Below are 144179 nucleotides of genomic sequence, written 5' to 3' on the forward strand. Positions count from 1 at the left end.
AAAAACTAATAGTGGTGCAAGACATTCTCTTTTTCATTTTAGAATAGCCAACTACCTATCTTGTGTTCTCTTTTCAAGTTTGATGATTTTTATGATTTTGATAATATATCATCGTAAGCATTCCCACTTACCACCATACCGCCCCTGGCATTAGGACACAGCATTGCAAGGGTCTTCCACTCTAGTGCCCCTTTTGTCAACCAGTCTGGTTCTTCCATGGTTCTCTTCTGGGTGATGAAGCCCTTCAGCCAGGTCACGATTAAAGTTCAGGCCTCTTCTCAGGTAACAAAAGTCCAATTAAACAACCAGACAAAACATCCAACCAACCCTGCTTCTGCTCCTCTTGGTCCTGACAGGTTTCCCACTGCCTCCTAGGGATGCGAGCAGCTTCTCCTAGGAAACTCCCTTTTTCTTGTAGGCCTGATCTGAGGCCTTCCCACAAGAGCCTATGCTGATCTCTGTGGTTCCTGTTCCAGCTTCCTCCTTCCTCTGTGCTCTTAAGCCTTTTTAGTATGAAGCCCAGGTGTTCACTATACTAACATCTGATCCCCTTAGTTCTGCCTTCTCAGGCTTGGACTCAGTTAGGTGACCAGACAGCAAGTGTGAAAAATCGGGACAGGAAGTGGGGGGTAATAGAAGCCTGTATAAGAAAAAGACCCAAAAATCGGTACTATCCCTATAAAATGAGGACATCTGGTCACCCTAGATTCAGTTGGTTATAGCATAAGTGGAGCTGTCTGAACAGGGTTGAGCTACCCCCAGGCCTCCTAGCCCTTAAAAAGGCAAGCCATCCTGATACAATCATATTCTCTGACTGATATTTTAATGGCTATAGTTATTTTTTAATAGCCTGTTTTTTGTTCCTGTTATGTATCTTAGAAATATAGGTCTGGGAAGGAACAACAGAGGTCATCTAGTTCATCCTCCACACTGAGGCAGGATCAGGTATACTAGACCATTGTCAAACACATCTCCCTGAGAAGCCTATTCCAGTGCTTAACTATCCTTATGGTTAGAAAATATCTAACGTAAATTTTCTTTGTTGCACATTAAGCCAATTAAGTCTTGTCCTACCTTTAGTGGACATAGAGAACAATTGATCACCATCCTGGTTCCCCCCTTTTATCCCCACCCAGTTTTCTTTTCTCAAGACTAAACATGACTAGTTTTTTTCACTTTTTCTCACAGGTCAGGTTTTCTAAACTTTTTATCATTTTTGTTGCTCTCCTCTGGACTCTCCAATTTGTCCACCTCTTTCTTAGAGTGTGGCATCCAAAACTGAATACAGCATTCCACCTGAGGCCACACCAGTGTCAAGTAGAGTAGGACAATTACCTCCCATGTCTTACATATGACACTCCTTTTAATCCAACCCAGAATTATAATAGCCTTTTTCACAACTGCATCACATTGCTGGCTCACATTTAATTTGTGATCTACAAAAACCCCATATCCTTTTCAGCTGTACTACTGTCTTGCCAGTTATTCCCCATTTTGTATTTGTGAAGATTTTCCCTTCCTAAGTGTGCTTGTAATTATTGAATTTCATCTTGTTCATTTCAGATCAATTTGCCAAGGCCATTTTGCATTCTAATCTTGTCCCTGAAAGTTCTTGAAATCTCTCCCATCTTGGGGTCAACCACAAATTTTATAAGCATATTCTCTACTCCATTATCTAAGTTATTAATGAAAATATTGAATAGTACCAGACCCCAGACAGATCTCTGTGGGATCCCATTTAAATACACCCTCCGAGTTTGACAACAAACCATTGATAACTACTCTTTGAGTAGGGTCTTTCAACCAGTGATCCACCCACTTTATAGTAATTTCCCCTAGACCACAATGCAATAAATAAAATGTTAATATGACATGGGATTTAATACATAAGGATTTGGCCCATCTAAACAATTATGAAGACTGATCAGCGTAATAGCAATGCTTAGCCAGTTCCAAGCAGGTTTAGAAAAGAGCTAGTTGCAGCATTGCCAACCTCAAGTATTCAAAAGTCACCTGTCAGGCCTCAAAAATGAGGAGATTGATTGGTTGGGTTTTTTTTTAAATCTCATGATTTTTAAGATAAACATTTTGCGTTAATTTTATTTGTCTTTTGTTTTCTGGTCCTTTAAAATCTACTTGAGCGATGTTTCCAATCTTTTCTGCAACCATGAGAGCTAGAAACTTACTTTAATCTGTTAAATGAAAGCTAAGATAATAACATGATTCCAGGAGCTGCAGATTTAAGACAAACAACATGGAAGACATAATACAATTGTGAAAATGGTGACACCATTATTACTAAATGTGATCCTACATGAAGTCCATAAGAGTTGCACCTCCTTCTCCATTATTATTTATTGATTTATTCATTTGATTTAAATTCAAATTGACTTGCTCCCGCCCAGTTGAGTTTACAACTACATACAAAAAAAGGGAAATTTAAATGTGACAATCTTTCCCCAATTTCTTCCCTGTATTTCTTTCCCTTACATCAATAAGTTTTATTCTTTGGAAGGCTATAGTTTTATAAATGGAAAACATTGTGTACAAGGTACAAACTTCCATTGAGGTGTTTAGTTTCAGTTTAGATGGCTTTGCGATGTGTTTCCTCTTGGTAGTGCTGGGTGTCAGCATGGATTCTTTTAAGATTATGCTTCTTAATGCAAAGTTATTGGTTATAAAAGCTACCATCATCATACCACTCTTCATAAAGCCTCATGTCTACATGTGTAACTAAAACCTTAGAGACACAAGGTGGGTGAGGTAATATATTTTATGGAACAACTTGTGCTGATGACAGTGACAGGCTTTTGAGCTTTTTGAGCTTGTTGGATGACACTGCAAGGCATGGGTTGATGCAGGTGTCTGCAGCTGGCTAAAGGCAAAAGTCAACTTGAAGTGAGGGAGAATCATGACGGTGGTATTTGCATACTGCCTCCAATGAAGAAAGTCTTCCACACCAAAACTAGAAGTGTGACCATTTTGTATATGAATCTCAGAGTGGGGTTAAGGTGGGAATAGTGATTTTGTGCAGATCACCGTGCTGCTCAGATGTGGTCTATCTGAGATTTAGGATGGCACTAGTTGCTTGGCTTATTGTTCTGAGTGAAGTCAGTGTCCATGTAAATGAAACTCTTCTGGTCTATCCTGTTGTGTATTTGGTTGTCATGGGTTTTGTTACTATGGCAACTGAGTTAGACTATTAAGGGATAGCTCAGCCGGTTTCAACCGGCTGAGTGAGCTCTCTGTTTCTGTAAATAAAATGGAGGTTTTGGTTAGCTGTCTGCTCTCTGGCCTCAAGTGATTGTTTCCTACACCGGCTGCCCCAAGGACTTAACACTGGCGACAAGGATGGGATCCTGGTGCTGCTCCAGTAACAGAAGGAAGTAGAAGTCAAGGTAAAGACCAAACAAAGGAAAAAAGCTGCTTGTTTGCACTGACTGTGAAAGTGAAACTAAAAATCATGGCTACTCTGACCAGGCCCCTGGAGCCTTTTGATGAGAATACAGAGCAGTGGCATGTGTATACTGAGCGTTTTGGTATTGCAAATGACATTACAGAAGCGAAGAAGGTGCCAATATTCTTAACTGTTGTAGGGGCTAAAACCTACTCTCTGCTACACAGCTTACTGCACCCTGTTAAGCCTGAGACTAAATCTTACAGTGACATTGTGGAAATCCTGGGGTCTCATTTCTCCCCAAAACCACTGGTAATTGCTGAAAGATATAGGTTCCACAAAAGAGACCAAAAGGAAGATGAAACAGTTGTACAATTTGTAGCCATTTTAAAAAAGCTAGCAGAACACTGTGAATTTAAAGAGATGTTAAATGATGCCCTGCGTGACAGGTTAGTGTGTGGCCTCTGCAGTGAAGCTATACGGAAGCGCCTACTGACAGAGGCTCAGCTTACATTACAGAAGGCTGTTGATATTGCTGTCTCCATGGAACTGGCTACAAGGGAGGCACAATACATCGGTGCATCCCCTAGGGTGCAAAAAGTGTCACAAGAACTGACCCACAAAACGGTGCAGAGTCAAGAATGTTACCGCTGTGGTAAGCTGGGTCACCAGGCATCAGAATGCTGGTGTAAGGACCTGGTGTGTCGACACTGTGGCAAAAAGGGACACATTGAGTATGCCTGTAAACAAAAGAAAAAGAGGCCTGTGGTCTGGCCGACAAAAAGAGGAACCTTGCATACCCTAGAGCAGACCCAGGATGATCAAGGTGACACCTCCTCACAAGAGGAAGTGCCACTGCATGTTTTGTCTTTGGCAGCGGGCTCACATGACTACTGGGTAACCCCCTTATTGGAGGGCAAACCTATACGCATGGAACTAGACACCGGTGCAGCTGTCTCGCTGGTTCCTGAGACTGTGTATAAGGAAAAGCTACAGCATCTTCCGCTTAAGGCAACAAAAACTGTTCTGAAGACGTATACAGGTGAAGCTGTGCCCATGTTGGGCACTATTGATGTTAAGGTGGAGCTCAATGGACAGGCGGCTAAATTGCCACTGTTTGTGGTGAGAGGTAACTACCCAGCCTTAATGGGTAGGTCTTGGCTTGGGAAGATTCAGCTGAACTGGGCAGAAGTGCACCGGATGACTAAAGAAGAAACCAGTCTAACCCCTATACTAAGGAAACATGCTGCTGTTTTTGGAGATGATTTGGGAAGTATGAAGGGAATCACTGTGACATTGAACATTAAACCTGGCAGTCCACCAAAATATCTGAAAGCCCGAACTGTGCCATATGCCATCAGGCCAAAAGTTGAAGCAGACCTGGAGCGCCTGGTCACCAATGGAGTCCTAATACCAGTTACCCATAGCTCATGGGCCACTCCTATCGTTCCAATAGTGAAGAAAGATGGCTCTCTCCGGATTTGCGGTGATTTTAAAGTCACTGTCAACCCAGTGTTGTGTGCAGAGCAATACCCGCTTCCCCGCATCGATGACCTCTTCGCAGGCCTGGCTGGGGGACAAAAGTTCAGTAAGATTGATCTGAGTCAAGCATATTTACAGATGCACGTCGATGAAAAGTCCCAAGAGCTGTTGACTATTGTGACTCATAAGGGGCTTTATCGATACTGTCGCCTACCCTTCGGAATCACATCGGCTCCCGCCCTGTTCCAGAGGGCTATGGACCAGATCTTGTGTGGCTTCTCAGGAGTTCAGTGCTATCTGGATGATATCCTGGTCACTGGAAGAAATGAAGAGGATCACTTAAGGAATTTAGAGGCTACCCTACAAAGACTGGAAGAGTATGGCCTACGAGTTCGCAAAGACAAGTGTGAATTCTTCAAGCCCTCTGTTGAATATTTGGGACACATCATCGATTCTGCAGGTCTTCATAAGGCCCCTGCAAAAGTTAAAGCTATTGTGGAGGCTCCCCCACCTCGAAATGTAAGCCAGCTGCGCTCATTTCTAGGACTACTGAACTATTACGGGAAGTTCATCTCACAGTTAGCCACACTGCTAAAACCACTTCATGAGCTCCTTGGGCAGAACAAGGCCTGGAAGTGGACTGAAGCCTGTGATGTTGCATTTAACAAAGCTAAGGATGCATTGTTAAATTCTGAAGTTCTAACACACTTTGATCCATCCTTACCCCTGCAATTGGCCTGCGATGCTTCCCCTTATGGAGTGGGAGCGGTCGTGTCACACATCATGCCTTCGGGAGAAGAAAGACCTATTGCTTTTGCTTCACGCACTCTAAGCAAAGCAGAAACTAACTACGCCCAAATCGAACGTGAGGCATTAGGAATTGTTTTTGGAATTAGGAAGTTTCATCAGTACCTGTTTGGGCAAAAGTTTACTCTTCTTACAGACCATCGACCTCTGACATCAATTTTTGGACCCTACACAGGCATTCCCCATTAGCTGCTAGTCGTATGCAACGTTGGGCATTGATACTTTCTGCACACACATATGAAATCAAATATCGGAAATCCACTCTGCACGGCAATGCAGATGGCCTCTCAAGGTTGCCTTTACCGGTCAAACATCAAGATAGTGCCCAAAAGGAAATCTTCTACTTTGAACAGGTAGAGAATACACCCATCACTGCTACTCAGATAAAGAAGGCAACCCGCGTTGACCCAGTATTATCCCAAGTTATGGACCTGGTGATGCATGGAAAATCTCGACAAACCTCTCCGGTCTCACCCGACCTTGTTCCCTACATGTCCAGGCGGACGGAGTTATCGGTCCAATCTGGTTGTTTGTTGGTCCAATCTGGAGGCGTGTCATTATTCCACCACCCCTGAGATCACAGATGTTAGAACAGCTACATTCCGGTCACTGTGGAATAGTGCGCATGAAGGAAATTGCACAAAGCTATTTTTGGTGGCCTAGATTGGACAGTGCTATTGAAGAGAAGGCAAAAGCTTGTATGTCATGTCAGAGTGTAAGAAATGCACCCCAGTGGGCACCCCTACACCCATGGGACTGGCCTGAAAACCCGTGGCAACGTATTCACGTTGACTTTGCTGGCCCCCTTGAAGGAAGCATGTTCTTGGTGGCAATAGATGCCCATTCTAAATGGCCAGAAGTCTCTATAATGCAGTCCACTACTGCAGAGAGTACTATCCAAAAACTACGAGGACTCTTTAGTCGTTTTGGTCTGCCAGAACAACTTGTGAGCGACAACGGACCGCAGTTCGTCTCTCAGGAGTTTCAAAATTTTATGAAGGCAAATGGGATACACCACATCACGTCAGCACCATATCATCCGTCCACCAACGGATTAGCTGAAAGATTTGTGCAGACAATGAAAAACGCTTTGAAATCAGCAAAGGGACAACACTCCATTCAAAAGCGTCTGGATACCTTCTTACTTTCCTATAGAAACACACCTCATGCTACGACCCAGGCTTCCCCAGCCTTTCTAATGATGGGACGACAGCTGCGCACTTGCTTTGATCTGCTGAAACCTTCTGAACCCAGACAAACTGTGCAACATCAGCAGCAATATCAAGTCATCAGACGGGCACCCAGAGCAACAGACCGAACCTTTAGCCCAGGACAGCCAGTTTTGGCTCAGAATTATACTTCCAGAGCTAAATGGGTCCCGGCCACAGTCATCACTCAAACAGGACCTGTTTCCTATACAGTCCGGACTGCAGAGAATCTTACCTGGCGGCGACATGTAGATCAGCTGTTGCCAGGTCTTCAGGACCCATCTGCAGTTGAGGGGTCTGACTTCACCCCTCCTGGTGAGACACCGAATCATGAGTCACCTGTTCCTGACTGTTCTCCTCCATTATTGCCGGCAGCTGAGATACCCCTTTGCCCAGCACGAGCTGATACCACCTCCTCACCTATTCGTGCTGCGGACCCTGAGCCCCTAGTACTTTCGGGTGCAACAACACCAGAAGTTCGCCGTAATCCACCTAGAGACAGAAGGCCTCCTCATCGGCTGGATCTTTAGTTAGGGCGAACCCACGGTTATGGGGCAAAATAATCCCCAGGGTTTAGCCGGGAATGGAGGCAGTCTACCCTCCTTCTCTAGTTTAGTGTGTGTTTTATTTAGGGGATGTTCTTATTAGGGGGGGAGGAATATGTTGTGTATTTGGTTGTCATGGGTTTTGTTACTATGGCAACTGAGTTAGACTATTAAGGGATAGCTCAGCCGGTTTCAACCGGCTGAGTGAGCTCTCTGTTTCTGTAAATAAAATGGAGGTTTTGGTTAGCTGTCTGCTCTCTGGCCTCAAGTGATTGTTTCCTACACTGGCTGCCCCAAGGACTTAACATATCCCAAGTTCTTTGGCTTGCATGACAACCATGGGACTGTTGCAGTTGGTTTCTCAAATTCTGTAACTGGCCATACTCTATATCTTATATTTTGAGCTGGGATTGGTGGGTTTATACTGTTGTCATGGCCACTGTTTTGTGGTCAGGCTGCACCTTTTCTGTTAGGAACTGTTTAATGTTTCACCCTGGAGGTTAGTGTATGCCCTTGGTATATTTGCAGATAGTTTGGATGGAGAATACTCTCTGGCCAGCAGACCGCTTTATCATTGGCATTGTAAAATATTATAATGAACTTTGTGCTTAACTGTTGATATAGTGGCCAATAAATGCCCTTCTCTTCAGCTTCATCTGCACAGGTTGTTGTGATTTATAGATGGTGGATGAAGCAAGAAGGTAGACATCTAGGGCGCTAGTGGAAGGAGACTTGTGCAAACCTGGCTGATTGTGAAATCAAGATTTATTCATTTATTTATTTATTACATCTTATGCCATAGTTGTGTAGGAGGTAAAGAAGGTGCTAGCAGGGAGCAACTGTGTAAGAGAATGCAGGAACTGCATCTGTAGCTGTTATATGTGCAGGGTGCAACATGGGGGAAGCTTCTTGAGCTTACACACGCATGGATTGCCAACATTTTGGCCCCTTGTAACAACCTAAGGTCAATGGCAAGAACATTATTGCTATAATTCTTGGTATGGTGTCACTCACAGCCTGTATACTTTTGTGTGGAAATGTCTGTGGATGCAATGACAGGACAACAAATGTGTAGTCCCAGGGATGCTGGGAAGAAAGTCAGTGACACAGAAGCCTTCTCAGACATCCTGTGTCCAGGTATCAAATGGGCATCTTATCACATCTGAGATGTGACATCCTCAACTACCCTTTGGAAACATTTTGTCCTTTGTCTGGAAAGGGTTTATACTGGATGGCAAGGTAAGGATGACAGTTCCTGCCATTTCTGTGCTTCCCACAAACAAAAATTAGTATAATGTTATGTGTGATTGTGTGGATAAATGTGTGTCTCTTATTGTGAATAACTGTGTTTCAGTACAGACATAATGGATGTCTAGCTGTCTATAACTCAGTCTCAGCGTCTATGTATTTCTCTCTCCGCTAGAGTGTAATTTCATCTCTCTGTTTACACTATTACAGTCTCAATTTTATGTCTGTTTTCTAAAAGCAGTTGAATTAGAGCATTTGACATTTCCTTGTGCTAACGTATTCCCGTACAGAGAGAATCCTGGAACAGGGAGAATATTAATATTTCTATGGGGTACAAAATTGCAATGGTAAATGCCGTAAATAGCATCCTGTAAAGTAAACTGCAATTCTGGCTTTGGTGCTAGAACTACATGAGGTGTGAATGGGGGTGGTGATCATGATTATCATAGAATCATAGAATCTCAGGGTTGGAAGGGACCTCAGGAGGTCATCTAGTCCAACCCCCTGCTCAAAGCAGGACCAAACCCAACTAAATCATCCCAGCCAGGGCTTTGTCAAGCCTGACCTTAAAAACCTCTAAGGAAGGAGATTCCACTACCTCTCTAGAAGCAGCAAAGAATCCTGTGGCACCTTATAGACTAACAGACGTTTTGCAGCATGAGCTTTCGTGGGTGAATACCCACTTCTTCGGATGCAAGCCGAAGAAGTGGGTATTCACCCACGAAAGCTCATGCTGCAAAACGTCTGTTAGTCTATAAGGTGCCACAGGATTCTTTGCTGCTTCTACAGAACCAGACTAACACGGCTACCCCTCTGATACCCTACCTCCCTAGGTAACCCATTCCAGTTCTTCACCACCCTACTAGTGAAAAAGTTTTTCCTAATATCCAACCTAAACCTCCCCCTCTGCAACTTGAGACCATTACTCCTTGTTCTATCATCTTCTACCACTGAGAACAGTCTAGATCCATCCTCTTTGGAACCCCCTTTCAGGTAGTTGAAAGCAGCTATCAAATCCCCCCTCATTCTTCTCTTCTGCAGACTAAACAATCCCAGTTCCCTCAGCCTCTCCTCATAAGTCATGTGCTCCAGCCCCCTAATCATTTTTGTTGCCCTCCGCTGGACTCTCTCCAATTTATCCACATCCTTCTTGTAGTGTGGGGCCCAAAACTGGACACAGTACTCCAAATGAGGCCTCACCAGTGCTGAGTAGAGGGGAATGATCACATCCCTTGATCTGCTAAAGTCCAGAAATAGCACATCCACTGCTTTCCCCTCATCCACAGAGCCGGTTATCTCGTCATAGAAGGCAATTAGGTTAGTCAGGCATGACTTGCCCTTGGTGAATCCATGCTGACTGTTCCTGATCACTTTCCCCTCCTTTAAGTGGTTCAGGATTGATTCCTTGAGGACCTGTTCCATGATTTTTCCAGGGACTGAAGTGAGACTGACTGGCCTGTAGTTCCCTGGATCTTCCTTCTTCCCTTTTTTAAAGATGGGTGATTAGTTATACCATTATTATTTCTTATTTCTCTATTGCCATAGGTCATCACCATTTGTTACAGACCATGTAGGAAGAAGAGCTGACCTGAAGAAGAGTTCTGTGAGCTCAGCAGCAGCAGCAGCAGCCACTGCCAGTAGCACTAAGGGGCACAGAGAGGGGGTGCATTATTGGAATATGTGACCATTTGATTTTATAACTGTTACCTTCCCTCCTCCCGTCTAGTATTGCTTACCACACTTGCTGCAAGCTGTTAGACTGTAGACTATTTGGGGCAGGGGCTGTGTCTGCTTCTGGGCTTGTGCAGTGTCTAGCAGAAAGAGGACTCAATCCTGCAAGAGACCTCTGAGCATACTGAAATATGAATAATAATGATGAGCTTTTGTCAGTAGCTGAAAGAGCAGTGACACACCATAACTGAGTTTATATTTTGAGAAAATCTAGATTATTCAGGCACAAGTGTGATCAGAATAGGGCCTTTAATGCCTTAAAAGTTCACTTTGATTCTGGAATATATAGATGGGGCTATCTAGTGGGAACCAATTAATGTGATGAGGTGTACAGTATGCATAGAAAGAACTGCAGCTGTCAGCCAGGGTAAGGAGCAGGGATGCTATGATCTGTTACGGCTTTAATTAACTATTGAATTATTTTGAAAATACTTTTAGTAGGATTAATTTCTTTTGGTTTCCTTCTTATGTTCCTGGAGCACAATAGAAAGCTGACTAAAATGAAACCTTTGAGGAGTGTTTCATCATTTGAGATCTAGGTTAAGTTAAAAAAATTGAAATGAGTTGACTTATAGTTGTTTTGATTTTTTTTAATTATTTTATTTTATAGCAAGTATGGAATTAGTTTGAACTTGTCGTTGCCTTGGCGGGGAAAATAAACATTAAATAGAAGCAAAGTCAATCACATTTGAACATTTGCATTTTTACCATTGAGTGTGTTTACCTGAATTATCATCTTGTAGCAGACATCTCTGCTTTGCTTTGATCTCATGCTACCAAAGATATTTTACACGAAGCAATCATTAAAAACCCCACACACAATTATGACAATTTCTGAAAAGCTCATCAATTAATATAAGGTGCAGGGGCTTTTCATTTTAATTTTAATGTGCTGTAGTGTAGAATTAAAAAATAATGAAGTGTTTTAAAGAATCCTTAGATTTTACTTCTTCTTAGTATAGCAGCAGGAGATGTGTGCTTGATGTGAAAAATGATGGTGAAAGGGACAAGACTGGACAACTTTTAGGATGAATAAGGTACCAAGTGATGAACCAATAGGGTACTGTGTGCTATTGAGTTAATAGAAATAAAACATTCTGTGAGACTTGTGAGTCATTAATTCAAATGCTGGTGTAAATATGGTTTAGTTCATCATCACCTCTTTAAATTATGTTTATGTACAGTTCCTGCATACAACCTCTATTGCCTTGTGTGAAATACCATTGACTGAGCTAGCGTTTTCATTTATACAAACAGTATTTCCTGTGTTGCCAGAAGATGAGAGAAATAGTAATCTCTGGTTATCAGTGATACAGATGGGCCATAGAAAAGTCCCATTAATTTCAAATTAGCTTTCTGAATAAATTTAAATTAAATAATTTCCTGGATTCCTCCTAATATTTGCATGTTTTTTATAATAATGATGTATAACTGATGGGCATTGTATGGAGAACATAGCAAATTAATATGTGATCTTACAGAAAAAATTTCTTTTTCATTACGAAGTATTCTTAGGATAGTAGAAAAGCATTTTAAATGTGTAGATACATGAGATTATCAACCAAATATGATATGCACATCTAGAAGTAAAAATAATGTTTTTTTCACACAAAACATGTTTTTAATAAAAGCATTCCCTGTTTTCTTTTCTAAAGCCCAGTCATGTACCTTTTTAAAGACATGCAAGCAAATTTGGATCCCAGTCCTGCTCCCCCTGAAGTCAGTGGCTAAACTCCCATGGTCTTAGAACTGGAGCACGCCCATGGATATTCCATAATTTATCAAATCTAGTGCACACAAAATTCTAAGTATCTGGATATATGTGGCTTTGATTGGCTCATGAATGATTTGCATAGGACACCTAACAATGATCAGATGATAACAGCTTTCTGTTCCTGCAAGTCTGTCTGGGCTTCATCTGAACAAGGCATATAGAAGTAAATGGCTCCCTTTACCAACCTCCGCCAGTTTTTCTAAGTGATCAGTCACCATGATTTGAATAGGTTCATGGTGATTAAGAGAAAATGCCAGAATCAAGTCCCTGTTTCAGTCCTTATAAATTTCAGCCAGGGACTGTCTCAACAGAGCTAGATCAACTGCTTTAACAGTTCCAACATATGTTCTTTAATAAACGCCTACAATGTTAGAAACTGTTTGTATGTAATGCACTATTAAACATCTTTTTAATCCTAAAATAAAAGGCCTGATTTTTAGCCAGGACTCAATCCAGCCTCTAATACTACGGGCATGATGGCATCTCTTTAGACACCTACCTGTCTTGTTTGCCAGTGTAGTTAGGTATATAATGGGTGCAGGTGCAGGCATAACTGAATATTGAGGCTGACCCTGTCTGTGAATGAGTGTATAATGCAATATTTCCAAATTACAATTGCACAACTGTCTGGGGAACAAACAATATAAACTTGCATATACTTTCCATGTGCGGAAAAATAATTGCACATAAAATGGTGACATTCTTTATATTTCCATGCTGAAGACAGCATCTTTGCCTGTCAAGGGAGTATCAAACCCTATGCTGAGCGAAGAGAAGTACAAAAAGTGGGGAGGATGTCATTTTAAGCTACCATTATGTACAGATAGAAGAGGCATTTTTCTGTTGAAGTAAACTGTACTGTTGGAAGAATGAGAACACAGGTTTCATATAGGGTGTAATCACTCCTCTGCATGGCCACTGTACCCAAGATCTTCCGCATAGTCCCTATGCAGGTTAGAAGTGGTGTGGAGGGTCTTTTGCCAATCCACTGCACCATGGGTAAATTGAGCACATTATCTCGACTTTTTCAGTGTAGACAATGCCAATAAAGGGATCAAATTAGTGGACTATGATGTAACACTCTCACACAGGGGAATAAAGTGGTGAAAAGAGCACCCTCACTTTTCTGCACCCACACTGTGGATAGCAGCAGGGGGCACAGAGGAAGGGAAGGACTGATCATAGTAAAACTCCTCCTCCTTATGCAACACAGGTGAGTAGGAAGTGGAAAGAGCCTCAATATTCTCAATGCACCAGACAGTGCAACTGTACTAGCACTCTTGTGGCTGTATGCTGCATTAGGCATAGGGGCTGGTGCAAGGTATGTCTCAGCTGGAGCAGGGGGAAATCTAGGGGCAGATTGTGACTCTCTGAGTTACCATCTGTTTCATAGGCTGCTCCTGGCGGGGTAGAACACAGTGCAGCCTAATTCACAAGGCTTGTGGCAAAACCACAAATTTAGCCCATAAGGATTTGCCTAAATTCCATTCATGCTGTCACCATGTATTGTGAATGTGGCTATTGCTAGCCCAGGACTATTTTTTTAAAAGAACTACTTTCAGCAAAATCTTCCCTTAATGGCCTTATGCAGTGTGACAAAAATAGTCACAATACCAGGCAGCATGATCACGCCTCAGAAGTTACACAGCAAAGTAAAAGATATGGCAGGTAAGGACAAAAGCTGTTTTAAAAATAGCCAAAAATGTAGCCAATATATATTTCTAAAAATGTGTAGAAAAGGTAAGCCCCCTACTATGTTTTATGTTATGCATCTGGAATGTGCATAGCAAGCAACTTTGGTTACGCTGATATGCACAGCCTCACTTGGGCAATAATTTTCAAGGGATGAACTGAACAATATTTCCACTGTTATGCACAAATCAGATGTGCACATCATTTTTCTTTTAATTATTAGAAAGTAATGTATATTTATTATGGTTAATACAAATCAAATTCCATTCTTTAATACTGTTTGAGATAACCCTCCCACACTATATTAGGCCTTTGGCAGTAATACCATGGTGATGAGGATGGTATAAATATCTATATAGAGAGACAGATTTTTTGTTTTTTTTTGTTTATACATGACGATATCAACAGATGAAATGCAAAAATCTTCTTCCATGTGTGAACTCTTTAAAATAATTTCTCACTTAAAGGATCCCTGGATAAATGGTCTGTCTATTTTTGTCTATAGTGCTTATGAAAGGAGCCAAATCCACTTATCCTTGGAAATTAAAGCCCTCTCAGTTTATATAGGAAATAATCATACTGCTGCTTTGCAGGACTAGCTCTTTCATAGCAAGTTAACACTGGGTTGTCTCCCTTTGGTAGTGGAAGACCCGGAACGTTTCCTTGACCCCATCCGAGAGTATTAGTGCTTCAAACACAATAGACACTGACTCTCTCTATTTTGAGACATCAACAAATAATGAATGAGTGGTTTGTGTTGAAATTTTTTTATTGTTAGGCAGCAAAATCCAAATTATTTGTGGATATAATGCACTGGTGGAGGCTTTTTATGTGTGAAGCAGCTGAAATATTGCTTATTTCAAAGTGTATTAATTTTAATATGACATATTTAAAGTACTCCTTTTGTGGGGAAAAAGGAGTTTTCTTAGCAAATAATTCTACAATGCTTTAATGGCTACATTTTGCATCTAGGTATTCTCCACATGCACCCCCACTTTGCAGATGCAAACACCTACGTGTACTCTTGAATAATTCTAACATCTGTGCCCACACAAGCATTAGAATTGACACCCACAGAAATGAAGCAATGATATCTTCAAAATCCATCTGTCCACCACTTGAAAGTGCTTGCAGGTGGTAGAATAATGCAACAGTATGTGCAGGTATTAGCACATGCAAAGTGTGTGTACATGTATTTGCATGTGCAATTTTGCACACACACTGCTGGAGGTTGAAAATCCAGTTCTAAATATAAATATTTTTACCACATCACTTAGAATTCTTTATTGCTATACCTCTACCAGCATTCCGTGGGCTATATTTTCATCACATCATCTTAATTTCCTTCCATGGTCATTTGCATACGCAGATGATGTCATTTAGTGGTGAGACCACCTTATAGGTCAGAGATATCAGGTAGCTAGATGTCTAAATGGTACAGTTCTTTCTACAAAACAGTGGGTACAAAAGAAGGGAGGCCGTGTTGAGGCCGAGATGAAAATCAGATTTTCCTAAGATTTAAATGTGTGTGAAATCCATCTTTCGTTGGTGTGTTCATGATGAAAAAATGTTTGTTTTCATTTTCTGGAAATTAGTGAGATATGGAAGACTGAATATAATTTCCCAGTTCGAGTGTAACAATTATGTCTATGAAATTTCACACTGAATGGCTGACTGTCTGGTAATTGATGAGATGCAGACCTCATAAACAGGAAAAACTCCACTGACGTTCATTATGTCTAAATTCGGTGCATAATCTTAAGGTAGGAAGTAATCCATGCACAAAGTATTCCCCTTGTATCAATGAAGGAAATAATGAAATATTGGCTTTGGATTTATGTTTTCTTATTGTCATAGCTGAATTAAAAAATCAGTCATCTTAGGACAATGTGAATTACTTCTTAGCCCATCGTCTTTTCCTGCTTGCTACAGGAGGGAAGCCTTGGGTCTGTGTGAAATGTCTTATTCACACATGGAACTCCCACTGGAGTCAGTGGGAGCAATGGGTTGACAGCTACACATTGGACCTGATTCTCTTTTGCCTTGCTCCTTATGCAGCCATTTACACCCATGGAAAGGGAGTGTAAAATGCTACACTATGGGCTATGATGTATCACACACAGGATGATGACTTCACTGCAGGATAGGATCAAGCAGAAGGAGGAGCTGGGCTAACAGGGAGACTATTTTTCAAATACAAATAATTAAAATATTAGCAGAGGGAAATCAAGAAATGATTAGCTAAATAAACTGATTTTTGTATAGTCTTTTTTTTTAAGTTAGTCTCTCCCTATGAAAGGGACTCCTTCCACCATTCATATGGGAGTTCTAGATGCAAAGTGTAGTACCAGTGTGCTACCATAATAGGTGCATTACAGATGCCTACATAGTATGACTATTTGCATGCCCGCTCGGAAACCTATTCTATAGCCTATAGTGGCTGAAACAATGAATGGGTTGGGTTGGCTTGTTTCACCTGAAGCCAATTTCTGTAAAACAAAGTAACAGAATCTGTTTTTTAATCTTCTATATTTCTATTTCCATTTCTGTTTAGGCTAATACCCACAATGAAATACAAGCACATTTCTTCCAGCTGTACAGTCAATTCCATTGTGGCTAGGTATCTATGATTTTTCTTCTTTTAAGAAAAATTGGACCAAAAAAGGAATGCCATATTTGGCATGCTGCAATTTAGATGCTGAAATGAACCCTGTCCTTGAGTAGCTGACACTGGAATCTACACATTGAAATGCAAGTGCAGTACACTAGCTTGTCTCTTTTGAATAAAATCAATACGTGCAATATTGACCGTTTCCAAGTATACAGTTCTAGAGTTGCTATCGTTATAAGAGCACTGAGATAAAAAATTAAAGTTCTAACAAATTAAAAGGAAATGTCATTAAACTACAGTCCCATATTTTATAGCCAAAAGTTTTGCTGGTGATGCTCTCAATTATTTTTAATATGAATGAGCGATTCATTTCTTATGTTTTGAATATTTAGGCTAAATAAAGTGTCAGGGATTGGGATGTGGACAGTCTGACCTAGTGATTAGAGCCAAAAGTTGGGCTCGTGATTAGATCTGGGAACAGGAACTGGGAGTCGGAACAAGGGGTCAGAGCCAGAGTCAGGAACCAGAAGGCAACCCACTCATCAGAGCTGCAGTCAGAAGATGAACAATGCACAGGACCGGAGCAGGACAAGAACAAGGCAGGACCAGGTCTGGACAAAGGCTGGAGCAAGGCTTGGAACAAAGCAGGCACAGACATGATCACAGCTATAGGCAGAAGCATTGAGGAGACAATGACTAGCACTGCTGCTGAGCTTAAATACAGACTGGTTGGCTCCTTGCAGCCAATCAGTGGGCCAGACAATTGGGTTTATTAACTGGCCTGAGGGCTGAGCCAGCTAGTCTCAGACTCAGCTGAGGGAACTCAAGCCTGTATATCCTGACAGAAAGGACTGTTTCCTCAAACATTTTGCTATGCAAACTAGACAGGAATATTTCCATCATATTAGGTAATTCTATATCAAATATACTTGTGATTCCAAATGGTCTGGCAACATTTCAGCAGAATGTAACCAATAGAGTCAGTGTTAACGCTGTGTAGGGTTTATTGTTTCCTGTGTGCTCTAAAGCAATCAAACAATTCTGCAAATGTTCTTCAAAGAATACATCTAAAATGTTACTTCATTAAACATCTCCTTGGCCTTCATTCTATTTTCCACTTTGAATTGCCGTATTTAGTTTTGAATGACCTTTTATAGCAGTAAGATTTTATTAACTCTTTGATCTACTGGCACCTAGATGAAAATAACAGAAGGGAAAAACAAAAATGCTTGCTTTGTAGGTTGCCTTATATGGAGAAGAACATGAAAAGGAAATAAGTTATCTCAGTAAACAGATTAGACATTGTTTGGTGTTCCCTTTATCTGCTTAGCATGTTGATGATCACTGTTATACACCAATACACGTTTGCTTTATGGCTTTATGATAAATAAAATAGGGCAAATTTTGCCGTCTGATCCACTCTTATAATTCTCATTTACAAAGGGGGCCCTGCTCATGTATCTGAAGTGAGACTTTTTACTTTTTTCACCCCATAGTATCACACAGATAAATACAAGTATAGGGCCAGATCCTAGCGTCATTACTTACGTGAATACTACTTACACAGTTGCAAAGGGTTAGATTGGCATCTTGAGTAAAGAGCATCATGCATTTACAGCAGTGGTGGGCAACCTGCAGCCCGTGGGCCCCATACGGCCCATTAGGGTAATCTGATTGCAGGCCGTGAGACATTTTACTGACGTTGACCGTCCGCAGGAATGGCCACCTGGTTCGCCAGTTCCCAGCCACTGGGAGCTGCGGGAAGCAGCAGGCTAACAATTTCCCCCTATCCTTTGTTTTCTATCTTTTAACTAGTTACTCATTTATGAGAGGACCTTCTCTCTTATCCCATGACTACTTACTTTGCTTAAGGGCCTTTGATGTGGGACCTTGTTAAAGGTTTTAGAAAGTCCAAGTACATTATATCAATTGGATCACCCTTGTCCACATGCTTGTTGACTCCCTCAGAGAATTCTAATAGATTGATGAGCCATGATTTCCTTTTAGAAAAACACTGTTGATTCTTCCCCAACATATCATGTTCATCTTTGTGTCTGATAATTCTGTTCTTTACTATATTTTCAACCAATTTGTGTGGTACTGTGGTTTGGAGCACCTGCAATTTTCAGGATCATCTCTGAAGCCCTTTAAAAAAAATCAGCATTACATTAGCTATTGTGCAATCATCTGATACAGAGGATGTCTTAAGCGATAGGTTACATGCCACAGTTGTTAGTTCTGTAATTTCATATTTGAGTTTCTTCAGAACTCATGGGTGAATACCATCTAGTCCTGGTGATTTATTACTGTTTAATTTATCACTTTGTAGTAAAACCTTCTCTACTGACACCTTAATCTAAGACAGTTCCTCAGATTTATCACCTAAAAAGAATGACACAGATGTGGGAATCTCCCTCACATCCTCTACAGTGAAGATCGACGCAAAGAATTCATTTAGTTTCTCCACAATGGCCTTATATTCCTTGAGTGCTCCTTTGGCACCTCGATCGTCCAGTGGCCCAACTGATTGTTTGACATGCTTCCTGCTTCTGATATACTTAAAATTAAAATTGCTGGTAGTGTCACACTATCTGAAGTGGTTCAAGACCATGAGTGCCAACCTCAGGTAGACTCTATAATTTGATTTTCCAACCCAGTAACAAGAGTGAACTCCTAAACCAATATGACTGTCTTACTGTAGAGTCACAGAAAGTGCCTTTGGGCATTTTAGTCTATCTAGACACCCAAGCCAGGTGGACTTAGTGGTAGATGGTTACTACACACCAAAGATCACAAAATGTTCAGGTTGCCATAGGTGTCAACTTCCCCTCTACCTGGGGAGGGGGAGAGGTGCTCAACCCCGCCCCTCTTCCCAGGCCCCACCCCATTCCACCACTATCCCCTATCCCCACCCTGCCCCCGCTCCACTCCTGCCCCCAAACTCCCGCTCCACCTCTTCCCCACCTCTTTGCCTCCCTCCCCCCAAGCACACCTCATCCCCACTCCTCCCCCTCCCTCCCAGAGCCAACCTGCATGGCACAAAACATCTACTCGCTGTGGGCAGGAGGCACTGGGAGGGAGGAGGAGGAGTTGGTCAGTGGGGCCGGCGGCAGAGAATAGGTGCTGGAGAGGAGTCGGGGAGCATGGCTGCTGGTGGGTGCTAAGCTAATTTTTCTTCATGGGTGCTCCAGCCCTGGAGCAACCGACAGGGTCAGCACCTATGCAGGTTGCTCCCAAACCCAAGAGACCAGTCACTTACCCCAAGTCAATTTGTACCTACGATCTCACACCAGAGACAACACTTGTAGCCAATCCTATAGTATGCTATCTAATGATTTATTAACTAAGATAAGAAACAAGAGAGTTATTACAAAGTTAAAACAGGAAAACATGTATACACAAATGAGTTACAGTCTATGGTTTCAAAAGGTGACAGAGTTGTAGTAATCTGTCAGCTCTGAATGTCCTTTTGGGCTAACCCTGGTTGACCCTGGGGATCTCTGCTTCTGTTTATTAGCTCCATCTCTGTGAGAATCCAAACAGCAAAAGAGATGAAAAATTTTCCTGTCAGATATTTTTGTTTCCTTTTTCCAGAATTCAACCCAATTGGACAAGCCCTTTTGCTCCTAGCCTCTTCAAGAGTGTAAAGAGACAATGAACAAAGTATTTGTATTGTGGTGTCCCACAATGGCATATTTTGTTTTGCTAGGCCTTCTTGATGGGCAGGAGATGATCCCTCCCGAGTGACAAACAATTTTTACAGTTACAAAGCAAAAACTTAAATATTGCTTTATTGCATGTGATAAAGAAATTATAAATCAGATTAATGTATGCAATATCGTACAAGCATGTCATAAAGTCTAAACACATTGGTATAAGTTCAATACCCATCTTAGCCATATGAACACACTGGTGAAACAGACAGGTTTCCGCTAATGGATTTGTCAGTGCGTGGCGGAGGCCAAAAGCCTTGGCAAGAGCTAGCATCTATTCTGCCAGCATCACAGTTAGTTTTTGTGTCTTTTGCTCTTCAAATTCTTTTTTGGCCTGCCTACTTATACTTTTACATTTGCCTGAGTGTATGTTCCTTTCTATTTTCCTCAGTAAGATTTGACTTCCAATTTTTAAAGGATGTCATTTTGTCTCTAACCACCTCTTTTAACCTGTTGTTTAGCCGTGGTGGCATTGGTTTTTCATTCCTCAGACTGTTTTTTTTTTAAATTTGGGGTATACATTTAGTTTGAGCCTCTATTACAGCATTTTTTAAAAGTGTCCATGCAGCTTGCAGGCATTTCATGCTTGTGACTGTTCCTTTTAAATTTCTGTTTAACTAGCTTCTGCATTTTTGTGTAGCTCCCTTTTTTGAAATTAAATGCTACTCGGGTAGGTTTCTTTGATATTTCCCCCCTTACAAAGATGTTAAATTTAATTACATTGTGGTCGCTATTACTGAGTGGTTCAGCTATATTTAACTCTTGCACCAGATCCTGTACTCCATTTAGGATTAAATCAAAGATTGCCCCTCCCCTTGTGAGTTCCAGGACTAACTGCTCCAAGAAGCTGTCACTTATGGTGTTTAAAATATTATCTCTGCATCCCTTCCTGAGGTGATGTGTACCCAGTCAATATCAGGATAGTTTGTCACCCACTATTATTGCATTTTCTGTCTTTGTAGTCTGTCTAATCTCCCTGAGCATTTCACAGTCACCATCACCATCCTGCTGAGGTGATCATTTGTATGTTCCAATTGCTGTACTCTTATTATTCAAGCATGGAATTTTTTTCCATAGAGATTCTATGATATAGTTTGATATATTTGACTCTAGGCTTTCTTTCACATATAGTGCCACTCCCCCATCAGCACGACCTATTCTGTCATTCCTATATATTTTGTACCCTGTTATTACCATGCCCCATTGATTATCATCATTCCACCAAGTTTCTGTGATGCCTATTATATCAATATCCTCATTTAATACCAGGCACTCAAGTTCACTCATCTTAGTATTTAAACTTCTAGCATTTGTATGTCAGCACTTATAAAACTTGTCAATATTTCGATGTCTATCTTCAAATGATGTCATTGAATGGGACTCCTTTTCACTTTGACTGTTTCTCTTCACTTCCTACCTGTATTTTATCAGCTTCTATCTTCTTCTCTTTACTAGGATATAGAGCATCCCCTTTAATAAATTCTCCCCTAAGGGATGGCTCTGTCCAAACCACGTGCTCTTCTGTACCTGTCGGCTTTTCCCCAGCCCTTAGGTTAAAAACGCCTCTAGAACTTTTTTAATTTTACATGCCCACAGAACGGTTCCATTTTGGTTTAGGTGGAGCCCATCCTCCCTGTATAGGCTCCTCCTCTCCCAAAAGGTTTCCCAGTGCCTAATAAACCTAAATCCCTCCACTGAACACTATCGTCTCATCCATACAGTGAGATCCTGTATGGTCAACGTACACAGCCATGCCTACACCTATGGACCATTCTTCCTTACCCCTTACTCATGCCCTTGTTGGGAAGGCCCTGCGTGCGGCTTCTGCATTTATTTTCAGGAAAGCCAGAATGGAGGCAGCCATATTCCATTGTGTGCTCCTGACGTAACACAGGCTTGTACACTGTTTTTTTCTGAAATGAACATATGTGCAAGATACACCAGACTTTAATGCATACTTTGAGATAATGGTAAAACTTCAGTATGTTCTTTATATTGTATCAATATATATTGCCCGCTCAATAAACATCATTATGTCAAACTGGTTATCTTGTGCATTGTGTATCTTACAAATACTTTACTTAATGTCATCTGTTCCAGGGGTGGCCAAACTGTCATTCGTGAGCCACATGCGGCTCTTTTACAGTTAAAGTGCAGCTCACAGAGCCCCCGCCTTCACCCATCATTCTCTACCTACCTACCAGACTGGTGGCGAGGAGCTTGGGACCTCTGCCTTGTAGCAGGGTAGTGGGATAGGGGCTTCTGCCCAGTGGGGAGGAGGGTCTCAGGGCTACAGCCCTGTTGGGCACACCTGCCGGGGTTCGGGGCTTCAGCAGGAGTCAGGCTGAAGCCCTGAGTCCCGTCAGGTATAACCCAGCTCTCGAACTTCTGAAGATTCTTGTATCTGGTTCAGAGGGTGAGTAGGTTTGGCCACCCCTGATCTGTTATATCCATATTTAATACCTCCATCACTGTAGTATCTATCCTATTCTATCTAGGTTCATATATTGAACTCATCACCATAATATCCAGATGCATTTTCCATTTGATAGATCAAGTTCAAAATAGTCATTTTCTCAAAATCAGGACTACATATACCAAACCACTCCTCACCCCCCACTTCATCACCAAATTAACTTCCTGCAAAAGACCAGAGCTGGGTTAAAGCCTGGGGACTCAGAACTTCAGTTAATGAAAAGTCTGAACAGAGAGATGTCTTAACAATATATGCAGTTTATTTTATTACAAAATTTGGAATTATACATATTAATTACACCACCAGTTAAACTAGACTGGTGGAAAAAATGTTCAGCTAGACAATGGTAAGAAAAATTATTTAAGGCTCTGTTACACTCATAAAACTAAGTTAAAGGCTCAACCTTGAAATCCATATCAAGACAATTGGCTTCCCATTGATTTCAATGGAAGTTTTATCTTGAATTAGGAATGTAGGATTGATCCCTAACAAACCAATTACATTTCAACATATAGTGAAGGCAGAAATATCAACAAAAATAAAATTCTGTTGATACTATTTTAAAGGTATTTATTAAATGCAATTTTAAATATATTTTGATTGAAAACCATGAGTATAAGAGATATATTGTGATTGCTGAATATGTGAAACAAAAAGCATAAATATCAGAAAAGGTAAAATATAATGTGAAAGAAACAGAGAGAAGACAGAAAATTCTGCAAAATCTTTTAAGAAGTGGTAAACATATATTTTCTATAACCATATTTTTCTTGAACTAATAAAATATAATCTTAAAATATTGGAAAAGTCACACTTCACCTATTAGCAATAATCTGGTATGTTTTCCCCTGTTGATTACCATTTTTAAATTATAAAAAATGAAAAGGTTTCTAATGAACCAACTTCAATGTCTTTGATATCTCTTTGTTTATTACACCTAAGAGATGTCTGTAAACAACTGGACTGATTAAAATGGCCATATTTTTAAAGCCCAGTGAAACAGGTGAAGGACACAAAATGTCCACCACCCATTACATATCCCTCAGGTGCACATGCATGTGTAATGCCAACAGACCCTGTTCATCAGTGGTCAGGATTGAACTGGGGACTTCTAGAGCTTAGTGCATGAGCCTCTATCACATGAGCTAAAAGCCAACTGGCTCTTAACTAAGGCTGTAGAGCAGACTCATTTTACCTCTCTCTTTAAGTGTTCTCAGCGCCACTAGATGGGACAGAACACCACACGGAAGGTGTGTGGGTTACAGGTGCAGGTGTTTTATTTCTTTGGCTGAATGTGCACATGCGTGTGTGTTATGGGTCCTATTGTCCTTTTGCTTACATCACTGTTTTACCTAGGTCTAACTCCATCTGACTTCAGCAGAGTCACTTCTGTTTCAAGGCTGCTTTCCTGAAATCAGCTCTGTGTGAGTTGACAATTGCGCCTGCCTGGACCTGCACTGAAGTCAGTGCGCTCTGCACAGTCCCCAGGTACTGTTCCCACAGATCTGACTACCAGACTGGGGCCTTATATTTCTACAAGTTGAGAATCAGGCCTTAGGACTATATATGCATTGGGAGTGGCACACCTGAGATATGAGCCTTTGACAGTTTAGCGCCAAGAGATAATGATAAATTATCAAAAATAAAATTAAATCTACAACCCAAATAGAATAAGATAAATATTATTATTAATATATTATTGTTTATTTTATGGGAGCATCTACGATCCCCAGTCATGGATTAGAACCTCATTGTGCTGCATGCTGTACAGGCCCAGAACAAAAAGACATCCCCTGCTCCACAGACCTTAAATGTTACATTGCATTTAAGTACAGCTGTTATGGTACAGATTGGTAATAATTATTTCCTTCAAGCTAATCTGTTATATAGATAATCAAGACCAAGCTTTTCTTTTTGGTTTCAGTATATTTCAGTCATTCAAAGCTCTGGAATTGTTCCTCAAAAATCCATGTCATTGTTACCTAGCCTCCATAAAAGAGTTTAAGAAACTTCATCTGTAAAACAAAAGAGAAAAAAGTTAGCATTTTACCCTTTATTACACAAAAGACACATACTGTGAAATAAATTACTCTTTTGCACACAAGTGAAAGAACTGATTCATGGCTAAAGTATTATTTCTCTTCTTGCTTTCTACTTCATATATTTAGGAAAGAAAACCACCCAACATCTTTATTTTATTTTTTTACATAAAGGTGTGGAAAACCTTTACTGATGCTGCTGCTAACTCTATGAAATTTATATAGTTACTTATGGAACAAACAAAAGGATGGAAAATGAACTATACAGTACTGCTTTACTTATCATTTGAAAAAGAAAAGAGAGTGGTGTTCAGAATGCTAAAATTTTTGATTGACTAAAATGTTGTCTATCAAAATCTCCTCCAGTTAATTCTTTATTCCAAAAATAATTTAATACAAATATGTTGCTGCAATAGGAAATGTCTCAGTGCTGGACTATAATAGCTTTTGTAGAACTAATAACCTCTTCCGCAGTGATAGTATATAAGATCAACTTCATACAATTATCAGTACAGAGACAATTATTTATTTATATATTTATTTTTAGCATCTGTCCAGCAGAAAAGTAGCTTCAGTGGTTTGTGGCCACTAGAGACTCTGTGAACCTCTGTGGCTACTGTGACTTGTACACTGCTCCTTACTCTGAGAAGATACTTCCTTATTGGTGGTAGCTTCACAATGTTATTTCAGACATTATCCACTCAAGACAGTTCCTTCCCCCAGGGGAAAGTCACAGACGCCACCAAGTCTGATTGCAACTGGGCTCATTGGGAAATGCACTAAGTATGATTAGTGTGTCTTCTGACTTTCAAATATGGGGGCAGGTTCTCCCTAGCTGACTGACATTCCACTTCATCTCTGTCAGTCACCCAGGACAAAGAGAAGGCCCAAGCAAGTTGCAGGCATCTCTCATCCAGACAAGGGAACAAAAATTTGAGGGGAGACTGTAGGAAGTCTTTTTCTCTGAGTCTCCCATCATCTGATTCCTGCAATTTGGTTCGGCACCTCCCTATCGAATTCTTTCAGGCTCCCATTTCCCCAAGACCCATAGTGGTAGTGCTTCCTTCCCACAACAGAAGGAGAAATTGGTCTGTCTCCCCACTCAATAAAGCTGTGCATTGGGGTTACTCCATCCCAGCCTCCTACAGGCAGCACAGTCACAGCAAAGGGAGACAGACTGACTCAGGAAATGTAGAGTACAGGAAGCAGGTTACGTTTACAGGATCTTTCCACAATGCCCAGTACTGCACAGAATGGGTGGTACGGCATTTGTTTTGGTTTTCGGGGATTGGCCTTGGATAGACTGTCGGATGGTTTTTCTCCTGCATAGTTTGGCCAGAGGCAAATCTAGCACTTGTGGCCTTGTATACAGGCAGGGTTTGGAATGCTGTAGTTACTCTGTGCAGAATAAGATCCACTTATCCTTTCAGTAAGGTCATTGTCATAGAAGTTACAGTGCGCCTTAAAAAGCAAATATAATTGTAATGCAGAGCTACAGTTTATATTTCCTTCAAACTTACTACATGCTACAAAAAACTCCCTTTTTTATTGTCATGTTAAAACTGATGGTGGGTTTTATTAGCTTGATCTTGGAAAGGCCTGTCTTGTGGAAACTCCATTCCTTCCTGTGTGCTTGTCTTACTTCTCATATTATGTCATATTAGATAATTATCACCCTATGTGAAGCTCAGAAGTTTTGTTTTTTTTCTTGGTTTTGGTTCTCAGCCTGAATTTCAATTTGAAATTTTCATAACTTCATTCTAAAACTTCAGCGCAGAACTCAATCCAAACTGCTAAGTTTAGCCTTATGTCAAGGTGAATAAGCTTTCCACCTGTTTACATCTGAAACCATAAATCAGATCAGATTTAACTGAAACAGGCTCAGGCACTTAAACATCAATGATGCTCGTCCAAGTTTCAAGTCTGTAATGAAACATAAGTTTTGTCTGCCCTTGAGTTTAATTCTGAAACTTTGGCAGAGTACTGCCAACAATTCTCTTTTCTTTTCCTCCTCCTCTTTAACTCATGCATGCTATGCAGTAAAAATCTCCACCCTTACTTCCTGGATATATCCTCTGACTTTTAACAGATTTTAACACAATTCAGGGAAAGTAACTGTCTACTTTCAAAGAGTTGCTGAAATGCCATTACAGTTTTTGTATTTAAAATTATACATTACATAAAAGCAGTTATGCTCATGTGAAATGATGATAATAAGAACAAGAAGTAGACTTTTGAAATCAGATGCCTGTCATCTGATATTAAACATCAGATGAGCTAAATGGAAACTGAAGTAGCTTTTGGAGGTCTAATTTGTTAACTAAATGTAAAGAATTTTAAAATTTTTATCATATCTTCAAATGGAGAGTAAATTACATTGGATTTTTTTTAGAATGTTGATATTGTAGCAGCACTGACATCATTATCCAGTAGTCGTGTTAATCTCCAAATGCACTGTGTATACGGTTTATTATATTACAGAGATATCCAAGAATCTGGGATGGTAGGTCTTAGTATCAGTTCTTTATTGTTATCATATTATTGCTTCTTTACAAAAAGAGGGCAATACAAGTTATATGGTAGTCATATTTCTGACTGTTTGTATCTTTGAGGATCAAACAGATTGTGCCTCCTGCAGAGAAAGAGCACATAATCTAAGTTAAGGGGTTTTGGAGTTTTAAGTGTGACTCCTCATTGAATAAGCTGGTTTATAGGAGTTCTCAAACCTTTTCTTAGCATGAACTAGAAAGACTGTCTCATGGACACATCTTCAGCCATTTGTTATTGCACAACTAACTTGCCCCTCCCCGTTCATCGTCACGTAATATTCCTGAGGGAAATTGCAGCAATTGCTTAAATGAAAAGCAATATTAGTAAAGTATCTAATGTATTGTTACCTTTTTAAATTTAGGAAGTAGATAGAATATTTAGCATCTTGGGCTAGAACCACAAAGGGGCCTTAGACCCAATGTTGCAACAGATAACTTTAGGTGCACTGTCACTTAGTGGAATCCAGCACCCTGAATTAGGCACCTAGACTCCCTATACAAGGCATGGGAAGAGGTAGGGACCTAGGAATGGGATTCACAAAAGCCAGCACATTCAGTGAGGAGCTGACTAAGTTAGTCAATAGAAAATGGTGAGAAGAGAGGTGTAGTCTTAAGCCCTGTACCTCAAAGGGACTCAGGCACCTAAATACGGGCCAGAGGGCGGCCCCTCTCTCCACTTGGGAATCACAGCCATGAGCCCTCTCCTGGAGTTAGGCACCTAAGCCAGGTCATAAAAAAAATAAAATGAAGCAGAGCGTCTCCTTTTACCGAAGTGGTTAGACTACTGACCCAGGCTGTTCTCCACTCTGCCTGACATGGACTGGAATGGGTGCTTGTACATTGCTGGGGATTGCCCTGACCACTAGGCTTAGTCAGCCTCGCTTTCTCTCTTTGGCCAAATGAATATTTATTTAGTTATGCAAAGTGGAATAGATTCACCAGGAGACAGTGACCACTGCTATTTAGGGACATCTCTGCCTACATTTTGTACAGGCCCTGATTTAGTAGACATGTTCTAAGGTACCCTCTTAGTGTTCCTATCGGATCAGGACCCACCGCTGGAGATAGGTGGAGAGTACTGCTAGCTTCTGAATCTTGCCAGAGGCTAGGCATGAGCTAGGCACTGGGTGCCATGACTTAGGTGGCTTTGCACATGCTTACTGGGAGACTTCTAGGCTCCTAGGGGACTTTACCTGTGGAAACATAGGGAAATGTAGGATCCTTCATGGTTAGGCAGCAGCTGAGTGAGGGTTTATAGAATCCTCATGAATGCAAAGACTGTTCCTGAGGTAGAATGACACCTGCCTAGTAAGGATTTTAAAAAACAGGACCAGAATCTCAAACTGGTGCCAATGGAGGATGTAAAACATCATTGCAACATGTATTCTGTGACTAGTCTTGCTCAAGAGCTTGACAGCTATGATTTGGACAAGCTAGAGCGTCTAGTTGGCCATAACAGATAGCCCTAGTTAGAGCAAGCTACACAAGCTATAATGTATTACAAAATCTTTTTTAATTTATGGGAAAAAGAAAAGAGCAAAGATTGTTTCCACTAACCTTAACCACTTTATTGGTATTAAATCATATTAAGCTACTTTTATTTTCTTGAATTTGCCATTTTCTTCGAGTTGTTTATTCTGATTTGCCTTGGCCTCCTGACAAATGTGCATCACGTGTCAAGAATCAGTTCTAAACTTCATTTTTCCTATAAAAATGAAGAGATATAATTATATTTAAGAGCAGTGTATAAAAAAGTACCCATAATTTACCTCCTTTTGGATAAGTAGAGAGTAAAACAATAGCTTTAAATAGATATGCCATGTGAACTGCCAGAATAGGCAATATATACACTGCACTTTATTGATGTATAATACAAGGGATCAGCCCCTGAATATGCACATTACTGGAGTAAGTAGCTTCCTACAATTAAGCATTTAGAGCCTAATGCTGAAAAGTTCAGAGTACCACATGTGAGGTGATGGGTTCTTCTTCTCCCATTGAAGTCAATCACATGATTCCCAGCACCTTGCATGGCTGGAATCTGAGAGAACTGAATTTTTATACACTAAGTTTAATATTTTGCATGTTGTTCAAACTAATACAAAAAAACCTTTCATGTCACACAATCCTGGGGCCTGATTCTCAGTTCACATTCATGTAAATCAAGAGTAATTCCACTGAAGTTTAACTGAAGCAACATAGTGGAGAATCAGGGCCCAGTTTTTATACATCTAAATGTCATTAACCAGGGATGAAATTAGCTCTTACATTTACTACACAGTCTGAAATAAACTGGTGAGTGGACTAAATCTTATGAGGTTTTCCAACCCCTAATTTATGTGGATGTACTGCTCTGTAAAGTTCAATATTTACACCTCTTCAGAATGCATAAAGTCAAATTATGCAATTAGTCATTTTTGTTGTTTATTTATTGATTTATATATTGCTAATATATAATTAAATGGAGTAGCAACACATTCAATCTAATGAGATCAGATCAAGACTAAATTTCTCTTATGGACAGACAATAAGTAATTATGCAATTAAGCAAAAGATACTTAAGTGATGTATGCATTTAAAGTTTCCAATAGGAAAATTCACCACCTTTAAATTCAGACCAGTTATAAATAGTCCGCTATGGATTTAGTGCCTAATTTTAGGCACCCACGTTAGAACATTTTGGCCTCTGGCTTTTTAAGAAATATGACTAATGTACATATATTAACTGAAGTATACTGTATTTTTATTGGCTCAGTCTCTCCTTCACTCCTGTAATAAACTCTTCCATAATTAATGTGAAAGCACCTAAAAATGATTCCTGGTAAGAGTAAATCTCTACTAAATATAATTTTACAATTATAAATAAACAAGTGGAAAAGGGAACAATTTGCCTACGAATTTCATTAAAAATTCTTACTGAAATCCCTTTATATAATCAAATATATAACATTAACACAATGGTCATTTTGGAAACAAGAGTGTGTGTGAATAAAAAAGATTGTTATTGTGCAATTATAACTACACAGGAGAGGACAGGACTATCATCCGTACAAAATGGAACAGCAAGCATTTTATTAACAGCTATGGTGAACTTATGCAGGAAGGAATCTGTATAACTGTACTTATCTTAAGAGGTTGAAAACAACTGCATTTGGCTTCAAGTTTCATGTGTGTTATATGGATATCCTGTATTACCAACCCTTTGTAGGGTCCTATTTACACTACGCAGTAAAGCTGTGAGTTTGGCTACATATATTTTGGGATTCTCATGACACCATGAGGCATTTGAGCTTTGCCTCTGTGGTTACTAATTTGTACAGAGGAACGATGAAACATGAGAATTTCTTTAGCAAAATTCTTAACTCTTATCTGAATGTGAAAAGGACATAGCAAGGGTGTATAAGGACTGCTCTTTTGAGGTGTTGATCACCTCTGTTGACCACATGTGAGTTCAGGGTGCTCAATACCTTGCAATACTGGACCTTAAGAAAACAAAACAGCAGTCTAACCATACAGAAGAAACCACACTTCTCAACCTGCTCTTCTGTCCTGTGCTATCTCCATTAACGACACTAAGGGCAGTTGGAACATTGCCTACAACAATATATTACCTTTCACTTGTTCAAGGTATGTCTAGTCAACAGGGGCACCATAGCTCATTGGATTCCAGTTTAACCCATGTGTGACCTATGTAACAATTAACCCTTTAGTTTCCAGATTAACACTGTGCAAGTCACATCTAACAAATACCACTGTATCAATACCTGAATATTGCACAGCAATTCATATATCTGAACCTCTGGATATTAACTGAAGTGCTTTGGATGTTGAAACGAACTTTGTGAGGAAAGGCCATTCTAAATGTTTTTGGATGCTTATATGAACTAAATAGAATCTATAAATCTTTTACAATTTATTATTGCTACATGTCTAGTTTTCTGCCCAGAGCTAATAATGACAACTTAATTTATAGTACCATCTTGTGACTTATGTTTTTAGTCAATGATGTCAGCACCAGTAGCCATGTTCAACAAATCCTCTTCAGCCTGCCTGTTTTTATGAGATCATTCACACTGTCTAGCAGATTCACCTACCTCATCCCACAATCAAAATGTTAGTTGAAAATCACTGTTTCACATATGTGTTTGTAAAATTAGTTTTTAAACTCATTCAGATCTACACCATAATTGTAACTGATATATTAAGTTTTACATTTCTTTTGTTGACACATAAGTACTACTCATGGACACACAAAACAGCCATTTAATTAACATTTGGATTCTCCAACAGCCATAGCAAGGGGTCCCTAGCTTTTAGCTTGGGTTAGCCTTAAAGGACATTTACATCTTGCACATCATAGCAGCTGCTATTAGCTTTTGGAACCTAAGACTGTATCTCATTTGAGTGTGTATGTTTACCAGCTTTAACCTTGTAAATATCACTCACTTCCTTTTCCTAGTTAATAAATCTTTAGTTAGTTTATTATAGAACTGGCTGCAAGTGTTGTCTTTGGTTTGAGATCTGAGGTGCAACTGACTAGTCCTTTGGGACTGGCAGTAACTTGAATATGGTTGTGATTTGTGATATAAGGGACTATCTATCACAAAAGCAGGCTTTCCTGGGTTGCAAGATAAACTGGAGTGTCTAAGGGGACTGTCTGTGACTAAGGCTGATATAGAACTTGAAGTATTCACACTGGATGCTTGGTTGGTGAAATCTAACTACAGAACACACATCTGAATTGGGGTTTGTGCCCTGATTTGTGTCAGTCTGCCCTGAGGTTGGCACCCACATTCATGAGTGACTACAGACAAATTAATTGTGCACATATAGTAAATATTATATCCTATTTTACTCCACAGCTTCATCTTTTCCCAAATTTGTATTATCCCCTGTGGGAGGGTGCTTCTGCAAACACACCTAATCAGCCCCTGCCATGCCAGCCCCAATCAAGGGGGAAAGATTGGGACTGGTTGAAAAGCCTTACGTCTGCCTGCCGATTGGCAACACCTGCCAGCCTGATAGACCAGGAGCTACAAAGGCTGGGAAGGAGCCAGAAGGAGGGAGGCAGCCAGAAAGAGAGGAGGGAGATGGGTGGAAGTCCTCTAGCTAGTTACCGACCCACCTACTGTGGTAGATGAGAAACCTGTAAGGACACTGGTGGTGGGAAAACACTTAAAGAATGAAGGACACAGGTGTTGTACAGAGCTGAAGGTCTCCCTGGCCTTATATGGGAGGGCAACCAGGCCCAGAACAAGAGGGGCTGGCCGTGCACCCTTTATAAAGGAATTAATGTGCTCCTCCAGCATGTGCATTTTGATGAACAAACATTCAAAGTTTTAGAGCTTTTAAAAGTGAAATGCTGCAAATCCAGAATGGAAAGATTGGATTTTGGGGATTTTTGCAGGGGTTATTTTTTCCTATTTGTACCCATGTCTCAAATTTCACATGCATGAAACTCCAGGATATTGTTCTAGTTTATATCTTTTTGCCAAATAAGAAATATTAACATTTGAAAAGTTTGTTTTAAAATTACATTTTAAAGCATTTCACTTTCTCTCTCTCTCTCTCTCATTTCAGTTTGATGTCTGTTTTTGCTACCTGCATTTAATTGTAATACCACACAGTGGTGAACTTCTGATGGGCACACAGGGCCCAAGATCAGTTGTTCTAAAGGTGCCTGAATACATCACTGGCACATGGACATATGATGGGGTGTTAGATAATATATGGGGAATCTTGTGTAACACCCAAATATCAGTCATCCAGCTACCTATCCCACATGCATGCCTTGCACACCATGTTGAAGCACCTTGGGTGAACTCTGAGCCATCTTTAGCCAGTGAGATAAAGCACTGCATTCAAATGTAACTGGCTCCATCTCTGTTGGAGAAGGGACCTGGCAGACACTTGGTCAACTCATACTAGAATGAGCTTGCTCAACAGAGTGAGGAGGTCAAGGCTCCATGGTAGCCAGAGACAGGGAGACACTGTCAGTTGGTTGGAACCTAAATGTGGGATGAAGGTCTGTTACAATTAGCGCTAAGAAAAGAATCTAGGTGTCTTTACTGCCTTGTAACTTGCTAGTGATGGCTCCAGACTGCCCAGCTAATGTTTCTGCCTCAGATGGCTCCAGTGTCCTACTGCTGTTGATAGGTTGAAAGGCTTGGGATCTCTCTCCCTCCTAGAAATGGTCACAAAAACTGGACAGAATGGGGGTATTTAGGACAGTGCATATTTTCCTCTTTTCTCTCCCCTCCCCCCTCAAACAATGGACTCCAGCGAACAACTGGAACATGTAATGGATTTTGTTTTCTTTCCTTTAAAGAAACCATATATCCTTCCCTTTGTGTTTAATATCATGATATATATATTATAGCTTTTGTGATCTGCAAAGTAAGAATTTGCTCCATAATAGAGTGCAATTCACCAGTCTGGATATTCTAGGAACACAGTGACATTGTGCCTTCACATATGTAAATCCTTGCCTGATTGAGCCCTATACCTGTACTGTCAGTGCTGATAAGGCACAGAACATCACAAATGGTACTGACAGCAAATACGTCACATACTCATAACATAAAAGCAAGAAGGAAAAATATATAGTTTGTTGTTGTCATTTGAATGTTTGGTATAGGCACATTGAGGATGGATTTAGTTGCTCTATCAGTAACAATGTAAACAGACAGCAAAGAAAGGGCACATGTTTGAAACAAAGTTTAAAAAAATAAATATATATTTCACCTTGTTTCACATCTGTCTAGGCAGGAGTTTCAGATTCATTACAGTACAAAGTCACACTACCTCCTTAGTACTTCAATAGCACTATCTCTTCAATACTTTTAAACATGATGAGTCACATTCTATGCTAGCAAATTTGGCCCCATGTCTAGCTATATTGTGCATGAGGTCCTTTGACTAGATCAGTGAAAAACAATAACTACCTTAAAATTAAGTTGGTAGTGAAAATAATTCAACCACCACCACACTCCCTTCTACAAATTATTTTGGCTATTTCAATCATACTCAGTGCAATTCCTGTCCTGTGTGCTTTTGAAGTATGTTTTTGCCTATCTTAGACATGTGCAGAGCACCTGACACTGTAGTATCTATCTATCTCACTTAAAATATTGCCTCCTCAACCAACTGTAAAAGAACAAAATATCAAGCATAATAAAATGTTTAATCATGCTCAGAATTTTCTGTGAGTTTTAATATAGGGCCAAATTCTGCATTCAGTCCTTGTGTGGAATTTTTATTGACTTCAAACTCCTTGAATTAGAGAGCAGAATATGGACCCTGGAAATATTCATTTTGATCACCAGTGTAATGAGGCAGCCACCTCCCAAGCACCTGCCTCAGGGCTGGGGATGGCTCTGCAGCACCCTGACTCAGTTTCCCTCTTCAGGGCTCCTTAATAAACTCCATATATATGGGTTAGTGCTGGAGATGGCTCTTCAGTGTAGTCACTGAGTCAACCCCTTCTAAGAGTAACAAGTCCAACTCTGTCCACATATCTATTCAGGGGACACCATCATAAGACCTAATCACATCAGCCACACTATCAGAGGCTCGTTCACCTGCACATCTACCAATGTGATATATGCCAGCAATGCCCCTCTGCCATGTACATTGGCCAAACTGGACAGTCTCTACGCAAAAGAATAAATGGACCCAAATCAGACATCAAGAATTATAACATTCAAAAACCAGTCAGAGAACACTTCAACCTCCCTGGTCACTCGATTACAGACCTCAAAGTTGCAGTACTCCAACAAAAAAACTTCAGAAACAGACTCCAGTGAGAAACTGCAGAATTGGAATTAATTTGCAAACTTGACACCATTAATTTAGGCTTGAATAAAGACTGGGAGTGGACGGGTCATTACACAAAGTAAAACCTATTTCCCCACACTATTTTCTCCCTACTGTTACTCACACCTTCTTGTCAACTGTTGGAAATGGGCCATCCTGATTATCACTACAAAAGTTTTTTTTCCTTCTGCTGATAATAGCCCACCTTAACTGATTACTCATTATATTTAGTATGGCAACACCCATTTTTTCATGTCATCTGTGTATATATATCTTCCTACTGTATTTTCCACTGCATGCATCTGATGAAGTGGGTTTTAGCCCACAAAAGCTTATGCTCAAATAAATTTGTTAGTCTCTAAAGGTGCCACAAGTACTCCTCATTCTTTTTGCTGATACAGACTAACACGGCTACCACACTGAAAAAAGTCCAACTAAAAAGTACCAGCAAACAAACAAATGAAAAAGATTCTTCAACCCTTCATGGGCTTCTTTTCAGACTATCCTCTGGACCCTGTTCTCAGCCACATTTGTGTCTTTCCCCCAACCCACTATAGATCACTCAGCCCCCGGACTGGTTCCCCTGGAATATCATTCTCCTGCAGACCCTGGCTCAAGGCCTTCACACCTCCTGCATTGCACAGTTCTACTCTCAGACTGAGCTCTCTGAGGACTTTTATAAGGCTCAGCTGTCCATTAAGATATCAGATGAGCCTCTTAGTACCAGGCTGGGAAGCAGCTAATTAATTATGGCACAGGTTGGGCTGGTCCCATCTCCCCTTAAAGGACAATCAGCCAAACCTGAGCAGGTGTTACCATTTCTTCTGCAACTGCTGTTACACTCAGTGTCACTGGAGTATAATCATTAGAAGTACACATCTTGAAATTCAGCTGCCAGAGATTATAATATCAGTTACATGTAAGGCTTACTGCCCCCCTTTTTTTGTTTTAAACTCAATCACTAATGAAACTTGGAGAGCACTTCAGTCAGCATAAGTAGTAGTAAAGAATTTGTAGGTGTGGCACAAAGTTGTAATGAAGTGTTACAGAACCTAAGGATATCTAATTTCAGGATATATAGACATAATTGCTAAAAGAATACTACTGTATTGTTGTCAAGACAAGTAAAAAAATCTAAAAGGAGCTCAGCTTATCAGACATGGAAAATGAAAATAAAGGCACTGAAAGCTGATGAAAAGACAAATCTAAAATATATTATATCTTATTAATGGTGTCAACAATCCCTGCAGTGAATGATGGTAAATGTAGTGTCATGTGTCCCCCACCATTTAGATGTGTTAAATAAGGGTGTTGTTGTTGTTATTATTTACTTGTGTTATCACAGTGCCCAGGAGCCCCAGTCATGGACCAGGCTCCCACTGTGCTAGGTGCTGTACAGACACAGAACAAAAACACAGTCCTTGCCTCAAAATGCTCACAATCTAAGTATAAATTAAGAGGCAACACGGAAACAATATGAGAATACTGTCCAAATTGACAAGACAGACACAGGGTGGGGTAAGAGGTAGAACACACAACAGAGCAAACAATGTGATAGCAGCAAATGCTGTGTTAATTCATCTATGGATGTGTGTGGTTTACTTAGGAGGGGATCAGCTGAATGGGAAGCGAAGGGAGACAGGGCAGGGGAGGAAATAGTAAGAGTGGCAGGTCTGCAGTGAGGCTATGGTGAAGAGACTGTGAGGGAGAGAGAGAGATGAAGGGTTGGAGCAAATAGCCCATCAACACAAGTCAGAGAAAGTCAAAGAACATTCTACAGTTTTGACTGGAATGTCCAAAGGACCCTGCTTTGACTAGTTCTGTTCCAACCAACTGGAGCTTTTGGCTGGCTTCTCTGTCTAGTTTGTCCCCAAAAGCCAGGGAGGGAGAAGGGAGGTAGGCACCATCTGGAACCTAGTGCCCTCAGAGTGTGTATGTGGGTCCTTCCCTACACAGTTCTTGTCCAGGATATTGCTGGAGGAGGGCTGGTCCCATCTGGACCCTATTTTAACCTCCTTCCTCCAGTGGAATAGTCCATGCTTTGAGTACTCCTGCTCCTACCGGCTGGAGCAGTGTATGATAAACATTACTGAAAATATAAGAGGGGCTGCACGAAAGTTCTATGGACGAATCAGCAATTTCATAAAGGCTTTAAAAAAAGAAAGAAAAAGAAAGTCCAGGCTCAGCTATAGGATGAAAATAATATTACAAAATACTAATTAATCAGAACTCCACATTCGATATGCTTCTGGAATCACAAAAACCTGTATATGCCTGTCTCAGTAAACAGGAGATCATGAAAGCATATACCTTCAGCTCCACTCACGAGAATACAGGTGTTAGTTTAGTCAATATCCTCTGCCTATTTCAACTGTCCTCTCAAGATGTTGACAGTATTATATATTCTCTAGCTGTTTCTGAGTGGCAACAAGTATAATCTTCTTCCCTGCAACTCAAAAAGGTAAAACATTCTTTCCTATGTGAAAAATCAAAGAAATAACTTCCAATCTAGTTCTTACAACTGAATGCCAATTAATAAATCAGTGAAAATGAGGCAATATAACGAAAGCATCATAACATGCATCTTTTGGAAGGTAAGATTTAAACCATAGAGATGAATGATCACTACGAGTAGTGATCAGTAAAACTGAATTCTACGGTATTAAAATAGTTACTTCTTCATGTATATCAGCGGGACCTGGGTGAACAACATCTAAAGCTGGTAACTCCCATTCCCACATCTTTCTATTGTGCAGAAGGTTGATAAACTGGGTTTGCTTCTTTTGACATTTCTACAGAATAATGCAGAACTACCCAGACAAATTATTGTAAATCTGCGAAATATTTGTAAAAAAACAAACAAACAAACAAACAAAAACAACCCACAAACAATGAGACTTTTAATGGAATGGGAATTTCTTATTTAAAAAAAAAACCTGAAACATTTTCAAATTATAAATCCATTCCTCTAACCTATGCCACTGAACATAAATGTAGCTGACCAGGGAATCAGCAAGAAGAATTACATTATTTCCCTATATATTGAGCTATCGGTCTGTGTGTACATGCACAAAACACCTGTAAGTAGCCACCCCAAAATATGATGACAAAACCAACCCCTCCACAGCCCCTCCAAACACAAAACCGGACAAATTTCTCAGTGCTGGTCTTAGAGAAAATGCCTGTAAAAACATTTGTTTATTAAACATTTGTGGCTGTATGAGTGACATTGCTCAACCAGAACATACTGCAAGTAAGTTGATTGACTTAAAATATATTGGGTGGAGGATAAAGTAGAGAGAGAATAAATCCACAGAAATTATTTATTTCTTCACATTATCTCCCTTTTGTGTTTTTTCTCTTTCTCCATTCTGAATCTAATGAGAAAATACCTGGTACAATCCCAAATAGTTATTTTTTCAGATATTTTCTTTAGATACTATATGCCCAGCACACTTTTTTTAGTGGTACAAGGCAGATTGGGTATCAGCAAAGGCTTTTTGAGTGTTTTAGGTACCAGTCCATTTGCCAGATTCAGGATCCCGAGTTAATGGTAAGAATGCGAAATGTTTTTTTACCAAGATCAGGAAATGGATAAAACATCAATGTATGCTTCAGATATATACTTAAATACTGACATTTCTTGGTAATACAGTATATTTCAAATATTTTCAAAGACAAAATACAACATATTAAGTAAGACAAACTCTTCCTTCATTTAAACTAATGAAACATCAGTAATTTAGGAATACAGAGCTTAGCACAATGGCTTGTCAGGGCTATGATAATAAAAATAATAAATAACAATAACAATTAGGGTAGAATTTGGCCCACAATATTTTTTTATGTTAGCTCATATTATAAGCAACCTGCAGCTAGACAAGTGTCAGTTCTTTCTGCATTAATTTGAATTTGTGGGATGGGGGAGGAAATATTTCAGTTTTTAAAGTTGATTTGCTAAATCTTGAGAATTTGCACAAATTTTGTCAAGAAAAGAGTAAGATAACCAAGAATGACAATAGATAAAAGAATGGATAATAGAGAATTGAATTTCCTTTTTATGTGTAAATTTTTCCCCTCCACTTTTTGCATCTCATCTCAATCTAGCATCTTGATGGCATTGGCATAGCAAACACAAATGCACGTAGAGAAGACATGCATTTATAAATATAACTAGGCAATTACATCATTAATCCACTGGATCATACAACATTCTTAATCAAAGTATTTGGCATGAGAATGAAAAAAATTAAGGAACCTGAAGCATCCTAAAATAACAAAAAGTACAGTATTATTCAACTTAATACTCTATAAAACTGATACTGTTAATTATTTATTCTTGACACTGTTGAATCACTTTTCTATATTATGGAAAACTCCAGCAGGAAATGCAAAGTTTTATCTTTCCTGGTATGTTCCCCATTCAGTACTATTTACAATCAATGGATGGACCTAACTAAAGCATTGAAATAGCACAAATATATTACCATGAACAACTATCATATGCTCCCATAAACTTTATGTTTTATCTTTTGAAAAGCTTCTGCTATTTAATAAGATTTAGCCTCTTACTTTTAATCTCATATTGCAATTGCAAGAAAGACCTAGTACTGCTCTGGCATGTTACAGTGTTGTCATGGATACACAAGTATGGTGTATTACTTCCACCAGTAAATAAACAAGATTCTCAAAGAGTGCTTGGTAGGATTTACTAGCCCTATAGTATTGTTAGCTGCACAGAGCTTTAAATAAGCAAATGGTTTGTAGTTTTGAATAATATCCAGTGTTGAAGGGAAGCACATATATGCTATATATATTTCTTTAAAAATAATAAGGTGCATGCTACATTGTGTAACTTTACTGTCCTCCGTTTTTAATTTAATTTGCCTTTATCTCATATTTTTCATAAAATATTTGCACATATATGGGACCATTTTCTAATATTCTGCACAACTTGTGGCAGTCATCTAATAACTGCTTAAATAGATACACAACATGTTTATACATGCAACTTATAAAGGACAGATTGATCATTCTTAAAGCAGATAGTGATATTTGTAATTTAAAAACAGTATTAGGTGATATTAAAATTGTGTCTTTTCTAAAAGAAAGTCTTCTTTCCATTCACAGTCTACAGAGATGAAATTCAATCAGTCTTACTAGCATATATGTCAACAGCTACAACAGACTTGACTTGATTCTAACAAATCAGTATGTTGATGAAGGGATGTAGATTAGATGCCTTAAGCTTCTGTTTCAAGAAAGAAAAACACAGATTGTTAAGAATGCTATATTTAGTTCTCTGTGTTAAACTTAACAATAGCAAAAGTCTGACTCATATCTAGACACTTCAATTTCTCACAGAAATGAACACAGAAACATCTAATTAAATCAGGTAAAAATCTCAGGTTTTACAGCTTTAGAAATATAAACCCTTATCATTTTAAATAAAATTCACTGAAGAAAATAACATAATTGTGTTTTATGTAAAATTCATGGAACTATGTGCATCTTTCCTTTCCTGTTCAGAAAGCCTCCATTGTATAATGATGCATTCCAGCACCCCCTCTGTATGTATATGGTTAGAATGTTCTGTTGGGTTTAATTGTTGGCATAACTTTGCTGATTGGACTGAGAAAACCTAATTTAAGACTAGACAGAGCGAATAATTCACAATGAATAATTTATTTGTTAAATTTAGCCATTTTTTCAACTCTTGTCATGTCTGCAAGCAGATTGCAAGCTAGGTTGTTGGGGGTTTTTGGCAGGGGTTATATATCTATCTATCTATATCTATACTCTATATCTATATCTAAGATATAATTACGAATATTCAAAATCTGAGCTGTGTTGGTTAGTTGTGATTGGCCATGTAAGACATATGGTATTGTTTCTGTTCCCTTACTGGGGGTTCAATCCTGCAAAGTGCTGAGCTCTCTGCCCGCAATCTAGCTAAGCACAAAGAATCAGATTTTTAAAGTATTTAGGTGCCTATCAGGATTTTCAAAAGCATCTAGGTGCCTAATTTCTATTGATTTCAATGGACATTAGGCACCTAGATACTTTTGAAAATCCCAGTAGAGGCCTAAATACCTTTAAAATCTGGTTCAAAGTGCTTAACATTAAGCACATATGCATTCCCATTGAACCCAGAATGTCCAGCACCCTGCAGGATTGAGCCCTGGGTGAGCACACGGTAAAAATTCTTCTGCGTGGAATATAAAATTTGATTTCCACAAATATTTTTCCAGTAAAAATCAATTGTAAAAATGTTTACCAAAAGTGATCACAAAAGGGTCATGAACACAGCCAAATTGAATTCATGAAATAATTGGAATGAATATTTCTGATTTGTTGTTTGTTTTCATTACTTACTATTTAAGATTTATAAGATTGCATAATAAGTTATATGGATTGCTTTTTAAAAGATACCAGCACAGCATTTTGAACTCCTTGGGGGCAAGAACATGGCTTCTTCTGTGTTTGGAAAACCCATAGCACACTGGGGGCATTGCTGAAAATTAATAAATAATAATAATTAGTACAATCCTGCAATATTTATTCACATGAGTAATTCTTACACATGCAGGTAGTCACATTGCAGTCAAAGGATCTATTCACATGTTCAAGAATTACATGTCAGTAAAGGTTACAGGATCAGACCCAATAGATGTAAGTCAGGAGCAGCTGAAACATATTATGAATGTTCCATGAATCACAAATTTCTGTATTTAAGCATTTGCAGTCTTGTAGAAAAGAGACATTTAATGTAAACAGCCTTCACACCTTACGGATTATAGCAGGAAAAACCTGAAATTCTGATTTATTTCCAAATTAAAGCTACAGTAGAGATTTTGTTTAAAAGAATATCTTTGTGCTTTCTAACAAACAAGGCATCAAAAATAGCTCCTTCAGAAATTAATCTGTTTAGACTATTGCTTGGCAGGCCTAAATATGGGTAACAGTTCTATTCTTTGTGGGAATGATGTTATTGTCATTTAGTAGCCACAATTTCTCTTTTCCTTAGATACTTTGACTACTGTTTGAAAAGCTGTGCTTTAAACGAGGAGTTCAGTGCTGAGGGAGTTAATTTAAATTTGATAACAAATGGCTCTGCTTTTGAAATGAATGTAGCCTGGCAACTTCAACTGAGAACCCTTCATAGGGCCTCAATTATGTATGCAGCTTCTTTGAGAAATAGTTTCACACATCTGACCCAAGGCCCACTATGTTGTTGCCATGAAATAAAACTGTATGTAGGCAATGTTTCATTTCTGTACACTCTTCACATAGGCAGGCTTTGCCCCCTTCCCCCCACCTTGTGCGGATGCGCACACACACAAACACGCACAAAATCTTTTATTCTGAACCCGTTTCTTATATTTTTCTATGGCTCACGTCTGAATAAAAATATAAAAGAAATAATCGATGGCCCAGTACTTAATTTGTGTGCTTATATTTTAAGAATTTCAACTCATGCTTCTAAGCTGCCCTAATCAAAGCAGTAGTGTGAAACCAGACAGACAGACAAACGGTTAAACATCCACACCATTTCATTTTTTTTCAAAATGGCTGCTTTGTCTGTGTGCATACACCAATAGCAAATGTCCTTCTGTTATTGTACAGCCAATTTGATGTGTCAAGTATTCATATGCTAATAATGGTACAGTTTCTCACTTTTTCACAGATAAATTGTAAAGATTGTTACAGACAGTGAAACACAAGAATAAACAGCCTTTATTTCAGAAGTGATAAATTACTTTCCATTCAAATAACATGCAACACATGCTGCTGACCATTATTGTTTCCATTCATTGCTATTTTGCCTTCTGTTTTTTTCCCCTTAGAGTAGTTAGAAAATATTTAGCAGATATAGCCAGACTTGATACAAATAACACAATTTCATTAATTTGCTTTGTGGTTTCATGACGTGAACTTCATTTTTTACTCAGTTTTTACAGGCGATGAAAGTTTGTGACTGGAACAGACATTGTTCTCTGACATAGAACATTCAAATTAAAAAAAAAAACCAAAAACCTGTAATGTGCAGGATTTTAAGAGTAGACTGTCTCCCCTGCCATTTTTACAAAAATGCCATAATATACCCCCAAATCATTCTGTTTAAAAATGCATTAGTAAAGAGTTTCCTGAATATAATTTAAGGTAGAAGCCAGAACAAAATCAAAAAGCTTCTGTTTGGCTGGAAAGTATAAGTCAACAACTAAAAGGTACATAAAAAAGAAAGCTAGTTCATTTTTTTTCTAAATTAAAATATAAACATTTTCACAAAATTATGGTTTAGAAATTCAAAAGGAAAAGAAAAGGGCATAATGCTGAAATAATCAATATAAACAACAATATGGCACTGACAAAATAAACTTGCTTTATATCAAGAGGCACTTGTTTTTATCAACATAAAAAATGAGCATGCATTACTACTGATTAAAAAAGGTGGAGTTACACATCACAGTCAAAGATCATATTTGTGTCCTCAGTCCAGACACAAAAATGCATTTACATAACCACGTGGTTGTACATTCAATCCATAAATGTAAAGGCATTCAGAGAAACACTAGGAGGCCAGACTGACAGACACTGTTAATTAAATTAACCACTTGTATGTGTAGGTGCCACTGTATTGAAGTCAATTGGCCTTGTTCTTTAAATCCTTGCATTGTGCCTAGGTACTGTGAGGGGGCTGAGGTTGGTTATGTACTATACCATGCCTGGAGAAATTCTTATAGGGGAGCATTTGCCTGTCTTGGTGGGTTTTAAATTTGAATGTGAGCTAAATTGAATGCAAAAAGCTGTGTTAATCAATGTTAAGTTTGCACTGTTACAATCATATAAAGTTAGGTAATATAAATTTGTTCCCACAGCAAGATAAGTCCAGCCATATTGTACTGTTCTGTATGTTTGAGTATATCTTTAGCTTTAGCAATATAAACAGTATTACATTAAGCTACATATTAAATCAGAAAAAACAGAAATAGAAAATACTATATATGTTAAGTTAATGTATTCTCTGTGTTGGGGTAATGTTGTTTAAGTTTAGAAATTCCTGATCTTTCTTATTTTAATAGTGCACTCTTTTAAGTTGCATTGATCTTGGAGGTTTGTTTTTGAATTTAATATTTTAGGCAGAAGGATTTTTTTTGTTTTAAAATAAATGAAAACTGCAAAGGCAAAAGGCAGGGAAAAAGGCAAAAATATTCACTGACCAGTTGGCCGGTCAACTAGTACCTGCTCAGTTCCTTAGAAAAGTGGACACTGGCTTAGTTAAGAGTCAGCAGCTATTATGTATCATTGAAAAAAGTGTACATTTCTGGAAAGATGCATACCTGTACAATGTAGCAATCCAAAAGAGAGAACTCTCACATTCCGTGAAAGTTTTCAGCTGTACTTGGCTAATAATGTACAATATGTAAACGTTCATAACTTTGTTAATTTCTTGCCAATTTTTCCTAAAAGTTGAGCCATTTTATTCAGATGTCTCCTTCCAAATTAAGATGGTGCTAAATCAGGATCTCAAAATGGAATTAGAATTAACCATATTTAGCACTCAATCCTGCTGTCCTGCTCGGGCAAACCTATTGAAGTCAAAGACTGAGCCCTCATGACTACTTCTCAATTTCTTTTATTATGGAAGTGCCATAACCCAGCAGAATTGCTGTAGTTCCATGGTGAGAGGGGTAGGGATGAGAAAGGAATTCAGAGCAGTGTGAAATACCCACATTTTGTTTGGGCATAGTAATGTTTTGCAGCCCCTAAACCTGCTCATATCCTGCCATAACAGCAATGGAGGAGCTCTACATGAGCTTCTGGAGACTGATGATTCATTGCTAATGCTATGCACTTGTAAATGAGCACACTGGCTGTTTACTAAGGCTCTGATCCTCCAAACACTTCCACATATGCTTAACTTTAACCATGTGAGTAGACCCATGAAAATCAATGGCAACAGCTTGTTATGACAGTGGTGTATTCTTGCCAGCATATCAAGCCTAACATTAAGAAATAGTATCAAGGTACTGGTATGATGAAGATGCACTTAGAAAAACTAACACCAAGCATATTATTTTTCAGACTTGGCCACGGAAGTTTTACTCAATAAGGGCTATTTATATGCCACATTTCAAGTTTCAAAGTGTAGTTGGTTTTGAGTTAACTATGGGAGTGGGGGGGGGGGAAACAAAAGTGTAGGGGAAAAAGTAAGCAATTTGCAGCATGAATGTTGTATTTTTTCAGACACTCAGAATTCTAAAACAGCTTGAAGCGATTTTTCTCAAACATGTTAAAAAATAAAAATAAATCTTTGCACAGAGACTAAGCACGAAAAATTTCATCTCAAAAGGAGACTTCTTCAGTAAATTATGAGGAAGTGAAAACATGGGGCCATTATTGAAACCATTTTGCAACCTTAAAAATAGTGTCCACAGAAGCAAAGACTATCATTTAGTTTTTTGATAGTTAATTTCTTTTAGAGCCTGATCTAAATTACATTGACTTCAGTGGGAGTTTGATCAGACCCTTAGGTAGTATATTAAAGAAAAGTATCAACGGCATGCATTTGAAAACTCCATAATTTACAGTATGACATTGTGGATTATTGGGTAACTATGTTACTGCTTTTAGAAATACCATAGGCCATCAGGGAAATACATAGCTAAAAAGCATTTGAAATATGTAATATTAACTGGATCCAGTAAATAAATAGGGTGTGTTAGTACACCCTAGATCTAAGCATGGAGGGGACCCTGTGTGTGTATTTCTCTTTGCCCCATTACAAAAGGTAGCCTACATGGCAAAAATCCCTTTCTTCCCCCAGGCCCATGGCATGCACTCCATTGGACTGGGGGCCAGACTATAGCCTGTTCCACTGTGACCTCTGACAGAACAGTTGGGGAGAAATCACCACAAAGAGAACCTCATGGATCATGATGTCATCTCCTTTAGCCCCTTCCCTTGGGTTTACCTGAAGGAATAGCAATCAGGCCCATAATTATGGCATTTTTTAAATTTTGAAGTTGTTTTTGAGATCTGCCACATCAAGACTTAGAGACTTTTAAGGTGATGTTAATGTCTCAAAAGGAGACGTAGCAGGTCAATGAGGACAAAATGTGTCTATGGTTAAATCAACATATGCTAAATAGTTGTGAAATTTTCATTTGAAAACCTGATTGTACATGTTCAGTGACTACTCTATTTTTAAGATGAAATGCCATAGTCAATTATATTTTGTACAAATTACAGAAAGTTATTAGCTCACATTGCTGACTAATTACCTTTTGCCCGCACCCTTGCAAGTATGGAAGGCTCCATTTGCAACAGACCTGTGTGGTAACACTGCCCAGGACTAGCAATATATGGGGAGCCCACACAGGAGGTGCAGATGCCTCTGTGAAGCCCTATCACAAAGGGAGATTATGAGGGTGAGACCGGACCAAAGGAAGTGTAGGACCCTAGAACCCATGACTACAAGGATGCATCCAGTCAAACATCTCTCCAGCCCACCTAAAGAGAACAGCCCTGAGGCTGAAAGTAAGGGCCACCAACTGCCAGTCCAATGATTAATTCATCTTTATCCATCATAATGATGTACCCAAAACAGAGTTTACCTTGTGTTAGGTGCAATATCTTTTGTATTAGAAAATTATCATCTATAATGTATAGAACCTCTAATAATGTTTTACTACTGGCTGGGGGAGATGAATCAGCGTTCATGTCACATTCCCTGTCAGTACCCAGCCCAAGCCAGGAAAGCTAATGATCCAACCAGTGGACCAAATTCGGTGATGAATCCTGGTCATATGCCACCTGAGGAACGTTGCACAGATGCTAAGAAGAAGACTACTGGCTGCATGAGCTCTCCAGAATATGTCTTCCAAATACCACATCATGAAATATCTAAAATTTGCTCTGTTTTTGTTTTACACTTTTACAAATGGTTAAGTTACAAATAGATTTGTAAAATGTTGGTTTTAGTTTTATCATGACTTGAACATTAGAGTAAAAGGATTAGATTATGGTAGATGGAAAGGGAAAGAGTAATCTTTTGTTTTCTGGGACTCACATCAGAAGTGAACTTAAATTATTTTGTAAAATGAAACAAAGTAGAACGCATAAGAAACTATTACAAGAATGTTACATTTTTAATTCAAAATATAACATCTGTCCTAGCTACTGCATTTCTCAGATGAATGCTATTAATTTATATCTTTTCCAGATAATTATGAAAGATGAAATGAATAACTTTTTGTATCTATTGTTTTTTTTCCATTTAGTGTCTCGTTATCTATGTAAATATAATTACACCTCATTCAGGGTTATGCATTTACAATATTCGGCTTTTTCAAATTCCTAGTCCTTAGTGCAATTAGCACTTTATTCAAAAATAGATGAGTCATCCACATGAGTTTCTCTCTATCAACTACCTCACACCTCGTCTATCATTTTACCCTCAAGCACCATTGTAGTTTGCTTTTGGGACTGCCTTTTAAGTGTAGTGGTTTAACATACTACCGTGAACTTGAAACAGTGAATACAAGGTTATTTCAGGATTAATTCAATGTGTGTCAGCTTCTTGAGATATTTGATCTTTCATAATTTACTAATGTACATGAAAACCAAGCAAACTGATCTGTGGTAATGTAGCAATATTCTACGTTTAGCAACAATGGCCCCATTATAAGTAAGGTCTCAATTAAAAACAAATAGGAGGGAGAGCATAATAAACTGAGACACTGTTAATGGACTGCAGAAAACAAGGCTTTTCTCTGCTTGCCTCCAAAAAGTGCAGGTTCTAGGTGTTAATTACAAAACAGCAGAAACTTATAGCGAGTGACTTGGAGGTAAGATTTCCAATTTACGGCAAACTATAAAAAGGAAAAAAGAAAAGAATGAGGGACATAGGTGTTTATGACCCTAGAGATTCATGACGCTAAATACAGGTTTTATAACTCTTAGACACTTTGTGAAAAAACAAAGTTTTCAGCCTACTTCAGTGAGAATTCTACATGTGAGGGGGAAATGAAAGAAACAACTGTTAAGAGTGACAAATGAAAAGTACTGAACCTCTGTTTTCCCATGAGAAATCATCCTCCTTGAAACTTGACCATTGTGCCCAGTGGTGCTGGAACTAAGAGTGCTGAGGGTTCTGCCACACCCTCTGGCTTGAAGTAGTAATAACAAACACCAAATACATGGTTTCCATCATAAACACCCCCACTATAAAAATTGTTCCAGTGCCCCTGATTGTGTCTGTCTATTCTGCTGCCTATATCGATGCTACCTCAAGTATATCTAAACCTATACTTATTACTTATATTTGCCTTTAATGTTATATACTGGGAAGTTCTTTGTGGTACTTTTGAATGAAAAAAAAATAAATTGTATTGGATTATACTTACGAAGATCAAAGTGACAGAACTCCCAAACCTCTGAGTCTAGATTCCTCCATTTCTCAGTAATATTCTCTGTTCACTTTGCTATTTCCTCCTCTAAGTATGTCACTTGCAAAATATGAAATCATTTGTGTAATGTCTGGATACAACTGAAATTGGTAGGCCAAGGTCACATCAGTGAAAATAAACAATATAGGTATGCACTATGCAAGATATGACTTCCTTGAGATCATCCACAGTCTCTACACTGATCACATTAAGTCCCACTTAAAGACCCACTTCTGCTGCCTGCTGTGAATTTGGTTGACTTGTATAAAATATTCATATTTGTTTTCCTAGTGTTGCCAACTCTCATGATTTTATCAAAAGTCTTGCAATATTTGGTGTTTTCCCTCAAAGTCCCAGTTCTTGGTGATAAGTGTTTAGCGGAGAATTTCAGCTTTCATTTAAAGAAAAAGTTTCTAGCCCTTATAGTTGACGAGAAAATCCTGAAAGTATGCACTGAGTTAACCCTGACAGTTCAGAAACCAGAAAGCAAATAAAAAATAATATTTACTGTTTTTAAAAAAACCTTGTAATTTTTAAAATAATTTAATAGATTCATAGACATCAAGGCTGAAATCTCATTGGCTTGGGTCCTGACTCATGATTTTGAATGTTTGGCAATACACTTGTCCATTTGCCCTTAAACAATGATTACCTAGGACCAGGGACCATCCCTTCTTGAATGTCTGGGGAGCACCTAGACCATTATAAGCACAACAAACAATATTTGATTACCAGGTTATTTGAGCCAATTGATTACCATTATTTCTGCCCCTCACATGGGAACTATTTTGCTAGTGCCTCTGGGGAAAGTGATCAGCCGCTCACAGCTTAATGAGCTACACTGGGGGACACAGGTGGGCAGCCTGACTGGAGCCCAGTGATTGAAATTCCCACACTCTCATAATGGTATTATCCATAGAGCAGGAGTGGAACACCAGGTGAACATTTTCTTTCTGTTAGTTACCATTATGTAGCATACCATGTGTCAAGCTGTCCTGCAGTGGCTCAAGAATGCGACTACCAACCTCAGGGCAGACTGTTAAGAAGAAGGGCACAAACTTCAAATTGGTTGGGAGTTCTATACTTAGATTTCACCAACCAATTAGCAAGCATAAGCTCCTCAAGTACTATAACTGCCTTAACATGGAGTCGCATGCAGTCCTCTTGATTCAATGTGTTCATCTGCAATTTCTGCAGCCTCTAAAATTGTGGGAGTGTTTTTTTTTATCACAGATGGTTGCCTTTACATCATCTGTAACTACCCATAACAATTGCTTCTGGGACAGCAGATCAAACAGTTTTCCATAATCACTTTCAGCCCCACCCCCTATTTTCTCATAAAATTACACACTTTACATATTCAACATGAATGATATTGTCAAACATTGTGAGGTTTCTTATACTTCAATTGGGATATTATGCATCCCACATAATTTCTCAAAGGTGGACACAAACTCTTCTATATAGTCAGTTTCTTTATAAATTGGGCAGACTTTCTCCTTTTCCCTTGTGTTGTGGGGGTTATACTGACTGGCTGGGGAAGCTCCTTTTGCTGCTCCAGTATTCTGAGCTACATTGATTGGTCTTCCATCAGCCTCCTGTCTGCCCTTTTCTCAGCTTCCGCATTGACTTTGACTGCTGCTATTTGTTCCATGCAACTTTGGTGGGCTTTCTCCTCAGCTGCTTCCCTTGCTTTGGTTTCCCTGATCCGCAATTCTGCCATTAATTTCTGGTGCTTGTGTTCTTTCTGGGCTCTGAGGTGCTGCAATCAGGCCAGTTCCACTGCAGTGATCTTCTCTGCAGTCTCTGTGGCAAGAGGGTCCTCTCTCTCTCCATCAGGCTTCCTTTGGTCAGAACTTATGAGCAAAGCTCTCAGGTCCTGAACTGGGGTTACCTTTTTATGGGATAGTGCCCTGTTCCGACATAATTGTTCAAAATCTTTTCTCTCAAGACCGTCATATCACTCATCGTGTCTATTCTTTAACCTTTAAAACTCTCAATGTCAAGTTTAAACTTTAACAGCACTGGGGTTATGATCTATAACCTTAATTGACCTGTGGTATGTGACTCCTGCCAAGACTATGCCAGGGTCAAGCTGTCCAGGAGTGGCTCAAGACATGGGTACAAATCTCAGGGCAGATTACAACACAGGGCACAAACCCCAAATTGGTTGTGAGTTCTATGCTTAGACATCACCAACCAATTAGCAAGTGTAAAATCCTCAAGCAATATAACAACCTTAACATAGAGTCACATACAATCCCCTTGGGTACTCCAAATCTATTTTGCCACCCTGGTAAGCTTATCTTTGTGATTAATCATCCCTTATACCAAAGTTCACAGCAATATTTAGGTTACTCCCAGTCCCAAAGGACCAGTCACTTACCCCAGGTCAATTCTACTTTAGATCTCACACCAAAGACAACCCTTGGAGCCAATTCCATAATAAACTATCTGAAGGTTTATTAGCCAGGAAAATGAAATAAAAGAGTTATTTACAAGGTTAAAGCAGATAAATATATTTACACACAATGATTTCCAGTCTTAAGTTTCAAAACGCAATAGAAGTTTCTATAATAAGCAAGCTCTATATGTCCTTTAAGGCTAACCCAGAGCAAGCACTGGGGATCTTTTGCTTATGCTTAGTAATCCTTGCCCCTCAGAGTTCAAGCAGCATAAAAGATACAGTCCCTGAATGTTAGTACTTTTTATTCCTCCACACCCCCCTTCTGCTTCCAGTCACAAATTCAGCTGTTGGGAGGAATTCACTTGCAAGTCTCCTCTTCAGGGCAGGGGGTTGGGGGCAGGAGAGGGGCAGTGAGCAATAAACAAAGTCTTTTGTTCTGTGATGTTCCACAATTGTTCATCTGGTGTTGATGGGCCTTCTTTGTTGGACAGGAGATAACACCTCCTTTTGGAAACTATTATTTCAGATTCGTTAATGCTTTTTTCCTGTCTGGTGATTTACAGTTACTGAGCAAATGTAATGCCGACAGACCCCAGTCATCCATGGATGAGATTTAACTTCTGGCGCTTAGTGCATATGCCTCTACTGCATGAGCTAAAAGCCATATAGACCTTAGCTAAGGCTGTAGAGCAGACTCATTAATCTCTCTCTCTAAGTGGTCTCGGCATCACTAGATGGGACAGAACAACACACGGAGGAGGTGTGTGGATTACACAAACACTTAAATATTATCTTATAACATGGGATACAGATATTATAAGTGAGATTAATGCAAGCAACAAGCATTTCATAAATCTGAATACATTCTCATTATTCTAATATGTATTTAAACAATACCAGCACACAGGTGAGCCAGACTGGTTGCAGTTAGTATTTGTCAAGGTTCAGTTAAGCCCGAGGGGCCTTGGCATTAGCTGGCTCCTGGTTTTCCAGTGTCACACCATGCACTTCCCCCCACAAAGGCCATCAGGAGCATTGCAGCTTCTGTAACCACTTAAGTGGCCAGCAACCCTTTTCAGGAAGTATGCCAGGCCCTTACTGTAGTCTGTCTGGGCTCGTGAGTCAACAAGCTAAAATGGGTATGATGGGGGAACAGTCTTCATTCATTGGATGCAGTCTGGATCCCAGAAAAAGGGCACTAAGTCTCCACCCCTCCAGTTGATTACATAGTCATAGTTTGACTCCTCCCTCTTGAACTATGAGTATAAGCATTAATTAGGGGAACACCCACATGAACTACCAGTACCAATGTCTTCATTTTCAGAGTGTGGCTGTGGGTGTGCAGCAAGAAGCACAATCTGGAACTCCCTGATAGATCTGCATACATCCACCACACTGCTCTATTCCAGCAGATGGGATGCTTGGAGACACAATATTGGGCATTCATGGAGATATTTCATAGAAGCAACATATTGAAGTCCTTCTCTTTAATGCAGCATGAATTTAGAACAGATGTGTAATGGTGTGCAAAAATGTATAATACCATTCAGCCACTAGGTGACACTATGTGTAAAATACCTTCTTTAAAGGAACCTCTGCAATACCTCACAGAGCATTAAAGGAGCTTATGATGAATATATCTAATGTGTTTAAGAAAGCTCTGTGACCAGTCCATAGCTGGTACAAAAGAACATGACATGGTGTCAGGAGTAAACTAAGAACAGAAATTGAATTAAAACAGCAACAAAGGTTCCAGAACCACATCATCATGCCACTTCTCAATACCCCAGAGAACTTCAGCTTTGGCTAATCAGAATGGACAGACTGGAAACAATATTTTGCAAGATTTTGCATTGCAAACAAACTCCACAAAGAAACAGGAGATATACAGATATCTTCATTAATTTATGCTATGGGGAAGCAAGCAGAACATATCTTTACATCCTTTGATTCTACTGAAGTCTGTCACAAAGACAACTATGAAAGGGTTCTGGCTATGTTTGATGCACACTTTATACCCCCAGAGAAATGTGATTTATGAAAGAGCATGTTGTAACCAGAGAATTCAAGAACCAGGGAAAAATGTTGAATGTTTTATAAGAGTGCTACATACATTGGCTGAAAACTGTGATTTTGGGAATGCAAAACATGAAAATATCAGAGACAGGCTGGTTATTGGGTTAACAGATAAAGATCTTTCACAGCAGCTACAAGTGAACAAGATTTAACCCTAGTCACAGCTATACAAATAACAAAGCAGACAGAATTAGTCAAACAACAGAACAAAAGGCAGGAACAACTTGAAAAACCTGAAACTAGCTTAGAAGCTATAAACAGATATTTGAGTGTAAAAGTCATTATTGTAAAACCCCTGAGGCAAAGAGAGAGAACTCCCAGGCTAAGAAGGACAAATTCCAGCCGACATGCACAAGGTGTGAAAAAAGGCATATCCCAAGAGATAATGCATGTCCAGCCAGAGACACATGGTGATATCAATGTATGAAATATGGACATTTTGCAGCTGTTTGCCACACCAAAGCAGTCAGAGAGTTGACTCATATTACAGACAATCAAGAGCCATTGCTTCTGGGATTTATCACTTGTGAAGACATAGAGCTTGCCTGGAGAGTGAAACTGAATATTCATGGCATGACTATTGACTTCAAAACTGACTCAGGAGCTGACATCACAATCATCTGAGAAAGGACTTACAATCACCCATTAAAGGATTTTACGATGAACACATCTGATGTGGATAAGCAAGCTCTGTGACCAGCCCATATCTGGAACAGACAAACATGGCAAGATAAACACAGCTTTGGCTGGTTAGGAGGGGCTTGGTTTCCAGTGAGTACTTTGTACACATGTAGAGTGCCTAATGATGGTACACAGATTGGTAAGCTTCTTATAGTTTTCTTGAAATTTCTGTCAATTCTGGTAGTGGTCATAGTCTAGGCAAATTGCATTACTAAAAAACAAATGGAGTCAGGATGAGCAACCAAGCCTGCAATGTATCATCAACAAGCACCAATCAACCAGAACAGGTAATGCCTGTGATTTAAATGTCATCTACTTTAACGCAAGGTATGTTGTCTTATAATTTCTCATTATTTTATATTATAGTAGCAATGAGAGGCCTCAGTTGGGACCAGATTCCTATTATATTAGGCACTGTAAAGATCCTTGCAGTTAACAACTGTATTTTTATGTTATCTTGTTTGCAGACAGACAGTTTAGAACACTTGCACTGAAGGGCAGTGGAGATCTTATTTGATTGCTTGACGCCACTTGGGCACTTGACAATTAACTTTGGGTAGGATGGAAAATATTATTTTCCCAGGCAACAGCAAAGTGCTTGGGACCCAATACTGGGATACAATTATTTGTCTGTTTCAGAGATAAAACAGGTAACTATGTTCTCAGCTGGTACAACCTGGACAAGTTTGAGGTTTCTGGTGACCACGGCCTCCCTTTCCACTTGGCTGAGATTTCCCTTTATGCGCAGATAGTCTTGCCATATACAGGATGATGGAAGATGGTCAGGGAATGGAGTCAGATATAAAAGAACAGGCACCAAAGATGTCTAAGTTATTGCAGTTGCTTCTCTGGATGCACAAAAGGTTTTTTCTATCAGTTTTCAAGTACTGTACATTCCACATGGCTTTCATGGAAGCCCTTTTTCTTCAGCCTTCCAGATCAGCCATCTGATGGACAATTATGGCAACAAGTTTGCAGGGCTGCACCTGGCCAACTACAACTACAAGTGACAATTTCATAAAATAAAACTCAGCTAATTACTTGGCTTGGGACTATAGGCATGCCTCTGCAATGGCCTGTTCTGGATCTAAACCGGGCTACAGTCTGGAACTGGTTGTTACATTGCAAAGGTGTCTAGCATGTAGTTGTACCGAGACATAGGGCATGTCTACACTGCAATTAGACATCCAGGGTTGGCCTGTGCCAGCTGACTCAGGCTCGCGGGGCTCAGTCTGTGGGGCTGCTTAATTGCATTTGGGCTCGGGCTGCAGCTGTAGGTCTGGGACTCTCCCACCTTGCAGTGTCCTAGAGCCTGGGCTCCAGCCTGAGCCCAGACATCTACATTGCGATTAAACAGCCCCACAGCCTGGGCCTTGTGAGCCTAAGACAGCTGACATGGGCCAGCCGTGGGTTTTTAATTGCAGTGTAGATATATCCTAAGTAACATTGCTGTCTCTGAGGTGATGGTTTCTGTTTTGCAGGATTGCATGGAAAACAGTGAGATTAGAACTTAACAATGACATCCTGCCCTTCCTCTCCCGCCAGGTTATTGTTATTATTATGTATAATGGTGGCTGTGTTTTCCAACCAGTAGTTACAGTCTTGTAATTTGTGATGTGATCATAACAATTCTATTGGGCCTATTCAGATGGGAAAGTGAAGAACTTTTGTATCAATTTAGATAGTTTGCCTGTAAAACAGAGAAACTACAAAACATTATACTAAATTTTTTAAAATGTAATTGACTGCTGACTTTTATAGCTTTTTAGTTTGTTTGGTTTTCCACTCATCGTCAAAAGAAAAATGGAAATGACATCTTCCAAGTAATAGTTTATCTTCCTATACTATTGCTGCTGCTGGAAAATGCATGTGATATGCTAGATCACCCTCAGATAAATGAAACATGCAAGGTATATCTAATTGCACTGGATGTATCTGCCAGGTCATTCCCCAGCAAAGTGTCTGCTTATTTTTATTTATTTTTTATTTTATTTACTCAAAATATATATTGTTTCTGTACAAGATATGCGAGATGCATGTACTGTTCATAATATAAATACATTTGGTAACTAAATCTAAGATGAGTCCTGTGGCACCTTAAAGACTAACAGAAGTATTGGAGCATAAGCTTTCGTGGGTGAATACCCACTTCGTCAGATGCATATAACCCACGAAAGCTTATGCTCCAATACATCTGTTAGTCTTTAAAGTGCCACAGGACTCATCGTTGCTTTTTACAGATCCAGACTAACACGGCTACCCTTCTGATAAATCTAAGATAACACAATGTCAAGTAACTCTCCCCAACGTTAAGACAGTAATGATTTTCTCAACTCAACTATCACCTAGTTGAGGTTCTAATCCTTGGAGGGGGCAGATAGGATTTGCAAAGTGTAATTAATAGTGCTGACATTTAGGAGGCCATTATTAAGATTTAAAGTTAACATTCTGTTAAAATGAATGTGAAAGTTCACACCTCTCCTGGTGTTGTTATAGCCTCAATATAGACAGGAGAGTCAATAAGATGGCACTGTTTCAGTTTACACTGAGAAGGTTAACTTTTCAACCAGAACAAAAAAAACTTCATTTTTCTTTTCAAATAAAAAACTTAACTTCTGGTGACTACAGCAAAATCTCTGATAGGATCCTAATTCTGTAGGATTCCATGGCTTTTCTTTATGCCTAAATTTCTAGTGTTCATGTTTATTAAATGATCCAGACCTGATCCTGAAGTTCTTGTTCACATGGGGCTGCAGAATTGGGTCATACAACAATAACAAATTGATATTATCAACAGTTATCCATAACTGCATTTGGGTTTTGTAGTAAACTGCAGTGTGAGATAAACTGTTTAATGTGTTTTAAGTGGAGGATTATTTTATTATCCTAAAGGAAGAAAATAATATGTAATTTATTCACTACAGGACCCAAGTATTTAATTGTCCAAGATAGTGATACTGGAAGATAACTCCAGATAAGCAGAAAAAATGTTTGAAATCTAAGGTATTCTAAACTAATCTACCTGTCTGTGTGCAGCCTCCATTGCCAGGATATCTGGGTGCTCACCAACTGAGAATTATCTGCCTTATACTGTACAACAAAACACCGAACTTTGAACATATGCTGTAGGACTAGAAGTGCTATCGGTGAACATAATGTAGTTTGTGAGTGTGATACAGTATCTATACATATCAGAATATGTAAGAACTGGAAATCAGTGCCTAACTTCCTATAATTTCCTGTTTCAAATGGCTTCCAGGAACTGAAGATTTGGTGGAGGATGGGAGAGCAACAGAGAGAGAGAAATATATTTTATTTCTAGAAATGGACAACTTTTTTTTTGCCTAGAGTTGCTTCTGGTTTTCCTGTGTGTTCAGTGTATATATATATATATTTTTTCTTTTATGGTGTATAGGCCTGCTTACAAATTTTGCATATGTACAGTAGAAGATAATTTCTAAAGGAAATATTTGAAGAGTAAAGTACATTTACATAATTTCAGTAATTCCTGTAAGTAATAGTAATATGATAGTTTAGAGGGATTTGAGGCAGCCAACACAATAAGCAGATACATAAAGCTGTGGAAAACTTTTATAATGAAACCCAAAACCAAGTGAAATTTATTAGGTGTCATTAGAAATTTGAAATTTGGGCCAGGGTTGTCAAAACTCTGCCAAGGATTGTGAATCTTTCAGTGAAGCTGGGCTGAATTTTGAGTAAACCTGGGCCAATTTTTAAGTGAACCTAGGTCAGTTTATAGGTTTGGGTATAATCCATGCAAATCAGATTTGGAGATGAGATACTCTTCAGCAGCAGCCAGATGGTTGCTCTGGGGCTGCCATATCCCCACTGTGACAGAGCTGGTCAGCCATCAAGGATGGGGAACTATCAGATCCAAAATTCCCACTTGTCATCCACAGGAAATTAAAATGAGGTTTGCAGCAAAGGTTTTTTGGGATCCATTCAACCCCTCCTATTTTATTGGGCTCTGATTAAGCCTCTTCTCCTTCTAGTCCCTTCTCTCTTCCTCATGCAAGTGGCTCAGTTTGTGCTAGTGTAATCCAAGGATTACAACTGCCTCCACAGGCTGGGAGGGTGGGGGTGGAGATAGAGAGGCCATGATCAAGTTATCTAGGTTCTTATATAGCCCACATCTCTAAGTGCCTTTGCAGTATCTGAGTGTCTCTGTAGGTGAAAAGGGAACTCCTCAGCCTCTTCTGGCCCTCCACACATCTTGACCATAAAGCAGCTGATGAGACTCTCTAGGCCAGATTCATCCCTGTGCTGATGTAGCTGCCTGCACACGACCAGAGGGACACAATTTGTGCCTCCTGTTTTCAAGAGTTGCAAGGGCCAGTGTGGGCCCTCAACAAGCTAGTTGCACTCCAGCTTGAATTAACCTTATGGGGCTTTATAGGGATGCAAACTTTCATGGGCACAGCCTTTCTCCCCACCCCAGCCAAGCCTCATCCAGACATACATCCAATCCCCTCCCTGCTCTCGGCCATCCTGCCATGAAATCCCCTCTGCTCCCAGTGCTGTTGCTGAAGCTATGGAGGGCTGATGGAGACTAATGCACCAAAGAAAAAATAGAGAGATGGTTTGTGACAAATCAGACATCTCCAAACACAGTGGGATTTAGGGTATCCATAGTATGTAGGGATATTTTCCTCTTTACTATTGGTAATCTGACTTTTTGAAGGTGCTTCTCTGAACTGACAACAGCAACGAGAAAAATATTTCCTACATAAATTAAGTAATGTCCTTGCTTCTGAAGCCACCTCCAATGCTCCCAGATATATATATATATATACACACACACACACACTTTCTACATTTTCTTTTTCTGTCCATGAGACAAACAACATTGTGTCTTGGCATTAGGGACATACCTCTTAACTTGCCAAGGCCCATGTGTGTACACAATGTGATACAGGTATGAGACACAAGAAAAATAGCATAAAGGAGATCAGAATCAGGCTTTCTATTTCACCCCATATCATTTCCCGCTGATGACAGTAGGGATAAGAAGGCGTGAGCAAACGAAGAAAGAAACAATGAGGTTTCAACACACTACTTAGATATTTTCAAGGATACCAGTCCTATTTCTTCAGTATTTAAAGGCATTGTTGGAAAACCAGATAATTGTATTTCTTTATGCACTCTGAAAATTACATGTTTGTTTGTTTTTTAAAATGCTCTCCAAATTTTAATCTTGCTTTTCAATGAAAATTTCAGTTTGGCTGCTCAATGTCTAATGTTCATGATTAACTGACAGGTAGAATTATCTGGAATTTGAGCATTTTGCTTTTCTACAGGTAGCAGCTTTTTAAGCGCTGGCATGTTTGCTTTACATAATCTATATTATGTTTTTCTGAAGTCAGAATCCTCTGATGTAAACAGTATAGGATTGGGATACTACTGTATCAGCATCACTGTAGGTCAATGTTCTGCAGCACTAGGTTTCTGGTCTTTTAGTTACTTTGTATGTTAAGACTACAGTATTTTGAAAGAGCTTTTGTTATACAAATGTAAAAAAGAATATTGCCCTTGAATGTGTGATAGTAAATTAAAATAGTAAATTATCTTGCTAAATTCTATCATTTCCCCCTCTTTTTATGCAGGCTGGAGCTCCTCACAAACCTAACTAAGGCCTGATGCTACATTGTGATCCACACAGGAAGACCAGTGAGCCTGAGCTTAAGTGGTGAATTTTAGTGAGCCTAATCTTCAGTGGTGCTTCTCGGGGCTTCAGCAATCCACCCAGTTGCTAGCAACTGCAGGACTGGGACCTAATAAAATAAATGATGTGTGTCTGTTTTGATGGCAAAGGGGAGTGAATGTTTTTTTTCCTTTCTTTTTCTTAAGAAATTGGTAACTATTTCAACTCTGTTTCATAGCTTATTCTCTCTCTGCCTCAGGAAAAAAAAGGTTGTTTCACTGGATCACATTTAAAGTTATTTTTTTGCCAGTCGTGTGATATCAGTTGTTTTGCCAGAAATGCACAACAGGAATGGCGTTTTCCTTTCATGAGCCTAGAGAAGAGGTGTCACATCTGTGTGGCATGAGAGGTACATATTCCCCAGGTTTTCTGGAGTCTGGACTGCATTGAAAACTCAATGAGCCAGATTCTCCAGTGCCATGTGGTCGCTTTACACAGCGCTGTTTTTGTAATTTGGGACCTAATGCAAAGGTGATCCTCCCATGGTCTAGAGCCCATATAAGAGCTCTTACATTCCCCCAGTGTGGTCTGTATAACAGAGAAAAAGAGGCATTACAGATGAAAGGGGGTGAGGTCCAGATGCCCCTGCACCACACTAGTCCTTGATTCATTTTGGCCCCTGGGCGGTATTGCAGCATGGTAAGCTATACAGCCCTACACAGAGCTACTGCAGGATTAGGGGAGGACAAGCCACTTGTGTACAGCACCTTTTGACCTGCACTGTGCAATTTAGCCATACTCCATGATTTAGCTTCCATTGTTACAGTATGGCTAACTTCCACAGTTTTATTATGAGTCTGATAATGTTTGATTCTTTACTTAAAGCCCCAGTTCCTGGAGACAAGAGATTGTGTAAGAATCTCAAGTTTCATTTAAAATAATGTAGCCCTCATGGTTGTGGAGAAAAACTTGAAAATGTGACCTGATTGCATTCTAAAGGCTCAGACACTTGAAGACAAATAAACAGAACTCAACATTTATTACTTTGTAAAATCTCATAACATTTAAGCCAATCTTATGATTTTGGGGGACCTGATTCATGATTGTTGAAGCTATAGGGCTGGCAATATCGAGAAACAACTCTCCCCTTCCCAGATCTGCCAAATCTGCAGTTTTCCTCAGAGGGCAGGGGTAGTCTATTTTTTGTCAAGGTCCACATTTCTTGGTTAAAGGTATAGTCAAGATTCAGCCTCCAGAGAAAATAATAATAATAATAATAATAAAAACAATAATGATAATAAGTAAATGAAAAGATTTCAGGGTCTGTTCCAAAGCATGTGGCAGTCTGGATTTGGCCCACGGTCCACCTGTTGACTACCTGGTGGACTAGGGGTTTTCAGATCTGCCTAGAGTTTTGTGAGAAAAACCCATCAGTTGATGGGATCTGAAGAGACTGCCAATGATTTGAGTGCCTTCCCAACCACCCTGCCTCCTGGGAAATGCAACCAATCAGATGTGGCAGCCAGCGCTCTTCCCCCATCCCACTCCTCACCTCAGGAACCCACAGGGATTTTTCTGTAAAGGAGTTGGGGGAGGAAGCAGAAAAAGTCCAGAAGATCAGGGCAGCTCTACTCTCTCCTTCCCCATCCCCTCCTGTGAACAATAACTCAGCACACCTCTGCTCCTCCCCACTTCCCTGTTCTCCTCCCTGTCACTCCAGGTGTGGGAGAAGGGAAGGGGGTTAAAAGCCCATGGAACTTGCCCCCCAGCCTGGGAGTGTGGGTGAACCCCCCCACCCAGGCCAAAACTAATTGATTTGAGGGCTGGAATGCAGGGTTTACAGATGCGCAGGGAGGTGCACCATTCATTTGGGGCTGGGAGCTCAAAACTGATATGGGGCTGATGAGATGGGCTGGGAAGTATATAATTAATTGATGTAGGGATGGGATGGGTGCAAAATGAACTGATGTGGGGTTGGAGAACAGATAGAGATGTGGCTGGAGTGGCACAGAAATTGTTAATTGGGGGTTAGAAGCGGGAACCCTTTGCATTGTCCAGCAGAGGTTTATTCATATTAGCTTAATTTACACAAAGTTGTGTACTTCTATGCAAATTAAAATCTACTCTTTGTCATGAGGCATTGGCAGGTGTGCCTTCAGCTTCATCCTACCACCATCGCTAAGTTTTAGCCTCCTAGATCCAGATTTTCAATGGAGCTCAGCTACTTTTAGCTCCCAAAGTAGGAGGCCAGATTTTCAAATGTTCTTTTTTAAAAATCCAGCCAAAAGCATCACAGTGGGACATGACTGGTGCTGAGCTCTTCTGAAAATCTGGCTCCAGCTGTGGGTATTGAGCACTTGAAAATCTGTCCATGAGCTGTTTTGGAAATATGGCCCTAAATCCAGCATACAACTGCAGGGATTCAGATATCTGGTGCTTCCCACATTCATAGGCATTTAGGATTGCCTTGCATACCTAAACAAAGCTCCACAAGAGTTGATGTGGTGTCTGTACCTTGGTATGTAGTGACTTTTTGCTTGTGTGTGTGTTCATACTGCCCCTTCAAATCCCTCTCTCTGCTTCCATTTTGTGTACAATGCAGAGTTGACACACACTATATGCTCTTTCATGGAGATTTTACTTTTGTTCTTTCTTGTTTGTTCTTTAAATAAAAAAAAAAGAGCTTGAAGCTGAAAGTATATTTTTGCTTTTCTTTATATGGAGCACATGTACTTGCACCTCTGAGTTGGGTGGAGGAAAAATACAGCACAAACGTAAGGGAATCGTCACGATGTGTACAACTCAGCTGAGAAATTGAGTGTTCTTTGTACTCAACCCGTGTTATACATCTTCCATTCTCCACCCTTTGTTTGTTTATTACCCTTGTGACCCTATGCCCCATAGTCTTCATAGATATGTTTATGATATGAATATGGCATAACTAAGATATATTTTATGCAAGAGGGGTCATGTGAGATATCATGGGAAAGGTTATGATTCACTGAATATGATTACTGTATTTGTATGCATGTATCATTTCTGTATCTGAAGTTAAAAGTATTGAATATGTAACAATTACAACTGTGTTTACACTTGGAGAACGCTCACCAGACAATGTGCAATCAGCCTGGATGGGCCATTAGGAAGGACAATAGGACTTTGAAGATGCTAATCTCCCTCCTTACTGAGAAGTTTCCTGGGATGCTGCTTTGACACTTCAGGATCAGGTGGTCATGTAACCTGGTAGTGGATATCTTGGACTTCTAGTGTTTTTCCACCCAGAGGGGGTGGGGTCAAACTGGGAACCAAAGGATTTTTGCCATATGCAAATCCTATTTAAGGCTGAGGAGTGAGTTAATCTAGGTTCTTCTTCACTGCCTCTCCGCCCAAGAAGAATGCTGAAAAACACCCAAGAAAGCTCTAGCCTGTGAAAGGAATACCTGGAGATTTAAGCTGCAAGCAGTGCAGTTTACCATCAAGAAATGGTGCAAATTAGGGTGAGAATTTGTTACTATTTACTAGTTAATTTAGTGTATTAAGTTTAGGTTGCGTGTTTTATTTTATTTGCTCAGTAATCTGCTTTGTTCTGTTTGCTATCCTTTATAATCACTTAAAATCGACCTTTTGTAGTTAATAAACTTGTTTTTTGTTTATTCTATAATCAGTTTGTGTAACTCATAATTGGGGGGGAGGGGCAAAAGTTGTGCACATCTTCTTCGACATTGAGGGAGCCAGTAAATTTCATGAACTTATGCTGTATAGTTCTCTATACAGCACAAGACAAGACAATTTGGGGTTTTCATTGCAGAGGGTGTGTGAACTTGAGTGCTGGGCAATCCCCAGGCTGAGTCTTCCCATACAGAACTGATTTCAGTATCTGTGTGTCCTTTTGCAGCTGGGTGTGGCTCTACCTGTGTGTATGCTAGAGGAAGCGTGAGGGCCTGGCATAGCAGGACAGGGTGAGGGAGCCCAGGCTGGTGGAACAGGCAGGCTCAGTGGGACCCCAGTACATCAGGTGGCACCCCAGAATGGGGGTCCAACACATCACAACCCTCATTTGTGTCCTGTATGAATTTTGTTTGTAAGTTCTTTGGGGAAGAGAGAGGTGTCTTTATTTGTTTATGTAAAGCTCCTACTATGTTTTTATGTGCTCAATGGTAATAAAATAGAAAAAAATAGTGACCTCTTCATGGCACTTGGAGGTTACTTTTTCAGCAACAGTAGTGCCTTATCCATTAAAAACTAGCCAGTACTGACCGTGACAAGTCTCTTGGACCTCACTGCCTCATACAAATCATCTTCAAGGTACTTATAGTGACTTGTGGCCTTTCTGAAGCTTCAGAATGGCACAGAATCAGTTTAAAACATTGCTAGGTTATCTGAAACACTTAAAAGTTTAATGACCAGAAGGAAGTATGAGCTTCTAGGATATAAACACCATCTGCCCATAGGTAGCACTCTGGCCGGGTATTGTGCAAGAAAGAGTAGGCTGGTGGAAACTCTCATTCACATTTTCATGACGGTGCTAATATGGAGGTTAAGGAATTGACCGATTGAGTGTAAGGAAGCTGCAACTCATTCTATTGGCATGTTGTACAAATTGTGGAGTGTAAGCAATTAATAATATTACAGAATAAGCTCCAAGGAGAAAATTCAGAATACATACTTTAACACACTTAAAACCACCTTCACCAAACAAGGACTCTCCACCAGAGAAGTAGATCACATCATGGAACAGGCCACTCAAATACTCCAAGAGAATCTGCTGAAATACAGGGGGGGAAAAAGTCCAAGCATACACCCCTAGTTGTCACCTACCATCCCACACTGGAACCCATATGGATTATCGGTAAACAGTTACAACCCATACTTGATGGGCACCAAATCTTTCTCTAGCCCCCTATTTTGGCCTTCAAATAACTCCCCAACCTCACCTAGCTCATCATCAGATGGAAGCTCCCCACTGACTCATCAGCTCAAACCAGCACCAGACCCTGCCATAACAACAGATGCAAAACCTGCAGACATATCTCTACTGCTACAATGATCAATACCCCCCCACAACACAACTTTCAAGATCCATGGGTCTTACACATGCCTATCACAACATGTGGTGTACCTCATCCAGGGCACTAAATGACTCAATAGCAGCTATATCAGTGAAATCAGACAATCAATCAGTGGGCTCTCTAATGAACTCACACAGAAAAATGCTAAAAGACAAAAACACTTTATCACCTGTGCGCAAACACTTCTCCCCAAATGATCACTGCATATCTGACCTCTCAGTCCTCATCCTCAAAGGAAACCTGCACATCACCTTCAAAGACAAGCCTTGGAGCTTAAATTCATAACTTTGCTAGACACTAAAATTCATCTTCTTAATAAAGACACTGGATTTATGGCTTATTACAACAATCTGTAACACACTAACCACTCCATTTTTGTCCTGTGACTACAGAGACATTAAAATGTCACTTCACCTTGAATGGCCCCTTAGAATGCTAAACAATCTGTTCCACCTTGTATTTAGCTCTGACACTCTGAGTAACTTTCCCAGACCTGAAGATGAGCTCTGTGTAGCCTGAAAGCTTCTCTCTTTCATCAGCAGAAGTTGGTCCAGTAAAAGATGTTACCTCACCCACCTTGTCTTTCTAAATATGTAGATTTTGGATCCTAGGGTGGATGCACTAGGGAGTGATCTAATAAAACATTGAAGTCAATGGAAAGCTTCTGCTTTGGATCAGGGCCAAAAGGATTTAAAAGGAGAATAGGTGTGCAATAGGTAGACATTTTGTCAGGTGTGTGTGGATGGTGTAGTCATAACATGAAGGAGGCATAAAATAATAGCTGCTAATAGGTATTATATAAATGTTTATCAACAGTATATCTTATTTTGGTTTAAATATATGTCTGATCAAATATTCAATAAGAAAAAGTGGTTATTATACACTATAATAGAGATTAAACATAATAGCAAACATACACAACAAAACAACCATTGTACCCTAACAGCGGCATCTAAATAAAAGTTGTCACTACACTGTTAATATCATTTAATGTTAAGTTTTCCTGCAGTTGTACACCAAAGAAAGGATTTTCTAGTTCCCTCTTGACTGGTATAAATCACATTAAGGACAATAAAGTTAATTTATATCAGATTTAAACCTATGTAAAAGGTGTATAAGAAGTGTTCATAAAACTCTATCACTGCATTATAGCAATTGTACAGATATAAGCCAAGTGGGGAAGGAATATGGATTTAGAGCTGAACTGACTAGTGAAATTAGCCCCTCACAAAACAAAATCCCCACTTGTGAGTTCTACCTTGCATTGGATTTCAGAAGGTCCAGCTTTCAATGAAAGATATTAAACCTAAAACCAGCTCTAGATTTAGCTTTATTCCTATGTGGGGAGTAAGATATCTCTAAAACATGCACCCAGATTACTTCCTCTGTTTATAAAGCAAGAGAATGCCTTTCTCCTGACCTAGATTTATCTATGGTTTAAAAAGGAGCTTTCCACTGAAAGACAGAAGATCAAACATTTTAGGTAAGCATCTGGTTACATCCTTAACAATAAAAGTATTGAAACTAGTTCTCAGCATAGAGATGGCCTATCTTTCCCCTCCCCCCCCTTTATACAAATCTAAAGAAAAGTAAACATTTGGAAAAGTAATAAATAACACAAAAAATACTGAAAAAAAGAAGAAAAAGATGATGATGAAAGAAATCTGTCTTTTATATCCATCAAAGTTTTCTTTCTCTGGAGAAAGGTGATATTTATAGTAATTTTTTCTTACCTACGGATTAAATATTCCTCTCTCAAATAGTACTGTAATTTTATTTTTCATGGTATATGTCTTCTCTTTTCATCTGATAAAGAATCTCAGTCAATCTCAGTAGTTTGGAAATATTATCCCTGACCAATTTTTTAAAAATTGCTTTCTAGTGTATATAATAATTAGAAATGTCTCTATATTAAATACTTTTTTCAACTATAAAATGTAATAAATAGAAAGTACAGTTATGGAATTTACAAGATAACACAATAGCTTATTCACATGAACTTCACTTGAAACATTGATTTGAACAGAAAAGACAGTTGTCATGTCTATGTATTTTACATAACAGAGAAATGTCATTATCATTTCAAGAAACAAAAGATGCAATTGAGATCAAATTAACACTTAGCTTTATTAAAGACATTATAATATTCCATCCAAAAGGAATGAAACTTTAAATTCTGCAATTGAAAACTTCACCATGAAGTAACTCAGTTATCATAACAAGCACAGCAACCTCAATGTATGCCCTGGCAAGTATAGATTACTTTGGAGCAAAACAACAAATTGAGTTGTCTACTATGTAGGTGAAATTTCAATTGCTTTCTTTTTCCTTTAACAACTGTTTGGAGGATGGGGAGAAGAAAAGGAAGAAAGAGAAGTTAACAAATGCTCTGTAACTGTTCTACATGGCTTGGAGAGTTATTTCAAGTTAAACGTTATTTGAAGAAAGTATCTTATAAAAAACAAAAAAGATTTCAAGACTTTTCTATTTCTGTCTTTGATATATTTCCATGGGGAAATGTGAACCAATACAGGAAACATGAAAATGTAGGCAATTTTATGAGATTTAAGAATAGAGTCCGCTTTTATTAAGTTCATTAATGTAAGGTTACCAACACTTCAACTGAAAGTGTTCAAAAAAAAAAAGATTTTTTGTTCAGAAAAAATAGTGGGCTTATAACATACAGTCTTAGCTATAATATATTAGACACCTTTCTAGATTATAGCATGCTACAAATTCTTTGATTGCTTTTTTGATAGCTTGACAATGATACTACATTATTTCAGGTGTTTCTTATAAGTTGTTGTCTCCTATAGATGACAGATACAAACAACTAGAATCTTTGAGACAGAGCACAGGTTTTCTTATTGGAAAACCAGAGTGGGTCAGGTATGATTTCAAGGTTTATTTATAAGTACAAAGCAGAAAACATAAACATATGTAAAGAACCTTTTTAAACAACAACCCACACTCACAGCTCTTTGCCTCGTCTTCCATTGGATGAAGGCTTTAAAACAAGTGTTGTATAAATTGTGTCCTGAACTGCATCCATGAACTAGCAGTGAATAGACTTGCTCGAGTTTTGTTTGTGATCACAAACTGTCTTTAAAAGCTTTTTGCTCTATCTGAATATCTCTGGGTTTCCTTCCCCCCACCTGCCACACACACTGCTGTTCACAGTGAGTTCAAGTTCATACCTGGTTCATTGAGACAAATCACACAGAGCTAGTCACATGATAGAAGTCACATGGTATTATTCTTGTCTCTCTGGCTGGGTGAGCAGGGCTGGCTCAACAGAAACTAGACATCAGTTGGTTTTTCAGAGAGAGAGAGAGAGAGAGAAAAAGAGAGCGGCTGCAGTTCTGCTGAATTCTATGATCCTCTTGGAAAAATCTCCTTTCATTCAACTCCATCTTAAAAACTAATTTAGTTTGCAATAGTCACAAGAAGAGAGAAAAACAATCCCTTTTCCCCAACACCAAGCTATCCCATCTCTGGAACATTTTCTATGTGCCTTTTGTTATATCCTTGGGGCAGCCGGTGTAGGAAGCAATCACTTGAGGCCAGAGAGCAGGCAGCTAACCAAAACCTCCATTTTATTTACAGATATACAGAGAGCTCCCTCAGCCGGTTGAAACCGGCTGAGCTATCCCGTAATAGTCTAACTCAGTTGCCATAGTAACAAAACCCATGACAACCAAATACACAACATATTCCTCCCCCCCTAATAAGAACATCCCCTAAATAAAACACACACTAAACTAGAGAAGGAGGGTAGACTGCCTCCATTCCCGGCTAAACCCTGGGGATTATTTTGCCCCATACCCGTGGGTTCGCCCTAACTAAAGATCCAGCCGATGAGGAGGCCTTCTGTCTCTAGGTGGATTACGGCGAACTTCTGGTGTTGTTGCACCTGAAAGTACTAGGGGCTCAAGGTCCGCAGCACGAATAGGTGAGGAGGTGGTATCAGCTCGTGCTGGGCAAAGGGGTATCTCAGCTGCCGGCAGTAATGGAGGAGAACAATCAGGAACAGGTGCCTCATGATTCGGTGTCTCACCAGGAGGGGTGAAGTCAGACCCCTCAACTGCAGATGGGTCCTGAAGACTGGCATGACCTGGCAACAGCTGATCTACATGTCGCCGCCAGGTAAGATTCTCTGCAGTCCGGACTGTATAGGAAACAGGTCCTGTTTGAGTGATGACTTGATATTGCTGCTGACGTTGCACAGTTTGTCTGGGTTCAGAAGGTTTCAGCAGATCAAAGCAAGTGCGCAGCTGTCGTCCCATCATTAGAAAGGCTGGGGAAGCCTGGGTCGTAGCATGAGGTGTGTTTCTATAGGAAAGTAAGAAGGTATCCAGACGCTTTTGAATGGAGTGTTGTCCCTTTGCTGATTTCAAAGCGTTTTTCATTGTCTGCACAAATCTTTCAGCTAATCCGTTGGTGGACGGATGATATGGTGCTGACGTGATGTGGTGTATCCCATTTGCCTTCATAAAATTTTGAAACTCCTGAGAGACGAACTGCGGTCCGTTGTCGCTCACAAGTTGTTCTGGCAGACCAAAACGACTAAAGAGTCCTCGTAGTTTTTGGATAGTACTCTCTGCAGTAGTGGACTGCATTATAGAGACTTCTGGCCATTTAGAATGGGCATCTACTGCCACCAAGAACATGCTTCCTTCAAGGGGGCCAGCAAAGTCAACGTGAATACGTTGCCACGGGTTTTCAGGCCAGTCCCATGGGTGTAGGGGTGCCCACTGGGGTGCATTTCTTACACCCTGACATGACATACAAGCTTTTGCCTTCTCTTCAATAGCACTGTCCAATCTAGGCCACCAAAAATAGCTTCGTGCAATTTCCTTCATGCGCACTATTCCACAGTGACCGGAATGTAGCTGTTCTAACATCTGTGATCTCAGGGGTGGTGGAATAATGACACGCCTCCCCCACAACAAACAACCAGATTGGACCGATAACTCCGTCCGCCTGGACATGTAGGGAACAAGGTCGGGTGAGACCGGAGAGGTTTGTCGAGATTTTCCATGCATCACCAGGTCCATAACTTGGGATAATACTGGGTCAACGCGGGTTGTCTTCTTTATCTGAGTAGCAGTGATGGGTGTATTCTCTACCTGTTCAAAGTAGAAGATTTCCTTTTGGGCACTATCTTGATGTTTGACTGGTAAAGGCAACCTTGAGAGGCCATCTGCATTGCCGTGCAGAGTGGATTTCCGATATTTGATTTCATATGTGTGTGCAGAAAGTATCAATGCCCAACGTTGCATACGACTAGCAGCTAATGGGGGAATGCCTGTGTAGGGTCCAAAAATTGATGTCAGAGGTCGATGGTCTGTAAGAAGAGTAAACTTTCGCCCAAACAGGTACTGATGAAACTTCCTAATTCCAAAAACAATTCCTAATGCCTCACGTTCGATTTGGGCGTAGTTAGTTTCTGCTTTGCTTAGAGTGCGTGAAGCAAAAGCAATAGGTCTTTCTTCTCCCGAAGGCATGATGTGTGACACGACCGCTCCCACTCCATAAGGGGAAGCATCGCAGGCCAATTGCAGGGGTAAGGATGGATCAAAGTGCGTTAGAACTTCAGAATTTAACAATGCATCCTTAGCTTTGTTAAATGCAACATCACAGGCTTCAGTCCACTTCCAGGCCTTGTTCTGCCCAAGGAGCTCATGAAGTGGTTTTAGCAGTGTGGCTAACTGTGAGATGAACTTCCCGTAATAGTTCAGTAGTCCTAGAAATGAGCGCAGCTGGCTTACATTTCGAGGTGGGGGAGCCTCCACAATAGCTTTAACTTTTGCAGGGGCCTTATGAAGACCTGCAGAATCAATGATGTGTCCCAAATATTCAACAGAGGGCTTGAAGAATTCACACTTGTCTTTGCGAACTCGTAGGCCATACTCTTCCAGTCTTTGTAGGGTAGCCTCTAAATTCTTTAAGTGATCCTCTTCATTTCTTCCAGTGACCAGGATATCATCCAGATAGCACTGAACTCCTGACAAGCCACACAAGATCTGGTCCATAGCCCTCTGGAACAGGGCGGGAGCCGATGTGATTCCGAAGGGTAGGCGGCAGTATCGATAAAGCCCCTTATGAGTCACAATAGTCAACAGCTCTTGGGACTTTTCATCGACGTGCATCTGTAAATATGCTTGACTCAGATCAATCTTACTGAACTTTTGTCCCCCAGCCAGGCCTGCGAAGAGGTCATCGATGCGGGGAAGTGGTTATTGCTCTGCACACAACACTGGGTTGACAGTGACTTTAAAATCACCGCAAATCCGGAGAGAGCCATCTTTCTTCACTATTGGAACGATAGGAGTGGCCCATGAGCTATGGGTAACTGGTATTAGGACTCCATTGGTGACCAGGCGCTCCAGGTCTGCTTCAACTTTTGGCCTGATGGCATATGGCACAGTTCGGGCTTTCAGATATTTTGGTGGACTGCCAGGTTTAATGTTCAATGTCACAGTGATTCCCTTCATACTTCCCAAATCATCCCCAAAAACAGCAGCATGTTTCCTTAGTATAGGGGTTAGACTGGTTTCTTCTTTAGTCATCCGGTGCACTTCTGCCCAGTTCAGCTGAACCTTCCCAAGCCAAGACCTACCCATTAAGGCTGGGTAGTCACCTCTCACCACAAACAGTGGCAATTTAGCCGCCTGTCCATTGAGCTCCACCTTAACATCAATAGTGCCCAACATGGGCACAGCTTCACCTGTATACGTCTTCAGAACAGTTTTTGTTGCCTTAAGCGGAAGATGCTGTAGCTTTTCCTTATACACAGTCTCAGGAACCAGCGAGACAGCTGCACCGGTGTCTAGTTCCATGCGTATAGGTTTGCCCTCCAATAAGGGGGTTACCCAGTATTCATGTGAGCCCGCTGCCAAAGACAAAACATGCAGTGGCACTTCCTCTTGTGAGGAGGTGTCACCTTGATCATCCTGGGTCTGCTCTAGGGTATGCAAGGTTCCCCTTTTTGTCGGCCAGACCACAGGCCTCTTTTTCTTTTGTTTACAGGCACACTCAATGTGTCCCTTTTTGCCACAGTGTCGACACACCAGGTCCTTACACCAGCATTCTGATGCCTGGTGACCCAGCTTACCACAGCGGTAACATTCTTGACTCTGCACCGTTTTGTGGGTCAGTTCTTGTGACACTTTTTGCACCCTAGGGGATACACCGATGTATTGTGCCTCCCTTGTAGCCAGTTCCATGGAGACAGCAATATCAACAGCCTTCTGTAATGTAAGCTGAGCCTCTGTCAGTAGGCGCTTCCGTATAGCTTCACTAACCTGTCACGCAGGGCATCATTTAACATCTCTTTAAATTCACAGTGTTCTGCTAGCTTTTTTAAAATGGCTACAAATTGTACAACTGTTTCATCTTCCTTTTGGTCTCTTTTGTGGAACCTATATCTTTCAGCAATTACCAGTGGTTTTGGGGAGAAATGAGACCCCAGGATTTCCACAATGTCACTGTAAGATTTAGTCTCAGGCTTAACAGGGTGTAGTAAGCTGCGTAGCAGAGAGTAGGTTTTAGCCCCTACAACAGTTAAGAATATTGGCACCTTCTTCGCTTCTGTAATGTCATTTGCAATACCAAAAAGCTCAAAACGCTCAGTATACACATGCCACTGCTCTGTATTCTTATCAAAAGGCTCCAGGGGCCTGGTCAGAGTAGCCATGATTTTTAGTTTCACTTTCACAGTCAGTGCAAACCAGCAGCTTTTTTTCTTTGTTTGGTCTTTACCTTGACTTCTACTTCCTTCTGTTACTGGAGCAGCACTGGAATCCCACCCTCGTCGCCAGTGTTATATCCTTGGGGCAGCCGGTGTAGGAAGCAATCACTTGAGGCCAGAGAGCAGGCAGCTAACCAAAACCTCCATTTTATTTACAGATATACAGAGAGCTCCCTCAGCCGGTTGAAACCGGCTGAGCTATCCCGTAATAGTCTAACTCAGTTGCCATAGTAACAAAACCCATGACAACCAAATACACAACACCTTTTAGCTTGATAATAACACCTCCCAGATTTATATAATTGTAAGCAATTTGGGGAAAGGACTATCTTTATTTTTGTGTGCTGTATGACACCGAGCATATTGTGAACACTAAACAATCAATAGCAAATCCAGAAAAATAAATTTCCTTGTATTTCTACCCCCTAGGCCAAATTCATCCTTGGTGCTATTCTGTGAAATTAGCCCATCGTGTCTGTTTGGAATCTGACACACAGTGACCCACTACATTTATTATCTTCTGTAAATCCTGTGGGAACCATCATATTTGTATTTTACATTTAGCCTGACATAAGTATCCCTGAGTTTTATAAGGAGACATTTACACTGCTATCTCATTTTTGTGCCATCAGAGTGAGACCCGCAGGAGTTAAGGGAGAGATGTGGGGTGAGGGGGATACACTAGTCCACCTGTCTCTCTGAAGTCCTGGTCTTGGCCCCTGAAGGCTGGACAGCTATCACAATTTGTTCACCCAAACTTTCCTGCCTTCCTGAGACGACTGCTCCTCCCCTCTTCGGAGCCAAAGTGTGGTAAACTACAGTCCAGACTGCAGCCAAACTGAAAACACACACCATCCTTTGCTCCTTTTTCATAACAGCAGTGTAAAAGAAAAAAAGTACATCCCTGCCTGTTACCAGGCTGAAAAAAGAAATAGAGTGTGGATCCACAGGATGCTTACAAACAGTTCAGTAATGTTTCCTTAGGGCTAGTCTACACTGGCAACGCTAAAGCACTGCCGTGGCAGCGCTATAACATGCCTTGTGTGGTCGTGGTGCACCGCTCTCAGCGCTCTATAAAAAACACCTCCAGGAGGGGTGCAGGTACCAGCGCTGGGGGCAAGGCTCACAGTGCTGGTGCATTATCTACACTGGTGCTTTACAGCACTGAAACTTGCTGTGCTCAGGGGGGTGTTTTTTCACACCACTGAGTGAGAAAGTTGCAGCGCTGTAAATTGCTAGTGTAGACAAGCCCTTAGTCACACTGGCTGGCCAACCACTCCCAGCAGCCCCCTTATAAATTCTGCAGGAAAGCTAACAGACTCAAGCTGCTTCCTGGCCCTGATGGTTAACTCTTGCCTTTCCAAGGTGGAATTTGAAACCTTGCTGACACAGTCACCCTCCGCCCATCCTCCTCTGGACCCAGATGGGTGGAGAGACACTAACACAGTGGACTGAATTTTAAAAACTTGAGACCCACCTGCAAAACCAAAGGTGTCTGTGCTACATTTGTTGTAGGGCTACATTTGTGCACGTGTAGAGCCAGGGAAGAAAGAGATACTATTTGTGTTATTAGTGTTTAGTTATTTTGAGTGTGATGTTCTTATCCTAGAAGAATGATAAAAAATGTTAAATTGAGAGCTCTGGCTTCAGCTGCTTTGCTGCTGTACTCTACCTGTTAGCTCCTCCCTGCACACAGGACTCAGGGTGGGACATAACACATAGTGTTCTGCCTGATCCTCAGCCAGTGCAACAGCCTCTCTAGGACCAGTGCAACAAGCATAATTCTGATCACCTTTCAACTGCTCTTTTGGTTCCCAGATGGCCCAGGCTTAGCTCTACCTTTCCCTCTGCTCTCATTAGCTATGCCAGGTTCACACTTGGTGCAAGTGAGGAGGATCGGGCCTTGATTATTTCCTTCCAAGAGCAAGTTAAAATGGGAGATGCGGTTCCAAAGTGGTCCACTGGGGGAGAAGTCCACTAAGCCTCTGTCCGGCATATGGTGAAGGAGGAGAATGGATGGGGGCAAATAAAGCTGATGCAAGAAAGAAAAAAAGAGAGTGAGACACAAGGGCCACTGAGCATGTGGCCCTTTTGAATTACTGAGGACTTTCCTTCTTCATTGAGTAAATGTTTGAATTATCAGAGAAACTCATTCCAAAATGGATTAAGGGTGAATCAGGATTTGGAAGAAAGGAGAATCTTGCCCAGGGAAGGAGCACAAGGATAAGTTCCTGTAAAAGAGACTGTTTCAGTGCAGCTCTGTTCTGCTTCTCAAGTGATTGTTTCCCAACCCTCTTTTGATCCCAGATTGCAATGTATGCATGAAGATGAGAGAGAAGGACATAAAGTTGTCAAGTTTGAGAAGAGCAAAGGTGTTAAAATGGGGAGTGAAAGGAGATGAGAATAGAGAGTTAAGGAGGAACTAGATTATTCTGGGCCTTTGAAAGACAGAACAAGGATCTTAAATGTGATGTGGAAGATGAAAAAGAAGGTTGAAGAGGGGAGAAAACTTTCTCTTTGAAGAATTTGATGAGATCTTGGAAAGATATGGGAGTGGTCTCTTAAAAGAGACATGAAGGTGGAGAAGCAGCAATACTTGATCAAGCAACAGAAGTAGGATTATTTTACAAAGATAATGGCCTGGCTGAGGAAGGCGTGAATAAATGTGCAGTAGAGGAAGGCCACTTGGTACTTGGAATATATAGCTCTATGGCATAAGAGTAGAAGTACAGGAAGGGGATGGAAGGGATGGGTAAAGTTTGTGGTTTTTTGAGGCAAAAAAATTGATAGAGAGGAGAGCAAAGGATTCTAGGGCAGGAGGAGAAGGGATGCAGTTGTAGGTGGCAATTATGGAACTGACTCAGAAGGACACTAATTCAAGAAAGGGAGGGCAAAATGCAACAAAGTAATTGGTGACATTAACAGGTAGTAAGGCCTGGTCTACACTTGGGGGGGGAAAGGGGGTTCCATGTAAGATACGCAACTTCAGCTACGGGAATAGCGTAGCTGAAGTTGACCTATCTTATTTCGACTTACCTCCCATCCTCATGGCGTGGGATCGATGGCCATGGCTCCCCTGTTGACTCCGCTTCCACCACTCGCCCTGGTGGAGTTCCGGAGTTGACAGGAGCACTTTCGGGGATCGATATATCGTGTCTAGACAAGACATGATATATTGATTCCCGATAGATCGATCGCTACCCGCCGATCCGGCGGGTAGTCTGGACGTACCCTAAGTCTTGAAAGGAATCAAGGCAAGAAGTAGAAGAGGAATTTAAGTGATCAGAGAGAGGGAGCAGTTTCTTGTCCATAAAAGGCTGGTCATGGTAATGAATGTGGGATCTGATCCACAGTAACAGGTAAATTATGAAGTCAGAGATAAGAAAGGAGAGGCAGCAGAATGGAAGGGATCTTTGATGTGGGAGGTGAAGTGACCAGTGATGATAGCAGGGAGGCTGTGAAGCAGGAAAGAGGAAAAGTCAGAAGGTGACATCAGAGAGGAAGCAGGAAGAGGAAATGGTGTAATGACAATGGTCATGTAGAATACAGCTATAGAAAACTATAAGCTAAACTGCAAATGCCATAACTATATTGCACTGATATCTTTACCACTATAAATATTGTCAAAACCCTATAAATCTGCATAATTAGCTTCAAATATTTCACCTCACACTATTGCCTAATTGTGTTATTGTACAAATAATATGATAATAAGCAGTTATCTTCAAAGCCCTTTACAAACATTAATTAATCCTCACAACACCTCTGTGAAGTAAGTATTATTATTCTTGCTTAACAGATAAGAAACTAAGACAGGTAAGTTAAATGACTTGCCCAGCACCACAGAGATATTTAATGTAAGTGCTTAGATTGCAGTTCAGAAGTTCCTAGCTCCCAGGACTGTGCTCAGACCACTAAACACACCTCTCTTTCAGTGGTGTCCTATGTCTCAATGCATTTTGGTCAGGAAATTTGAAAACATGTCATTTTTCAGAACTTTGATTAAAAAATGTATATGTGTAAACTTTAAATAAAAATTAGGCTTATGCTAGACTCTCCAGATAGATTTGAATCTAATATGCAATGAAGATTTCCTTTCTTAATCCTCTTTTGGCATTAGAAAATACAAAAAATATAAATTCTTTTCCAAATACGGCTGAGGGACTCCTATTGCATCTCACATGATAAATGAAGCAACTGCACATCTTAGGAATTCCTTATGAAGGGGAGACCTAAAAATAAATGCAATTTCCTGGAAGACTGTTCTGATGAAAACCAGCTTTGGAATAAAAAGGAGCAATCCCTCTTTCTGAAGGAAAACTTGGAAAGATCCAACGACCTGATGAATGCCCCCCCTATCTGATGGAACTGAGATTATAAGGGACCTCAGTGGATGGTAGTTTAAGAAATATTTCTGCTGTGTCATTTGGTACAGTCAAATCTTTCCTATGTCAAGTGTTGAAGCAGATATAATCTATAGCTGATTTTCTTTGTTTTCCATTATTAATGTCCATCATTAATCTTCCCTTGTCCTTCACTATCAGCATTTTAAAGATCCTATCGGGTTTCTATCCAACTGGTAATTCTGGAATGGCAAGACCTTCCTCAGATAAGCAAAGAGCTACTGAAACAGTTTACAGTCATCTGGAAATGTAGTCACAAAATGAAATAGTCTGCCATGATGAGTGAAAGGAAGAGCTCAGTGGTTTGAGCATTGGCCTGCTAAACTCAGGGTTGTAAGTTAAATCCTTGAGGGGGCTATTTAAGGATCTAGGACAAAAATCTGTCTGGGGATTGGTCCTGCTTTGAGCAGGGGGTTGGACTAGATGATTTCCTGAGGTCCCTTCCCACCCTGATATTCTGTGAAAGATTGGTCTCCATGTTCCTCTGAGAGTCTTTCACATACTCAAATTTCTCCTCCTCTTCCTGGATGACTGTCTCCCTCAAAGATTCAGAAGAAGAATGTACATTATGTTTATGTGGAAACCTCTTCATGAAATGGTCTCTTATTGGATAGGTATATAATGGCTGGTGCCCCATGGCTACATAGGACCCAAAATGTAAGAATAAAGGGTCAAAGGTACCACAATAAAAGAAAATCAAAATAATGTAGAAGTTCAAGGGGGAAGACTATTAATGCCCCAGAACAATTAGGAGAGATTTTCCAGTGAAACTCATGTCTTGGTTTTGCCCCCTCTGGATAAAGGATCAATCAGTTGTCATGGGCAGTCAGATCCGTGACCTTAATGGTATCTATGACCACCTTAATGGTATCTATGACCAACTGGTGAGTTTGGAGAGTGCTTCAGTCTGTGGCAGTTCCTACATTCAAAGAAGGGCAGAATTGAGGACTTCTTTCACAGACAAGGTCAGCTCCCAGACAGCTGCACTCTGCAGCACGGTATGGGGAGGAGGTGACCAGCTCTCTGTGGAGAAAGAAGTAGTTCGGGGCTATTTAGGAAAGCTAGACGAGCACAAGTCCATGGGGCCGGATGCGCTGCATCCGAGGGTGCTAAAGGGGTTGGCCGATGAGATTGCAGAGCCATTGGCCATTATCTTTGAAAAATCATGGCGATCGGGGGAGGTCCCGGATGACTGGAAAAAAGCTAATGTAGTGCCCATCTTTAAAAAAGGGAAGAAGGAAGATCCAGGGAACTACAGGCCAGTCAGTCTCACCTCAGTCCCTGGAAAAATCATGGAACAGGTCCTCAAGGAATCAATCCTGAACCACTTAAAGGAGGGGAAAGTGATCAGGAACAGTCAGCATGGATTCACCAAGGGCAAGTCATGCCTGACTAACCTAATTGCCTTCTATGATGAGATAACCGGCTCTGTGGATGAGGGGAAAGCAGTGGATGTACTATTTCTGGATTTTAGCAAAGCTTTTGATACAGTCTCCCACAGTATTCTTGCCAGCAAGTTAAAGAAGTCTGGGCTGGATGAATGGACGGTAAGGTGGATAGAAAACTGGCTAGATGGTCGGGCTCAACGGGTAGTGATCAATGGTTCCATGTCTAGATGGCAGCCGGTATCAAGTGGAGTGCCCCAAGGGTCGGTGCTGGGGCCGGTTTTGTTCAATATCTTCATTAACGATCTGGAGGATGGTGTGGACTGCACCCTTAGCAAGTTTGCAGATGACACTAAACTGGGAGGAGTGGTTGATACGCTGGAGGGTAGGGATAGGATACAGAGGGACCTAGACAAATTAGAGGATTGGGCCAAAAGAAATATGATGAGGTTCAACAAGGACAAGTGCAGAGTCCTGCACTTAGGACGGAAGAATCCCATGCACTGCTACAGACTAGGGACCGAATGACTGGGTAGCAGTTCTGCAGAAAAGGACCTAGGGGTTACGGTGGACGAAAAGCTGAATATGAGTCAACAGTGTGCCCTTGTTGCCAAGAAGGCTAATGGCATTTTGGGTTGTATAAGTAGGGGCATTTCCAGCAGATCAAGGGATGTGATCATCCCCCTCTACTCAGCACTGGTGAGGCCTCATTTGGAGTACTGTGTCCAGTTTTGGGCCCCACACTACAAGAAGGATGTGGATAAATTGGAGAGAGTCCAGCGGAGGGCAACAAAAATGATTAGGGGGCTGGAGCACATGACTTATGAGGAGAGGCTGAGGGAACTGGGATTGTTTAGTCTGCAGAAGAGAAGAATGAGGGGGGATTTGATAGCTGCTTTCAACTACCTGAAAGGGGGTTCCAAAGAGGATGGATCTAGACTGTTCTCAGTGGTAGAAGATGACAGAACAAGGAGTAATGGTCTCAAGTTGCAGAGGGGGAGGTTTAGGTTGGATATTAGGAAAAACTTTTTCACTAGTAGGGTGGTGAAGAACTGGAATGGGTTACCTAGGGAGGTAGTGGAATATCCTTCCTTAGAGGTTTTTAAGGTCAGGCTTGACAAAGCCCTGGCTGGGATGATTTAGTTGGGTTTGGTCCTGCTTTGAGCAGGGGGTTGGACTAGATGACCTCCTGAGGTCCCTTCCAACCCTGAGATTCTATGATTCTATGATTCTTATAAGGTGGTCTCAGCAGATCATTTATGTCTTTCAAAGGTCTTGAATCTGACAGAGCTTCAGAACTGAGAGCCTGATCTTTAGATATTTTGGTAGACTTTGGTCTGAGGTGTGGTTCCCCCGCAGCATTGAGCTGAGCATTCTATACTTCTTCACTCCATAGGAGATTAAGCTGCTCTTGCTGATGAGTAAGGCACAAAGGGTAATGCCAATACAAATCTCAGGGACTGGTCTTTCCTGAGGCAACAAAGTGTACTTATCCATCAGTTTTTTTACACAATTTAAACCCGGATTCTCTATCTAGTTCATCACAAGGATGAAGGACAACACAGTAAATAAGCATTATTCTGGAACTGGAGGATAAAATAGATTACTTCAGAAATACGCAATGGTACGAGCCACAACTTTTCTGGAATGTCATAATGCCTTAGTTTTTTAGTGTCCTAAATTAAATTCTAAGGGCACAATTGTGCCTTATAAGTATTAGCCTTCATTGGCAGTGGTGTAGAGCTCATGCCCCAAGCAGGAGCTCTAGGTCAGAGCTCCCTGATGCACAAAGAGTATGCCACAGCTGCACCATATCATGTCCTTTACAAGGATGGTAAAAATTGCTGGAAATAGAAAGGAGGAGCCAGCCTATCTTCCTCCATCAGAACCACAGCTACATAAAGATGTATTGGGAGCCCCTCTCAAGAACCAAAGCAAGCAGCAGGATCAGAGCCATCAGCCATCAAAGGTCTGGAACCCACCAGTAAGAGAGAAAAGTCCCAAAAAGCATGAAAGAAAGGAACCTGGCATCCAGGAAGCATTGTGCAGAGAGTGGAGGAGAAGGAAACAAGGTGCCAGGGAAGAACATACAAGTGAGAAGATAAGAAATGTACCAAACAGCAGAGAAGCATGTGTAGGGAGAGAAGACAAGGTAGTAGAGACTCTTATACAGAAAGATAGGAAGTAGTGGAACAGCAGGCACGCGAGGTCCGAGGGGAGTGCATGAATGAAATGAACAGCAAAAGGTGATGGTGCAATCCATTTTTTTTTCAAAATGAACACAATATTTGAGGCTAGATTCTGCCACACTCACTCATGCTAAGTAGTACCTTACTTCATGAGCAACCCCTTTGAAATCTTGGAGTAAAGAACCACTCAGGGTGAGTAGGGGTGGCAGAATTAGGTTGCTATTCTACTAAAGGCAGTCAAAAATACCTTAATGCTTTCCGAATGTTACTTTCCATGTATACAATTGCTGCAGTTGTCACAGGGAAGTTGTGTAATCATCACTGGAATTGTGCTTGGGAGGTTGTGAAGGGAGGTGGTCCATGACAAAATCTCTCTATTAAGTTGTCACTGGAACTACATATGTGAACAAATGTTCCTCAAAGTGAGAAAGGATTGCAGAATCACGTCTACAGATAATGCACATACAATATATCACAAGAAATAGGATAATATAGACTAGACAAATAGGCCTGAGCTGCAGAGTTCAGGTCTAGATCCTGATATAGACTTTCCCAAAGATCAAGAATGTTGGATCATGCTTTTGGTTCAGAATTATCTACTGTTTTTACAGTAAATGATGTAATATGTTCAAACACCAGAAATCACACAAGACTATTGGTGAAAGGGGTTTCAGATTATATTCACATCTTTGCTTTCAAATTCAAAGGGCTCAACTCTGATGTCCTACCCAAACATACATAGCACCAAAAAGTGGAATGAAGTATGCATTGACAGAACTAATAGCAGATTCTGCTCAAAACCCTAACTGTGCTGGGATTCTGCTGTCCTCTAAAGGTACATTAGGATGCCCAAACATGTTGAATGTGCTTGTGCTGACATATCCTGGAAAGGGTACGTGGAAGGTTTTGGCCCCTCACGCTAGTTACTGCTGTCTACCAGTATCAAGAATACATTTCTAAGTGTTTGCTGAAACAAATGACACACATAAGCCTTCTCAGATGTATAGTCAATAGAGAGTTTTTTGACTACATAAGATTCCAAATGCTAAATTCAGCACTAAGGGACATCATTTAGATTGTGACTCTATCTGAGAAACTTTGGATCCATAAACCAATAAACTAAACTATATGCAATTTTAGGTTTCCACCTCTACCAAATATACTATGGGTGACATTCTCTGTTTAATAACTAATGCAAGCATTATTCAATACAGGTTACTAATCTATATTTTAAAAAAAACCCACCTTAATTGTATTTAATTGTTTCAGAACACCAAAATGAGAAACACACAGAACAGAAATTGCTTGTGGAAAACATGAGAGGGCATTATAATATTTTCTGGCACATAGCATACCGTTCAATGAAGTGAAAGGCATGTCACACTCCAGTTTTTCACGAGGCATTCTGCAGCCAAAAAGCCGGATTTGTAATAAGACTTTTCCACACCAAGATTATACCACCTGACAAAAATTCAGTGGACCTGATTCTAATTTTGGATACATAAGGGTTAATTAGGAATAGCTCTTCTGAAATCAGTGGTTTTAGATCAGTGTAAAATTAAATACTACAAACCTAACTGCAAAATGTTGCAAAGCATGTTGAAGTTGAGAGTAGGGTTGGTTTAAAAATGCTTTATTTTTCCTGGGAAATGCTGGGAGGGGGTGGGGGGGAAATCCTTCAATTTTTTTTTTGACTTTTGATGAAAAACTGGAACAACCCCCCCCCCCCCAAATGTTTATTGTTAAGTAAAAAGTTTTAGGGTTGAAAATGAATCACCATATCTTTTTACTGAAATTTTTTGACCAAAATGAACATTGTCCATGATAATTTTGGTCAAAAAGACATTTTTATTTGAAAAAAAAATGTTTGGATGAAAAATTTCAGTCAGTTTTAGCAAATAGCCTCAATGAACTTATATGTAATGTTTGACTGAAAAAGTTACCAGTAGGATATGAGAAATAATGATTGAGAATATTATAGAGTTTGTTTCATTGTCACACATGTATGTTTGGAAGCTATGACTTCAGCAGAGATTGCGTATTCCTTGATATCATGCTAATTTCAGAAACTATTCTTATCTTCATTATCTGCAATAAAGAAATAGCTAGGGAATATCATCCTAGATTGGAAAGAGATAATGCCGTAGACAGTAGTGCCTAAGAAGAAAACCAATGCAAATGTATCATTTAAACACTATATAATTTACACCTTTGTTTTGAAGTTGTTGTTTTTCCAAATACAAATCAAAATTGAATCCTGAGGCTCTGATTTTGATCTCACCCTGGTGTAAATCAGAAATAACTCTATTGAATTGAATGGAGTTATACCTGTAGCAAACTGATGAAGGTGAGAGCAGAAGCAAGCCTTTAAGTGTATATATTTTTGCCTGTTACATGTGAACTGAATATTTGTGGAAAAGCCAATGATTTTGAAACATTCATGAATAGTTTTAAAAAATAATAAATGTTGGAAGTTTTAATACAGGCTGCCTATAAAAATAATTCTGTCAAGAAAAATGGATCTAGTCTACAGTTTCAGCTGTAAGTCTCTCATGGGAATGAGAGCTGATACAATAAATAGAACCAGCTTATTGTTGTTGCTCTCTAGTCTTTGACTTATCTTTGCCAGAGTTTTTTTCTGTCTTTCTGTGAGCACATACATCCATGCTACTGGTTGATAATTGCAAAAGACATAGAAAGTTAAGAGTTTATTTTCTCTCTAAAAATTCAACTAATTGAGAAATCTATTTAACAGATATTTTAGAAGAAAAAAAAACCCCAAACAAATCATTGCTTAGATGAGTCTCCCCAGGAAAAAAAAAAAGGAGAAAAGGAAAAAAATGGCTCAGGCTCAGTGAAAGACTAAAAAATGCACATGAATCAATTATGAAAAAGAGAAGGTCTCTTTGAATAAGGAAAAGCTGATTGGAATTAAGATAGGCTTTGTTCATATCTGCAAGGTACAAGGAGAGGACTTTTCAGTGGAACAGAAAAGGGGGATTTGGGAGTGTTTGGCTGCTTAATGCTATAGTGCTTCAGAGCCCATGTGAAAATTTGCTGCTAGCTATTAATCATCATTGTGTCCCTGCAAAGAAGCTGTTACAATGATGACTATATGTCATTATATTCCCACTGTAAGTAACGAATCAGAGAGCTGGGAAAGTTGGATATGAGCGGCTGGCAAACTTTTAAGTGGTGGAATCTATTTAAATAAATTTACATCACATTTGGTACTTTCTCTGGTATGGGAATCATACTTTAAAATGAAACAATATGCTGTGTTCATGGGCCCTGGTCTTTTATTCTCCTGTCTCTGAGCCTACTTTCCAGGTCAGACTTTGCCAGCGCTGACAGCACGCTTTTCTCATAGCCTCTCCTTCTCATAGCCTTTGGTTGCTTTCAAGTTCAATTTAGCACAATAAAGTTGTTATGCATGACAGTTTGGAGAGCAGAATAGGTGGTGTCTGAGCCCGCTGTGTCGCTACAAAGTGGGCTCATTCTCTGCAGGCCAGCTCAGTTACTGAAGCCTTGCTGGTGGGACACTGCAGTGGACTTCCAGACGTTCCCATCCTGACAAAAACAATTAGCTTCAAACTGCAAGAAGCCGTGGGGTCACCCTCTCTTTCAGTGAGACTGCGCCATTTAATATGCTGCAGTGGATTTCAGATTCATGTTGATTTATCCTGTTGTACTCCTCTTTTATGGTCTTTATTTACAGATGTGTAAAGGACAGGGAAAGTTTGAGTCTCACATGGTTCAAGAGTTTTATTAGAAATCTAAACCATTGTTTTATGTTTATTTTATAAAGAAATAGAGTTGAAACATGTCAGGCTTAATTCCATTAGGCTGAACTGCCTAAAAGAGAGCCCTGAGGTTTTTAGAACAGAATCTGAAAGGAAGTGTCTCCTTTGCTAAGCATCACCAACAAGCTAAACAACAAACAACCCTAAAACACTAACATTGTCAGCATAGTTATCTGTTATAAAAGATTTATACAAACTCCACTTTTAACTTAAAATTGGCTAAATTTAAATATAAAAAAATAATTTTCAAACTATTTAAGATAGCATAAACCAGTTTTATATAGTAGCAATAGAACAAAATATCTATAGTATTTATACTAGCTATATTCTGGCCCAATGTATTCAATAGTACCAGGCAGATATTATTCTCATAGGATAAATATTATTTCATTTTTACATTACTTTAGATACTAATACAGTGCTAGCTTTCTTTTTTGCTACCAGTCACTACTAGTATTCCTATAACAAAGCAAGTTGTGAACTACTTTGAATTTGTCCTGTGACTGATGTATTCAGTCTCTTAGATCTCTCAGTAAAATAAATCAGTTGCCTTGATTACCACTCTTCCTAATTACAGGGTAAATCTATCAAATAAGTCTCCTTTTGAATTAAAAACTAACTCAAAGATTATTTCAACAATCCTTCCATAAAATAGTTTATCTAACAATAGTTATTCTCCCTCTTCCCCTCCTCACCCCTGCTATTTTTTTCCTGGGGGGCGGGAGGGTAATCTGGAAGAGAGAAATATCATCTGGAGGTCTGCCTTGCAAATTGCTTGGTTTGGCGGTGGGTTATTGAGAGGTAAAAGAAAATTACACCAGTGAGTCTTTTATCTCTTTAAAAAAAATGATTTCTATTTTTCTAAAGAACCAGATAATGTAATTAAAATGTCTAGGTTTGATCAACACAAAATGCTATTATTACAACTGAAATTCTGTTACAATCTGGTCTAATTGCAGTTTGAGTTTCAGAAGGTTGGTTTTTACCACTGTTAATTAACCTTCCTCCAACAATATCTGAGTAAGACTTGGTGTAATTAGTAGGCCACAGTAGAAAGAAAAATAATCAGTAATCCATTTAAAGTATATATGGACCTCTTAGTCAGAAAAGAAGAGGGAGTTTGAATGCTTGGTTATGGTATAATTTAGGTCAGTATGACAAAACAACACAGCTATTCTGACTCTTAAAGGTTTGGAAGGATTAGATTTTTATCAGTAAACGTTGATTTCACCATACACACACAAACCAATGAAAAAATATTTCCATTGATAATAATTGAAATGTACTGATAGGCAAAGTAAGAAAAATGTTGCTTGAGAACTTATTAGAGTTTGATTTAAGGATATTTACTTTGCATACTTTGACATGTGATGTTGACAATTTGTGTTATAACAGCTTTAACTTTTTGGGTCTCAGCATCTACTGTCATTAAATAATTATTGTCTGCCCTCACCAACCCCATAATTTTCCACAAATGTGAACATATAAATAGATAAAAATTGGGGAAAAAATGCTTAAAAATAATCAATGCAGTCAGTCAAAAATCTCAAAAAAAAATAATTAATTCTGCCAAGCCTATTTACAGTGCTGCCTTCAGACTTGCAAGGGGCAAAAACTCTATGCACAAAAAGCTGATCAAATTATTTAGGTGATATTGTGGAATTTAAACAGTCACTTACTTAAATAACTGCCTCACCTGCACAGGAGAGAGGTCTGAGAGAGACAATGACCACACCACAACTGCAGTGGAGGGAACATTGGCTGGGCTTGCTGAAGGAAGGCAGAAATGCTTTATGGTGAGGGAGGGGAAGAAGGAGGTCAGAAACTGCTGCAAAAGGCGAGTGGTGGTCAGCTTTGTAGCGCTGACTCACCCCCTGGGAATGTGAGGTCGGAAGGCTATAAAGGTGCAAAGCCTGGGTGTTGGAAGCACTTTTTCCACACAGCAGGCAAGGCAGCACCCATCCTCCCAGAGGTGGCAAATATCAGGCTGGGTTAGGACCTGCTGTGGGCATTGTGCTAATCGCTCCTTTTTAGCGGGGCTGGGAAGGAATTTTCCCCTCACCACCAGATTAGCTTTGGTGGAGTGAGGTTTTTTTCACCTTCCCCACAGCAGGTGTCAGGGGGACCATTTTTGGTAAGAAGAAAAGGTGGTAGGCTATGTCGCAACTTATTTGGTAAGTGTGGGGCAAATGTCCAGTGCAGGTACTCCATAGGGAAGGCAGCCAGTGACCAGATAAATGGCCTGGAAAAGGACTTAAAAGGAGGTGCTGGAAAAGGAACAGAATGGGGGAGGAGGTTAGGGACTCCTATAATTGGTATGGCAGGGAGCCAACCCCAGTTCTTATTGCCCACTTTAACCCTCCTACGACGGGGGGTGGATGGCAAGGTTCAAGCCATGGGTTGGCTTGGGAACCTGGATGGAAAATGAAGGGGGGGCTGGTGGAAGTCCCGGGTAACTATTTGAATAAACATGAATCTGTCTACACAGATTTAAATATATATTAAAAAAAATTCAAACTACACTATGAGTAGTGTAATGAACATGGGTTCATCTACACAGAAAATGAGGAAGTGATTGTAGAGCAGGTAAGTACACCCACGCTCACTTTAACCTAGCTAACAGTGGTAACAATAGAAGATGTGGTGGCACCATCTTCAAGCATTCACAACACTGCATTCACACCTTCATTTCCTGTGTAGACTTTCCGTAAAATGGCTAGTTGAAATAGCCAGCATGGCCTAGATCCACAAAGATACTTTGGCTCCTAACCTCCATTGATTTAATGGAATTCACTGAAATCAGTGGAATTTAGGAGCCTAAATACCTTTGTGAATCTGGGACTATGTGAGTTGAGGTAGTTACTATCTGATGTCTATTCAGTGGCTTCTGTGAAATTAGTTTGGTGGTCTCAGCCTGGTTCCTAGTGGACAGGTGTCCCTATCACAAAACCCACCACGACAATGGTATCCTTGTCGCTGTCACAGCAACTCTGTAACCTCTCGAGGTGGTCTCTGCAGATCAGAGTTGAGGCCCAGTGGCAGTGCAATGTGAGGGAAGTTTGTTTTGCTTCTGCCTTGCTACACTTGTTCTGTAAATAAATAAAGGATGTCATTCTCCAGAGCTGTCAAGCCAGTATGTTTCATAAGCAATAAAAGCATGCAAAAACATTAAGGGATTTTTTTAAAATGTACAAATTTTATTTTTTCAAATGGAGAAACTGAGTGGTGTATGCAAAGCTAAGTGTTCTACATACAATTCAAGGCTTTGATCAACTGTCAAGCCAAACTTTTTAAATAAACTATATTTAATATATTTAAAAGACGTTAAAGAAAATAAGCCAAAATTTCCACTCAGTAAAGCTCTGTTTCTGCAAATGTCAATAGAAGGCACTCAGGAGTTTCTGAATGTTTCCCTTTTAATACCTACCAGTAGGTTGGATTGTTGAATTTATCATGTATTTACTTCTTTTTTACTCCACCATATACTAGTTTAATTTGATTATTTCTCAAAACATTTACATTTTAAATAAAAGAACAGCATTTAGAAGTGTAATATATTTGTGGAATAAACATTCTTTAAACATTTGTTGGCTTTTCTAGGCAAGTAGTTAATAAAGACACATATGTGCTGTTTCTGTAACCACATGCTTTACTATGAGGCCTTACATAAGCACCATAACTTAAGTTGTCTTCCACACAAAGTTCTGGCAAGCTTCAATAGATTCATTAGTGAGTTTTTCTGTAGGACTATTGAAGCTCAAAGAGTCCTGAACAATGGATCTAATCACTGTCTCTTCCCTGATCCAAACTTATGTTTTTCCCTTTTTCACTATAGACTCTTATTTCATTTCTGAGCAACTGGATTTCCATGGCACTCTCAGAACAAATAAATATCTCCCTGTTCCTTATATTCCTGTGTATTTTTTCCCCTCTATGACTGCCTGTATTTAAAGTGGTGTCCTAAATGGCAGGATTCTTCAGGTAATCTTTCTTGGGACACAAATGGCCTAGCATTAAAATGCAGATAATGTTACCTCAATTAGAGAGTGCTATGCAAAACTTGAAAAAGACATAGCTAAATGTTTGGACTAAACAAGTAAGCGTACGTTGTTAGAAGTGGGGTTGGGCAAGTTGAAATTTCAATGGCTCCATTAATGAATAAATGTTAGACTGTATCAACAGTCCTGAACAAGCTTGTGGTTTGTGTGTGCATGAAGTGTAATGGTATCAATTGACTGGTTCTTTGTGGTTGCTATAAAGTACCCTTGAATGTGTCAATGGAGAGAAGGCATGCAGACAATAAAGCCATGACAGCTGAATGTCAGCAGCGACCTTGAACCTAAACTGGTTTCACCATTCCAGTGATTTCAGCTACAGTGGAGATATTCACTGCAGCTGGACCTTCAGCATTGCTTGTCATTTCCTCTGTTCAGAATCCAAGCATTTAGATGACAATTTCATCACATTGCTGGACCCTGCTAATAAGCATCAGGGAACGTTCACTTATTAGTGATGGTGCTAACGATATGTTCAGCATTCTAATCAGGCTTACATTGGCATTTACAAAGCATAAAGCACAGAGCAAAACAAAGCCAGTCACCACTGATCAAATACTTCATATATGCATATGCCGCCAAAGAAGGCACAAGCTGCTCTGTTATGAAGCAATGTTTTTCTTGATTTGAATGTTGCTTTACATACCATGTACTTTTTATTGCTGTAAATAACATGTGATTATTTAAAATACAGTAGGGAAGATTAATTAGTATTTGGGATGCAGTATTTCTTTAATGAAAAACACAAAAATTCTCCTAAAGGTTACGTTTGTAGTTTAAATATGCCTTCAGCATTAATGTATGTTGTTATTAAGATAGGCTCAACGTGCAGCAGAGCACTACAAAGCCTTTTGTGGCAAAGCACTATTAATACCTGCAAGTAATGGAATCCCTTTGCTAATGCTCAAGTTGAGCAAGGTTACGGCAACCCAAGGAGACTGATCATACAAAACATATACACTGTCATAGGCAGTGACGAATCAAGAAAGAAGGAACATTGATTGGTAGCAGACTTTCAACCAGGTGTACACAGGAGAGGGCTGAAATGCTGTATGTTGAAATTTGGGTACAATGGGAATTTCAGTGAATGCCTACCCTCCCCCACATGTGGAAAGGGCTTTGGTATGGCTGTCAGGGGAGGGAACTGGGCTGATTCCCAACCCCCAATCTTCTCTTTTACATGTAAGAAGGGGAAGAAATGAGCTTGGAAGGCTTTTTTCTCCCAGGGAAGATGATGGGTTTGAATCCCACTGGCTTCTCACTTGCTCTTGTCCTCACTTTCCTTTAGGGGCAAAAGGAAAGGGAGCATTCTGTTCCTGATCCTCACCACTCTCCTCATTTGGTTATGTTTACATGAATGACATGGCAACATTAAATTTAACTCATGGGGGGGGGAGTAGGTTTAATGTAGCTGGGATCCCTGGTTTGTTCTGAATCTTAGCTGGATGCCAACTTGATGTCAGAAAAGAATTTTTCCTGGCTGCAGATTGCCACATGCATTTTTTTTCTTGAGCTGCCAGTAGATTCAGCCAAGCCAGCTGGCCAGACAAGCAGCATAGTTGTGTGTTTGCAATTTAAAGTAAACCAAGTGGGCCAGGTGTATTTGTTTACTCCATTGTAGTAATAGTGGCTTATCATGGCTGGAGCCCAATCCCAACCCTTTGCATAGGGCTGTGAGTAAGTGAGGCCAGGTTATGTGGGTGGGGAGGAGTGGGTCAAGGAATGTAGTTTGACATTCATCACAGATCATGATCCTCCCTTGTAGGGGCTCAGATCTTCCACAGACAAAGCGTTAGTTGGGGAATTTTAATTGGGACCAAATCCCAATGTTATAGAGAAAAACTCAAGTCCCATTGGGCCATGGAACTGTTGGAACCAGAGAAAAAAAGGGGGAAAAAGGGCCCACTAGGCAAAAATTACTTCCAATTAAAGAACAGGGGTGCTGGAACAAGAGGTGCTGGGGGTGTGCCGCACCCCCTGACTTGAAGTGGTTTCCATCATATACAGCATTTACAGTTTGGTTCAACGCCTCTCAGCACCCCCACTATACAAATTGTTCCAGCACCACTGGTTAGAGAAAGAAAGAGAGAGATTAATATTTTGAAATGGTTCAAAAGATGCCAACTATTTTTTGAGGAAAATTTAACTATTTTACAATATTTTTCAAACATTTCTCATTATTTTTTTGTTTTGTTTTTCAATGAAGAACCAAAAACTGAAACGTCTTCTGTTTTAGGAAACCATGTCTGGTAAAAGTTTTTGGTTATTGGTAAAAATCTTTGGGGGCAGGGAGGTTGGGTTTTTTGTTTTGTTTTTTAAACTGAAAACTGAAATGTTTATTGAAACATTAACATTTTTACAAAAAAAGTTCTGTTTTGAATTTTATTATTTTTAAAAAAATTAGTTTCAACCAAAATGAATCTTTTACTGAAAAATTTTGTTGAAAAATGTTCCAATGAAAAATATTTTATCAGCTCTCATAATATTACAGGCTTATTGAATAAATATATAAGAACTGAAACTTTGGATTTACACCAGGAAACAGAGTGTGGAATCTTTATTTCTGACCTCACATGACTGTGACAAAGCAATTTTGCATAATGTTAACTACTACTATTACATGGTGGTGCATTAAGAAAAATAGAATTTATGTTAAGTGAATAATACTATGTAACAGATTACATAGACTGTGTAATTCAAGTGCCAGAATTTAAAAATATTAAAGAACAACAACACATGAGCCTTCCGGCTGCTAACTGAAGGTCTTTTATCCATGTGCTTATATGCATAGAATGGTGTGAATCAATTTCAAACCGTATGCAGTTTTCTATCAGGTACTGTAACTTAAACCGTTCGGAATATACGTTGAAAGGTTTATATATCTCCAAAGTTCTGAAATTATGGTCAATAATGGCAAGTCGCCATACAAATTTTAAAAGGCCACACAATTTTGTTTTAATTTAGAACTGGTATTTCCTTAACAATTGAGTTGCCAGTAAAATAAAGCTCTTTGCTATACGTTGAAATGAAACATGAAAGTATGTTTTTCACTTTTATTTTTTATTACTTCATATTTATATTATAATAGCACCCAACCACTTATTCAGGAGTGGGGTCCCATCAAGCTTTATAAATACATAGTTAACATCTCTTCCCCAAACAGTTTATAATCTAAGTGATATACAAGGGTTGGAAGAGACGGATACAATCCCAAATAAACAATTTGTATATAACTATTTTTAATACGGAGAAATATTAGCCAAAATATTGCAGATGTAGTTCTCTTGCTGTTGGTGTTCATAAAATAATATTTGTTTATTCATGTACAGTAATATGATCTGCTTCAATTATAAGCATTATATGATTAAATGTTGTTATAAGTAGCTATCCTTAGCTCAAGGATTTGATCCTGCCATCCTATTTCAGCAAAACTCCTTTTAACTTGAAAACTTTAATGAGCATCTTCTCCACATAAAAACTAAGGCTGGACTCCAAGTACATTAGAGGAATTTTTAAGGGACTTTGTTATTTTTTATTATGAATACTTACTTATAGCTAGAGCTAGTTAGAAAATAGAAATTAAAATGAAATTTTGAACAAAAATAGGAATGAAAAGTTTTTTGAAAAGAAGTTTTCTGTTTTTCAACCAGCACTATTTATAACACAGATTAGCTAGAAGTTTTGCTTTGGCAAACATAACTGTAAACTTCAGAGAGATCAAGAGGACAAAACATCTTAGTCACAATAAGACCAAAATATAAGATGTAACAATGATCAAAAGTCTCTAAGGGCATAAAGTAACAGAAATCAACCTGATGCTCCTCTCCCTTTAAGTAGGGAGAAGCAAAACCAGGGGCAGGGGAGGCATATAAAGGAGAGAGCAGTACAGGAGGAACCTCTCTGCAGCAAATCTATATCAACAGGCTCCACAAAATGGAGGAAGGAATGGTTCAAAGCTAATGAGCAGATTACTGTCAAAGGCATGCTTCCTCTGGTGGTTTCGGCAGATTTTTGCTCGGAAATTTCCTTCTATCTGCATTAACACTCTTCCATTGCTTCTGCATTTTTTTTCCAAGTGGAGTAGTGCACATCCAATTGAGGTTTTGCCAATGACAGCATGGTTCCTAAAGAAGTCATACTGCCATTCATGTAGAGAGTCTTCAGTCAATCTGAGACTTCCTGTATTCGTGCATTTGCCCTCTGCCTTCACAGTTCTCTCTGGGATTGGCTGAGTTTAAAAGTCTCATCCCATCCCTAGTCCACTAGGCCACAGACTCCTCCTCTTAGAATGGATAATTCATATGAAACTATGAGAAGAACCTTATGGCATTTCTACTCAGTTTTCCCCTCCCAAGGTTGTTTGTTTGTTTGTGAATGGACTATCTGATCCAATATATTTAATATTTGCATGTTGGACATGGAATGGGCAGAGAGGTCTGGAGAATGGGCAGTCTTGTCTTTATGCCCCCAACTCACAACTGAGCTTTGGCAGGGGAAAATCTGCTATTGGTAGAGATCAGATGGAGATTACTACACACAGGATGGAAGCAAGGGAAGACATAGTGTCTTCCCTAAGGTCTTTCAGGGTGTGGGGGGGGGGAGAAATCAGCAACACCCAACCACTTACAGAGAGCTGGTTGTATAAGCACTATCTAGCCCTAAAAGAAGAGCACTTAATTAGCATGAATGTACAAGTGTTTGTTTTTATAACATACTCATATGTCTGCTCATTAACAATTTGCAAATTCACATAAATTGGTATTTTAGCAGGATCTCTGTGACTGATGACATCATTTATCAGCTTTTCATAATTTTTATCTTTTTTTGAGGGGGCTAGGATTTTTTTTTTGTATTGGAGAGATGACATTATTAAGATGCAATATGCAAATACTTAAGAACAGGAGTAAGTTTACTCACATGAGTAGTCCCACTGAAGTCAATCGTGCTTTCACACGCTTAAGTGTTTGCAATTTTGGCCCCACCTCCTTTTATTCTGAATCTCCGAAATTCATGTGAATTAGGTTTACTCCAAAAATATAATATCTAATGTTTTTTTTAATTTAGGATGCTAAAACTGTTGTAAATAACATAATTCAATAATGAGACAGTGCTGAGTGAAGCAGGTTTGAATGGCTCAGAGGAGAATGTCATGGGAGAATCTCTTCTCCTGATTCTGAGTCATCAGATGCAATCTGCTCTGGAATTTCACTTGACACTTTCATTTTAAAGAATCCTTATTGAGGTTGCAGGAAAAAACCATCCCGATGTGTAGAAAGAATAGTAAATATGGCAGGCGACCAGCTTGGCTTCACAGTGAAATCCTTGCTGATCTTAAACACAAAATAGAAGCTTACAAGAAGTAGAAGATTGGACAAGTGACCAGGGAGGAGTATAAAAATATTGCTCAGGCATGCAGGAGTGAAATCAGGAAGGCCAAATCACACTTGGAGTTGCAGCTAGCAAGAGATTTTAAGAGTAACAAGAAGGGTTTCTTCAGGTATGTTAGCAACAAGAAGAAAGTCAAGGAAAGTGTGGGCCCCTTACTGAATGAGGGAGGAAACCTAGTGACAGACGATGTGGAAAAAGCTAATGTACTCAATGATTTTTTTGCCTCTGTCTTCACAAACAAGGTCATCTCCCAGACTGCTGTGGGCAGCACAATATGGGGAGGAGGTGACCAGCCCTCTGTGGAGAAAAAAGTGGTTCGTGACTAGAAAAACTGGACGAGCACAAGTCCATGGGGCCAGATGCGCTGCATCCGAAGGTGCTAAAGGAGTTGGCAGATGTGATTGCAGAGCCATTGGCCATTATCTTTGAAAACTCATGGTGAATGGGGGAGGTCCTGGATGACTGGAAAAAGGTGAATGTAGTGCCCATCTTTTAAAAAGGGAAGGAGGAGGATCCGGGGAACTACAGGCCAGTCAGCCTCACCTCAGTCCCTGGAAAAATCATGGAGCAGGTCCTCAAGGAATCAATTCTGAAGCACTTTGAGGAGAGGAAAGTGATCAGGAACAGTCAGCATGGATTCACCAAGGGCAAGCATGCCTGACTAACCTAACTGCCTTCTATGAAGAGATAACTGGGTCTGTGGATGAGGGGAAAGCAATGGATGTGTTATTCCTTGACTTTAGCAAAGCTTTTGATAAAGTCTCCCACAGTATTCTTGCCAGCAAGTTAAAGAAGTATGGGCTGGATGAATGAACTATAAGGTGGATAGAAAACTGGCTAGATCATCAGGCTCAAAGGTTAGTGATCAATGGCTCCATGTCTAGTTGGCAGCCGGTTTCAAGCGGCGTGCCCCAAGGGTCGGTCCTGGGACCGGTTTTGTTCAATATCTTCATTAATGATCTGGAGGATGGCGTGGACTGCACTCTCAGCAAGTTTGCAGATGACACTAACTGGGAGGAGTGGTAGATATGCTGGAGGGTAGGGATAGGATACAGAGGGACCTAGACAAATTAGAGGATTGGGCCAAAATAAATCTGATGAGGTTCAACAAGGACAAGTACAGAGTCCTGCACTTAGGACAGAAGAATCCCATTCACTGTTACAGACTAGGGACCGAATGGCTAGGAAGCAGTTCTGCAGAAAAGGACCTAGGGGTTACAGTGGACGAGAAGCTGAATATGAGTCAACAGTGTGCCCTTGTTGCCAAGAAGGCTAATGGCATTTTGGGCTTTATAAGTAGAGGCATTGCCAGCAGATTGAGGGATGTGATCATTCCCCTCTATTCGACATTGGTGAGGCCTCATCTGGAGTACTGTGTCCAGTTTTGGGCCCCACACTAAAAGAAGGATGTGGAAAAATTGGAAAGAGTCCAGCGGAGGGCAACAAAAATGATTAGGGGGCTGGAGCACATGACTTATGAGGAGAGGCTGAGGGAACTGGGATTGTTTAGTCTGCAGAAGAGAAGAATGAGGGGGGATTTGATAGCTGCTTTCAACTACCTGAAAGGAGGTTCCACAGAGGATGGATCTAGACTGTTCTCAGTGGTACCTGATGACAGAACAAGGAGTAATGGTCTCAAGTTGCAGTGGAGGAGGTTTAGGTTGGATATTAGGAAAAACGTTTTCACTAGGAGGGTGGTGAAGCACTGGAATGGGTTACCTAGGGAGGTGGTGGAATCTCCTTCCTTAAAGGTTTTTAAGGTCAGGCTTGACAAATCCCTGGCCGGGATGATTTAGTTGGGAATTGGTCATGCTTTGAGCAGGGGGTTGGACTAGTTGACCTCCTGAGGTCCCTTCCAACCCTGATATTCTATCATTCTAAATATTTATATTAGCATTTGAAACATATATAGTTATGACATAAATTTAATGAATACCAGTGAGAAAAATGGCTTTTTTGAAAATACCTGTATTAATCCTGAAGCAACATGTCTGCAAATTGCTGTACTGTATCTGTGCCCAGTCCTGCAAACAGGTACTTACATCAATAACTCTACCCGTGTAAGTAGTCACATTACATTCTTAAGGCCCAAACCTGCAAAGACTTACATACATTAATAGTCTCCTTACATTAGAGAATTTTCTGAGTAATACATTTTCACTTGAGGAACTTACACACAACAGTGATAATCTCCATTAAAATGTGTCGCTTATTTTTATACTGGGTAGAAGCTTACAAAAATACATAGATAAATGAATAAATAAAATAAGAATTAATTGCCAAAATACACATGGCTAACTAAATACACATGGCTAACTAATTAAATTATGTATTTTTAAATACATAAAAATTTAGAAATGAAATTCAGGTTAACAGGTCACCACAGCCCCCACAGCTAGAGTATTCATAGCCTACATACAGTCAGCAGATTTGATTTAACATAAATGTATGTGGTCATGTCTGAAAATACACCAGCCTTCATAAAATAGTAAAGAAGCATTTTTCATGCACTTGTATGACACATTTACCTAGAAAAATCATATAGAGATGCAAAATATTTCACTGTTATTACGAACACTTAGTAGACCAAATTCTTCCCTAAAGTATACGATTGCACACGTGTAGCTGAGGATGAAATTCATCCCTCCCTTAGCAGAAAGCCCAGATAGATAGGCTTTGTACTGGGAACTGAATGGAGGTTGGTGAGGATGGAATATACCAGTCCCTCAGGGCTGCTATTTCAGATTATGAGCTGCTTTCCCACCACTCCTCCATGTGCTAGGCATCCTGGCCACTAGTTCCACATAATCATGGACAGAATAACCCCTCCATACACGTTTACATGAAAAGCAGTTTGAAGAGCACCTCTTTGCATGTATGGAGCTCACAGGCCTTGCTTTATGGACTATTCAAGAGTTCAGTGTGACTTCTGCAGCATAGAGAGCCTTGTACCTCCACAAAATTTGACTCTCTGGGTGCAGGGTGCCTATCAGGGCAGAATTTGGCCAGAAGGAACCATTGTGGACATCTAGTCTCACCTCCTTTATAACACAGTACCTAGATCTTCCCCAAAATAATTCCTACAGCATATCTTTTAGAACAGTGCTTTTCAACCTTTTTCATTTGCAGACCCCTAAAAATTTTCAAATGGAGGTTCTGACCCATTTGGAAATCTTAGACAGTCTGCGGCCCCCCAGGGGTCTGCGGACCACAGGTTAAAAACCACTGTTTTATAGAAAAACATCCAATCTTGGATTTAAAAATGGTCAGTGATGGAGAATCCCCCATAAACTTTGGTAAATTGTTCCAATGGTTAATTACGCTCACTTTTTATGTATTTATAATTTTTTTAATTAATTTTTCCAAATATAATATATAAACCAAAATACAAGATTCATCATAATACACAAAGTAAATAAAGAGAGTTAGGATAAAGGGAAAGGAGGGAAAGCAACATATCTAACTTCAGGGTCTATGTTAATCATATCCCTCTAAAAAGTCAGCTCAAATTGCTTTGAAGTTTCCGGGCATTCCCTTTCTGCACAATGCCAGTCATTTGTTAGCTTCAAGGTCAGCCATGTCACTGAGTCAGGCATCAATATTTCCTGGGGATCAACTTTTCCATTTTTGTAGGATTAATTTTTTAGAAACCAATTCTGCCTGTTGGAACCATGCGGCCTTGTTAAGGGGTAATCTCCAGTATTAGGAATACATCTAAGAATGAAATTTAAGGGGGATGGCTCCAATTTAGCATCCAACATCTAAGTGGTCCTTTGACCCACCTCATACCAGGAATTCTTGATACAGGGGCACTCCCAAAACATATGAGCTAATGTAGCAACAATGGAGTTACAATTCTAAAAGCGATCAGCATTTATGGAGGTCCATTACCATTACCGTGTGGGCACAAATATATTCGAAAACGTATCTTTTGGTGAAAAAGCCATAGTCCCAGGTCTACAGTTGCTTTTTAAACATTTGATAAAACTGTATTCCACTGGATCAGAGATACTTGTGTATCCAAGTCTCTATTCCAAGCAACTCTCAAATGATCAACTCTGCCCAAATATGTGATCAAAGGGAGGAGGCACAGAGCATCTCCACAGCATGCCCCTCCTGGTAGAATAGATGGCCACCTTGGCCAGCTCCAGGAGGAGTTTGATGAGGACTTGCGACTTTGTGAGACCGCAGATAGAGTTTACATAAATCAGGAGGTGTGGGGGAAAGTGCAGCCAGATCCTAAGAAGAAGGTTGTGAAGGTGCCATAAAAGGAGTGAGGTTGATGTGCACCTGGGTCTTCCTCATGCCACAGACGGGACAGGTGTTGGGGAGGGAGGTGAATCACACCAGGGTACACACCCATGCTCCTGGCTCCATGAAGGAGCTGCCAACTAATATCCCCGGTGGGCCATGGGACCAGGGTGGAACACAGGCTGGCCCACTTGGGTTCCTTACTCTGTCCTGCCACTTGGTATTGGGGCAGGACATGAGAGTGTTCTCCACCCCCAACCAAGAGAGCAGCAACTTGGGCCTGTGTGACCTATCCAGCCACCAGAGCAGTTAATAATCAGACCTCTGAGTCCCCAGGGCTGAGTATGCCTGAAGGTAAGTGAGGGTGGGTGAATGACAGTGGGTCAGCGAATGCTGGTGCAGGGCCGGTGCAAGGAAGTTTTGTGCCCTAGGCGAAACTTCCACCTTGCGCCCCCCCCCCAGCCCTGCAGCAGCTCCCCGCCCCCCCTTCCCTGAGGCGTCCCCCCCGTGGCAGCTCCCCCCCTGCCGTGAGGCGCCCCCCCCCCGTGGCAGCTCCCTCCCCCGGGGAGCCATGCAGCGCCTACCCACCCCAGTTCATCTCTGCTCTGCATCCTCCCCAAGCACGCTGCCCCCGCTCTAATTCTCCTCCCAGGCTTGCGGTGCCAAACAGCTGATTGGCGCTGCAAGCCTGGGAGGTGGGAGAAGTGGAGCAGTGACCGCGCGCTTGGGGAGGAACCACTGTAAAAAAAAAATTGTGGGCACTGCTTTTTGGCGCCCCCAAATCTTGGTGCCCTAGGCAATCGCCTAGTTCACCTTAATGGTAGCACCGGCCCTGTGCTGGTGAGCAGATGAATGAACGGATAGGAGCAAATAGGCTATATTGACTATGGAAGATCATGGGAATGTGTGACAGTATAGACAGTAATTGTATGAAGTGAGGTATCCGAAAGGGTGATTATGAGTGACTGTGGGTGAGTGATTGGGATAGATAGATGGATGAGTGGGGAATGAATAGATTCAATGGGACAGAGGAGGGAAAGTATGAGGGAATATTTTAGAAATTAGAAGTAGGATGAGGAGCAACAGATTTAGAGTGTTTAGGAAGGAAAATAAGATTATTGAAATAAGAGGGAGTAGGTGTGAGAGAGACAGGGAAAGAGATTGAAAACACTAGAAAGCAAGAAGAGGACCTAGTGCAAGGAAAGGAAAACAGAACAGGAAACTAAAGGGAGTTCACAGGAGACAAGAAAAGAAAGAACAACATTGAAAACAGAAAAGGAAAAGATGTTCTAGATATACAGAAAGAGTAGAGTTAAGGAGAAGAAAAAGGACAAACAAAATCAAAGGAGACGTAGTAAATTACATTTACAAAAAATGATTTAATAGAAAGCTGAGTGTCAAAATATTACAATAAAATTAACATGACTGACTGTATAACATATAGATAGATATAGCACTATAAAAAGTATACATGGACTGTACAATAGTTACTGCAAACTGTGCCAAAAAAGAAACAAAGCAATAAAAAAGTTCCTGCCAGAAAAGCTTACAGTCTAAAGACTGAATGTGTTAATATTTAGATTTCTATACCAATGTTCAATTTGAAGGGGGGAATGGAGTGGTAAAGATATTGTTGCCTCTGGTGTTTATACCCCTCTCTGTAAATTGCTAAACCAACCCTGACAGAGCTGACTTTTATTCCTAGTTCATAAAGAGTGATTGTTTTGCCTTTGGAATATACTAAATAGCAGGTATTTCCAAAATATTTCCTGAAAGCAGAAAATATGAATTTTGTGCAGGGATTTAGGAATCTTCCCACCCCTGCACATTAATTTCTGTGCTCTTCAAAAGATATTGTCCAGGTTTCTTGAACTTGCCAGTCCTATGATGCCTGTGTGTTGGGAACTCTGTAAGGGTTGAGTGGAAGCAATTCATACATACCTAATGCATTAGCAAGCCACAGGCTATAGAATTGCCATCTACTGTCACTGTTCCACACAATGGGCAGGACCTGAAATCACTTCCTTCTCCTACAACCAACTCAGTATTGGCCTGTTCAGAGCTGGCATAGAGCCACTCCTCCATTATGTTCTAGAACATGGCCACTTAAGGGTGACCAGATAGCACGTGTGAAAAATCGGGATGGAGTGGGGGTAATAGGCATCTATATAAGAAAAAAATATATATATATCAGGACTGTCCCTATAAAATCAGGACATCTGGTCACTCTATGGCCACTCCACCCACATCTTCATGGCATGTCACTCCATCTAGCAGATCCATGCAGCTTAAATTATGTTGAAGGCCTCCACCTTATGTTGATGAGTGAATTTCATCAATAGAAAACTGCTAAAGTATATGTGTACATACAGTCCATGCATGGACACAAGCAGACACACTCCTCGGGCCAGATCCTGCAAGGTACTGAACTTTGGGAGCTCAGCATTTCACAGAAGGTGCTAAGCAACTCACATGCTCATTCCCATACTGGGCCAAATTCAGCTCAGCTCACTCACACAGTCTCACTGGAGTTAATGAGATTACTTGTGTGAATAAGGTGCACAAGATCTAAATCATAATAATAATAGTACTTAGCACTTATATAGAGACTTTCAAAGTGGCACATAGATATTAACAGATTAAGTGCTTTAACGCCCTTGTGAAGCAGGTAAGATATTATTCCCATTCATTTTTTGTGGAATTGCATCTGTTTAAATTAGCATTTGAGACACACCAAATTTCACACAGAAATCTGTTGCAGAGCTGGGAACAAAACCCAGAGTACAAACTCACAATCCTATGCTTTAGTTTCCTTGTTCCTATCCTCAAGAAATTTTATTTTTATCATAAAATTATAATTATTTATAATGGAAAAACTTATTACACAAAACATCTGACATCTCAAGAAACTCCTTCTGACTACAAGTTAAAAGTATTTAATATGTTGTACAAGATAATAGGGCTCAAAGTTCACGTTTAGCTTAATCATGCAAATACTTAATTTTAACTTAGCATATACAGGACATTGCACATGCCTAAAAATGTAAGCATGTTCTTAAGTGTTTTGCTGGATTGAGGCCCAACTGCTCAACACCTTGCAGAATCGAGAATTTAGCACCTGACCCAGCTTCCACTGAAGCCAATGGAAAGACTCCCATTGATTTCATTAGGATTTGCCCTTACTGTACAATTCAGCAACCCTTACACTGAGGGGCATTTACTCACACAAGCAGTTCCCTTGAACACTATTCATGTAAGTGTTACACAAGTGAGTAAGAGTGGCTTAATTAAGACCCTATTAAATGGTTGGCTGCAGTACCATTTTATGCCATTTTATGGCTTAGCTACTTACTTGAAAAGAAAGGCATACAAACACAGATTAACCTTATAAATAATTGTTAATTTTTGCCAATTTTTTCAGGCTCTGTAAATATGGGATCATTGTTATATATCATGCCTGACTTTTTGTAGCAAATCATCACATTTTTATGGTAGTAGTGTACTGGTACATGAAAAACACTGTACAGTAGCTTATTATAGATACAAGTTCTTTGAAGATGCATGCAGAAATATATCTCTTCTGTTTTTTCAACATAGTTTCTGAATTTTTAACACAAATTGGGCCAGATCCTACTCCCACTGAAGCAAGTGGTAAAATTCCCACTGACTTCAATGAGGTCAGGATGTGGCTCACTGTCATTTATTTTGAAGACATTTTTACAACCTACTTAAAAGGCTTTTCAGTTCTTCAGAAAGATAGCTTTGCCTATTTAATTTAATTTTCTGCAAAAATTACTTAAAACGTAAACATTACAAAATGAGTTGTGTAATCTGCTCCCTGGAATTTGAGGGCAGCAATACCATTCACTTACCAGCAACACCTTGTTTAAAAAAATGACTACGGTGTCTTAATATCCTCTCTCTAAATAGAGCTTCATTAATCATATATCTAAATGTATGATGTACATATGTGATAACAGTACTGTACTGTAACAGTATGGTAAGCATTATTTCTATGTGCTTTTAGCATGTTATGTCCTCAGAACATGAATCTAATATACTATGTGTTGGATGAACAGTACTTTTAAGGTAGAGTTTTTATCTATTTTAAAACCACAAAGACTTTAAGAGGTAAGTATTTACTAATGCAGCCACACTTTGTATAATTTTGATACATAAATGATTACATGAGCTATAATTCAGATATCTTTATTTAAGTAATTAGTAACAATGTTAGATACATATTTTTCTTGGTGTAATGAAAAAACCGTGGCCTCATTGTACTTGCTAACTGCACCAATACTGATTTAAATGCTATTGTACAGTGATACTGACATTTGGAAACATCATGCGAAACTCTGTTGCCCTTAATTGAAAACTGAACAAATAAATATTTTTTAAAAAGTCATATACATCTTCATCATCAAACCAGCAGTTTCACAAATATAAGTCCCGTAATCACAACAGTGGGCTATTGACTGGTAACTACAATACCAAATAATGTCATTTAAATAATTACTAAAAGCATGCTTTCATTGCACAAGGTCTTTCTGGGTCTGTGAAAGTATTTTGGAGATAAAGCTGATTCACTTCAATAGGACTTCAATCACAAAAACCTTTTTGAAATGATGGTACTTTCTGTGGTTCAGTAGATGTAGCTCGTTTTCTTAACAGAAAGACAAAATTTTCTTATAGAAGTTATAATAAGAATAATTATGTCAAATAATGCTATCCCAAAATTGGTAATGTAAACATAAACATACATTAATTGAAAACTTAGGGGCTAGAGTCCTTGTGACATGGGGCCTTATTTTTGCAAATCACTTGCTTCATCTTCAATAAGCACTTCTTGTCACGGACGCAGCAGTGAGTCACTATATGAAAGTAAACACATACAAAGCCTGCTTTTGCCTAAAAAACACTTTAGGCTTGTAGAGTCTTATTTTTTTATATGTTTACATCATCAAACTATGTATATGATTGATAGATATAGATATATTTAGATGTCAGTTTATTTTATTTAATAGTTTTCATAGCAAAAAGAAGTTGCTTACTGGAAGCAATTCTTAAGTATCCCTTACACAAATTTTGCTGAGACACAGCTTGTCATTATGCAAATAGAAGAAAAGAAAGTATTTTGCTTAGGGAACACGCACATAAATTGTGCAAAAATTTGTAAGAATCAAATGTTTCTCAGAACAAGGTAATGTGCACATTCTTCTGCATCATTGTCTTCTAGAAACATTGTCTTCATTGAACATTCATCTAAGGTTTTAAAGCTATAGATCTATTATGGATCTTTCTTACATGTGCACTCTGCAACATGTTAAACAGATTATTCAATTAAAATTTTCTTGATTTCTTTACAGTATTAGCATTTAAAATATATCCTACCAATATCGGTGTTTGACAGTTAAATGTAGCATTAACCAATATACATTTTATGTTGCATCTACAGACAATTCACCTTTGTGCTCATTGAATGATTGCTTACAACAATAAAAAATTGTAGAATTATACTCATCAAACTTTCTGGTTACTTTAATGTAAACCTATATATAGTGTAAAACTATATATATATATTTCCTTTTTCTCAGATGCTATTAATAGAAGACCAAATCCTGAAGTCCTTTCTGAAAGCCTGATTTTGAGGGCAGGTTTCCGTCTGTTATGTCTATCCCGGCTAAACTCCAGTTGCAGGCAATAAAGTTTTCTATGATTAAAGACTGAGGCCCTGATTCTTCAAACCCTCCTATCACTGGATACCCATGGGCTTCAGTGGGAGTTCCACATGCAAAAGGATTGCAGGATTGGACCCTGATTAAGGGCATCATAAATTTAGCTCACTGAGGTAAAATTGAATAGATTATGAGCCCCTTGCTCACAATGAATAGTATTTTATCCCACAAGTAGTACTATTGAAATCAGTGGGACTACTCATGAAGTAAGGTTCTGTTCAATGTGAGTAAGGGGCTCATAATCTGGCCCTATAGTAATTTGGAGCTATCAAAATGTAAACATTTAGCCTTGAAGAACTGATTGTCTTGAATAACAACACAAAGTGCCATGAGATTACTTTCCAGAAGCATACAATTTTATTAGTAAAGTATGTAACTAAACACTTCAGATGGAATGAGGTACAATATTATTAATATCAACATTTTTAAAGTATACTCTGACAGTTATTGACAAAACTGTTTCAAATGGAATTTTTGACAAAGCTATTAGTTTATAATTATGTGGCAATGGCATGATCTAAAATAAAAAATATTTACAAAAACAATGCCTCATCAATGTAACTTTCTTCCATTTAAAAAAAAAAAGAATGAGTTCTGTAAAGCAACCCATATATTGCAGTTTTTATAAGGGCAAATGAATGCAAGTGTTAACAAGGCCTAATCTTCTCTTTTGTATTTGTTTCTTCATTAAGCTCTAACTATGCTTTTGCCTCTGTATATTGAAGATTTGATGAGAAGATAGTATGACAGGCTTGGCTTCTCCCAATGCAGCTGGCACTGCTGATGCCAAAAGCCAGAGCCTGTTGTAGTGGGATCATGAGAGATTCGTTCAGAGCACAGTTTGCCTGTCAGTTTCCCATCCGCCTCGGAGTGTTCAGCTCCATCTCTGAATCCCCTTAATGAGAAGTGGAGGACAATACCAGTATTGTTGTTTCTATTCGGAATCTTGTGGAAAGAACAATCGCTGTTTACCCAAGCATTCGTACTACCCAAACTCTGTCGATAATTACTTCTAGAGCCCCTGATTAACTCTGCTCTTCGCTTCAGCACAAAAAACTATTGAGCTAGACACAGGCCAACCTTTCTATCTCTCATAGCCTTTTAACAATTTACTGAATATTGCTCGGGCCTCATCTTTTTCACAGAAACAACAATGTACCTACATAATTCGCACTCGGTTCATCTGCATCATGTGAAAAAATAAGAAGTCTCTGCATTGGTCTGGTACTGGAAATGCAACAAACAAAGCAGTTTTGAAAAATACTCCTCTGCTTTTCTCATTGCTGGTTCTGTCTACAACTGTCAATAGTAAAAAAGAACCTTCAAATTAGCACTGGCATGTCTCAGCAGTTTATCCTTGTTAACATTTTATGACAAAATATGTAGTAGAAATTTTCTATTTATGTAATTATTCTATGAGTACTACTATGGGTTTTATTTTATTTTTATAAACCAAACCAAATGGAACTGTTGCTGTGTCTGTTTCTAGGATGCTGGTAATAATTTTAATCTGTCAAATCATTCAGTTTTTCTTCACCCCTCTCCATCTCTCCACATTCAGTCTGCTGCTAGTGCTATGCAAAACACCATCATGAATATGCGTAATTATGGAGATTCATGGTAATTTTTCAGGGTTATCCGATGTGACGTTTATAGGACAGCAGCATAGATCAATTTAAATGAGAGTGACAAATATCTTATCCTTTTTATTTCTATAATATTTTTAATATTTCCTTGATCTCTCTTGGGAGCAGTGAGAACTAGTAGGAATTTGAATAATAAATTTTAAAAAAAAATCAAATACAAAGCATACTACTTTTTAAAGCTCCATTTTTTGATAGGGTCTTTTATATATATTTCACAGCCTGTCATATACAAGGAGGAAGGATGATTGACTTACTTTAAAAAATTAAAGCTCTACTTTTGTAGGTATTTTACATTATGTTACCTAAGGCTACAAAGCTACAGTAGTAAAATTTTCAACATATGTTTGGTTTTCTAAAATGAATCTGATCTGTCTAATTGCTCGAATATTCTGAGTGCCCACCTGACAGAATGATTTAGCAAGCATCACCTACCATTGTATTTTAAGAATAGCTTTTTGGAACAATAACATTAAATTATCTACTGGCAACTGTGGCATACTGGAATTTTGTTCTATATCTATTGAACCTCCTAGAGTTTTGTATATGATTTTTAATTCAGAGATTAATTAGGACCTAGTCTAACAGTTTCATGCTTACGTTGATTACCAATTATGATAAATCTTTGCTCTTCTATAGATTTGTTGTGAATAACTTATAGGGCCAGATCCTTAGCTGGTATAAATCATCATAGCTTCATTGGCTTCATTTAATATCAGTGAAATTATTCGCAGGGTAAGGTACAGTGCAATGCAATGGTGGCTGAATCAGGCCTCAAAGTATTAATGGATAAAACTACACATTAGTATGCTACAGTAGCATTGAGGATTCTAGCTTTTTACAAATCACAGAATCATAGAAATGTTAGAATCATAGAAATGTATACTTGTCTATTACGCTGCTAATACTGTATCATTGTATATTGCTTTAAAATTACTTTGCAAAAGGTACATAATGTTTAGACAAGCACACACCTTAATAAAATGTTCACACTTAAAAACATGCAAATCAATACTGTATAAGGTCTTTAGTCCAGAAAAAGATCATTCAATGCTATATCTTTACATTGAAAAAACTAGCATTTTGAACGCCAAGATAAAGGATTAAACAATAGCTCCAATCTGTAATTTTGCATGTTTTGAATAAAGTTTATTAATTTTTCATTAAATGAAAGGGTGCAGTTCATTACATAATAATCATACTAAGCCACTGCAGCTACACTTAAACAGAAAGACTTTCCATCCTTTTGTCTTACTCTTCTTGTTCTATGGATTTAAGATACAGCATTTCCAAAAGGTATATAAACTCAATCCTGCTCTCACATGAACCCATCTAAGTTAATGTGGTGGAGGTGTGGCTCCCTGAAAGTTGTTCTTGGATTCTGTCATCACTGTATTAAATTACAATTTTAAAAGTAGAAATTGGACAGAAGATAATGAAATATTTGAATATGAGAAAAACCTCAATGGTATATAAGGTAGGCATCATCAAGAGTAATATTTTATATACATTTGTTTTATATGTGATATATAGATATAGATATCACTGTATAAATTGAATGTCACACATTACAGAATGACCCTAAACCTGTGCTATTACTTAAGAAAGGAATATATAGAGTAATATACATGTCTCAAAGTGATATAGCCATACAAAATAATATATCTCACTAAAGCTATATTTTTAAATAGAAAAATAATTCACAGTCTGTCATATTATCCATCAAATTAAAACATTGGTGCATCTGTCCTAACAATTTGTTTTTCACAAATTATAAATATAAAAATGTGTAAATATGTCACAGGTTTCCCAGTTTACTCTGAACATATATTTAGAATAAAACAGTCCTACATGGACTGGCTGACATTTACACTGTTCAGTTCTATGTTAGGAAGGGATACAAACCTCGGAGGTGCTGAGTATTTTCAACCCATGTTGGTTATACATTGAGGTGCTCAGTGCCTTCCAGGAACAGCCCAAAACACACAAATTCTAGGGAAGATTATCAGCTGAAATCAATGGAGCTATTACAATTTACACCAGTTAAGGATCTGCCCCTATATGTTTTCAATGTATATTGGAACGTTACTGCATATCAATACTTGTGGAATCATCCAATTAAATTGGACCTATTTTAAGCCTTTATTTTCAGTTCTCAGACTGGCCTATGTTTTAAATATTATTCAGTAAACATTCAAAATTGACAAATGTTTCCATTGGCTATACTTACAAAGTCACTGGTCCTCCAGGATGCTGAGCATCTCACACAAGGTGCTGAGTACCCTGTTTCAAAGTCACTGGGAATGATATTTGGAGCACAGCATCCTGAACAATTGTGCCCAAATATTTTAATATATTTCTTCAGACTGGTGACATGTCAAATCATTTTAGATTTGTTCATTAAAAGTAAAGGCTTGGTTTATTTAACATTTTATTAAAATATAGGGCTATGAGTTTTTATCACTACCTATGATTAAGACTAGCATGCTAAACATTACTGAAATATTTTATGCACCCTATTAAGTGATGAAAATGAACTAGTGATATGATATAACATCAGTATATATGGCTCTTATGTAGTAATTATTCACATTTTACATATTGTGTATAAAATTACTAATTGATGTATACAGTATGAAGAAAAAATTAATCTACAGAAAGACATGGGACAGGTGTAAAATTAAATGGGTCCATATATTTATACCTTTTGTTCCAAAAATTGTTTTAATTTGGTTTTAAAACCAACTGTCTATTTTTTATTTATGGAAACATTTTATAAATGCCACATAGCGGATGTGCTAGATATTATTCTTTGGACTTGCTAAGGAGCAAAATACAATAATTTTGTGGAGAACATATGTCTGGTAATCATATAAGATAAATTCATATGAAATATAGGAAAGATCTTTATTTACTGTTACTGCTAAGCCAGCCTTTATTTATCTTAGAAGATTTTTCATCTATGAGTAGAAAACAAACTTTCCTTCAAGAGGTCTGTGAACCGAATAATAAATGTCAGGTCTAAATCCTGTATGAAAATCAGTTCAGTTTAATCCTGGATATTCTTCAGCATGCAAATGAATGCTAGAGGTTTCCCTTGGCCCGCTGTCATATAGGCAGCCAATTTACAGACACTGGCACACTGTATGTGTTATGGGTTCTCCTTCTGCCCCTCCCCCTCCATCCTAAGACTTGGTCTCAGCTGCCTGCCTTTCACAGAAAACCACAAACCAAGGAAACATATCAGTAATAGCGCCCTGTAAATTAACTTGACATTTGATGCAGAAAAAACCCTAAAAGCTTACAAAAGACATTGAAAACAAAAGCCACTCAGGACACACACTACATATATTGTGGATTTAAGAGATCTGGAAGGTGGTTATTCTATTGTAACCAATACATACAGCCTTCATCTTCTTTGTTAAGACAATTCCGTCATTCTTTGTTAAAGCCACAGTATTCATCAAACAAACAAAAACTTCCCATATTTCTACAAAACATCCTCCATAAATCCAAATAATATAAAAATATGGCAGTTAAGGGTTTTCTTTTACATTAAAATTATGCATTACGTTTATATTATTAAAAGGGAAGTTAGAACTATCAATATTAATTTACCTAGGCTAACAATGCTAAAATATAAATAATATAATGCTAGTGTGCTATGATTGGCATGTACTGTGTTAAATGTGTGATACGCAAACATTGTGTCTAAAAAATATGGTTACTCTAAAAATTTCATTCCCCCCACCCATTCAAGCTACAAATCTTTTTTTTTTTTGTAAAAACTATTTGGTTCAGAGATGAACTATTGATGAAATATTAACTGATCCTTTGATATTACTCGAAATGTGTGGATATAGTGAGGCATAGCATATTTAAGCTATTAGACATGCAGGAATGTTGTTATGCTTTATTGTGTCTGCCTGTCCCCACCTCTCTCTCTCTCTCTGCAGAGCTGGCAATACTGCATCTTACAAATGTCTGGCCTTATGGTTTACAAGCTTAGAAACTGTACTGGTAAAATGCATAATCTTAGCATCTCTGCTTCTTGATATTCATGGATTTATTTACAAGTCCCTGTGTTCTACTTTTTGCCTGTTTCTATGGTTTATATTACTGTCATGCCTATATTCTTGTGGGAATTTCAAATAAGAATCAAGATATAACTGGCAAATATTCTGTAATGTAGTCTGCATTTCCATAATTTAGCGGTTTTTTAAAGAAACAATTTTAAGAGGTGTGTGGACTTATGGATAAATGAAGAATATTTTGATTGGTTTTTTAGTCTTCAACTACTTAAGGTTCAGTTTGTGTAAAATGGCTGTAATAAAGTGAATTTATGTACATATATATGCTTGTGTATATGTAAGTGCATTTGGAAAGAAAAAGTTCATAAATCCCTGTCAATTTTGCTGATTAAGCTCAGTACTCTCACACTGACAACATTAAGATATTTCACAAAAGAGTTAACAAGCTGAAGAAAAGGTTATTCATTTTAGTTTTTCATGTGATATCAACTAAAGAAAGGTCTTAAACAGTTCAAAAGAAACCATTCATATTCCGCTAAATTTAAATGTAAGAAAGCCTTTCAATAGTACATTTTAGAAGTACCACATGGATATTTCTGAAGGAACTTCCTTGTTTTATCATAAGGGAGTGATACATTTTATCAATGATCTATTTTCTAAATATTTATAGAATATGGGCCTGATCCTGCAAATGCTTACATATGAGTAACTTTACTCACGTGACTAGTCCCAGTTGATCTCAAGTGAACTATTCATATAAGTAAAGTTTCTCCCACGTGTGTTTGTGGAACGAGGCCCTAAAATAAAAAAAACTGATATTAATATAGATTCCACATACATTGTGCTTTTTCCAGAGATTCACACTTAAAAGTTAATTAACTGCTTTTTAGGGATAGATATTAGTTTAACCAGATTACAGTAATATAAAAAATACTAGAAGGTATACTTAGCATGTACCAGTACGTACATTATTTTTGTATTCCTTTTTATTCTAATTTGTATCTATTCACAAATTCATTATATATAAAATACTCAAGCTACGAGGATGGGCAATTAAAACACATGCTATGCAGTATATATTATTAAATGAAATACACATCCTTTTTTTAAAAAAAAAGTTAATTCACAGACAGGAACGAAACCATTCAGTTTAACATGACTGTCTAGTGGCTTTGTGCATTTGTTTGTTTGTTTTGTAAAGTATCTTTGCAAGGCACTGTCATCAGTACTAAAGTAATTTACAGTGGAGAATATTTTTAGAAGATGTTCATTTACGAGTCCATAAAAAGGTCATGCAGTAAGATATACATGTATTTGTAATTCATATTGTTCTGTGTTTCTATTGTACTCTAAGCTTCCATCATGGCTGAGAGATGGGAAGCTGGCATGCAAGCAGTGCAGCAGGGAAAAAAAAAAAAAAAAAAAAAGGAAAGCTCTTTGAAAACACAAGTAGCAGGGCTTTTTTTCCCAGCTGCTAATTATAACAATGCTTCTTTTATTTAAAAATAAATAAATATTTGTGGCAGTGAAGGTATATATGGCCATTCTTCAATATGCATTCTGTTAAATATTATTAATACTACTTTTGGCCCAAAAGGAAGATGTTTTCATTCTGGCCTTTCAAGAATCTCAGTCTGCCCATTCAAAGAGATGACAGAAAAATGAGCCTGAATGCGCAGGCATTAAACATTTAAATTCTCTACTCCTTGGTCATTACATTGACTGCCATATTTTACATCTTCCCCTCCCCCACTATACTTTTGCAGATTTTACTTAATTTGCATGAACTCATTATGAATATAGCCTTTGTTCTACTGATATGGAATACAGTACAGTGACAAAGCAAAACCTACATGCAGAGAGGGATTTGTTCACCTACTGATATTAGCATTTCATTTATCAACATGATTTATTAGTTAAACCAGAGGCATTCTTTCTGCTTGTAAAATAATAATAGATTTACAATTATTTTTAAAAGTGAATGCTATTGGTTAAAGCCCCTACAAAAATCTTCCTATTCCAGTTAGTTTAAACATATATACTAGTGATAGGTAAGCAGTAATAATGCATTTATGACAAGTGGGCGTGTCTACTGTTCATCTATCCATAAGGATTTGGATAAAGTGGCCTTATAAAATGTATTTCATATTCTGTATATGCAATTCACTGTGGACAGCTAACCTTTAAGTTCAAGGGTTGTCTCTTTCCCATGATCTTAAAACAAAGGGATTTGACTCTGTAAGTGTACTGTAAATTTCAGGTTGTTCCATGTTGTAGCGTACCCAGTACTTTTTAATTTTATGGAAATTTTGGGGCTAATTCTTCAAAACTTACTCATAGATTTCTGCGGATCTACTCACAAGAGGAATGATTATTTGCATGAGTAAGATTTCCCAAATCAGGTCCTGAATTTCTCCATTAACAAAGTATCCAACTGAAAGTGATAATGCTGATCCAGCTTCCATTAAAGACAATGACAAAACTCCAATTGACTTCAATGTGAGCATGATTGGGCCCATAGTGTAGAAACATACACAACTTTTTACCATAATTTTTTTCCCCTTTGTGTTCAGAGGATGATTAGACTGCACGGGGAATGTCAAGTCAGGTCCCTTGATCCTGAAAGGTGCCTGGCACCCTCCACTTCAGTGGAATTATTTAAAGAAGGGCTCCTCATATTGCAGGATCAGCCCCTTTTCTTTGATTTAATACAATCTGTGAAGGCATTAGATTAATCAACTATAGTCTAATTAAACTCCTTTTTGAACAGGAAGACTTTTTAGTGGCACTAATGCTATTCTGCTATGGTAAAACACAAACACAAAAAAGCAAGCTGTTTCTGAAAGTAGAATCTCTTTCATGTTGTTCATAAAGAGACCAATCCTGCCCCCACCTCAATGGCTTCAGAAGGTCCCTGGCAGAGGAATTGGTTACAATTCATTGATTTGATTTGCCTCAGAAAGCTGATCCACAGCCCTCTAAGCTGTAGAATGGTAAAATCCCTCCCCCTCTATGATTACTGCCATGCAACTGCTTATTCAGCAGTTTGGACTGGGTGCTACCATGAGTATTTGGCTCCAAGAGAGTTACATTCATTTTATATTGTCTAATGCAACAATTTATTGTCTGTGCTATTGTGGTTATTAATTTTAATCTTCAATTATCTCAAATGTTTCTTGCACTGGTGAATTTTACCATGTTTCACAACATTTGATTATGCAAAAGCATATGTGAGGTGTATGATGTTATTATTTAATCCTTATATCCTAGTAGCACCCATGATGTGCTAGGCACTGTTCACATAAACAGGAAGTTACAGTCCCCGCCCCAAAGAGTTCACAATGTAAGAATATGCACATTTAGGCTCCAGTTCTGCAACTGATAGCACACAAGCCAAATGCTGCCCCTTCAATGAGCTTTGTGCGAGTGCACCAGCCCCATGATGTGCAATCAATTGTAGGACTGGAATCTTATTCTCTATCCCAATAATATATACCAGTTATTAATAATATTTAGAGATTCAATCCTAAAGGCATGTATAATAAATAATAATAAAATAATTATAATCCTACTTTGCCTGGGTGATAGAAAGATAAATAAAAGATGATGGCCCAGATTTTTGGCTAATGGTAAATCAAAATGAAGTCAATGATGAAGCTAAATCAGTTTACACCAACTGAAATCTGACCCAATATCTCTGCCCTAAGGAGCTTACAATCAAAGTCCTAGGCTGTGTGTGGGACTTAAAGAGTTTGAAAAACCTGGCACAAGGAGTCTCTCCCACACCTTGTGTAGCCCACATAAAAAACAAGCAGATTTGAAGACCCTTCAGTCAGGAGAGTCCAAAGACTGCTGCTCCCTGCCAGGAGCATACCACACTCCAAAGAGAGTGAGGAGGGGGAAAAGAGGCATGGCTCCACCTTCTCATGTACTGGCTAGTGGGACTGCCCAGCTACATGCAGCGGTGGCTCCAGGCACCAGCGCTCCAAGAGCGTGCCTGGGGTGGCAAGCTGTGGGGGACCCCCTGCCGGTCCCTGTGAGGGCAGCAGTCAGGCAGCCTTCGGCAGCTTGCCTGCAAGAGGTCAGCCGGTCCCCTGAATTGGGCAGCAATTCAGCAGCGGGTACACTGAAGCTGTGGGACCAGCGGACCTCCTGCAGGCAAGCTGCCGAATCCATGGTACCGGGGACTTCCTGCAAGCAAGCCACCGAAGGCAGCCTGCCTACTGTGCTTGGGGTGGCAAAAAAGCTAGAGCTGCCCCTGGCTACGTGAGGTAGGTGGAATAATCAGCACCTCATGAAGTAAGCATGTTCTGCTTCTGTGCACCCAGAATGCCTCCTTGTGCTAACCACGTGGCTGTGCTTCCACACTCAGGGGTGCTGGAACAATTTGTAGAGTGGTGGTTCTGAGAGCCATTGAACCTAACTGTAAGCCCTGTATATAATGGAAACCACTTCAAGCCGGGGGATGCGGCAACACCCTCAGCACTCCTAGTTCCAGCACTTATGTCCACACTTCGCAAGACACAGGCATGGGTAAGCCCAAAGACAGATGTAACAAGATGCTTTGCATGATAAGGAATGTAGGATCAGATTATCAGGATTGCGTTTCAAGGTCAGATTCTGCTCTCAGTTAAATGTTTTTTTTTTTTACTCTGAAGTAAATCAATGGATCAGTGTACATGCAAGTATATTATAAGAGTGCAACTGAGGCCAGAGCCTGGCCTGTAATGATTTAATTATGATAAGTGCTAAATTTCCTGTTGGGCACCTTACAGTTAAATATACATGGGCCAGAACCTCAGTTGGTGAAAATTGGTAAAGCTATGATTTCAATATCACTATGCTAATTTACACCACTTGGGATCTGACCCAGATATTTAATTTTAAAGGTTATAACATTGCAATTATTCATCATTATGACCTGTCTTGGAAATTTGCAAAGAACCATTCTAGAGTGCCTAATTGAACCTAAAACTCACTCTGCGGGCCTTGTACACCCCACTGGGCTGGGACTCAGCTCAGTTTGATGAGTTTTCTACCAGTGTAATTCCATGGAGTTACACCAGTATCAAGCTGGTGAAACAGAGTAGGGACTCAGGCTCCAGGACTTTGAGGTCAGCTCCTATTCCATGATGGAAGTACAACTTTTGTAATGCCTACTGAATGCTGCCTGGGGCCTTTCACAGACATCCTGCACCCAGGACCAGTCTGTAACTTTAGGGTAAACAAGCTCTTGGGAATTACACTGGGTGGGTGGGTTTCCACAATGAGTTATTCCCCGGATGAAAGATCAGTCAGTTAAGGAAGTGTTTGAAAGAATTTGTGGCCATGAGTCTTCAGGCTTTTCCTAGCTGACAGTTTTTGTTTTGAAGATAAGAGAGAGATATGTAGAAATGGGACAGAAACCCAAAGATTAATCTACTCATACACTCTGCCTCGGTCCCAGCATATTTAGGTGTGGGTATCTCAGCTGTAGCAAACTATTTTCTTGGGCATCTCTCATGTACAGGAAATGTTAGCTCTGCTTACAGTGTCCAGCACAATGAGATCCTCCTATTGCAATACATATAATCAATAAATAATGGTAATAGTGATTCAAGGGAGCACCCAAAGCTGTGTCATCCTCTGTTTCAGGGTTTTATAGCTGAGTCGGCTGGAGTAAGTCATGAAGCCTGCTGTGCCCAGTGTGGGGAGGTAGAATTGGGTAAATATTTTATAATTAGTAATTTGATTTATTTCACCTCTTTCTGTTCACTTTTGGTTCAATTGTCTTCAAACTGATTGTGACTTTTTAAAAATATATTTGTTATTCACAATTATTTGCTGAATAATTTCTTCACATAATTCTCTGTCTATAGCTTTATTAGTGATCTTATTCAAAGTTTAACCTGATTTGATTGGGCACATAGGTAACATGGTATGTTTCTGTTCTCTGATTGGCTTAACATAACTCTTCAAATCAGGCTCTTGGTGCAAATACTGATGAGTAGGAATTGGAAATTCTCTCTCCATGAATATTCTGTAATATTTGCTTAAAATTTGCTGTTTTAATGACCATTCCTGCCAGTAAACTTGTCCACTAGAACATTCACAGCAAGCAAACATAAAAGAGGGGCAAACACAATTAAAGTCAGTAGTTTAAAAATGTGAACAAACATTCTCAGAAAATGATGTGCAGTATTCACCAAGCTCTACTGCAAGGACTAGTCCGGAGAACTGAGTGTCCTCTGTGTGAGCATGGTCTTCTTCTAAGCAACTCAGCAATTTGAAAACAAGGAGCTGGGTTTGTTTATTTGTTTTTGGCTTTCAGGTCAGGTCAACCTTATTATTGAATTGATTGGCCTATAGTGAAGCCAATACCTTTGGCTTGTGCAGCTCTGAGGCTGCAGGTTATTTCATCCTATTTTATTTGGTGACATTTAAGTTTAAATTGTCAACATCCAACCTCTATTTATGCATGTGCAAAAGTCCATACAGACACATATGCTTCCACACTTTATTAGTGCAATTACCTGAATGTCTGTTTCAATATTTCTAAAATATGCACAACTATTAGTATTCCTCACAAAATGCATTGAAACAAATCTGTTTTGTGGGTGCAAATTATGCTGTTTATGTGCAAGCAGGTACTAGGTTTTTTTTTATTACAGCGGCTGGTGTTTGCATCTGCAAAACACTGGCATCTCTATGTATATGCACAAGCAGAGACCAAATATAGGTCCGGCTGCAAAGTTGGACTTTAAACTACCAACTCGTTCTCATTCTTCGGAAGTTCATATTGGAGAGGGTTGAGTTGTCAGTAATAAGGATTGTGCTGTGTTACTGTAGACACCAGGTAGATTCATATATGGCATGCACCAATAAATTACTTCCTAAATCATTAGTATTTATGTTTATAAAGTGCCTTGAACAAGATACATAAGCAAAACTAAAATATAAAATATCACAAACAAAAGATTTATAATAAAAATATTTTAGCACAAACTCTAAGCTAACATTTAGAACAGTAGCTGCAGTTATAGGGCCCAATTTTGCAGCCCTCACTCAGGCAAACCTCTCACTAAAGTCAAGGGATATTTTGGCTGACCTAAACAAACAATAGGGGCTATATTCTGCCGTCTCTTCTACACGCAGCACTTCCATTGAGGCTAATGGGAGTCTTGTCAGCATCCAAGGGCAAAATTTGGCCCAATAAAAGTTTAACAGTGTTGACTTATAAAAACCCTGGGGGTTATTTTTGGAAGTGCAATAAAAGCATGATTAAATTGCCTCAAGCTAATAAAACATGGTATGGAATTGTTCAAGGTATAGATTTTGTTTAATACATAATTTCCCTATTATCATCACTTTTTTGGTTTGGTGTATTTAATTTTGAGTTTAGAAAGTTAAACCAGGAAGGGCTTGAATCTCAAAACTGTGCACACAATTATGTGCATAATGATCAGTTGTGTCCCAGAGGTACTGGCCTGTACTGGGATCTGAGGAGAGCTGTACAGGCACAAGATAAACTTCAGAAAAGTGAGGAAGAATCTTTCCCCAATTCCCCAATATGACATTCAACTCTATGGTGCCTGCCCACATCTCAGGTAAAATGTCAAACATTTTTGAGTGATGCTCCACCATTATACCATTAAGCAAGGAAGATGCACTTAGTTGGTCCACAGGAACTGGTCTAATTTCTTCTAACTAGTTCTGTATTTCTGTTCAGTTCACAACTCTTCCTTGCCAAGATCTCAGGAAGCAGGCCACTTTTTATTTTGCAAATAAAGTCAATCGGAGGTTATCCCTGATCTCATCTACTCAGATACACTGCCTTTCAAACTGGTTACGTTCTTCACTAGCCTGTCTGTAACTGCTGCCCGAACTTCCAGACTAAACTTTACTCCCACTACTAGGAACAGAACCCGTAACCCTGATATCCAACCTTTCACTGCTGTTTCACAAAGATGTATAACATATTGACAAACTATGTGTCATGTCTCTCTTTGGGAGTTCATCCACATAGGGGAAAACACCCTACCTCTGCTATTAGTTACTCCTTTCGATCCAGTAAAAGAGGCTTTGCTGTATTTTTGAAGGTCCTATGTTCAAACTATGCTGATCCCACATGTGAGAAAAAAATAATATGTGATCATATAATTAAAGACTGTACCCTAATCAGGGCCAGCTCTAGGTTTTTGCCGCCCCAAGCAAAAAAATGTTTGGCTGTCCCCAACCCCAGCCCTGGGCTCTCACTCCCCCCCACACCAATGCCCTCCCCCACCCACACCCCCTGCTACCCTAGCCCTGGGCTCTCTCTTTCCCTCCCACCTGCACCCCCCGCCACCCCAGCCCTGGGCTGCCCTCAACCAGTGCTGACCCCTCCTGCTCACTCCTCGTCTCCAGCCAGTCTGGTGCTGGCTGGGTTGGGGTAAGCAGCGGGGCTCCTGGGCCGTGCCTCAGCCCAGAATCCCTCCAGTCAGGGCTCCCACCTCCAGGACCGGATGGGACTTGGGAGGGCAGAGCCAGCAGGGGGCTGAGGAGCCAGGGCATGGTAGCCTCAGAGGGAGCAGAGCCCCGGAGAGCGGGACACAGGCCCCGCCTGGCAGCGCCCCGCCCTCTATGGCCCCGCTGCTGCTGCTGCTTCTGGCCGCCCTGTCGCAGTCCCTGGGCGGCTCGGGCCGCTTCACCCAGCCCTGACTGCGGCGCTGGGGGGCGGTCACCCTGCAGCACCTGCAGGCAGCTTCGTGTGGCCCGCGGGGCGGCCCCCAGTGACTGTCCCCCACTCGGAGCCTGCCCGGCCCGGCCCAGCCACAAGGTGCGGGCGCTGCTCCCCTGTGGCACAAACCACAGCGGCCCCAGGGCGCCCCTCCTCCCCCACACACAACGCACTGCTGCTGCCAGGGCCGGCCTTAGGCTTTTGCTGCCCAAAGCAAAAAAAAAAGGATGGCCGGAATGCTGCCCCTGAAAATGTGCCGCCCCAAGCAGGTGCTTGGTTTGCTGGTGCCTAGAGCCAGCCCTGACCCTAATGCATACAAAGAGGCCAAAGTAAGTTGTACAGGTAACCTTAATTCTTGCATTTCCAAATTTTCAAGAGCTTGACCTTTTACATTCTTCTTTTACTGTAATTTGTCGTATGTTTTATTTTCCATAAAATTGCAACAATTGCAATTATTTCAGGGTCCTGCCACTAACTTAGGAGGGGGTCCTCTCTCTGCTATATAATAGCTAGCTAGCTAGATGTAAAGCGAGTGAGATGGGAGCTCCTCCTAAATTAATGTTAGGGCCCTTGAATAATTATAATTATTGAAATGTTTTTAGATTGCAAAACACTCCACATAGAAGTGATTTTGGATTTATACTCACATTCGTTGTATTGGTTGTCTGCATTTTGGGTAATAGGAGCTCTCTCTTTAAGAGCAAGAATATTTAATTGCAGATGGGGGCGACACAATTGTAGAGTATGCTTGAAGAAGCCTGAGAACAGTGCATGTGGTAGGTTTGTCTGTGTATTCAGTGAAAGGAAGACCCTGCTTATGTAAGCGCCAACGAGGTCACAACTCAGTTTAATGCTCTTATTTGAAGAAAGCAACACCTATTTTTGAAGGTATAACATTAGAGATCTGTAGGCCTCCAGCCTACCTTAGTAGGGATTACAAGTTGTTCTCAACCTATGCATGCTTGGTAGCCTTATATGATATGAGTTTAGTGGGTCTCAATTCCAGATCCTATGTCACAAATTCACCACCATACTTTGCGCTAATTGGCAGATTCAGAAGATAGGTCAAGAACTGCATGGGCCATGGAGAATTACATACCCATTTTATCTCCATAGAAATTCCCACAGAGATCAAAGTTAAGGTATGCTGATAGTGCAGCGTGTATGGAAATCTTGGCCTCCTTCATACACTGCAGCTCTGAAACCAATAATTTCACCAGCACTAAATCCTCAACAAAGAGTAAACTGAAATGTGTAGTTGTATGCAAGCTATTTTCAAACATGCAAATTATTTTAAATATTAAAAGATGAAGCTTCACAAAGTTTAACAATATACTCCCTATTGTGTGGCCAGCCAGCTCCGCTGACCAGTGCAGAGATCAGGGCAAAACTATGCCCCTTCTGCCTCCTATATGCTTTCAGGGATCTTGTACCTTCAGAAGTCTTCAGAGGTTCTAAGGAATAGTTCGTGCACTCAGGGGGGCTGCAAGGACCATAACTGTGCCAGGCTGATGTGCTAGGGCACAAAAGTAGAGAGAAGGCTTCTTGTGCTCTCCCTTTGCACACCTTGGAGCAGTCAGGCATAATCTGGCTCATAAACTGCATATGCCAATACCATGATTATATACACAATAAAGTTTCTGTGCATACAAATGGTCAATTAAATTACACATTTACATGCCAAATAACTGATTTTCACTTTTAATTATGGTAACGGCAAGTACAGATCAGGCATGCAATTTTGCATACATTTTTGTGTGCATAATTGCACATATTAGATAGATAAGATAGGTGAGGTAATATATTTTATTGGACCAACTTCTTGACCTGAAGAAGAACTCTGTGTAAGCTCAAAAGCTTGTCTCTCTCACCAATGTAAGTTGGTCCAATAAAAGATATTACCTCACCTACCTTATCTCTCTAATATCCTGTGACCAACACTGCATAATTGCACACATCGTTTTAAAAAATGAGCTATAAGCTGACTGGAATTGAAGATTTTAAATATTTTAGTACTGGTGATTGTAATCATTTTATTATTATTTTTATTAACTCTACTATTGAAATCAGCAAACAAACTTTTGCATGGTTATATGCCTTATCTGCCTTTGAAACCTCCAAAACCCATGAGGTTTGCCCATCACTCAGTACCTGCGTAGTGGTATATCTTTTTTATAAAACTTTCCTATTTCATTCTCACGATTTTGATTCTGTGTTTGTATTATTGGAATGGTTTTTACCCTGCTCTATATTTCAAAGATGGGCCGAAACCAAAATCCTAGTTCCAGACTCCTCCCAAAGGATGTTCAGCTTTGGATCTTAAATTCACAGCTGTAGCATCCCTATGTCATACAAACATGACTGAAAACTTCAAGTCTGAACATCAAGAAAATTTGGGTCTACATATAAACTATGTGATACAGGCCCATTTCTTCTATAGTTAATGCCTGACAAACTCAGTAACCCACAAATTACTCTGAATGTTAGTTTAAAAGTTCTGAGGGACATAAGAAAACATTAAGAAAATAGATAGAACATTTGAGTCAAGGAGACCAAAACCTAATCTTGACCAGCCTTTCTAGATGTTGTCTTGAAGACCTCCCATTGCTGTCAGATATTCACAGAAAATTATTGAATACAGATACCTTCAACAGCAGCTTTTGGGAATCCAGTGGGTAGAGCCGTTAAAATACATCCATCCCAAATACCTCAGTGTAATATCTGAACATCTAAGTTCAATAGATGTTCAGCAGAGTTGTTCATTTTAGTAGAGGGGAATAAAACTCAGAAAGGTCAATCTTGGTAGAGAATTCATTCTCAAGTAAAGAGTGTGGTTTGCAACACTATGGAGATATGAAAGGAGCCTGACAGAAACTTGGTAAAATTTTAGACTCATTCATTGTAATTAAGCTGTTTTTAAGAATTTCACTAGTATGTATTAAGCTTTCCTTAGCCATCATTCTCTGTGTTTAAACAAATAATCACTTATATTTTCTGTACATATTTCTGTGATGTACCTTAAAAGAAATACCTCTTCTGCTTTATATAGTCTGGATGGAATTGTACCACTTTGTTTGGACGACTTATAATTTCTACAGAGAGAATTATTTGCCTGCCTTCAGTTCCAGAAAAAAGGATCAAGAAAAAGGGGAAAGTAACTGTTGATTTGGTGGTCTGACAGCCAGGATGCTAGGTCATCCTCATAGTAATTGTCAATAACCTCATAGTAATTGTCCTTTTTCAACCTAGGGATAGGCTGTGTACCAAAAGGTTACCTCTGGGCGGTGACTAGATAGTTTCATTGAGCTTGATCCTCTGGGACTAACAATACAGCTGGGCCTCATAACAAGGTTTTGAAAGGAGTGAGGAAAAGATGGGAGCCAGAGGCCAGTAGTGTGGTCTCAGTGGGAAGGGTGGGACATAAAAAAAGAAGAGGTATCTTAATGAGAGACAACTGGATAGACCTTTGACTAGCAGAGGCGGCTATGAATCTGAGAGGGACACATCATTCAATAACCAAATAAAAAGAATCCCAAGGAAAGGAATTCAACTGGCAAATTTAATTTCAATCACAAATAGCTTCATTACCATGAACAGGGGTTTACACAGTTATTCTCATTAATGTTAACAGGTGTAACACATTGAGAATACAGTAAGAGACAGATTGTAAATGACCCTCGTGTGCAAGTGCAGATGTGAGGAGGGAAGTGTACCATAGGCGCCAACTCTGTAGGTGCTCTGGGGCTGGAGCACCCACGGTAAAAAAAATGGTGGGTGCTTAGCACCCATCAGCAGCCCCCCATCAACACCTCTCCCTCACACCAGTGCCTCCTGCCCGCTGGTGGGCGCTGCCAATCAGCGCCTCCTCCGCTCTCCCAGCTCCTACTGTCTGCCACAGATCAGCTGTTTTGCAGGATCTGGAGGTGTGTGGTGGGGAGGGCAGAGGAGCAAGAGTGCAGTGCACTCGGGGGAGGGGCGGAACTGGGTGGGGTGGGACCAGGAAGAGGCGGGGCAGGGTGGGCATTAGGGAAGGGGTGGAGTGGGGACAGGGTCTGGGCAGAGCCAGGGGGAGCACCCCTGGCAGATAGAAACTCAGCACCTATGGGAAGTATAAAGGGTGGGATCCACTAAGTGACTTAAGCATTATGATACTGAGTGCCTTTTAGGTGCCTAGAAAATCACAGGAACAACACTGCAATCCACAAACCGTGAGTTAGGCACTTAGGCTCCTATACAATGAATGGAGAATTAGGCACCTTGAGCTACTATCCACAAAAGCCAGCATGCTAGGCAGGGAGCTACCTAAGCTAGCCACTGGAAGATGCCAGTGAGAGGGATCTGTTCTAAGCACTGCCTCTCTTTTGTAGATAGGTGCCAAAGCCCAGAGAGGTGCCTGTCTCTGCTTAGTGATACACAAACTGGGGGCATTCCGCTGCCTAAGTTGATGCAAGGCCTGAAACAAAAGAGCTGGGAGTAGGCAGAAAAGGAAGAGGTCTTTCATTATAAACTTTAGCTTAGGTAATAGGGTAGTCTGACCCTAATAACATCCCAGTACAAGAAGGCAAGGGGCTCACTGGTGTCTGGTAGTGAGTTTCAGCTGATCTGATTAGTTCAGCGTACCCCAACTCAGTAATGTCATAACCTGTGTCTAAGTGTCATGTAAGATATCAATAGAAAGCTAATAACATACTGATCATTAATGTTATTAATGTAAGGTGCATGTAAAGAAGACAAATTCAAAATTATAAGCATATTGGGAATGATCTTGTTCAAGTGTCTGCCAGACAGGACTGAAGTTACCCCATCTAGACAAAGGAATGTAAGATATCAATAGAAAGCTAATAACATACTGATCATTAATGTTATTAATGTAAGGTGCATGTAAAGAAGACAAATTCAAATTCAAATTTCAAATTCAAAATTATAAGCATATTGGGAATGATCTTGTTCAAGTGTCTGCCAGACAGGACTGAAGTTACCCCATCTAGACAAAGGAATGTGGTTCTGCCACCTTGATGGTACTTCCAAGACACATTAAGAGACAGTGGGAATGCTTTTACATAAAAACCATCAAGCTAACAAGGGGAGGAGATGACCAATCAGCATCACAGCAAGGGTAGGCAATTGCAGGAACAGATAAATTTATTTGCATTTTAGCAAACACCAGTATGGGGAAAAATCGGCATAGAAACTCCTTCACCAGCAAACTCCATGTCTCCTTCCTCACAGCTTGAAGGAATTTTACTTTGGGGGGGTTAAGCATCAGAAGAATCCATTTCAAAGGTTAATTGGACTATAAAATCAAGTGTCAAGGAACCCCAAATAAAGACGACAACAGAACCAAGCACATCAGACTTTGTGGAAGATCCTGACCAGAGGGTTGGTCAGCCATCTTGCTGGAAGATAGATTGGTAAAGAAACAACACAACAAGACTTTGTTTAAGGTAAAGTCTTAGCCATTAGAAAGTTTTTTTCACTTTTATTTGCTTGTAACCATTTCTAACACTATCTTTTATACTTGAACTCACTTAAAATCCTAAATCCTTTTGTTAATAAATTGTTTTACTTTTAATATAAACCAACCCGGTCATGTGTTTGAATTAAAGTGATATTGTTAACACCAGTCAAAGTGATAAACTGAGCATTTTGTCTCTTTAGAGGAGAAAACAAACTTAATTATTCCTCTGAATGGTCCAGGAGAGGGCTGGACATTGCCGAGCAATTCAGGACTGGCATAGGTGATGACTTTGTGGGTGCTCCAGGGCTGGAGCACACATGGAAAAAAAATAGTGGGTGCTCAGCATCCATCGGCAGCCCCTTTGATCAGTTCCTACTCCTCCCCACCTGCCAATGATCAGCTATTGAATGGCATGCAGGAGGCACTATGGAGGAAGGGAAAGGGTGAGAGCAGGGCACACTCAGGGGAGGGGATGGAACAGGGTGTGAAGAGGTGGGTAGGGATGGGGTTTGAAGGAAGAGGTAGAGTGGCAGTCAAGCAACCCCGGCAACTCAGAAAAATGGCACGTCTGGGGTGCTGATTGCCAAGTATAACCAATGCTGGCATATACCAGAGCATGTCTGTGATGTAACAAGCAGGCTGCTGGAATCAGAGTTGCTGGTTCAGTGCTGCTTGTCACACAGACACTCAGGGCATGCTTGTCTGTGGGCTGTCAGCATCCAAGCTGTGAGCCACAGCAGCAGAGCATTGAAGGCACTCAGGGTTACAGGGCAGGTGGTGACACAGATCCTCACTGGTCTGGATTGCATCCCAGAACATGACAGGTACTCACCGAGGAGGTGGGAGATTCCCAGTTCAAGTATCCCCTCCTCAGGAAGGAGAGAGGGGATTTGAACAGGGATCTGCCACCTCTCAGGTAAGTGCCCTAACCACTACACTAAAGATTATAAGAGAGCTCCGCCTCCCCCTCCCGCAGCTGTTTTGTGTGAGGGGCTCAATCCAATAGGTGGACTCCAAGCTCACCTACCATATCGGGTCCCCAGACACTACTTAGGTGGCTGAATGCCTGTCTTCCCCAATTCACTAATAGGATGCAGTACACTTTCTCAGAGGCAGAAACATAGGTTCCTCAGGAGCTTTTTCTGTAAAAACTTAAGTGCCAAGTGAGGTTAGATGCTCACAGGATTAGGTGGCAGCCAAGCCAGAGTTTTGTGGATCTCATTGATGCCTAAAAATGGGACTCAGGCACATGAGTATCTTACAGAATCACACCCAAAAGCCTTTGTCCCGCTTATATCGCTAGTGTTTTCAAATTTCTTCAAAAACCTGTACAAACGCTGAATCAAATCCAGCTTGCCTTACTCATGTGAGTAGCCCCACCACTGTAACCGAGAGCAGAATTTGACACAAGCGGAATACTTATAGGAATATGGCAAACAGGATTTTGTCGATTAATTCGTTAATCCTCATAATACCCCTGGGAATTAGGTCATTCAATTTTGAAAAAAGTTAAATTTTCTCAAATATGGGCAACATTTTAGGTGAAATTTAGGCCCATTTTCAATCAAAGCTGCACCGACAATTAAAAAATAAAGCAAAGTTTACACATCTTTATATTTTAGATGTGAAAACACCCCTTTCACAAAATTTCATGAAAAAAATGACATTTTTCAAACACAAAACTGCCTAAAATTAAATTATGAAAAAAAATCCAAACAGCTTGCACACAGATTCTCATGATCCTAGTATAAAACATGGTGGTGGTCTGAGTGTAATTCCTAGTGGACAGATGTCCACATGATAACACAAATCACCATTGGCAGTGTCAGCAAAAAGACTAAGGACTGAATGGGTATGGAGACAACATTCCTTCAAAACCATCCTGAGGAGCAGTGGTGGAGCAATGTAGGGAACTTTCCATTGCTGTACATGTTCTGGACTTTAATAAAGGACGTCAGTCTTCAAGACATGATTTAAAGCCTCCAAGAAACTAAACTTTACAGGATACTTTCCTTTACAGTGTTCTAGCTAAACAACAGCCTCCATTGTTTCAGGCTGTAGCATAAATCATCAGCACCTGAGTTATGCATAATGAACAAAAGACTAAGGTGAATAATAGCATCAAAATCAATTTAAGATCTCATTAAAAACTGCAAAGAATAAGACTAGTGCTACGATTACAAGTATTAAAGAGAGTAAGCATCTTTTTGTATTCTAAATTAGTAAAATATTGTTTAAGTGAAGTGCTCTGATAGTAATAGATGGGCAGGGTATTGGTATCACAGAATAATATAACATTAAAGAAGTACTTCAAAACAATCTAAACATTTAAGTGGATTCTAAAATTAGAGCCCACTAAAAATTAGATAATATTTTTCCCTTTTCAACATATGCCTAATTCCTAATAACATTAATGAGCATTCCATACTTGGATTGGGCCAAAATCTGTCTCAGTTAAAAGCACCCAACTTCCACAAAAGGACACTGTGTGCACATGTGTGCAGCATTTGTCTTTAAGAGAGGATAATACACCTATAAATCTTACTGGTGAGTTCTAGTGTACAGGACATTCATTAACTTTAAATTAACTTGCATATACATGGATTTGTGTTAGATATCTAAACTGCCTGATAAAGTTGTGGGAAACTCTCTCATTCAAACCATTTCTGAAAATCCATCTGACTGTTCCTATTTTCATGCCTATTGCATTTTTTGTATTGTGTGCTTTGTATTACTAAGGACCCAGTTTTGCTAGCCCTATGTTTATAGAACAAGTCAAACCTGCTGAAGTAAATAGTATTTCTGAACATTAAGGATTTGCAGTATTGTCTGTAATATGTTTTAGAATGTTTAAAATGTATTATTGTATAGCAATTTGAGCTCTTTGGTGGGGGTGTTTTATAAATAATAAAATTATTAATTTAGTTATTACAGTGAAGGCTTTTTTTTAATAAGATGACAAAAGCATAATGCATAATATCAGTAAAATCATATTGACTTTATCTCACCAAAATTATTAGCAGAGACTGAGTACTTTATTTTGAACTGCTGGCAACTTAACAACCATTCATTATCCTTTATATTGTCAACACAACCAAGTTTTTAAATACTCAAAGGGGAGAAACAATTAGTTAAAGTGATTATATAATAATTAATATCTTTTAGAGCCCAGACTGATATCTGAAATGAAGAAGGAGTAGATAATTTATATAACCTCAAGGAAAGAGAGTCAGACAGAACAAGGTATACCTCAAACTTCAATGTATTTTCTGCTTCTGTACAGATATAACTTAAAGAACAAAAATATATTTTTTAAATAAATCACACTAGTTTTGATGCATATTATATGCCAAATCCTGTTACTTTACTAGCTGAGCCTCATTCTGCTCTCATTTTATACCAACCTAACTCCATAGGCCTGATTTACACCAGGATAAGGGGCACTCAGCCCCTTGCAGGATCGGAACATCTATGATTAATTGTCCACTTTTTCATTTAAAACTGACTGTGGGGTTTTTTTAAAATGGTATTTGTGATGTTGGAAAGTTTTTCTCTACAAATGAACTGAAAACTAGCATGTGATTGTATTTCACATTCTATAATAGGTTGATTGGTAAATAACTCCTTAGCACTGCAACTTCAAGATGCTAGCTTGTTGTAACAGAACTTTTGACTTTAATTGTCAGTAAATTCTGTACATCATCTGATGACATACAGAAGGTTTTAATATTTCTTCTGCTCCCATTGACTAAATACTTTTTAGAAAGGGGTTTGTGTTTCCCATGTCTCACAGAGTTATGACATCCCAGGTTTACCCAGGTTCCTGGCTCTTTTGGCTTCAGGCATATGGAACTTTTGCTCGGCCTCACAATGTCAACACACAGTCAGCTGGACATATATCACTTTGAATTTCTTGCCTTTCCGCAATATTACCTTAGATTGGCAGAGGAGACCTCATTCTAGCCTAATTCCAGAATAATTCCAAATAGTCATTTCAGTCATTCTTCTCTACAACATAAGTCACAAGCCATCTTCTACTCTGAAACATAGAATTATTAAACTGTATTAGAAAAAGTTATTTGTTGCAAATCATGTTCATTTTTCTGAGTAAAACATAACTTTAAAGGACAGAATCTTTCACGTTATGTGCAATACACTAATGCATATATGTGCTTATCTACTGAGAGAAAAAAATCTTTCAGTTTATAGATAGCAGAGCACAAAAATAATTACATATTATTTTATGTTTCAGGTAATTTTCTCTTTAACATAGTTGTTATAGCAAATGTATATAAATAGTAGTAAGAGAGAACATGAAGTAGCATTATCAAATGGTCTGAGTGTGGGAATGGGCACCGGGAAACCGTGTATCTTAATCCCAGCTCTGACACTGACTCGCTCCAGGACTTCAGGTAAATCATTCTACCTCTCTCTGTCTCATTACCTCTGTAAAATGCCCTATTGTGGTGCATATTACCTCAGTGTAACTCTAATCTTTTTTATTATGTTAAGTGCTAGATATTATATTAATAAAGGTTAACACAATAGACTTCTTTAAAAATACATTTACTGTGCACAAAAATCAAATGAGATTATGAAATGCAGTGAAGTGAATAATTAGTAAATAAAATAATAAACCTGTAAATATAACAGTTTTTTCCTGTCATCAATCCATCTCAAAACTCCCTTTGACAGCCATGGGAGTTCCATATGTGGAACAATGGCATGAAAGATGGCATTAAGCTACAAGTCCTTCCTACAGACCCCCATTTAAGTAACTTTGCTGGGTGCTGGGGAATTCTGGAGGGGCAAGCAAAATCTGTTTGTCTTAGATTTCCATATGGTGTCTGTTACCATATCATCAAATGAAGTCTCAGAATAGTTGATATCTTAGCAAAAGAACTAGAATAGTTTCGATTGGAATTAGGCATCTAGTCACTTTTGAAAATCCCAATAGGCACCTATCTGTATCTTGAGGTGCTTACATACCTTCAAAAATCTGATATACCAATGATATACCTGAGATACATTAATGATATTATCATCCTCTGGGCACAAAACCTAAACTCCCTCAGAGATTTCCACCACAACTTTAACCACCATCATCCATCCATCCATCTTTAGAATATTCCTGCACCAACATCAGCTTCCTGGACACCATGATCAATTTCAGCAATGGAACCCCACAGATCATTAAGGAGTTACAACCCATACTAGATGGAGACTGCATCTCCCCACAGACCAGAACACAGACCAGAACACGCAAACTCAAAGCAGCAGCAGATCCTGCCACAACAACAGATGCAAAACCTGTAGACATTATCTCCACTGCTACAACACTCCCCTTAACCCACTTTCAAGATCCATGGGTCCTACACATGCCTATCACAACACATGCTGTACCTCATCCAGTGCATCAAATAATCCAACAACTATGTGAGTAAAACCAGACAATCACTTCGCTCTCTACAAACTCACACAGAATAATTATAAAAGACAAAAACACCTTTTCACCCATGGGCAAACACATTTTAAAAACTGATCATCCAAATCTGACCTCTCATTCCTTGTCTTCAAAGGAAACTTACACAACACCTTCAAAAGTAATCCTGGGAATTTCAATGGATAACTCTGCCAGACACAGAGGCGGCTCTAGGAATTCTGCCGCCCCAAGCACGACAGGCAGGCTGCCTTCCGCAGCTTGCCTGCGGAGGGTCCGCTGGTCCCGTGGCTTCGGCGGACCTCCCACAGGCCTGCGGGAGGTCCACCGAAGCTGCAGGACCAGTGGACCCTCCTCAGGCACGCCGCCGAGGGCAGCCTGCCTGCCACCCTCGCGGCGCCGGCAGAGCGCCCCCCACGGCTTGCCGCCCCAAGCATGCGCTTGGTGTGCTGGGGCCTGGAGCCGCCCCTGGCTAGACACGAAAAATCATGGACTCAACAGAGACACTGGTTTTATGGCTCATTACAACAAATTGTAACTTTCCTTTGTTCTACTACTGCAAAGGTGTTAATTGCCTGCTGCACTGTAACTGGTCACCAGCAACTTGTGTTAACCCATTATGCTTGTATGTAGATATGATACTCTGATTACTTTTCCCAAACCTGAAGAAGGGCTCTGTGTAAGCTCAAAAGCTTGTCTCTTCCACCAACTGAAGTTGTTCTAGTAGAAGATCTCACCTCACCCACCTCGACTCTTCAAAAATCTGGCCTTTTGTGTCCTCTCACTATACAGGCAGTGGAACCACATGATCCTACTGTGTCAATGGGGGAGTATTTGGGCTTAAATAGGTAGCACACTTCAGAGTAACAAGAAAGAAAGAAAGAAAGAAAAGTAGACTGCAGGAATAAATCTTGTAAAATCACTTAATTTTTGGTATCTCAACCCAAAATGTAGCATGTTCTGTACAAAACAGGCCTCTTAAATGGGAGGCAGTGAAGTCCAGTAACTATGCCATTAGACCTGCACTCTCTTCCTTGGTTTGGGCACTGGCCTAGAAGTTGGGAGACACGGGTTCAATTCTCTGCTCTTCCACAGATTTCCTGTATGATCTTGGGCAAGTCACTTAGGCTCTGTGTGCCTCAGTTTCTCATCAGTAAAAATGGATATAATAGCACTTCCCTACCTCACAGGAGAGTTGTGAGGAGAAATACATGTAAAGATTCTGAAGCACTTTGAGAGCGACCAATGAACGATGTTATATAAAAAAGCAAGGTAATATTATTTCACTATTTGGGGAAAATAAATCACATGCCTCAGTTTCCCACCTGTAAAATGGGGGTAAGGATACCTTCCTTTGTAAAGCACTTTGAGACCTACAAACAAAAGAGCGTTATATCAGAGCTAAAGATTATTTATCTTAATACTTCTGAAAAGATTAGAGATGGATTTGTAAATGAATAACATTTGTATATAGGAAAGTCAAGCATTTAATTTTTTTTTCCCATAGCAGTGTTTTGTAGCACAAGATAGCACACACTACTGTATTGATGTAGGGGAAATCCTTCTTTCCTTCCTTATGGCCACAGAAGACTAACTACAACTCTATGTGATCCCTCCCCTCTTTGAGGGCTGCTCCTACTACTACTTAGGTCAAATAGACTAGCCCCTTTCACAAGCACTGAATTATCACACAAAGTAAAAGGCAAATTCTGACAATTAACTGTGGTCCACAGCAGAGAGTAGGAAATAGCACCACAAAAATCATATACATGCAGGAAAACTTAAGTTTTTTTGTCAAACACTTTCTTATCTGGGTTTGAGCAGTCTGAGTAATGTCAGAAAATACACAGACCTGGGCCTAGGACATCTTTAAGAAAAATGTTCATTTAACAATGTTTTATTATATATCATTGAATAAAGTCATAACACAATATTGCTTTTGAATACTGTTTTGATATAAGAACATTGGGTTAAAATGATTTATATAGTCCCGTACAGGATAGAGGTCTTATATAAACTGGATTTATTATATTATTAGTGTTAACATTTCTTAACTACTATCATACACTGTGTAAAAGAGGCAACATATTTTAACCAAGGTTTCATGCAAAAAGATTCACCATTTTGTTCTGTGATATGTTGCACTCTCAAAATATTGCCTTTCTACAAAATTTAGGTACCATGAGTTTGATTCACATCAAAGTACACCTCTACCCTGTTATAACACCACCCGATATAACACAATTTCGGATATAATGCGGTAAAGCAGCACTCCGGGGGGGCAGGGCTGTGCACTCCGGCCGATCAAATCAAGTTCAATATAACACAGTCTCACCTATAACGCGGTAAGATTTTTTGGCTCCCAAAGACAGCATTATATTGAGGTAGAGGTGTATGTAATAACAAGATATCCAAAATATTGCTTAGAAGTCATAGTGGTATTCTAGCTATTTTTGAAATATTTTCCTGTGTGGGTTTTGGCATGTAAATTGGAGATGAAAAAAAACCAACAATAACAAATTTAACTAAAAATGTGGTGTCAATTCTTCAAATACTAATTTGCCTGTTGTGTCTTTTAGATTGTAAACCCCCCAAGGCTGGGATTGTCTCTTTTCTGTGTTTGCATAATGCCCATAATAATAATAATTTATAATCCAGCCATGGCTATTCTATAAGACCATCTCCCCCATTTGAGCTCAATGGGATGACTCAAGTGTGTAAAGTTAAGCATATGCATAAGGTCCTAATCCAGCAAGTGACAACATGTGGGCATACTGCTGTATTGAATCCACACAGAGCTCTGCTAACTTCATTGGGACTCCATGTGGGTACATAGTCTTCCCTCATGCTAGCAATTGCAGCAGGGGCGCCCCAGAGTTTACAGGATTGGAGCCTTTACAATTCATTAAAACAAAAGTCATTTCAGCTAGCGCTTTTTAGCTGACCCATAATTAAACTAAGGATTTCTCCTTTTTATTTCATTTTCTACTAGCATAATTTAAAAATATATATAATTAGATATTTTTTCTGATTATACATTTAATTACACTGAAACAGCCATTTAACTCTTCCTATTGAAATATTATCAGTTACAGAGAAATTGCTGATGTTTAATTTCTCCTGCACATTTTAACAATAGGAATAAAACATCTACATAGATGATCAGAACAACTCAGAAAAAATAAGTTTTCTTATTGGTCTGAACTCCACCCAAACACCTAACAGAACCCAACATTTTGGGAGGATTCTAGAAAGTTAAATTAAGTAACACCCTTACTAGGGATATTAATGTAATCAGATTTTTTTAAGTAATTGTTTGCAATAGAGGATTACTTTTTCAAGTACTATTTTGATATATAATTTGATTACTCATCTAAAAGAAGCATAATGGAGACTTCTTTCAGTTACTTTTCTGTGCTGTCTTCTCATCATTATTACTACTAGTTTGTTTTGTGATATGGCTTTGAACCTCAGTCATGGACCCAGGGTAGGATCTACAAAGGTAACTAGGTATTGGAAAGTTGAGCATCGGGTGCCTAGAAAAATCACAGGAGCAACACTGTGATCTGCAAAGCCTGTTAGGTGCTCCCTATCCTATAAATGGGGAGACATAGGTTCCTTAGACATGATCTACAAAAGCCAGCATGCTATATGGGGAGCCACCTAAATTAGCTGAAAGGAGATGTTGAATAATGGTGTGTGTGCTAGACCAGGGGTTCTCAAACTTTTGTACTGGTGATCCCTTTCACACAGCAAGCCTCTGAGTGCGACCCCCTTTATAAATTAAAAACATTTTTGTATATATTTAACACCATTATAAATGCTGGAGGCAAAGCAGAGTTTGGGGTGGAGGCTGACAGCTCCTGATCCCCCATGTAGTAACCTCGTGACCCCCAGTTTGAGAACCCCTGTGCTAGACTCTGCCCCTTTCTCAGAGATAGGCACATATGTCCAGTCTGTAGGAATGTGCCTCTTTCTGATTAGTGATCCACAAATGGGAACTTGTTACCTGGAGTCAGTGGATTCAGGTGCCCAAGAAATTGTGGATCTGGACCTAGAAACTCATTGTGCTCCGTGCTGCACAAACACAGAAAAAAAGATGGTCCCTGCCCCAAAGAGTTTACAATCCTACTATGAGAGAAGAGACAACAGATAGAAATAGAAGCAGAAAGAAACAAAACAAACTCCTGTGTAATTATGTAATGACTAGAATCTCATTATGCAATTCAAACACATGATACATCAGTCTGAAGCACCCAAGAACATTATTGATAAAAATGATTACGTTGGTATATTTATTTTGTAAGAAAAAATCAGAAATGTAACATGGTACTTTGTGCAAACAGCAATCCATATTTTAAAATAGAAGCTTTTGCAAAAGCATTTTTATCAAACCCGCCATATACTTTGATCCAAGGGTTGTTTTTACTCTGTTATAGACCAAAAGTTTAAAAGAGCCTCAGTCCAGCTTCTAATTTTATGCTTTCAACTGGTTCTAAGTTCAAAATTAAGCCTTCAGCTAATTAGGTGATTCTGATAACACTTAGGCACATGCATATCTTTACTCAAGTGAGTAGCCCCCCTGAAGTCTTTGTTTGCCTAAGAGTAGAGCATTAAAAACTCTTTTTAAAAGCTGTCTCTATATTTCACAAAATCCATGGTGCAGGATCTCATTAGGTGTATCTAGATAACATGATGGGCCAGCAGCTATTTTCAGATCTCATGTGCTCCAAAGGTATTTACTGCAGGTCAGAGGCATATTAATATATTTAAGGTATCAATGAAAATAGGAAAAGCTCCAGAGTGCATAATTTTCAAAAACAACAGGCCACCCCTTAGTGATTTCCAGACTTGCCAAACCCATCTTTATCAGCAATAGTATGGGTCTTGATAGTAGCAGGAAAAACTTGGAAAGAGTTAAAATGTAACTCTACCTTGAGATGTGACTATAAGCATAGCATCCCAGGTTCCTTATTTATTATCTCCTAGTTGTTCAATATCAATGTAGGCAGTTTATAAGGAACATTTTTCTAACTACCATCCTCACAAACTCTTGGGATGTGAAAGTTAAGAGTGGCTAGGATAACACCTTTTCATCAATAATGAAGGTTTTACAGATTAAATTCTGGCCTCAGTTACACCTGTGAAACTCTAGGGCCTTTAATAAGGATGCACTGGTGTTAATGTTCAATCTTGCAATTGAAAATTAGTAAACAAGGCCTTGATGCTGCAAACACATATATGTTTAACTTTATGCATAGACTTCAATGAAACTATTAACATCTATAAAGTTAAATACAGGTGTAAATGTTTGCAGGTTCAGAGCCTAAGTCTATTTTTTATATACAAGAAGGAATAGACTCCAGCTCAGTCTCTCTTAACTATGTTAGTTCTGCAAGACTAAAAGAATAAAAGGTTATTTTTGTCACTAATTCACAAAGTGTTGTTTCTATTCCCTGATTGGATGACCAAATCTTTATAAACAGGATGATGGGCTGATTGGGGTTTTGAATCTCCCAGGAAGGTGGGATAGAGGAGGGAACTTGAGAGTGAGCAGGAGATAAATAAGTTTAAGGAATTCTAGGCAATGTTAAATCTTTTCCATACAGAAGATCATTATACTTAGCTATGTATGTAGATCTTAGATTTAAAAAAACTAGGGTTCCTCCTGACTGAAGGAAAGAAATAGACATATATCTCCAATAGAAACAAGATTTATTTGACTTACAGGTTGTTTAGCAGACTTTAAAAATGTTTATCACACATATAATGTTTTTATTAGTTAAATGACTGGAGAAATACAAAAGATTCTAGGAATCATATTTCTTTAACTTCTTGAAAACAATTCCTGGAAAAGTCACACTCTCTCAAATGTTGTAAGAAAAAACTCACAAGCTCCTGGAAAATGAAATACTGCAAACACCATTGCTCACTCTGTCTGACACTCTTTATATTCTTTAACCAAATAAAAAAGATTCCTTTGATATTTAAAAGAAAAAAGGAGGGAAAATCTTGTTTGCAGCAGATGGGTCACATGAAAGGATCGTTTCAAATAATGTGTAATGATGTGTAATAGTTCCTGGAAAGCATTAAACTACAACTACTAATATTAAAGTAGAGCTATAACTATTTAAACAATATCTTGCAAAATAATTTAATTTTTTTAAAGGATCCTACTGAATAAAAATGGAAAGCTAACAGTACTAAATAAATAAAATTATCCCTTTTCAATGACAGTGCTAAATCAGTCCTGGTATATGGTCCAGCGTGCATAACAAGGGGAGCTCCTTAGCAGCAAGTTCAGGACAGAGTTATATGTCCCTTATCACCATCCTCCGAGGAAAGGCCTCTTCAGTACCTTCCTGTATGTCAACATCCTACTGCTTCTGCTGCAGACACTGAACCTCTTTTGGAGCTTGGTCTTGCACTGACAGTAGCCTCAGGACTTCATTGAAGTTCCCACTGCCTTCCAATGAGCATGATAGCCAAGTGAGTGCTGTTACACAGCATATGCTGGCATTAAGCACAGCATGTATAGCTTCTTCCACCACATTCCTTTGATGTGGTTTCTCACATACTTTCTACTCTGATGCTGCTGTTGCTTGTTTTCCCTCCACAATATGCCATTGCAAGGAGCTTGTCTAGCCCTTTGTGACTAGAGCAGTGACCGCTTCGGACACAGTGCAGCACATCCCTTTAAATGCCTCCTTCACAAGTGGTACCAAAGAATATCAGTTATGAGGCAATCATTCCATAACAATGCCAGGATGTACTCCAGGCAACAATGTGATGATTACATATCTCTCTATCCCAGAAGGGCTGCAGGAACACAATTGTCACAGCCCTCAACAATTCCCACACATCCTCAAGACTGCTGTTCATTTTATATTTATATGTTTTTGTTCCTCCTCCTTGTCCTCTGTTGAAACCTCCCTCCTCCCATTCCCATTTTTCCAAACCCACAAAGTTCTTTCAAGATGGCTGTGCAAACTCTTCCACTGCAAATACTCATGTAAATACATATGTATTCAAATATCCATGGATCTCTTTCTGCAGCTTTGTTCATACAAATATTAATGGAAAGAAAAAAAACTGAACATAAAACCATCAAAGTAAATTTGCAAGTTTTAGTTGCATGGATGGTCTCAATTTTTTTACAATATTGGCCCAGCCCTCTAAATAGGAAACATAAAACGAAGCACAGATATTCGATGAGAGGGAAATAAATCATGTGGAAAGCAGTCATGCTCCAAGAGACCTATGGTCTGGTTTTCTAAAGTTCAGGGTGGTCCCCTTTACTTCAATAGAAGGTTGAGCATCTCTGAAAATACAGTTGACAATCAACAAGAAATTGGAAATAAGGTTTTTCAATACAGTTTGGCAGGGGGAAAAATGCTTCTTCTATCTTGACCTGTATACAAAATGTCATTAAATCACATGAGTTGGGAAGGGATATTTTTATCTGCAGTTCTGATGATGCTGTATCTAGAATATTGTGTACAGTTCTGGACAATTTAGGACCAAAAAGATGTTGACAAACTGGAAGGAAAATAGAGAAAAGGAACTGTATGAAGAAAGTTTACAATAAGTGTACTTGGTTACATAACCATCTCCAAATATTTAAGAAGAGTGAAAAGTAAGGAAAGGAATTGTTTAGGGTGGTACAAGAAAAAATAATTATCCACAGCCAGACCATCTCAAGATTGGATATTAACAGATCTCAGAAACTAAGTGTGGATGGATCAGGTCAGTGTTTGTATGAAAGACAGTCAGGTGCTACCAGAAGTTTTTTTCATTAATCAATAGGTAGCATGAGTGAGAATTAAATCTGTGTCAACATAGTGCATTATTTTGTCAGAAGAATCATGTTTTGGATGAGTATAAAAGCAAGGTCATTTGAAATCCCATGGTAATGGATTTCACAAGAATAGGGTGAAACTCCCAAATCTAGTTATCATAGTATTTCATTAATTTACCCATCTATCCAATGTGCATATGAATTGCAAACTGTAAAGTCATAAACAATTTGAGGTCATTTGAACACAAAATTTATGTTCACATTCACACAAAGTGTGCAGTCACACAGTCTGTAAGTACTTATATTTTATAGTGGGCTGTTCATTCTAGCAGAGAAAGCTATAACACGATCCAATGGCTGGAAGTTAAAGCTAGACAAATTCAGACTGGAAATAAGGTATAAATTTTTAACAGTGAGGGAATTTAACCATTAGGATAATTTTGTCAAGGATCATGGTGGACTTTCTATCAATGACAATTTTAAAATCAGGATTAGATGTTTTTTTGAAAGATCTGCTCTGGGAATTATTTTGGGGAAGTTCTATGGCCTCTGTTATACAAGAGGTCAGACTAGATGATTACAATCGTTCCTCTTGGCCTTGAAATCTATGAATCTACGCACATGCATGTGAGAAAATTCCCCTTTAGGACTGGGAGACAAGTCAGACAAAACATTAAATGGTAACAATACTAAGACAACTTCCCACTAATTAGGGAGATTACAAGCGTGTGTATGGTGTTAAGGATTCTAAGTTTGATGGTGCAAAAGAACTTTGATACACAGATATCAGTAAAACAAATGGATTTCTTCCTTGTAAAACCAGGAGATTCTTTTGTGACACAAATATTAAATGATGAAAATTTTAAGACATTTCCCACTAATTGGAGGAACTACAGGAAGGTGCACTGTGCATAGGTCTCTGTCCAGGAATAATACAACACAGACCTCTGGCAGATAGTACAAAGGAATTTAGATATCAGTGCAAAAAATAAATGTCCCCTTATAAAACCGACAAATACTTATGTCAGGTTAAATAAAAAACAAAAATAAGACAGTTCCCAAAGGAATTACAGAAGGTAATAAATGTCACACAACAACAAGAACTATGGCTAGTACTAGGAGAAAATATTTTCTTCCAGATTTTTATAGCAAGATCAGAAGGCCAATCTGAAATGTCATTTTTCTGAGAAATCAAAGGAAAATGGCACTTGATCCCTCACTTGGTCAGGGATACCAGAAACACCACTAAGACCTCCATCATCTTGCTTGGCTCACGTGACCAGTACCTTACAAACCAAGCTAAAATTAAAAATATACCAGTCACACATGCCAGAAAAAGTTTGTGGCTATCCATGTGGAGAACACTGAATATATTTAGCAAAAAAGATTCTACAGACTTTTTAAAGACATACATAACATTTGGGTAAACCATTGATGATTTGCAGATGCAGTTCACAGTCCAACATTAACTGATTAAATGTACTTTTGCAGTTCAAGTCAAACAGCGTAATCAGTGCTAGACATCAGTGATGTGACCAAATTCCAATTTGGGTTGTTCTTCACCTCCAGTCCTGAATTGTTATGTACTGTTACTGTGTACTATAAAACAGTTGTGACATATAGCCTCAGAGGTAGCTGCACTCAATGATGAACAAAGTGATCACAGTATACTTTATTGGGCCCTAACCTATCTCCCTGCTGAGGCAAAGTTCCCAATAAAGTCTATAGATTTTTTCCTGTTTAGGTACTTCTGGATCAGGCTATTAATAATAATAATAATTAATATTCATTGAGCATATAAAAGTGTATTATGTATCATACAATTACATGAAATAAACACAGTCCCTTCCTTAAAGAGTTTGCATTCTGACACATGCAACAAAAGGATGACAAAAGTGTCGGGGTAGGATGCAGGAGGAGAAACAATGCCCATAGCAAAAGATTGTGGTTATTCAGAAGAAGCATGGCTGATTATATTTTATATTACAATTTACAAAATGAAAAAGTTACCAAGATAAAAAAACTTATCTTGGTTGACTCGGTGGGTGTTGCGGAAGAAGTGAGCCTTAAAGAGAGATCTGAATAAGGGTAAGGTTTGGTGAATCAGTCTAGGGAGGTTCTTTTAAGCAGAGGGGTGGGGGGCAAAAGGTGCAAAGAGATTGTGAGAGAAGCAAACAGTATCAAGATTAACATCAGTGGCAGAAAAGAAGAGATAGGGACAGATCAAGAGGCTAGGCCAAATAAGGTGGGACAATATTATGCGGATGCTTGACTGCAATGGGCAAGAAGTTTTAATTTGATGATGAATTTTCATTGAATTTAATAAATGGGGAGGGACTCTCATTTGTGAGGAACTCAGCACCTTGCATGATTGTATTTGAGTTAGTGATTTTCTATATCAATGGAACAACTCACATTAGTAAGGGGCACATCACACAGTGCCTCAGGATGTACCTGGAAATAAGATGCTATATAACTGTTAGATTATCATTAATAATAACTAGGAGTAACAAAATGAAATGACAAAAAGAAAAAAAATTAGGCTGCACAAAAGGAAACACTTCCTAATGGTGAGCTCTATTACCGTGTGGAAAAGTCTCCAAGGAAAGTGGTGGACTCCCATTCTTTGAGACTTTACACCACCACCAGACAAATTACTATAGAAAATACTGAAAGGAATAATACTTCAATAGCAAGGAAATGGACTAGATGAACAACTAGGATTTTACCATCTCTGCCTTCTATAATTCTCAATATAGCTGGGCAAATATAGATAGCAAAAAACGCCACAAATATCCTTTTTAATGATGACTGTGGGTTTGCTTCACTATTGTTGGTATGACCCCATTTACTTGCTTTCCATTAACTTTCATACAGTAACATCTTTATTATGTTGGCAGAATGTGGAAGGTGTTTCATTTTTGCACGAATGTTCATGCAAATACTTGAGCAAATATATTTTTCCTGCACATTTTGTTCCAGAATTGCTTGTACAGCGGTTTTGAAAATTCATTGTAGGTGTGTGAATTTGAACGTCATCCAATCAGAGAGCAGAAACAATAACATGTGAATTAGCTGACCAATCACATATGAGAATCTTAAATCAGGAGTGTTGAATACTTGCATGAATACTTAGTCCAGTGTGATCGATCCACAGGATGAAGAGTGTTTGCACAAAGGATTGGTTGAATAATTAATAGTGTGGGGGGGGGAGAGAAATAATAAAAACAGTCTGACTGTGGAAAATTACAGAATAAATTGTGAATAATTTATGAAGCTCTAGTTCTGAACTTTTTTTCCTCAAAAAATATTTTTAAAAGATTTTAATAATTTCTTCTGTGGGAGTGTCAATGAAAATGGTCACAATCATGTGACACCGTGTGAAGGAACAGAAAGGAAGTGTGGCTTGATGTGAAAACCAGCAACTGGAATACTGTATCACTTCTGGATTTACAGATTTAGACCTATGAACCTTAATTTGAGAAAGTATAAGAAATGGCATTGTTCACTGAGCAGCATTTCTTAACCATAACTCCCTGATCTACAGAAGGAAAGTTGAACTCTGTCAGCTCTTCATTCTCCAGAAAGTAATGCTTACAGTAGCATAAGGAAGGAGCATGTGGAGGAACATATATTCTCCTCACTGTTCTTCAGTTCCAGGTTTTATTTTGAACATGTGATGCCACTTTTCTCTAGAATAATACAATGAATGCTAAGCAAAACTCATTTGGGCCATCCTGGTTTTCACTGAAGGGAAGGGTTATGATCAATAGCCAGGATTTAAAATGTCACACAACCAGTACAAGGTCCTGATTGCTATTGTAGTTGAAAATTTTCAACTACAGTACTGTACATGCCATTCATTCCACTTTGATTCATTGTTATAATACTTGCACTTGTATTTTTTAAACTACCACAAAGAAAATTTCAAGGATCAAGGATCCTGTAGGGGTGCAATTATCTTAACTATGTAGCACATTTCCTCATCTACATCTTACAGCTGTAGTTGGTATAATCCATCTTTAATAAGACAATGTTAAATTGTCTTCTGTAGCTTTTGAATTTCAGTTCTCAGTCAGAAGCTTGAAAACAGCATTGCTTTCCCTGGCAGTGTTGTTGTGTTCAGTTTGGCAAACATTATATTTTTCCCCCTAAAAATGTAAGAATAGAATGCAAAACACAATCAAGGAAAGATAATGTATAATGGAGCCCAAACTCAAATGTTTTTGACACACTTGCTTTCTTGTTATTGTTAGTATCATTAACATCATTAATAATTTCATCCATGATCTCAGCATCATTTTAGAACTAGGGCTTACAGGGAAAAATTATTGCAGGTTGTGATTATTTTTAATGTTTTAATATATTTAAATTAATCTCTGGAATCCCATTTTACTATATATTTAAAAAATATACTTGTGCAAAATATGTGGGTGAATTTTTAATCCATGTCTTTTTGATATGTCCAACAGAATGCATATAGCATACATAATATAGGGCCTCTGCCAGAGCAGCTCAATGAGAATGGCAAACTATTTTAAACAGTTAGCTGGGGATTCCCATTGTACAGGGGATCACCTGGGTAGAATAAGGCCAGTGTAGCCAACTCTACACCACCTATTCTTGTTTTCTCCTCTTCCACGCCTCCCGCCCCCCCATGGCATAGAGAGTGGGAATGGGTCAGACTGGAGCATCTTGTGTTTCAGTGATTCCCTAGGGGCCCTCAGCCTGCCCTGAGTTACACTGGAGGTTGACCCAACCCGAGATACACCCAGGATAAGAGTGACAGAAAAGTGGCTACCTCTGTCCCCTTCCTCTTGTCTTGTGCTGAGCAGAGGTTGGCTCTCAAAATTCTGACTAAAAAAGTAACTGGCATTTGTGGGTTAACAAATGAATGTAAATCCATTTTTGCCATGGTGCTGGTAGTGAATGTTAGAGAGTTGGTTGAAAAGTTCTGAATTTCTTCAATATTTTTGTCCAGAATTTGATGAGAAAGAGAGAAAGGAAAAAAGAGAGAACATTTTCATCATTTTGGGCAGTTGAGGGGGGAGGGGGGCAAGGGGAAGTGAGAGGTTCAACCAGTTCTATTAAAAATTGGAAACTGAAATGTGCTGGTGATATCCTCTCTAGATTCATAACCAGGGCATTGAAACATATAAAGAAGGGTCCTCTTAAAGCTTTAATGTCAATATTGTGTAAAGCAGACAAGATTAATAAAGCCCATATTTAGCTATCTTTTTACTCACAGATTCCAGTGCCAAACACAAAGGTAAAATAACATCTCATTACTGGATCTCTCCTTTAAGTGACTTCCAGTAAACTGGGACACAACAGAATCACTGAATGGAGAAAAGTATTTTATGAAATTACTCCCAATGAAATATATTGTTTGGATAACAAAGCAAATGAGGTAAAAGATTTAGCCCACCTTTAAAGTCTCCATGTTCTGTAGTTTTAGAATATATAGGAACATGTCAAAGTGATCTTGAGATGTTTTGTACTATGCAGGATTGTACATTTGTCTCACCTTTTACTCCTTGTCTGATGGTTAAGCATACATAAAATGTACTGTGATTTTGGTCTTGTGATTCTTGTCACAATTGGAAACATCTTCAAATAATAATTCCAGCAATTTCTACTCATGTGTAGAATGGTCTGATTTTAACAGATTGATGTTAGGATTTGGTGGTTGGTACAGCAGATCACCATGTAACTGTGTGGAGTAGGTAATCTAGGTTCAAAGATACTTCACAAGCTGAGGAAGGGATCATCCTGGTGAGACCTCTTTCTCAGACTTGAGTGGGAAGAGGAGAAAGGTCAAAGGAGAGGGGGACATGGAAGCATGTGCTTCACAGAGTCTCCGTGAAAAACAAAAATATATGGGGGAGTATAATAGGGGGAATGGAACTGGAAAGAAAGCACTGTGTGAAAATCAAATAAAAAAAGAAATCACAAGAAAATGTCTGAAGCAGAATTTCTCTCTGAGTTACCACAGGAGCGGTGTAAGTTCCACACTGTCCTTTACTAAGGGCTGTGCCTAGATGGCATAATTGAGAGCTCTATGAACAGCTAGTTGTGAGTATTTGAAATCTGAGCTGCTTTGATTAGGACAGGGCACATGATATGTTTCTGTTTCCTGTCTGAAAAAACACAACTCTTGGAATTAGTCTTCTGGTACAAAAGCTTGTGATTACGAACTAACAATTGCTTTACTTCAAACGTTCTGCCATATTTGCTTAAAACCCACTGTTTCCAAGATCATCCCTACCAGTAAGAAAATTTCCTAAAGTATTTGCAGAAAGAGATGCAAACACAACTGAAACATATTATTTAAAAATTCAAGAGAATATAATGGAAAACATTTGTAATAATTCCCCAGCTGTAGAGATATACTGAGTCCCCATTATTCAACACATAGTTCAGTCCAAAGTAGAAGGAAACACCATGTTTCTGTAAGTAAAAATTTACATTTAGAAGGCCATATTTTAGTTTAAAATGAAAAAATATAAAAGCATTATTTATGGAAACCATAACTGAAAATTTATATGGGGAAAAATTGTTAAGTTTTACAGGTAATTCATAGCAGTATAAAACTGACAAAATAAATGCAAGGTATTATCATATCTTTCTTCTGAGGATCAGAGAGTGTTTTAAATCAATTAAGATTCACAACATCCCTCAGAGGTATGCATACCCCAAATGTCCCTCATTTCAAATACTGTCACTCATTTTTGTCCCCAGAGTATCTACATTCCACTCAAATGTGGTGTCCCCTTCAATTTTATTGCTGAAAATTATTCACATCTGAAATAAGGAACAGAAGTTGGTCCAATAAAAAAATATTACCTCACCCATCTTGTCTCTCTGTTAAAGAAAGAGTCATTTATCCTAAGGGTATGTCTACACTATAGTTCTTAAATTCAAGTTAATTAATTGCCAATTAACTTGAGTTAATTGACATGTTTGTACATACTAGTCTGGACACTCCTCAAATGTTTGTGATTTATGTTTATGGTACATCTATGTTAAGCCTACGGCTATCCTAAGTGATGGCTGTGTTGAGAGAATTCTTCCCTGACTGCCTACAGCACTTTTATGGTTCTTGCACAATGCTACAGTGACATACAGGGTGTGTGTGATGCACTAGGAAGTGTGAAAAATTTCACCTCCAATTTTTCTGCTGAATCATTTTGCATATTATACTACTCTTCCCTTCTTCCTACTGCTTAAAAAATAGCAGATTTCAAGCTTTTCAAGAGCCAGATTTCTTTCTGTAGAACTTTTTTATCCAGTTTAGGTATTTGGCTCCTTTTTGCATAGTCAGGACCTATTCCTATCCCACTGAAGTCACAGACAAAATTCCTATTGAGTTCAACTGGAGCAGGACTACCCCTCTGTCAATGCCTGTTACATCTTTGTAGCATCTTTAGGGTCTTTCAAGTAGTTCAGTTGCTGATCTACCACATCTTGGGCTCTTGGAACTCTGTTTCAGCTGACCAGGGATGTTTGATCCTTTACCTCTTCATCAGTAAGTATCCGTGTCCATAAGAAAGGGGAGGAATCCTTAGCCAACATAATCAGTATTTTCCATGACACATATCTTTCTCCTTCTTGTATAGCTGCTGTGGAGGCAGCAATTCTGTTCTCTCGGGGATGGGATTTGTTTGAGCTGAGTTCTCACCTTCTCCATACTGTGGAACCTACCTCTGCAGG

General features: G+C 39.3%; 2 long non-coding RNA genes across 2 annotated transcripts; both read right to left on the reverse strand.

The window, feature by feature from the left end:
* Nucleotides 1–24479: 24479 nt before the first annotated feature.
* On the reverse strand, nucleotides 24480–85784 carry LOC123372356. Its single transcript, XR_006580235.1, has 3 exons — nucleotides 85663–85784; nucleotides 28830–28977; nucleotides 24480–24699 (listed from the first exon to the last, which is right to left on the reverse strand). It is a non-coding gene; the product is annotated as an uncharacterized LOC123372356 (long non-coding RNA).
* A 24006-nt stretch (nucleotides 85785–109790) lies between these two features.
* Nucleotides 109791–133729, reverse strand: LOC123372357. Its single transcript, XR_006580236.1, has 3 exons — nucleotides 133603–133729; nucleotides 127162–127267; nucleotides 109791–109869 (listed from the first exon to the last, which is right to left on the reverse strand). It is a non-coding gene; the product is annotated as an uncharacterized LOC123372357 (long non-coding RNA).
* Between the last annotated feature and the right edge of the window lie 10450 nt (nucleotides 133730–144179).

Source organism: Mauremys mutica, chromosome 6 (genome assembly GCF_020497125.1).
Source record: "Mauremys mutica isolate MM-2020 ecotype Southern chromosome 6, ASM2049712v1, whole genome shotgun sequence".
Lineage (NCBI taxonomy): Eukaryota > Metazoa > Chordata > Testudines > Geoemydidae > Mauremys > Mauremys mutica.